At 46.1% G+C, this 144,179-nt stretch overlaps 1 protein-coding gene and 1 pseudogene across 3 annotated transcripts; both read left to right on the plus strand.

Moving 5' to 3' along the window:
- The first annotated feature begins 14,788 nt into the window (after positions 1 to 14,788).
- On the plus strand, positions 14,789 to 117,231 carry LOC147725667 (endonuclease domain-containing 1 protein-like). 3 transcript variants are annotated; one of them, XM_086964344.1, is made up of 3 exons: positions 14,789 to 14,912; positions 66,196 to 66,494; positions 116,268 to 117,231. In XM_086964344.1, exons 2-3 carry the CDS (start codon positions 66,213 to 66,215, stop codon positions 116,868 to 116,870), a joined length of 885 nt encoding a protein of 294 aa, XP_086820470.1. In that variant the 5' UTR covers positions 14,789 to 14,912; positions 66,196 to 66,212; the 3' UTR covers positions 116,871 to 117,231. The 3 variants fall into 3 exon arrangements, with proteins under 3 accessions (XP_086820470.1, XP_086820472.1, XP_086820471.1); XM_086964346.1 differs by having other exon boundaries at positions 14,883 to 14,906; XM_086964345.1 differs by lacking the exon at positions 14,789 to 14,912 and adding an exon at positions 65,077 to 65,190.
- LOC147725668 (ribonuclease P protein subunit p29 pseudogene) lies at positions 82,590 to 83,342 on the plus strand (annotated as a pseudogene).
- Positions 117,232 to 144,179: the final 26,948 nt, after the last annotated feature.

Genomic DNA, 144,179 nt, shown 5'->3' on the forward strand with positions numbered 1-144,179 from the left:
GAAATGAAGGAAAGGGGGCAAGGTAAACCCCTCCTGACCCCCTAGGATTTATGAGGGGGATATTAAAGTCCCCCGCGATTTTTCGCGGTAGAGGCGCTTCCCGGTACGCGAACCGGGCAGCTAACCGGCAGCGTAACGGGAGTCCACCATCTTGTGTTTTTGGAGCGTCCGGTTCGCGTACCGGGTAGCGTCCCGGTAAGCGTAACAAGGGGAAAACCAAGAGAAACAGTAAAAAAAAAATTAAGGGAATAGATTTCCAGCAAACTTGGCAAAATTGTAGGGACTGTTTGTTTGATGTGCCTTTGCAAGGCCTCAAGATATGTGCACGTGTGGATTTTGTCTAATTAAGGTTAAAAAAAATATATATATCTGTAAGCGTGCTCCGGCACGCTTACGTTACGGGTTTTGTTTGCGCTGCAGAACCGATACGTCACGGTTATGCGACGCGTCATGAGGCGTCTCGCGTGGCTACGTGATACGTCACGTAATAAAGAATATATTTTACAGCTATAGATATTAGCTTTTAAAAAACCAATGAAATTCACTGAAAAAAACCATAGGTTATAGACCATATATAGTTAGGAATTTGCATTTACAAAACCTTGAAAATTCACTGAAAAAACCATAGGTTAGAGACCATATATAGTTAGCTGGACATTTTATTGACAAAAAACCAATGAAATTCCATATATAGTTAGTTGCACTAACTATATATCGCGCACCCGCAATCCACTGCTGATGATGTCACATATTACATCATTCATGACATGGTCAGTGACATCACTGATGACATCACTGATGACATCTCAAATGACATCACTGATGACATCACTGATGACATCTCAAATGACATCAGTGATGACATCATGACACACCAATACCAGTTACTACATACGCACTCACTGATTCCTACGTCTACACACACATTCACTCATTCACCCATACAATCACTCATACATACAGTCACTCATTATTACACTATCATATGCACTCATACACCTATGCAGACACTCACACACTGCCACTCATCCATGGAGTTACTCACACACCTAGTCAGTCCTGTAAAGAATCAATCACACTTCCATTTCCTCATCTATACAGTTAAACACAGAACACCATACTTCAGTGACATCACTGATGACATCACTGATGACATCTCAAATGACATCACTGATGACATCTCAAATGACATCACTGATGACATCATGACACACCAATACCAGTTACTACATACGCACTCACTGATTCCTACGTCTACACACACATTCACTCATTCACCCATACAATCACTCATACATACAGTCACTCATTATTACAACACTATCATATGCACTCATACACCTAGTCAGTCCTGTGAAGAATCAATCACACTTCGATTTCCTCATCTATACAGTTAAACACAGAACACCATACTTTTCACACATATACTAACACATACTTACTCTCTTATACAATCACTGATACAAGTACACATTGATATGCACAGAGTCACACACCTCCCAGCCAGCCACACACACACTCAGTCTTCCATACATCCACTCATTCTTCAATATGTAAAACATATTTAAACTTTACAAAAACACACAGACACTAGATGATGTCATCAGTGATGTCATTTGAGATGTCATCAGTGATGTCATCAGTGATGTCATTTGAGATGTCATCAGTGATGTCATCAGTGATGTCACTGACCATGTCATGAATGATGTAATATGTGACATCATCAGCAGTGGATTGCGGGTGCGCGATATATAGTTAGTGCAACTAACTATATATGGAATTTCATTGGTTTTTTGTCAATAAAATGTCCAGCTAACTATATATGGTCTCTAACCTATGGTTTTTTCAGTGAATTTTCAAGGTTTTGTAAATGCAAATTCCTAACTATATATGGTCTATAACCTATGGTTTTTTTCAGTGAATATATATATATATGAGTATCAACATTGCCCTACTTATGTGTACAAATACATCTTTGCATTTATGCAGTAATTTTTTGCAATATACGTCTTTTATGTCTATGACGTTATTTTGATTGGCTCTAAGTAATTTAAAATGAGCACGCCCGCCTTGTAGCGATTGTCATGTGATCAAGGTGCTGTTGGCACCGAAACGCGTCATGGCGGAGTGGTGATGAGCGATTTACTGAAATAAACTTACCACATTCACAGATTTGGGTTTGCTTCGTCTACTTTGCCGCTGCTGCATGCTGCTGCCGACGTTCTATGCCGAAAATATATATATATATATATATATATATATATATACATATATACACACATATTCACTGAAAAAACCATAGGTTTCACACCAGTTATGGTTAACTGGAAATTTTACTGACATAAAACCATTGAAATTCCACGTTATAGTTAGTTGGACTCATTATAACTTGCGCGTGTAATGCACTGCTGATGACGTCACATATTACATCACTCATGACATGGCCAGTGACATCACTGATGACACCATCCAGTGAATGTGTGCCTTTCTGAAAAATAAATATGTTTTATATATGTATATGTAAAGGTCAATGGAAGAATAAATGTTTAAATAAGAGTCTTAATGGAAGTTTTTTTTTTAAAAATTGATTCGTTAACTGGCTTATTAAGTGTATTTTAGTGAATACATATATTAGCGAGTATTGTTTAAATATTTAAATGTTTGTATCAGTGTTTCACTTTGTGTATAATTGGCTGCATGGGTTGGTGAGTAGCTACATGTGTGTGTATATGGGTTATTAGATTTTTTTTTAGTATCAGTATGAGTGTCTGTATGGTTTGGTGGGGGTATTACTTAGCACATAGATGTATCAATGACTGACTCACTGTTTGTATGTGTTTGGAAGACGGCATATGTGCAGGACTGTATGGATGGATGAGTGTGTATATGTGTGTGTTAGTGAGTGAATGACTGTCTCACTAGTGTCTTTATCAGTAACTACATATGTTTTAATCTAGTATATGTGAGTATTGATGTATATAAGTGGGTATATGTGAGAGTGAGAGATTGTAAGATTTCCTGTTTAAATAAGTATGTGTTTCGATAAGTGATTGTTTAAGAGAGTAAGTATGTGTAAGTTTCCTTAGAAGTAAGGTGGTAGTGTGTGTATATCTGTATATGCAAAGAAATGGATGTTCAATAGTTTATTTGCATGTGTGAGTATGTGTGTGAGCAACTTTTGGAAGACCGTCGATGTGTTACAGGATGTATAGGTGTGTCACTACATATGATGAGTGAGTATATGTATGAGTGACTACATAGAACTGATGGTGAATTAGTGGATGTGTATTTAAATGGTAGAATTACTGAATTGGTTGTAGTAACTGGTAAGGGTATCTCCTTTTTTTTGAAAATTTTAGTTTCTATTTTTGAATAGGTTTTTCAAGGGTTACAGTGAAAGGAGGTCTGTCACTCTGTCGCAAGGATGGTGTCATCAGTGATGTCATGAGTGATGTCACTGACCATGTCATGAGTGATGTAATGTGTGACGTCATCAGCAGTGCATTACACGCGCAAGTTATAGTGAGTCCAACTAACTATAACGTGGAATTTCAATGGTTTTATGTCAGTAAAATTTCCAGCTAACTATAACTGGTGTGAAACCTATGATTTTTTCAGTGAATTTAATAGGTTTTTTAAATGCTAATTCCTAACTATAACGGATGTGAAACCTATGGTTTTTTCAGTGAATCTCATAGGTTTTTTAAATGCTAATTCCTAACTATATATAAGGTCCCAAACCTATATTTTTTTTTTGGATTTCAGAATTTTGTTAATAGCAAATGTCTATAGCTATAAAATGTAATATTTTTGAAAAAGAATGAATCCTATATTTTATTTGTATTTAAAAAAATTTTTTAATGTATATATATATATATATATATTTTTTTTACCCTGGAGCGCTCCCGGGCGCGACCCGGTGAGCGCCCCTGAAAGCGTAGTCTTTTGAAGCGCCCTAGGGGGCGCTCCGGAGAGCGTCCCGTTAGCGCTATTGCCGCGAATTAAAACATCATCGTGACGTATCGCGTAGCCGCGTCCACGTGATACGCACGGCGTAAGCGCACCCGGAAGCACTCGAGCGAATACGATCGCGCAGCGTAAACATGTGACACGCTTAAGCGACGGGGGCGTGCCGCGTAAGCGCGTCGGTCATGTGACCTGAAAATAACACTTTTTATTGGTGCAGAACAGTTTTGGTTTCATAATGATGAAATCCCTGGTCTTGTGACCTGAAAATAACACTTCTCATTGGTTCAGGCCTTTTTTTTTCTCCAAATGATAAAAGACCCCACCTGTTTTCCTTATTCTGACTTTGTCCTTTGACTTAGGAAGACCTGTTTGCAATCTTTCAGGTATATTTTGTACTTTGAAATGGCTTCAATAGCAGCAGCAGCTGGAGCATCTGCACCACCACCACCACCACCACCACCACAACCACCAAGAGGACCACCACAAGATTACATTGGTGATCAACAAGAGGAGGAGGAGGAGGGGAGGAGAAGATGGCTGCAAGAACACAATACCCCATTCCAGCCAAAACCACACATTGTATGGGAGTTTTTTTTGATCCCAGAGGGCAAGAAAAAAGTAAATGCGGCCAAGGTGACTTGCCTAATTTGTGGCGTGGAACTTTCCAGGGGAAACCCTATTAAGAAATACTCTTTCGGAAACAACACCATGATTCGCCACATGCAGAGCAGGCATCCAATCAACTATTCTGCTGCAGAGATGAGGGAACTGGCCAGTAACCTTCCCCAATCTTCAAGCTCCACCTCCCAAAGAAATCAACCCATTTCAATGGGACCAGAGGCAAGGGAGATGATCCCTTGCATTCAGCCACGGTTTGGGGATTTCCGTATAACATGTATACATTGTGGTAAGACCATCTCCTATTGTGAACTGAGCATAAAGCTCATCGTCCTTGCTGGGGACAACCACAAATGCCCCAAAAAACCCTAATTTTTTCCTATTTTTTTTTTCTGCTCCAGTTGAGCCATTTTCAATTCCCTGTTTTTTCGTTTATCCCCATAAAAATACCAAAAAAATATAAAATAGTTCATAAAAGCCAAAAAAGTACAAAATGTTCCAAAGACACAAAAAATAAAACAACAAAAAGAAGAAAAAAACATTTCTTTTTAGAACTACCTCAAATTTATAAAAAAATACTAAATTTTTTAATAACTCTCTCATTCTTCTTTCCCCATGGGCCGCTCCCCGGTCCGCTCCCCGGTGCGCATACCGGGCGCTCCCCCCGCGCAAATCAAAAAAATATATATATATATTTTGCACCGCGTGGCCCTTTTGTAGCCCCCACATCAAACCTAGGGAGTCAGGGGGGGTCTACCCTGCCCCCTTATGGTCATTTCCCCCTTTTTCTTTCCACCTCTTGTGTCTCTATCCTACCGAGACACAAGATGGTGGCCAGTCCGGACTGTTTCGAATGTTTACAGACACCCGAGAGCCAATCAGCTTTCCGTACGCAAGTCGCGTTGCTCCCTGGGGCGCGGCCATAGATATATATATTTTTTTGAACCTAAATTACTTAAAATCCACTGAAGCACATATCTTGAGACATAGCAAAGGCAATTCGGGCTACCAGTCCCTAAAATTTTGCCAAGTTTGGTGGAAATCCATTCAGCCGTTCGGGCTAAAAGTGAGTTCGACCGCCCTATGGAAATTAACATGGGGAAAACAAGTTTTGGGACCCCCCTTTTATCTCGGCCCCCGCTTGACAAAACCCGCTCAAGCTTTCAAGGAAGGACCGGAGCTCCGCGAGGCAAATTTGAGGAAAATTTCAGGCAGATTCGTCAACCAGCGCCAAAGTTATTGCAAATAGAATTTTGAGATTTTGCATTGAAAAAAATCCTAACTATAACTACCTACTGGGGACCGTCAGTAGGTAATATACATATATATAAACATACATACATATACATATATATATATATATATATTCACTGAACAAACCATAGGTTTCACACCAGTTATAGTTTGGAATTAGCACCATGTCATGAGTGATGTAATATGTGACGTCATCAGCAGTGCATTACACGCGCAAGTTATAGTGAGTCCAACTAACTAGAACGTGGAACTTCAATGGTTTTATGTCAGTAAAATTTGCAGCCAACTATAACTGGTGTGAAACCTATGGTTTTTTCAGTGAATTTAATAGGTTTTTATATGCTAATTTCTAACTATAACTGGTGTGAAACCTATGGTTTTTTCAGTGAATTTCATAGGTTTTTTAAATGCTTATTCCTAACTATATATAAGGCCCCAAACCTATGTTTTTTTCTTTGAAGTTCAAAATGTGGTTAATAGCAAATGTCTATAGCTATGAAATGTAATATTTTTCAAAATTAATTAATCCTAAATTTTATTTGTATTTGAAATTATAAATATTATTATTATTATTTTTTTTACCCTGGAGCGCTCCCGGGGCGCGCCCCTGAGAGCGTAGTCGTTTGAAGCGCCCCGGGGTGCGCTCCGGGAAGCGTCCCGTTAGCGCCAATGTCGCGAACGAAAACATGATCGTGATGTATCGCGTAGCCGCGTCCGCGTGATACGCACGGCGTAAGCGCACCCGGAAGCACTCGAGCGAATACGATCGCGCAACGTAAACTTCTGACGCCCTTACGCGACGCGACCCGGGGCGCGGGCACGCTCGTGGGCGCGTCGGTCATGTGACCTGAAAATAACACTTTTAATTGGTGCAGAACAGTTTTACTTTCATAATGATGAAATCCCAGGTCTTGTGACCTGAAAATAACACTTCTCATTGGTTCAGGCCTTTTTTTTTCCAAATGATGAAAGACCCCACCTTTTTTCCTTATTCTGACTTTGTCATTTGACTGAGGAAGACCTGATTGTACCTCTCTGTACCTTTTTCATCTATATAATGGCTTCAGTAGCAGCAGCTGGTGCATCTGCACCACCACTACCACCACCACAACCACCAAGAGGACCACCACAACAGTACATTGGTGGTCAAGAAGAGGAGGAGGAGGAAGAGGAGGATGGGAGAAGATGGCTGCCTGAACAAAATACCCCATACAAGCCCAAGTCACACATTGTATAGGAGTTTTTTTCACTCCCAGAGGGAAAGAAAAAAGTGAATGCGGCCAAGGTAACTTGCCTAATTTGTAAGGAACAACTCTCAAGGGGCAACCCAAGCAAAAAGTATTCCTTTGGTAACAATACCATGATTCGACATATGCAATGTAAGTACCCTAACAACTATTCTCGTGCAGAGCTCAGGGAACTGGCCAGTAACCCTCCCAGTCATCAAGGACCACCTCCCAAAGAAACGAACCCACTTCATCGGGACCAGAAACATCAGAGATGATGCCTTGTATTCAGCAACGATTTGCTGATTTTAAAATCACTTGTACTGCATGTGGCAAGCTTATCGCCTATGGTGAAAAGAGCGTAAAGCTCATCGTTTTTGCAGGTGACAATCACAAGTTCCCCAAAAAGAAGTCATTTTTTTCTTTTTTTCTTTTTTGCTCCAGTTGAGCCAGTTTCAATTCCCTTTTTTTGTTTCTCCCCCTAAAAAAATACAAAAAAAATATAAAACTGTTTTGAAAAGCCAAAAAAGTACAAAATGTTCAAAAAACATTAAAAAAAATATAAAACAACAAAAAGAAAGAAAACAGTTCTTTTCAGAACTACCTCCAATTTATAAAAAAAAGGCTTCATTTTTAAAAAACTCTGTCATTCTTTTTTCCTCATTGAACGCTCCCCGGTCCGCTCCCCGGTGCGCGTACCGGGCGCTCCCCCGCGCAAAACGAAAAAAAATATATATATATATATTTTGTGCCCCGCGGGGCCCTTTATAGCCCCGACATCAAACCTAGGAGGTCAGGGGGGTCTACCCAGCCCCCTTATGGTCCTTTCCCCCTTTGTTTTGGCCACCTCTTGTGTCTCGATCCTACCGAGACACAAGATGGCGGCCGCTCCGGACTGTTTCGAATGTTTACAGACACTTGAGAGCCAATCAGATTTCCGTCCGCACCTCGTGTGTCGCGCCCGGGGCGCTGCCATAGATACATATATTTTTGTTGAACCTAAATTACTCAAAATCCACTGGAGCACATATCTTGAGACATAGCAAAGGCACATCGACCGCCCTATGGAAATTAACATGGGGAAAACACGTTTTGGGACCCCCTTTTATCTCGGCCCCCACTTGACGAATCCCCCCGAAACTTTCAAGGAAGGACCGGAGCTCCGCGAGGCAAATTTGAGAAACTTTTCAGGCAGATTCGTCAACCGGCGTCAAAGTTATTCCAAATAGAATTTTGAGATTTTGCATTGAAAAAAATCCTAACTATAACTACCTACTGGCGACCGCCAGTAGGTAATATATATATATATATATATATATATATATATATATATATATATATATATATACACATATATATATATATATATATATATATATATATATATATATATATATATCAGCAGCAGCCTCACACCACACCGCCACCGCGATAGCAGAGACCACACAAATCCAACGTATTTTCTCCGGCAGAGATTTATTCAAAGAAGAGTCACCAAATCTGACGCGTTTCGGGCGTCCGCCCTTGCTCACAGATTGTCAGGTAATGAACCATACACCATTTAAATATGTTTTTTTCACAGTTTTTTTTCCCATTGCATTTTTTTCAAAATAACCACACCATGTGATAATAGAAAGCAAGGACACACTACAAGCTATGGACATACATAGTCTGTCTTCCAAACAATTTAAAATCCTGATCAGTATGTTAGAATTAGATAGAATAAAAATCTAAAATTAATACTAAATCCATATTATTTACATAAATCTGAGCAATGATATTTGATTGATATTGTGCTACTGAATAAATATTTTATAAAAGCATAAATGCAATAACCGACCAGAGTACTGTGCAGGTTGACATAAATATCATATGTGCAAAACAAGCATTGTATATGTTAGTGCAAATTTCGCAAATTAAGTGCAAGTATGAACTGTGCAAATAATGCAGATCGTTTGTGAACAAAGGAAATATGTGCAAAATCGCAAAAATGTAAGCCATAGTTCATATTTTAATAAAAGGGCTTATCACAGTAACAGCTGGTATCTCTGCATAAATGCATTGAAGGTCATAAATATAATAGCAGCAACATTTGGCTATCAAGATTTTTCAAAAAAACTCAGGATACGAATAAGTAAATAAACAAAGAACCACATCATGATGGGGAATTACAAACTAGGGAGACAGAAACAAATATGCGTGCGAGAATGCCTATGTCCTTTAAAAAGTGCAAAAAAGAGTGAGTCCTAATATACAGAAGAAAAAGAAACATGTATATAGGTAAACCGAAAAAGTATGAAAAAATAGGTGTAATATGAAGGCGAAATTCAAAAAAGTTTAACTGGCAAGAGAGGCAGAAAAGGCGGAGCCCTCCACTAAAGTTGAATCAAGAAAAAAAAGGGAAGAATGTAGTGGTTATAGAAACACATGTAAATCTTCTGTGGTATTCAACCCATTAGGGAACCTGCTGTCTAGTTCTAAGATCATTTCTGATTCCAGTCTCCTTAGCATTCTATCTCTATCGCCGCCTCTGCGTGGTTTAGGAACCGAGGCGATGACATAATATTCAAGGCACTGTAGAATATTATTATGAATCGCTTTGACAGTGCCTGGCCACCGGATAGGTTCCATACTAATATAATAAAGAGAGAGCACAAACCTTTGAGGCGGGTAATCTCAGGAACCACAGCACCAATCACAACACCCAATACAACATTGGAAAGGGCAGTTGCAGCAGAAGGACATAGGCTATGCAGACGCCCAACATATACATTTAAAAGGTAAAAAGAACGGTGCCAGCAAAGTAGTCCCTTGTGGGCGTGTCTGTGTTGTGCTTTGGGTGTGTGCTGGGGGCGTGACAAACGCTGGGGGCGTGTGGAACGTTCCGCCCTTCATGCCATGTCTCATATCGTGTGCTAATCCCACCCTGCTCCCTTTAAATACCCCTGCACCCATAATCATAACACATCCTTACTACTTAAAATACCCCAACACCCTTAAACACTAACGCATCTTAACCCTATAAATATACCCTGTACCCCAAAACCCAAATCTATCCCTAAACCCTAATACCCCAGTACCCCAAAACCCAAACCTAGCCCTGAACCTACCTCAAAACCCAAACCTACCCCTGAACCCTAAAATACCCCTATACCCCAAAACACAAACCTACCCCTGAACACCAAAAATACCTCTGTACCCTAAAACCCATACCTATCTCTAAACCCTATAATCCAAAACTATATCTGAACCCTAAAAATACCCAAACACCCCAAAACATATACCTCAGTACCACAAAACATATACCCCTATACCCATACTTACCTTATCCAAACATTAAAAAAACATGCTTTTACCATTCATGCATTTACAACGAATTTCGTTGTAAATGTATGTGTGGTAAAAGCATGTAAAATGTAATGCCATGCGTTATAATGGCATTGCGGAGTCATGGTACTTTCGTAATGAAAGTATGTGGAGTGATGGTATGCGGAAGGAAAGTTGTGGAATAATGGGTGTTTACCCTCACCTGGTAAGTACATTGGTGGCACGGTGGCCCACATCTCCAGCAACATACTCATAGTTATTCACCAGCCATTTGAAAAATGCACAGGTCTCTCTCATTGATGGCCAGCACCGACATACACTTTTAGACACACCTCCCGCCACAAGTTCTAGAATTGCGAACTTTAGAGCTGGGGAGCTACGTTCGAATCTCAGCATCAGCTCAACATCCTGTGATTCCAAGCAAATCGCTTTGTCTCCCCATGCCTACCACAAATGAATGTGTTCTTCTGTAATGTAAATTGTGCTCATGCCATGTTGTCGAGTACTACTGAACGCACACTCTTAAGTGCATCAGCAGTGCACTGTGAATCGGAGCGTTTCACAGGCCTGTCACAGATAAAAAATTCCTATCAAAACGAAATGTATGTATGTATATATATATATATATATATATATATATATATATATATATATATATATATATATATATATATATATATATATATATATATATATATATAAACATCTGTTTGTAAATATCTAATGGATTGGCTAGGCAGTACTTTGTACCCAAATGTGTTTAACTTTATTATTATTTGGTTTATTTTACCATTCAAAGAAGGCGCTTATGATTTTGGACTTTGGTCCTTTTTTATGTTTCTTATGTTGCCATTATTTACACTCGCCTCGCCGTCGCCAGTTGAAACTGACGAAGGCAAGTGACGAAACGCGTTTTTCTTTCTGTGCAATAAACCTACTTGGTTTTACTTACTGAGAGTGCTGGTCAATTCGTCCTATGAAAATGAACATGGGGAAAACACGTTTTGGGACCCCCCCTTTTTTCTCAGCCCCCAGTTCACGAATCCCCCCAAAACTTTCAGGGAAGGAGCGGAGCTGCCTTAATTTTGGAAAATGACACGAAAATTCCTCAACCGGCGCCAAAGTTATTCCCAATAGAATGTTGCGGATTTCCTATGGTAGCTAGGTCCTAACTAGAACTACCTACTGGCGACCGCAAATAGGTAATATATATATCTATACTACTATTATAAAGGAAGAACTTTGAGCATTTGAGGCGGGTAAACTCGGGAACCATTGCACCAATCCACACACCCGATACATTGTTGTAATCCTCAGGGTGTGCAGATGGACATAGGCTATATAAAGTTAAAAAAATACGTTATATTTTAAAAAAATGTACATAAAAAAAAAAGTTGTCCGAGAAGTAGCGCCGGCCGCGGCCTGCGTGCTCACGTCAGGAGCGCAGGGAGGAGCGGCGTCCAGGAGCGCGAGGAGGAGTGGCGGACATGGCGAGGGGGAGGAGCGGTGACGACCAGGAGCAGCGGAGTGGTGAACTGAGGAGCGCGGGGGAGGAGCTGCGGTTGAGGTAAGGCTCCGGGGACCCACTGACAATGTCGGAGCAGGCGGGGGTCGGGGCAGGCGGGCTATGGGGCAGGCGTTTGCCAGGGCTGCGGGCGGGGGTCCGGGCGGGAAAGCCAAGTACGGGTCCGGGCTGCGGGCAGGGGTCGGGGAAGCCAAGTGCATCATTTACTGCTGTGGGCGGGGGTCCGGGATGCGGGCGGGAAAGCCAAGTGCGGGTCCGGGATGCAGGCGGGGGAAGTCAAGTGCATCATTTACTTAATTATGTTCGAAAATGGTTCTTTAACTCGCACTGAAGAGTTAACAAAATGCACACTCCCTTTCAAAACGCATGCAATACCACCATCTTGACTCATTGTTTTTTGGGCCCGATGTACATAGGTTTGGCTGTCGAAGCAGGCGGGGGGCAGGGAAGCCTGATTGCTCCCGGACAAGGTCGGGACGGGCTGCTAGTATATATATATATCTGTGTATATATGTGAAACAATCCTAGCCCACCATATGAATGGTGAGACAAACAAGGTACGGACCACCAAACGGCGGAAATTGAAATTCAAAGAAGTGCTTTAATAGTATCACAGCACATAGTTTACATCCGGCTAGTGCCTGCCATGACGCGTTTCGACCGTCAGAGCGGGGTCTAGTTCACATGACACGCCGCCAAAATGATACCATTTAAATAGTGAAAACAAACAAAAGTCACAGTGCAGCCCGGCAATATGTACATATACTTAAATTTTCGTTGTAAAGGCGTGTGTGGTAAAGGCATATGCGTTGCAAAACTTTGTGTGGTGAAGGCGCATGTGTTGTAATGCATGTCATAATGGTAGTGCGTGGTTCTGACCGCATTGTAAAGGTTGTTTCCCCTTACACACACACACATATAGGACTTTGATAAAGAATCCTTTCTGTTTATTTTTTAAAAATTCAAGTTAAAAAAGTCTGAAAATAACCCCCGAGTGTTTGGATACAAAAGTCTAATCCATGAAACTGTTCAATGTGTGTTCTTCCAAAAGACGTGGTTTCCAGAACACTTCTCTGTAATTTGAATATAGTTTCTGGAAACTGCACACGAAGAGACACCAACATGACTCGTAAATCCTCTCTCCCCTCTGTTAAACAACCTGTGTGATAGAACCTAAGCAATTATTTAATGTTACTCTTCTCAATTCCCCTTCATCAGCGCATTTGGCAGCGCCTTGAACTGCAGGGGCCTCATTTATGAGGCCTTGCGTCAGTTTTGCGCTGCGGATGCGTCACTTTTTGTGACGCATCGGCGGCGTAAAACATGCGCCTTGTTGCGCCATATTTAAAAAGTGACGCATCTAGGTAGATGCGTCACTTTTTAAACCCCTGCGCCACATTATGCCTGCGTCAGGTATAATGTATGCAGAGGGGGCGTTCCCCCGCAAAAAGCCTCGTAATAGTGACGCAGTGAAATCTATGAGATTTCACTGCGTCACTTTTAGGACGCCGTTGCGTCAAAATCTTGCGCCTGCCTCACAGCAGGCGTAAGACTGACGCAAGCCCTTTCACATGGGGCTTTCCCCATGTGAAAGGACGCATTGCTGGAGTTGCGTCACTTTTGTGACACACTCCAGCAATGCGTCACTTTTGCGCTTACAGATGCGTCAGAAATACTGACGTATCTGTAAGTCCTTGTGACATGATGCGTCATACATTAAATATGACGCATCATTGGTGTCGCAAGGAGTGCGCAGTGAAAAGTGACGCTTCGCTGTTTTCACGCAGCGATGCGTCACTTTTCATAAATGAGGCCCCGGATGCGTCACTTTTTGTGACGCATCTGCGGCGTAAAGCATGCGCCTTGTTGCGCCATATTTAAAAAGTGACGCATCTAGGTAGATGCGTCACTTTTTAAAATCCTGCGCCACATTATACCTGCGTCAGGTATAATGTATGCAGAGGGGGCGTTCCCCCGCAAAAAGCCTCGTAATAGTGACACAGTGAAATCTATGAGATTTCACTGCGTCACTTTTAGGATGCGGTTGCGTCAAAATCTTGCGCCTGCCTCACAGCAGGCGTAAGACTGACGCAAGCCCTTTCACATGGGGCTTTCCCCATGTGAAAGGACGCATTGCTGGAGTTGCGTCACTTTTGTGACACACTCCAGCAATGCGTCACTTTTGCGCTTACAGATGCGTCAGAAATACTGACGTATCTGTAAGTCCTCGCGACATGATGCGTCATACATTAAATATGACGCATCATTGGTGTCGCAAGGAGTGCGCAGTGAAAAGTGACGCATCGCTGTTTTCACGCAGCGATGCGTCACTTTTCATAAATGAGGCCCCATCAGTTTAGTTTATGCGCTACGTAAAATCCACTCTTGTGCGTCACCTACATATAGCAGCCGTGAGGGGCCTGCCTGGCCTCTTGGCTCTTTACTGGCATCGCCCTGAGGCAGGGCGGTGGCAGGAATGCTTCTTAAGAATTGATCACTTCTAGCAAATGCTAAACTAATGTACTGAAGTGAAACGCTACCACGTTAGAAGAAAAAAGTTTTCGAAATGGGAAACTTCCTTGTTCTGTGATTGCAGGATATTTGCAGCACGCCTTAGTTCCCAAATATTTGCTGGCTCAGGTGGGGCGGGGGCAATATGTGCTCAGTTTGACTCGCCCTGCCTCGGCTCTGGCTCGCCCACCTCCATTGTTTACATAAAGTTCTGCCTAGCACTGCTTGCTCAGCTTACCTTGTGCTGGTAACCCTGCTGCCCCCACTGATGTGTAGGCTGCCAAAAATCTCAAATTCCTGCGGTCTCTCTGAAGGAAGTAAATTTCCTAAGAAGATGACGATACGCAAAACTCACTGACCTATCAGTGGCATCAGTTTGTGTAATGATGGGGTCCTGATATGGCCCCGATATGGCAATGTATAAATACAGCACACACCAGGCGCACTGGAAACATCTCTACTTGGAGACACAGAAGGTGTGGGTGAGTACTGCTCTCTGTGGTACAAGAAGTCTTTGTGAATGTGTGGGTGAGTACCACTCTCTGTGGTACAAGAAGTCTTTCTTAAGGTGTGAGTGAGTACCACTCTCTGTGGAACAAGAAGTCTTTCTTAAGATGTGGGTGGGTACCACTCTCTGTGGTACAAGAAGTCTTTGTTAAGATGTTGGTGAGTACCACTCTCTGTGGTACAAAAAGTCTTTGTTAAGATGTGGGTGAGTACCACTCTCTGTGGTACAAGAAGTCTTTCTTAAGATGTGGGTGGGTACCACTCTCTGTGGTACAAGAAGTCTTTGTTAAGATGTTGGTGAGTACCACTCTCTGTGGTTAAAGAAGTTTCTGTTAAGATGTTGTTGAGTACCACTCTCTATGGTTGAAGAAGTCTTTGTGACGGTGTAGGTGAGTGCCGCTCTCTGTGGTACAAGAAGTCTTTCTTAAGGTGTGAGTGAGTACCACTCTCTGTGGAACAAGAAGTCTTTCTTAAGATGTGGGTGAGTACCACTCTCTGTGGAACAAGAAGTCTTTGTTAAGATGTGGGTGAGTACCACTCTCTGTGGTACAAGAAGTCTTTGTTAAGATGTGGGTGAGTACCACTCTCTGTGGAACAAGAAGTCTTTGTTAAGATGTGGGTGAGTACCACTCTCTGTGGTACAAGAAGTCTTTGTTAAGATGTGGGTGGGTACCACTCTCTGTGGTACAAGAAGTCTTTGTTAAGATGTGGGTGGGTACCACTCTCTGTGGTACAAGAAGTCTTTGTTAAGATGTGGGTGGGTACCACTCTCTGTGGTACAAGAAGTCTTTGTTAAGATGTGGGTGAGTACCACTCTCTGTGGAACAAGAAGTCTTTGTTAAGATGTGGGTGAGTACCACTCTCTGTGGTACAAGAAGTCTTTGTTAAGATGTTGGTGAGTACCACTCTCTGTGGTTAAAGAAGTTTCTGTTAAGATGTTGTTGAGTACCACTCTCTATGGTTGAAGAAGTCTTTGAGACGGTGTAGGTGAGTGCCGCTCTCTGTGGTACAAGAAGTCTTTCTTAAGGTGTGAGTGAGTACCACTCTCTGTGGAACAAGAAGTCTTTCTTAAGATGTGGGTGAGTACCACTCTCTGTGGAACAAGAAGTCTTTGTTAAGATGTGGGTGAGTACCACTCTCTGTGGTACAAGAAGTCTTTGTTAAGATGTGGGTGAGTACCACTCTCAGTGGAACAAGAAGTCTTTGTTAAGATGTGGGTGAGTACCACTCTCTGTGGTACAAGAAGTCTTTGTTAAGATGTGGGTGGGTACCACTCTCTGTGGTACAAGAAGTCTTTGTTAAGATGTGGGTGGGTACCACTCTCTGTGGTACAAGAAGTCTTTGTTAAGATGTGGGTGGGTACCACTCTCTGTGGTACAAGAAGTCTTTGTTAAGATGTGGGTGAGTACCACTCTCTGTGGAACAAGAAGTCTTTGTTAAGATGTGGGTGAGTACCACTCTCTGTGGTACAAGAAGTCTTTGTTAAGATGTGGGTGGGTACCACTCTCTGTGGTACAAGAAGTCTTTGTTAAGATGTGGGTGGGTACCACTCTCTGTGGTACAAGAAGTCTTTGTTAAGATGTGGGTGAGTACCACTCTCCGTGGTACAAGAAGTCTTTGTTAAGATGTAGGTGGGTACCACTCTCTGTGGTACAAGAAGTCTTTGTTAAGATGTGGGTGAGTACCACTCTCTGTGGTACAAGAAGTCTTTGTTAAGATGTGGGTGAGTACCACTCTCTGTGGTACAAGAAGTCTTTGTTAAGATGTGGGTGAGTACCACTCTCTGTGGTACAAGAAGTCTTTGTTAAGATGTGGGTGAGTACCACTCTCTGTGGTACAAGAAGTCTTTGTTAAGATGTGGGTGAGTACCACTCTCTGTGGTACAAGAAGTCTTTGTTAAGATGTGGGTGAGTACCACTCTCTGTGGTACAAGAAGTCTTTGTTAAGATGTGGGTGAGTACCACTCTCTGTGGTACAAGAAGTCTTTGTTAAGATGTGGGTGGGTACCACTCTCCATGGTACAAGAAGTCTTTGTTAAGATGAGGGTGAGTACCACTCTCTGTGGTACAAGAAGTCTTTGTTAAGATGTTGGTGAGTACCACTCTCTATGGTTGAAGAAGTCTTTGTGACGGTGTAGGTGAGTGCCGCTCTCTGTGGTAAAAGAAGTCTTTGCTAAGGTGTGGATGAGTACCACTCTCTGTGGTACAAGAAGTCTTTGTTAAGATGTTGTTGAGTACCACTCTCTATGGTTGAAGAAGTCTTTGTGACTGTGTAGGTGAGTGCCGCTCTCTGTGGTAAAAGAAGTCTTTGCTAAGGTGTGGATGAGTACTGCTCTCTGTGGTACAAGAAGTCTTTGTGAATGTGTGGGTGAGTACCACTCTCTGTGGTACAAGAAGTCTTTGTGAATGTGTGGTTGAGTACCACCCTCTGTGGTACAAGAAGTCTTTGTTAAGGTGTGAGTGATTACCACTCTCTGTGGAACAAGAAGTCTTTGTTAAGATGTGGGTGAGTACCACTCTCTGTGGTACAAGAAGTCTTTGTTAAGATGTGGGTGAGTACCACTCTCTGTGGTACAAGAAGTCTTTGTTAAGATGTGGATGGGTACCACTCTCTGTGATACAAGAAGTCTTTGTTAAGGTGTGGGTGAGTACCGCTCTCTGTGGAACAAGAAGTCTTTGTTAAGATGTGGGTGAGTACCACTCTCTGTGGTACAAGAAGTCTTTGTTAAGATGTGGGTGGGTACCACTCTCTGTGGTACAAGAAGTCTTTGTTAAGATGTGGGTGAGTACCACTCTCTGTGGTACAAGAAGTCTTTGTTAAGATGTGGGTGAGTACCACTCTCTGTGGTACAAGAAGTCTTTGTTAAGATGTGGGTGAGTACCACTCTCTGTGGTACAAGAAGTCTTTGTTAAGATGTGGGTGGGTACCACTCTCTGTGGTACAAGAAGTCTTTGTTAAGATGTGGGTGAGTACCACTCTCTGTGGTACAAGAAGTCTTTGTTAAGATGTTGGTGGTACCACTCTCTGTGGTTAAAGAAGTTTCTGTTAAGATGTTGTTGAGTACCACTCTCTATGGTTGAAGAAGTCTTTGTGACGGTGTAGGTGAGTGCCGCTCTCTGTGGTAAAAGAAGTCTTTGCTAAGGTGTGGATGAGTACCACTCTCTGTGGTACAAGAAGTCTTTGTTAAGATGTTGGTGAGTACCACTCTCTGTGGTACAAGAAGTCTTTGTTAAGATGTGGGTGAGTACCACTCTCTGTGGTTAAAGAAGTTTCTGTTAAGATGTTGTTGAGTACCACTCTCTATGGTTGAAGAAGTCTATGTGACGGTGTAGGTGAGTGCCGCTCTCTGTGGTAAAATAAGTCTTTGCTAAGGTGTGGATGAGTACCACTCTCTGTGGTACAAGAAGTCTTTGTTAAGATGTTGGTGAGTACCACTCTCTGTGGTACAAAAAGTCTTTGTTAAGATGTGGGTGAGTACCACTCTCTGTGGTTAAAGATGTTTCTGTTAAGATGTTGTTGAGTACCACTCTCTATGGTTGAAGAAGTCTTTGTGACGGTGTAGGTGAGTGCCGCTCTCTGTGGTAAAAGAAGTCTATACTAAGGTGTGGGTGAGAACCACTCTCTGTGGTACAAGAAGTCTTTGTTAAGATGTTGGTGAGTACCACTCTCTGTGATACAAAAAGTCTTCATTAAGGTGTGAGTGAGCACCACTCTCTGTGGTTAAAGAAGTTTCTGTTAAGATGTTGTTGAGTACCACTGTCTATGGTTGAAGAAGTCTTTGTGACGGTGTAGGTGAGTACCGCTCTCTGTGGTAAAATAAGTCTTTCTTCTAGTTTTATTCATGGGATGTTGAAGCAGCGACATAGCTTGAAGTCCAAGCCAAGCCCTAAAGCCTGCAGTATATTTGATATTCATCTTTCTACATATTACTGCACCAGGTGTAACTTTCTTACTGGTGTGATCGCCCATCTGCCATCCGCATGTGCTGGAGGTTGTACGATTTAGGGGGAAAAACACACTCACCCTGTGAAGTGTAATTAAAATGTGTGCGTCATATGGTAAACTTTTCACATTTGCTTAGGTTGCCCGTTGTTTTGAAACTACTCAGGGCTCCGCCACCCAAGAGACCTCTATCTGATCTCCGCTGCATCCTGTCATTTGTACATTTTCCCCAAATTACGGCTCTGCTTCGATCGAGACTGTTCCTACTGGCTGGTGTTCTTGGCCCTCAACACTTCCAAGTTTCAGGATTTATCTAAGGGTCATTGATTAGTGCCCATTGGCTGCCAGGCATTAACTGCTGTTAATACACCTTTCCTTTATATGTCCCAGCCATTGGCAGCGGTCCATAATTGCAGGGCTGGCAATTAACACCTGTTAACAGTCTGGGTAGGAGACAACCCGGCATCATTAAGTATCTCTTGAATGGCCAAGTCTAGAGTGTTTCAACCTCGAGAGACTGCAAATGAGCACAGATGTGCCAGACCCCGGTTCCCCCTTCCTCGGGGGCTCTCTCTTCACATGAAATACCATATTGGATCAAGTTTGTTTGTCTTATTGTAACTTTGATAACATCGAATAACCTTCACTTTGTGATTGTTATTGCTAAATCTCTCTTCAAGTTTTTAAAAATGTTTTCTTTTAGGTGGGACTATAGTGTGGACATTCCAAAAGCTTGGTTAGTTTGATGGGTAAAGGAGTGTGCTGTAGTTACTTTCAGACACTTACACAACCGAATCCCTTTATAGGTCGATAAAATAGGACTCGGAATATTCATGGCAACTTTCAAAAGGTCTTCTTTTCTGTGTTTTTTCCTAATTTTATTAGGTACGGCAAATTTTAAGCGCTAATTAAAACATTCTCATGTGTAAAATCAGATTTTCTTTTAGTTGGATTTATTTTGTTTGGGATTTTTGAGTATTTTCAATATTCTTCATCCAGAACTTTTATTAAAAAAGTAAACATTTCCGCTTGGGTTGAAGGTCACAAATTTTGTCTGAATCTTTCATTAATGGCCCTGCCTGGCTGTGCAGCACATTACACGACATCCGTCGCCACTGACCTTTCTTTACATTTTCTAGTGCTTGGTCAGCAAAATATACAATCGATGGTCCAGTTGGAGCTGTGAGTGGCGGGAATAGGTTACTTTTAAAGGGTGTCCACACCACAGCCCCCACTAGGCGGCTCTGTGTCCTCAGATGCCCTCGACCCTCGGAGTGACCAGGGCAGGTTCAGCTTCTGGAAGGGTGGAGTTTGCATAAAACTCTTGCTCTCAATCTGTCTCGAAAAACGAAATAAATACTTCACACTGCGTCTGTGACGTCCATTCAATTTTCCTTGGAGCGTGCCACAAATGGGCGAGGTGTCTCCTGTGCAACACGTTCACGGTGAACAGGGCGTTCACAGTGCCCTGGAATGACACACACAGATCCTGGCTGGGTGTGACTTCTCATGACACAAAGTGTGACTGACAGGAGCACGCCAGGCATCCGAGGAGAGGTGACCTGGGATTGGGTAAAGTCCCACGCATGGGATCCAATCACTGCCTTCAAGCAGTGAGGCACAGAGGAGGCTTGCATCCTTGAGTGACAGAGGCCGCTGTTTCTGCCCCGAGCATCTCCTGTCGCGATATTAATGCCGGCTCCGTTTCCCTGCTAGTTGCACCTACAGACCAGCTCACAGACTCTCCAAGTGTTATCGTTCCTTTTACTCCACTGAGTTACCGCTGCTCCTGGTTGCATCTTTGGGGCTGAAATATAGCTCCCAGGGACTATGGCGGCTTCGGTCAAGGAGATGCTACTGAAGTGTAGCGCCCAGTGACTAAGTCTGCTCCTGTTTCTGTCATTCTGCTGAAGCGTAGCTCCTCGTGGCTGTGGCTGCTCCTGTTTCTGTCATTCTGTCAGCAGTATAGCTCCTCCTTGAGTCCTACCCTTTTTAATGTCTACGTTTCCACGCTAGCACCGATAATTCGAACCTTTGGCTTCAACCTCACAGCTTATGCGGACGACACGCAGATAGTGGTGTCTCTGATGCCGGGGGACATAGACAGCACTGCAGATAGGTTCAAAGGTTGCATGCGTGAAGTGGGTGCCTGGATGGCTCAAAACTGTCTTAAATTGAATTCTTCAAAGACAGAGGTGCTACTCTTTGGCTCCAAAGACAACTTCTGGTCCCCGAGATGGTGGCCGGAAGAAATGGGAACCCTGCCCGCCCCTGTGACTAAAGTGAAAAATCTCGGCATTCTGGTGGATGATCTATTATCTTTTAAACCTCAGATTAATGCCCTGGTATCATCCACCCATTTTGTTCTTAAAACAATTAGGAAAGTGCTACCATTTTTGGAGCAAGAACATAGAAAAACAGTAGTCACCGGTCTAGTTCTATCTCTGCTAGACTACTGTAACAGCCTTATGCTGAACGCCCAAGTCGGCATACTAAATAAACTACAGACATTACAGAATGCTGCTGCACGCCTGATAACAGATACACCCAAGTTTGCATTTGTGTCACAGGACCTGGCAAAACTTCACTGGTTGCCAGTGCGGAAACAAATTACCTTTAAGTCACTCTGTGTGGTCTTCAAAGCACTTCATGATCTGGGCCCTAGATGCATGAATGAACTATTTTTCTGGTACAAACCAGCAAGATCTCTCAGATCTGGTCAGCAGGCATTGGTATCAGTCCCTAGAGTCAAGAGAGCAAGATGGGGAGGCAGGAGCTTTTCCTTAGGAGCGGCAGTAGCTTGGAACAAGCTCCCCCTCCACATCAGACAATTGCCCGATCTTTTATCCTTTAGAAAGGCACTGAGGACCTGGCTCTTTACCCACTAAATCACCTACCCACACACACCAGTTTTAATCCGTTAGCGCCAGGACACCTCCGGGTAACAGAGCGCTCTAGAAATGTAAAAAATAAATAAATAGCTCTTCCTGGCTGTGATTGCTCCTGTTTCTGTCATTCTGCTGCAGTGTAGCTCCTTGTGGCTGTGGCTGCTCCTGTTTCTGTCATTCTGCTGAAGCGTAGCTCCTCGTGGCTGTGGCTGCTCCTGTTTCTGTCATTCTGCTGAAGCGTAGCTCCTCGTGGCTGTGGCTGCTCCTGTTTCTGTAATTCTGCTGCAGTGTAGCTCCTCATGGCAGCTCCTGTTTATGTCATTCTGCTGCAGAGTAGCTCCTCGTGCCGCTCCTGTTTCTGTGATTATGCTGCTGTGTAGGTCCTCGTGGCTATGGCTGCTTCTGTTTCTTCCATTCTGCTGCAGTGTAGCTCCTCGTGGCTATGTCTACTCCTGTTTCTGTCATTCTGCTGTAGTGTAGCTCCTCGTGGCTATGGCTGCTCCCTGTTTCTTCCATTCTGCTGCAGTGTAGCTCCTCGTGGCTATGGCTGCTCCTGTTTCTGTCATTCTGCTGTAGTGTAGCTCCTCGTGGCTGCTCCTGTGTCTGTCATTCTGCTGCAGTGTAGCTCCTCCTGGCTATGGCTGCTCCTGTTTCTTTCATTCTGCTGTAGTGTAGCTCCTCGTGGCTATGGCTGCTCCTTGTTTCTTCCATTCTGCTGCAGTGTAGCTCCTCGTGGCTGCTCCTGTTTCTTTCATTCTGCTGCAGAATAGCTCCTCGTGGCTATGGCTGCTCCTTGTTTCTTCCATTCTGCTGCAGAATAGCTCCTCCTGGCTATGGCTGCTCCTGTGTCTGTCATTCTGCTGCAGTGTAGCTCCTCCTGGCTATGGCTGCTCCTGTGTCTGTCATTCTGCTGCAGTGTAGCTCCTCCTGGCTATGGCTGCTCCTGTTTCTTTCATTCTGCTGTAGTGTAGCTCCTCGTGGCTATGGCTGCTCCTTGTTTCTTCCATTCTGCTGCAGAATAGCTCCTCGTGGCTATGGCTGCTCCTTGTTTCTCCCATTCTGCTGCAGTGTAGCTCCTCGTGGCTGCTCCTGGTTCTTCCATTCTGCTGCAGTGTAGCTCCTCGTGGCTACGGCTGCCTCCGTTTCTGTCATTCTGCTGCAGTGATAATTTCTTCACTATTAGCCAACTCCTCTATAGTGAGTACCATTTCATGTCCTCTTTCATGTGTCATCTATTTACTTAACCTGTACGATTCCACCTTTCATTCTGCAAACCTTCTGAAATAGACCTCTACGTCCGCAATTGCAGCATACAACATACCCTGCAGCACATCTTGTGCTAGATGCTATGTGTCCCGGTGCTTCACATCGATAACATTTTATTATTCTGGAATGTGATCCTGATACAATAGACTGATTTTGCTCTTTTACTTTGGTTTCCCTTGTTGTTTGACCTTCGCATTAGATTTCACTTCCTTGATATCTTCTATTGACACACCACTCTCAGATATCTTGGCTATCCTTTGCTAGTTCACTTACACCACTTTTATCCATTTTCTTTATCCACATTTAAGTGTGTTTGCTCCTTTTGGCAATTTATATGGCTTCTTCAAGTGTAGGATCTTTGATTAACAGTTTTCCTTTATTCTTTTATTGTTTTTGCATCGCACTATTTGACCCCTAATCAAGGAATTGCTCAAGTTTTCAAACTGTAACGTCAATGACAACCCTCACAATGCTGCTACAAAGGATACAATGACCTCATCTGATCTCTGAACTCTAGAAAAAAAAACTGCATGATGCTCTAATGCAGTGTTTACTATAGCCTTATAGCCCGCCGTAGAGGGCTATACCAGCTATTAAAGGCCCTCTCCAACGTTAAAGGCCCAGAGCCAAAGGCGAGGGCCTTTAACAAGGCAGAGGGACTTTAATAGCCGGTATAGCCCAGCTACGAAGCGTTATAAGGCTATTACAACATTCTGCCACAAGAGGGCAGAATGTTCTAACAAAAAACGAACAAAGCCTTATGGGAGGGATTGGAATCCCCTCAAGCTCCCTGAAGCCTTTGTTCACGGCCAGAGCTGTGAACAAAGAATCATTGGAATGTTGGAGCTCCAGGCTCATACCAGCCATTATCAGCCAGGAGCACTCCATTGTTTTCAATGGAACATTCCAATGTTCTAATTTTGCCATAAACCGTGCATCCAATATTTGCAAAGACATCTCACATGCATTTGTAGGCGGCCCAACCCCCAATTCCAAAGAGATTTCAGGCAAATCTTCATACAACCTGCACCTTTCAACATCAAGAGGATGGAGCAAAATTGCTGGTCTTCTCACAGGGCCATACTTGTCAGCACCAATAACCAAGATATTCGGCAAGCAGAAGCACATAAGCTCTGCAGTGTAGGTGGGATCTGATGCTTGAGAGTGAAGTTTAGATACACGCTCTTGTCTTCTAGGTAGACTCTGACGTCCATGAAGGGCCACCTTGATATCTACCAAGTCTAATGTATGGCTAGTAATAGATATTTTATTATATTTGCAGAGTGACATTACACCTTTTGGTCCTGATGAGTGCCCTTGAATCTCATTAAGTCACCTATGGGCAGAAACATGTTGACCATTTAGGATAGTCAAATATGAATTTATATTGAAAAAAGGAAATACAAGAGGCGTAAGGAACAGTTGGCCTAAAGAAACTCAGCAACTGGGAGACTGTTCCAGGGATTCTATGCAACAGAACTATGCCTGGGACCACAGAACTTCAGTATGTAGGGACTGAGTCACCATACCACATCAGTACCCATGGGTCTCAATCATGACCAACTCATAGTGCTTTACCTGTCCTACTAACCTTCCCAGAGTGACAGGCAAGTTAACACCCCAGAACACAAAACTTTAGTCCCCTCAGGAACCATGGAAACAGATGGTCAATCTTTCTTTTTCTCACTCATGCACGCCATAATTAAAAGAAAGACACAAGAACAGTTTACAATATTTATTGAAAACTTTTGTGGTCTATTATAAAACATCTGCGCTGCAGCTAGAAAACATATGCATCCCAACAGAGTGCGGTTTGTTACAAGTAAACTATAGACAATAAGAATCCCTGCCATGGTGCATTATCTGCCTCAGCCCCTCCACACTATGGAAACACAGTGTTCTATAAAAGATCTCTGGGTTTAGTGGTGAACCTCATACCTGCTAAGCTTAGGTAGTTGTTCTACATCTCAAATAGAAGATCTCTCTCTAGTCGAGACCTTTATTCTGCTAGAATGGCTTCTCTCCACTTTCAAAATGGCCCGTCTCGGTGTACATCTTACGAGGTATCTTCTTGAAAACAGCAGATTTGAATGTATGTTGTGTCTAAGTGCCAAGCTACGTTTGCTAACCGATCACAGGAAGACTGGGAACAGTGTTGTTCAACCTTGTAAAAGATGTTCAGACAGTCATAAAACAATAACAAAAACATGATACGTGCTTTTCCAAAACAATGCTGTGGCATAAAAATAAACAACACAACAACATTGAAATTTGGTGGTCTCGTAATATATACATATCAGAAGTATAATTTATATACTACTGTACCCACTGTCTATCTCTTGTCAGAACAGTGAGAGAAAAGTGAAAAACGTGGAAAACAAGGCACTATGATGCAGAAGACTATAAGCAAGAGAAGTGAAGAGAAGATGTGAATCATACCCACTGTAGGATAAACTGGTATTCCATCATTGCACTTAAATAAGTGCCCAGTGTCATCATCTGGGTATTACCAAACAACTATGTTCAGTTCTTCCTTCAGTATTAGGGAGAAACAAGGACCATAGTTGTATCCTCTTGTGGATACTCACAAGACAAAGACGTGCAAAACAAGAACCACCTTTCTTTCAAAGTTCTTGTAACAAAGCAGTGCATGTAGTGAAAACTGTGAGCTAAAAATAGGATAAACTCCTAAGGTATCTGATACAACTATTTTTCTAGTGCATGTCCAATTGAGTTTTCCTAATTAAAATCAAAAAAAGCAAGTGAAAGACAGTTATGTCTTAATCACTGTCCATGTGGTCGGTCAACATGTTTCAGCCCTTGGGACAGTGCTCCATGGCTTTCGTCAGGACCTCTAAGAATATAATGTCACTGCAACATTAGATGTAGGATACATACATACTTTATATCCTTTTTCGAACCCTTGGAACAAGTGTGAAGATTTGATGAAAATCACTACTTGCTCTGGTCTAGACCTCACCTCTCTCGGAACCCGCTCGAGTATATATCTGAGGCCCCGCTCGCTCCGTCGGTACCTCGGAGCAAAGACTCTCGCTGGGTAAAAATAAACATACAAAGCTTAACGTGTGCAAGGCAAAGCAGCCTAAATGTGCAAGCAAACTAAAATACAAGCAAACAAAGGAAACACACGACAAGAGCAGGCAACAGAGTCAGGGTCTGAAGACTGTCTCAAAGTGCATCGGTTTTGGCTGCAATTTTATATATTTCATAAAACGTCCTAAAGCACTTAGTAGATTCTTCTAGAAATGGAATTCTGGGCCTAGTCACAGGGCAGAGTATTTGACTACCTGATAAGGAGCGCAGGTGAGTCTCGATCTTATGTGGACACAATGTTGGGCCAGTGGATACATGTCCAGATGTCCGGATGTTCCGCCAACAGACCGTGATTTCCCCCTCCACATTACGATGGCAGGGGGGAATCGCGTCCGGACCGCGGCGGATGAAAAGACTGTCCGCTACAGAATCTCCACAGGCAATCATTCCGATTGCCTGGCAGAGCAGTCTGCATCCATGAAATGGTGGTGGTGCCTAGCAGGCACGGTCTGCCAAATTACAATGCTGTCTCCAGCCACCCTTTCCGTGGTGGGGACACCACCATTGAAAGGCGGGTGGAGATTGGTTTCGGAGGCCTGTTGCGGGCCCCCCTTGTGTTGGGGGGGAGGTGTGGGTGCACTGGGGGTATCACTGTGAAATTCCCTCAATTTGACCCATGAGAAGAGCAGTCCTCCTAGGTAGGGAAAACCCACATGGGGAGTCTTCGCAGGGAATACATATATGTAACTGCCCTGCCTTTTACCTACCACTCATTGCTTACCCTAGGGGTGCCTGCGTTGTGGTAAAAGGGGCACTCAGGATTGGCTCATGGTTTAAAAAGACAACCTGAGCACAAGTGCGGGTATGTATACCTAGGCCTGGCATTAGTAGGCCTGAGACATGTTTGAACGGCTATTCTGGTGGGTGGCACAATCAGCGCTACGGCCCACTAGTAGCCATTGCAGTTCCTGCCCTGGATATGTGGTATACCATTTTACAGGGCAATCACATGTACAACACCTAAACCAATCAGGTAAGCACCACTTCCCAGCATGTGCAGGTAGGGCGCACATGCTTTCACACTGCATTAAAGTGGGAACGGGGCTAGAGTCCTGAGGCCACTAAAAGAGAATCAGAAAAAATTAGGTCGAAAAAAACCCAGAAAGTTTTATGGAAGCCGCTTAAGAAAAGCCATGTCCAATAATTACACTTTAAAAATGGGACTTTTAGAAAGATGGCAATTCTTTGCTCCTAGCCCTTTTCGTCTGCAGCCTGTCTCCAATACATGTCTGGGGTGGGTGAGAAGCTGATATTTGCACATTCTCTCTAGACAGCCACACAGAACGGAAGCTTAGGTGTGACTTGTTGGTCCTTAATGGGCTATAAACTGGCTTGGTGGGGAGTTGGAGCTGAGCACTGCCTCACTTACACTTGAATAGGCGGTGTTCTGTCCACACACAAAGGGCTGCATACTTCCATGTAATGACTCTGGAGCCAGGTCTCTGTGCACTTAGAAGACATCTCTTCGAAGCCACCCCCACTTCAAAGGCACAACTGGGTATAAGTACTGGGTCTATGACCCAACCACATCAGGCACCACTGGACTTGTGAAGATCTCTGCCAGGAAGAAGGACTGCTGTGCTGCTACAAGGACTGCTACTCTGCTGGGCTGCTGCTCTGGAAGAACTGCTTTTCTGCTGGGCTGCCATGCTGCCCTCTACCCTCTGCCGGCCTGCTACCCTCTGCCCTGCTGAAGAAGAACAGAACCATCACACTTGAACCCAGAGTGTTTTTCAAGGGCATGCTGGCTTGCCTCCTGTTTTAAAGACCCTGGGATATCAAAGTCTTTCACTCTGCTCCTATGTCTAGTCCATTGGAAGTGGACTCAGGTGCTAGTTCCAGTGGAATCGATGAATCCTCTGCTGCAAGAGCTGAATCAACACATCGCAACTACTGCAGGAAGAGAACTGGCACATTACACTTGGAACAAGCGAATTGCCATAGGAACCAATTAAAAGCACTGTCCGCCGCAATGTTAAAAATGCGGGATGCACCTGCCACTGTGGCGGGTGCATCCTAATTGGTAGCACGGTTCCTCCGCCCTTGTGGTGGACGGTACCTGTCCCTGACAGGATGGCGGGCGGACATCCTAATGGACCCCTATGATTGGGGTTCCTGTCTGGACAGGGTGATTTTAAAAATCTTTTGTGGCCTCCTGACGTTCCCTGCCCCAAATCTATGGGAGGTCCTGCTAAGAACTTGGGGGTTTGGTTCGGAAATTATCTGAAATTTGAAGATCATATTAAAAGACTTACTGGGGCCTGCTTTGGAACTCTCAAAGCTTTACGCAGATTTTTTCCTCTTCTGCCAAGAGAGGCCAAAGAGACTGTGGCGCGTGCCCTCATTCTCTCCAGGCTGGATTATGCGAACGCCCTGTTCTGTGGCCTGCCTTCCTATTTGATCAAACGGCTCCAGGTGATTCAGAACGCGGTTGTAAGACTCTTGTTTAATCTGCCTAGGAGATCCAGTGCTCGCCCTCACCTTCGTAGCTTACATTGGCTTCCGGTGGCACAGCGTATTACTTTTAAAGCTTTGGTCCTTTCCTTTCGAGCGATCCATCAGCTTGGGCCATTTTACTTGAGAAAACGCTTTTCTCCTTTTGTCCCCAATCGCTGTCTTCGATCAGCTAATCAGTGCAGGATGGCTGTGCCCAGATTTAAGTTCCCCAGGCTGGGAGGCCAGTCTATCTCGGTGACAGTTGCTGGAGCATGGAACGCACTCCCTCTTCACCTGCGGGCAGCCCAGACCATCTCTTGCTTTAAGAAAGGTTTAAAAACTCATCCGTTTCCGATTACTGATTAAACTTTCCCATTAGCCCCCCTTTCTGCTCACCTTCATTCCACGCTTCGCGCCAGGATACTCGCGAGTAATAGAGCGCGTTATAAAACAATTGATAATATAACGTAACATAGCTCTGCCAACCAGAAACCCAATTTTTAATTCATGGTATTCCCATCCGTATCAAGTCTGTGCTGCGCAGCCACATGCCTTTGCGATCGTTCTACTGGGTGTCCAGTGGCCATCATCCAGACCAACTTCCTCTTTCTCATGGGGCCTGCGGCAGGAAGAAAGGGTTTTGCTTTTGTTGCACTCTGGTGTGATGTAATCTCTGAAAATCTGAGATTTCCACCTGCCAATGTGTTGGATGAAGTCCTCTCCAAGTCCATGTATGGCGGAGGTCTTAGCTGCCCCTATACAGAGGGAATGTGATCCAAATTGTCTGCCTGGAAGGCCTGCTCTCTGCAGACCTTTTAGCAGCACCACAGTGAACTGAAATTTGCTGAGATATGTCCTCTCTTGTTACGCAAACAGCTTAGTGCCCCGCCGTCTCTGTTGCATATGAGTTTTCGTTATGCAGACAGGGCAGGCGTCATTGGCTGCAATGCAGTTAGTGCGTGTGAGCTTCCCCCTACCCTCCTGGTCGGTCAATGACTTTCTCAACCTGACTACCATGTACCCCTGCTCCAAGATGAGACCCTCCAGACGCAGACATGCATCTCCTAGGTCATTTTTGGCCAGAACCACCAGTTTGCTGGCTCAGTAGGCCCCAAAGAAGGCTAATATGAATGCTACCTTCAATCAATTAATCAATCAGGGGTTTTGTAAAGCGCACAACCCACCCGTGAGGGTCTCAAGGCGCAAGGGGGGAGGGGGGAGGGGTGAAAGCTCCAGATCAGTTGAAGAGACAGGTCTTGAGGTCCTTCCTGAAAGTGTGCAGTGTTGGGAAGCATCTGATGTTCAAAGGGAGCTTGTTCCATGTCTTGGCTGTGAAGTGAGAGAAGGCTCTCCCGCCTGTTCTGTTCCTGCGGATACGGCGGACCTCCGCCAGGGTGAGGTCAGAGGAGCGTAGGTTTCTCTTGGGTATTGAGAGAAGTTGGCCTGGCATATGATGTCCACTATTCTAGTGGGCACCTTGCACCTGTCTAAACGACCCTTATTGATGGTAGGTTTAGACAGCCTTTATAGAAATCTATCCTAGTGGTAGCTGTGTAGAGCAGCCTTCAGGCTAAGTCTTGAAGGAATGTAAAGCAGCTTGTTTTACCAGTCTATTATCTCTTGAATGACCAACTGAAAGCAGAACCACACCAGGTATATATATAAATAATATGTTTTTATTCTAAACACACCCTTCTAGTCTCTTTATGAGGCTAGAGGCAAAAGTACAATACAAGAACTTAAATAGCACACAGTAAATTAGCACAGTATACGTTTTGCCCTAGGGGCCTCACAAACCAAATACTAAGAAAGTGGTATAAGTACCGCTGTAAACATAGAGACAAGGCCTAGGGCTTGTAGATCTTCTTGGGCAACCAGGAACCACCCAAGGTAGGGCAGCAGGAGACCTACGGGGGACGCGTGCAGTGTCTAAACACAACGCGAATCACCATTGACTTCTATGGAGAAAGTTAGAGTTACAATTTTAAAGAATAAGGACACTTAGGAGTGGACTACGGTAAAACCCTTTCAGTACTGGACACTTTGAGAGTCAAGACCCACGGGAGCACCAAAGTACTCGTGTTACCTCACCCAGGGAAGCCGGGTGCATAGGTGCCTTTTTGTGTCGGGTTTCGTCGTCATTTCCAATAGAGAGCTGCAAAGAAGTGCTGCAGGCAACCAGAAGAAGAGTGTCCAGATGGATCCAAGGGTGGGTCGGAGATCTGAAGAACCTGAAATCAGTGGGGACAGAGTCCGGGTCACTAGCCAGTGACCAGGAAGGCGACAAGAAGATGCCAGCTGATGTCGGGGGCTTTTAGGTGATGTAGGTGAAGCTTGACTCTTCAGCCACGATGTCCAGGAGGCGTCGACGACAACCAGGAGCTGGATTTGAGCTGTCCCACGTCGGATGTCGAGTACTGCAGCATCGGTATCCGGATTGGACCCAACAAGTCTTGATAACAGCAACCCACGCGAGATGACCAGATTGGCTTCGGTGCAGACCAGCAAGGTCTGAGGGACTCACCCTTTGTAGGGGAGTCAGGGTATGTCTGGAGCAACCAGGAAAGCCCAAGAAACAAAGTAGATTCCTAATTGGGGACACACCAGTCAACCGACCAGTGATCGCAAAGGGGCCTCGAGCAGAAGTGCAGGAAGCGGGCCCACGGAACACTCGTGGAGTGTAGGCCTCTAAGCTTCAGTGCAAAAGATGCTCAGGGCTTGGACTACAAGGAGCCGAATGCACAACTTCCGAAAAGCTCGGGAAGTCGATGCACTAGCAAATGTGCAGGATGTCCAGGAGTTCCAGTCCCACGTCTCTCGTGTTAGCTACAGGTCTCAACTTTGCTAGCGACTCGTGTCAGCCTCGGAGATGTCTGGAAGTCTGTGTCTTGTGTCGCAGATTCTTCGGGATCCGGCTGGAGCCTCGAAAATGCAGACCGGCAAGATGCTTCTTTGGTGCCTGTTTGAACAGGGGAGTCACTCATTGACCCCAAGGGAGATTTCTTCCATCTTCCAGTCAATATGGAATGTCGAAGGTCCTAGATTTATGTTTCAGAGTTTCGTCCAGGGAAATCTAAAGTCCTGGGGACTGGTATCCTATACTTATACAAAGTTAGGGGTTGGACTAACTCTAGGGTCTGGAAAGCATTCACTGAATGCAACCCACCATGCCCCAATACACTAAAGCCTGTCTGGGGAGGTGCTAGCACCTCCCTGGGCAGAAAAACCTATTGTCCAGGCATCTCCTTCCGGAGCTTCGTCCAGCAGCAGGAGGTCAGACTCGTGTCTGTGGCAGCAGCATCCATTTTGTGATGTTGGGGCTCTGTTTAACTTCTACCGGGTTTACCACTGTGTACATGTCTTCTCCCTCTAGAAGGGTAGAATGCTAGCCCCGCCGCCAGGACTGACAGGGGGGGTAGTATTCCAAAGTGTTTGACACCAAATGCGACATGTTTTGATGCAGCCATTACAAAGTTAGCATTTAGAGGAAGGTTATAATGCACTTAATAGTATATGATATGACTGTATCATAGAACAGCTATAAGGAAGGGACCCTGAAAGCTGCAGAGAGGCTCAGCTCATGCTTGGGCATCCTCTCACACAAAACTAAGCACTCTGCCTTCAGGACTGTCAAGGCATGCCATAGGAGTGACTTACAGGTCTATATGTGTGTGTATATATATATATATATACACTATATCTAAGTAAGGGGTACAAGTACCACCTTAACCAGGCTGCAGTAGCAGACCTGTGGTGCCATTTTAGAAGGCTTCCCAGGGGTGGCATAATACATGCTTCAGCCCCTGGTAGGCCTCTGGGGTACCTATGCACTTGGTACCTAAGGTACCATATACTAGGGACTCACAAGGGTAACCCAGTAACCAATCTGGAGTGTACCTAATGTACATGCAATATATTTAGAGAGGAAGCAGCTAGGCTGGGGTCCTGGTTAGCAGGGCCATAGCCAGACTAAAGGCTGAGTCAGGCTGAGGGATGAGCCCTGGGGGACGCCGCAGATGATGTTGGTGGCTTCGGATTGGAAGAGTGGGAGGCGGATGCTCTGGGTTCTGCCATAGAGGAAGGACGTGGTCTAGTCAAGGGCCTTCTCTTGGATTCCGGCTTCTAGGAGGCGTGTCTTTAGAGTGCGATGGCAGACCGTGTCGAAGGCGGCCGACAGGTCCAGGAGGATGAAGGCTGATGCTTCGCCGTTGTCTAGTTGGTGCCTGATATAGTCTGTGGCGGTGTTGAGGGCTGTCTCGGTGCTGTGGTTTCATCTGAATCCGGATTGGGATGGGTCCAGGATGTTGTTGTCTTCCAGGCGGCGGGCCAGTTACTTGTTGATGATTTTTCTATGAGCTTTGCTGAGAACGGGAGCAGGGAGATGGGCTGGAAGTTCTTGAGGTCCTTGGGGTCCGCCTTGGGCTTCTTGAGGAGGGCGTTGATTTTGGTGTGCTTCCAGATTTCCGGGAATGTTGCTATTTCGAAGGAGATGTTGATGACCTTCCGTAGTTGGGGTGCGATGGCTGCGTCTGCTTTGTTGAATACGTGGTTTGGTCACGGGTCTGACAGAGACCCTGAGTGGATGGAGTTCATGATCTTGCGTGTCTCATCGTCGTTGACGATGGACCAGGAGGTCAGGCGGATGGCGCTGGTGGTGTTCACAGAGGAGGTGGAGTCTGGCGTAGTCGGGGCAGTCGTGGTGTTGAAGCTGTTGTGGATGTCAGCGATCTTGCGATGGAAGAAGATGGCTAGTGAGTCACACAGTTCTTGCGAGGTAGGGATGTTGTTGGTGTTGGCACTGGGGTTGGGGAGTTCCTTTACGATGCTGAAGAGCTCTTTGCTGTCATGTGCGTTGTTATCCAGGCGGTCTTTGAAGGAGGATCTCTTGGCTAGTCTGATGATGTGGTGATGTCTGCAGGTGGTGTCCTTGTGGGCTGCGTGGTTGTCCGGTGTGCGTTCGTGGAGCCAAATTTTCTCCAGTTTCCGGCATGTACGTTTGGATGTCTGGAGTTCGTCGGTGAACCAGGTGGCTCACTTGCTGGCGTGGCTGTTGGAGGGTTTCTTGAGCGGGGGGAGGGTGTTGGCGCAGTCGTCGATCCACTGTCTGAGGTTGCGGGCTGCGGTGTCTGGGTTAGTGGGGTCGGTGGGTGGTTTCTGGGCGAGAGTGGTTATCAGCTGTTTAGACAATGAATTCTTTGGAGTAGTTGGGACTTTGCAGAATTGGTGCAGTGCACAGGGCCTGCTTCAGATTATCATATGCCTTTTGACAGCTGACTGTCCACTGAACTTTCTAGGCATTCTTTTAGAAGTTAAGTCATTCAGGGGTGTCACAATGGATCCATACCCCTTGACAAATCTCCTATAGTACCCAGTCAGGCCCAAGAAAGCTCTGACCTGAGTCTGGGGGGTTGGAGCAACCCAGTCCATTGCGGTCTGGATTTTGCTCTGCAATTGATGAACCTGGCCTCCTCCTACAAGATGGCCCAGGTGCACAACCTGACTCGGACCTATCTGGCACTTAGTAGCCTTGATAGTTAGGCCTACATTTTGCAGGGCCTCCAAAACATTTTTCAGGTGGATCAGGTGATCTTCCCAGGTGGAGCTAAAGACAGCAATATCATCTAGATAAGCTGCACTATACACTTCCAGGCCTGTTACGACTTTGTTCACCAACCTTTGATATGTGGCAGGTGCAATTTTCAGACCAAAGGGCACTACCACAAATTGATAATGTCCACTAGGGGTTGAAAATGCTATTTTTGGTATTATTGGCTTTGCATCATCAGATAGTCTGATCTGCCATTAGCCAGCTGTTAGATCAAATGAGCTCAGAAATTTGGCAGAAGCCAACATATCTATGACCTTATCTTCTCTGGGTATTGGGTGGGCATCAGTCCTAGTGACTGCATTGAGACCCCTGTAGTCTACACAAAACCTCATCTCTCTCCTACCACCCTGGGTTTGATGTTTGGGTACCAGGACTACTGGACTAGCCTAAGGGCTATCTTAGGGTTCAATCACTCCCAGATCCAACATTTTCTGGACTTCTGTCCCTGACATGATCAGGTTGCCTGTACATCTTATTTTTAACAGGCAGACTGTCCCCAGTATCCACATCATGAGTGCACCAGGTAGTCTAGCTTGGAGTCAGTGAAAACATATGTCTAAACTGATTTAGAACTTGTCTGCAATCAGTTTTCTGCTTATCAGTGAGCCTGCCTGCCGATGCTACTCCATCAACAGATCCATCATCAGGGTTCTGAGAGAGCAGGTCTGGGAGAGGGTCACTCTCTTCCTCCTGTCCTTCATCAGTAGCCACGAGCAAGCCCATGTCTACCCTGTTAACATATGGTTTCAATCTGTTGACATGAAGCACCCTATGGGGCTCCTGGGAGTTCCAAGATCTACCAAATAGGTAACCTCTCCCTTTTGTTCAACAATAGTATGGGGTCCACTCCACTGGTCTTGGAGAGCTGCTGGAGCCACAGGCTCCAAAACAAACACTTTCTATCCTGGCTGGTAAACAGCCAGTACAGCCTTTTGCTCATGCCAGGCTTTCTGTAATTCCTGGCTAGCCTCAAGGTTTTTAGTTGCCTCTTTCATGTACTCAGCCATCCTGGAGCGGAGACCAAGTACATAGTCCACAATATCCTGTTTAGGGGGTTTGAGAGGTAACTCCCATCCCTCCTTCGCCAAACAAAGTGGTCTTCTGACAGGGTGTCCAAACAGAAGTTCATATGGGCTGTAGCCAACCCCCTTCAGAGGAAACTCCCTGTATGCAAACAAAAGGCAGTGTAGAAGGATATCCCATCTTCACCTGACCTTTTCTGGGAGACCCTTAATCATACCCTTTAAGGTTTTGTTGAACCTTTCAACCAAACCATTGCACTGTGGATGATAGGGTGTGGTGAATTTACAGTTAACACCACATTCCTTCCACATTGCAGTCAAGTAGCTGGACATAAAGTTTGCATCTCTGTCAGATACTACCTCCTTAGGAAACCCCACTCTTCAGAACACTCCCAAGAGGGCTCTTGCCACAACAGGTGCAGGTGTGGTCCTAAGTGGAATTGCTTCTGGGTACCTAGTGGCATGATAGTGGCATGTGTAGGAAGGTGGATACCTGCCTATGGATATCCCAGATGTTTTGCCTTGTGTTTAGCTGGTTTTTGACTTAGTTGGCCTGGGATCCTGCTAATCAGGGTCCCAGGCTATCTCCTCTCTCTGTAAAATGGACTCCATGTACCTTAGGTACATCCCCAATTGGGATTGGGTCACCTTATGAGCCCCTGTACAGTGTACTATAGGTACCCAGGGCATAGGTGCATCCAAGGCCTACCAGGAGCTGCAGCATATCTTTTGCCACCCCTGGCTGGCCATCCAAACTGACAAAACTGGCTGATCACTCAGCTGGGGCAAGGTTGTGTAATCACCCCTTGCTTAGATATAGTATACCCATGTCTAAACCTATATCTGCTGTTATAAAACAGGGGTTGACCCAATTTAGTCCAAGGACCTGGGTATTCAGTAGTACAGACAACAATTGGTCCTCGACATAATTTTTACCATTGAAAAGGATCATAACATTTTGTCAATTTGATTCATTCCACAACAAGACTGAATCTGTAGTCTTAATTACACTAGTGATACTAGCCCACATCAACAAAAAATCACACATTAGGTGCCAATAAGCCAATAAAACCAAGAAAAAGTCCAATCAGGACAGTCAATTTAATATACAATATAACAACAATTGAAAATCAATAAATCTATGAGGATCAGAAAGTTAGTGTAGGTCATTCATATACAAAGAAACATGAGCCTGTCCTAGGTAATGCTTGTAAAAAATACTTCTTTTTTACTAGCCTAATTCTATGTACACTTCCTTAGTCCTTAATTTGCACCAATTCCGCATTCCATAACGCGAATGGCAGTGGAAGCGGTACGCTATTGAGTGGAACGCAGGAGAAAGAACAATCAACGCGTTTACCATTAAACAAGGGCATTTGATGCCTAACTCGTTCGAATGAAACCTTGCAAACACCCGTGAACATACACGCTGGTAAAATCTTGGATATTGTCACAACTGGAGTGCGGACCTATCGTCGCACGTCTTTTTCGTGTCAAGGCACAACGGAAGGGTGCCTAATTCATTTTAATTGACGTGCACTCTGAGAGACTCCCCTTATCACACCGTCCTGATGAAGACCCGTTATTGAGGACTCAAACAACCCGTTGTTTGGTTGGGTCGAAACGTCGACGACATTCCCCCTTGGAGCCTGTACCTATTGACCCGTGTCCCTTGTCCCCCCCCCCCCCCTTCCTGACAATCCTGTTGCAAATTGGTGCAAATTAAGGACTAAGGAAGTGTACATAGAATTAGGCTAGTAAAAAAGAAGTATTTTTACAAGCATTACCTAGGACAGGCTCATGTTTCTTTGTATATGAATGACCTACACTAACTTTCTGATCCTCTTGATCATTCACTTGAGCACTTACTTTATCTCTTTCTCTGTGCACGTTTTCTCTCTTTTTAAAAAAAGTGTATTTTGACTTATGATTTATGTAAATATATGTACATAGATTTATTGATTTTCAATTGTTGTTATATTGTATATTAAATTGACTGTCCTGATTGGACTTTTTCTTGGTTTTATTGGCTTATTGGCACCTAATGTGTGATTTTTTGTTGATGTGGGCTAGTATCACTAGTGTAATTAAGACTACAGATTCAGTCTTGTTGTGGAATGAATCAAATTGACAAAATGTTATGATCCTAAACCTATATCTGGACACATATACACCTATAAGTCACTCCTATGGCAAGCCTTAACAATCCTGGGGGCAGATTGCTTGGTTTTGTGTGAGATGGTGCTCTAGCATGAGCTGAGCCTGTCTGCAGCTTTCGGAACCATGTCCTTATAGCTGTTCCAGGATATTGCCATACCATATACTCTTAAGTGCATTATAATCCTCGCAGTTAGATGCTATCTTTGGTTTGGCCGTTAGGGTTTGTGCACAGCAAAGAGCATATCCCCTCTCATTGCAATAGTGGTCTCTGTAATAGCTCTCTTTAAACACACTATTGAAAGCCTTTCTTGGTATCTCAGCCCCTCCCTAAGACTTCTGTGTATGTTGCTCAATGTATTCACAAGTTTGGACATTGCTGTCTTGTTTGCACATTAAACCTTGCTTTTACCAAGGCTTATTTAGAGCATTCCTCCCTAGGCCATATGTTACTTCAACTCATTAGTATAATAACTGAAGCTCTGCACACCTGCTTGTGAGAACCACACCCAGTTCTTCAAACCACACCCAGCTCTTCGAACCACACCCAGCCCTGTCTATAAAAGGCAGCCCCTGAGCCTCACCCAGTGCTTGTGCTTGTCTACCCCCCACTTACCCGAGAACAGATCCTTCCGCGCTGGCACTCCTGCTCTCTCCAGACCTTCATTGACTTTAACGGGCGCGGCTGCTGGCTCCCTTCTTCCGGTTTCCGGCTCATTATTGCCTCAGCCCCTCTTCTGTCCACTGCAGTCGACCAGCAAAAGAGAAAGAGGACAAGGTTAGACTGATCAGTATCCCTTTTCAGCAACAAGTAAGTGCAAAACTTTTTATTACCTGAAAGAATTTTGACGGCGATTTCTGTATTCATGTAAGGACAATTTGGAACACGATATCTCCCATGAACTTTGTGGTTCAAACCCTTTGTTACAAGAATACTTTGTGGAACTTTGTGAAATAAACATTGTTTTACATGAAACTTTTAAGAATCGAACAGAGGAAATCATTGACAGCAAGGCAAACAGTAAATCAAGGACTTGCACAAATTACCTGCTGTATTTTGATGTAAAAGTACAGTCTGGAAATGTGTTGAAAGTGAGTTTGCTATTAAGAATTTTGCTAGCACCACCCCAGACAGGAGATAGTGGATTGGGGCAGGGAGGGCAGAATGAAACCAGACACTGCCTGGGGCACACAAGGTGTCCCATGCATAGCCCAGTTCAAACCGGTGCTGGGGCACTCCAGCTCCAGCTCTGGCGCGAAACTGGACAATGGGAAATGGGTGTAACCACCCCCTTCCTGGGTCCCACCCATAGGAGGCACCTAGCAGGTAATCCAGCCCCTTGATTTGGAATAAAGGTAGGAGCTGTGTCCATAGACTTTAGATAATCCTGACTGAAACTTTGAAACAGAACTCTCGACCCTTCGACATCCTACTCGACGTAGAAGACTGAAGAATCTCCCTTGTGGTCAAGGAGTGAACACCCTGTGCAAGCAGGCATCATCAAGCGCACAAAGGTTTGCTTTGCCGTTGCTCCCTCCGGAGCTCGAATGACAGAGACCAACAAGAACCGGACTTCCAGACATCCAACAGCCCGATCCACAGCCACAGCAAAGCTGAGGCCCGTGGAGGCGACGTGAGACGTGGGACCGGCCATCTTGGAAAGCCAGCGAAGTGCTTTCTGTGCAGCTCCCGAGGCACCCTTCAAGCTGTGCATTGGGGATTGAGAAACCCCAGCCTCATGCAGCTTTTGCATAGAAGATCACCTCTCCACACTCACCGAGTGCTGCGTGGGGCCCTTTTGCATTTTCCTGCTCGACGCATCTGTCCGGTCACTTGCCCGTTGGCTAGTGGCCTCTGTGATGACGAACCATCGAATTTTCAATGCTGGTCTGGTTGCTCCAGACTGGCCCTTGCTCTCCTGAAAAGGAGCAGCCCATCATACCTTGCTGGTCTGATCCAGAATCCAACTTCGATTCCTGCGTGGGTTGCATTTGCCAAGGCCTGTTGACTCCGAATCGAGAACTGATACCGCCAATAGCGAGGGCCTTCGTGGGACAGTTTGTGTGAACCTCCTGGTTGTTGTCGACACCTCCTGGTCCACGTGGCAGCGGAGACAAGCTTCATGACATCACCTGATTGCAACCAGACATCGCCTGGTTCCTTCCTGGTCACTGGCTAGTGACCCAGACTCTGTCCCCTCTGCTTTCAGGTACTGTACATCTTCGATCCACCCTTGGATCCAACCGGACTCTTCTCTCCTGGTCGCTGCAGCATCTTTTCCTCCAGGCTCCATAGAACTCCACCACGAAACCCGACGCACTTTGACACCTATGCACCCGCTTCCTGTGGGTGAGGTAACGCGAGTACTGCGGTGCTCCTGTAGAGGTTTACACCCCTAGTGTCCTAGTTTTAAGTGGTTAAGTTCTAGTCCAGTCGGAAGATTTTCAAATCTGCAAATTTCCATCTTTACGCACCCATAGACTTCTATAGGTGCACGCGTGTGCATTTAGACACTGCACCCGCATCCTGTGGGTCTCCTGTTCCCTACTTGCTGTTAGTCCAGTGTAACCCCAGCGATTCCCAATCATGGAAGCACTAACTAATACATTCATTTACAATAGGGAGCACTTGCACCGTGTCTCTGGACAGCAGTGGCACAGTGCCCAAAGCATCTAACACCAGCAAAAACACATGAGGCAACAGCAAAAAATGGAAGCAAGACGCACACCACTAGTGCCAGGTCTAACAATCCTCTTCTCTGACAGTGAGGAGCTTGTCCTTTCCTTTGTCTGCAAAGGAAAGCCACAAGATTGCTGCTCACTACTCCTGGGGGACCTTCTGAACATTGCAGGCATACTAAACACGAATTTCTACCTAGTTCTCTTGAGTCAGTTAGGATTATAAGATGTAATAATCAAAATGCCCATTCTGGCCTATGGGGAATAGTTGGTTTGCAATAGTGAAAAAATAAAATGGCTGTAATTCACTATTAGGACATTCTACACACATCAGGGCTTGTCCTACCTTATACTTACAATGCACCCTGCCCTTGGGCCTAACATAGGGGTGTCTCATATGAAGAAAAGGGAAGGTTTAGGGACAGGCAAGTGGGTGCACTTGCCCAATCAGCATGGCAGTACCAGACTGCACACAGGCTCTGCAATGGCAAGCCTTGGACACACTTTTACAGGCTGCTTCTGTGGGTGACACAACCAGGGCTGCAAGCCCACCAGCAGAATTTGGTTTACAAGCCTTGGGCACTCCTGGTGCACTCTACTAGGGTCTGACAGGTAAACCAAACCAGACAATCATGCAATCACAAATTAATACATCAATTTTATAATAGGGAGAGCATATGCACTTTAGCACTGATCAGCATATCTCCGCCCATTCTCTCTACAAGGCAAGCTTCCCATCACGTCCGCCACCTATTCTACAACCGGCCGGTGACGTGACTTCCTGTTCATAGGTTGAACATCCGGCCAAGGGGGAAACATGGCGGCAGCGTGTTGAGCTGCTGCGGTGCTCTGTACCTGGGTTCCCGTCCGTCTAAGCTGTTTGGATTTCCAGTAGTGCCGGGGATGTGAAATGAAGCAGGTCTGATGTTTTATTAATCCTGGAAAATGTTCAAAAGTATCTTTTGTGATATTTGGGGATCTTTCCTTTTCTGCCGTCTCCTCGTACCGCGTCGCGCCTTTTGTGTGTTGACAGGGAGTGTCACATATCCTCTGCATCGGCAGACCCAGTGGTTCCTCCCCCGCGTCTCTCACGTCCTCCGAGCCCGACGGTGCCGCTGCAGGCTGCTTCAGGCTTGCGGCGCTGGAGCCTTGCCGCCCTGGAGCTTCGACTGGGGCGAAAGACCCGCAGCCTTATCCTGGGTCCTCGCAGTGCAGCCGCCGGATCCCGCACTAACGTCCCCTACGAATTGGTGAAGGAGGCGGAGGAGGTTAAGACAAGGGTGAACAAGGACGATACATTAGCAGGAGATATTGGAGGATCCAGCAAAGAAGGTGAGGTTTGCTTTGTGCCTGTAGGTCATGGAAGCCTGGAGTCCACGTTGAGGGGTACAGTGCAGACAAAGAAAGGGTAAGCACGGGTCGAATCGCAAAGGTGCTAAAAAGAACAAAAATACAGAAATCACTACATGTAATAAGTCTGACCCGGACCCCGATTTAAATAAGGCGTTAGAGCAATCTTTTTTAGAGGCAAATTTTACAGCTGCTCCAACTAAAAAGAAAGTATCTTCCTATTTGACTGGGCAGGTTAAGGCCAAGCGAGCATATACATGCAAGGCAGATAGGTCCTCTAAAGGTTCCAAGACTATTAACAACACTGGGTCAAAGATAACTCCTTCACTCCGGTCCTTTTTTAAGGTAGTTCCTCAGGTACTACACCTTTCAGAACTGCACTCCCTTAAAGACCCCCTTGAAAATACTTTCACTCTTACGGCATCATTAGACCCCAAGGAGGCAACCCTTGTGGCTATACCTCGGAGTATGGCAGCGGATAGGATAGTGGTCCTGGAAGCCAGTGCAGTGACAGTAGAGGCTGACACTGACGATGGAGCAGTTGAAATGATGGAAACGATTGTAAGGGTGGATAAAATAGCAGACAACCCCCCGAAAATATGTGAGATGCCAGTCCCTGTTCCTGTAACTTTAGAGTCTTTTCATCTCCCCTCGCCTCTTATCTTAGCTCCAGCACCACCACCTTTATTGGTTCCATCGACCTCCCTACCAGGGCTCTCCGATGGGGGTACACTGCAAGGGTAAAACTTTCAAGATTGTTGTTCTGTTTTTTCCAGTACACTGGCTGAGGGCTGCGGTATGACGTCATTGGTCGCCTCCTTACAGGTTATGTTTACATCTTTGTCCGCGGACATTAAAAAAGGGTTTGAAACATCAGCAGCAAACCAGTCTGAAATCAGGAGCTTTTGTGAGTCTCTTGATGGTAAAATCGATGGTCTTACCTCAAGAACAGAAGTATTAGAAGATACCGTAACGGGACTATCTCTGTATTTAGACGAAGCAAAGGCAGCCATTACTGAGCTCAGGAAAGAAGATCTGATGTTGGCTGAGAGGATGGAATCACTAGAGAATAATGCCCGACGCAACAATCTTCGCATTTTAAATGTCCCGGAGGATAGCGAAGGCACGGATATTAAACAATATACCATCTTACTGTTGAAAGAATCTTTAAGATTAGATCAATCAGTAGAAGAGCTAGCCTTGGATATCCAGCGTATTCACAGAGATCCCTTCAGGAAAACACCCCAAAGAACTAAGCCAAGGAAAATGTTGGTGAATTTCCATACATAATCTCTTAAGGAGGCTATTCTTAATCTGGCCCTTAAGCAGAAATCTGTGAGTGGGAAGGGGTTTAATTTTCAGATCCGGTCAGATCTGTCCAGGACCACTCTCGATAAACAGTGGGAGTTTGGGAGGAGGCTTGAAGCTTTCAGAAGTTATGGAGCTGTGGCTCAACTAGTCTTTTCCGCTGCATTGAAAATTATGTATAAAAATAATATGCATAATATTTGATCGGTGCAAGCAGCAAATGAGCTACTGATGGCTATGGGGAAAGATAAGGGGGCGTCAGGAAAGGTACGACCATTGTAATGGGGATTATGAGAATAATGGAAAAGAGTGGAAAGCACTATACAAAGGAAAAGCTAATGTAAAAAAAAATAATAATAATCTTTTTTTCTTTTATGAGAATAGACACTTAAGTATTCACTGTTATACACGAATAGACTATTATACTGGGACATTTTTGTAAAATGGTGGCTCTTGATTTTTGTGTAGAACTTTCTTTCTGGCTATAAGTAGGACGGGAACTCACAGAGGGGCACTATCTTCTGGATTCTTCCAGATAGATAGAGCAAGGGTTTCCTATGGGGGGAGGTGGGGTAGAGTAGGGCACGGGGAGGGGTTGCAAGGGAAAAAAAACAAAAAATTTCCTCATTTTCGTTTTTGTTTTTGTTCTAGTCTGCTGTTGTTGCTGGATAGACATGTGGTTACTTTTTACCTTCTATTACAAGAATGCTGGAGGGCTTGCTTTTGCTTTTTTGCTACTGGCTGCTCCATGCGCTTTACAAATGCAACTATTATTATTATGAATGATTGGCGATCCGGTTTCCTTTTTTTGTAACGGTAGCGCGGGGACACACTGGTTCAGTGTAACAATGCACTATACAAATGCAACTACTATTTTCTTATTTATTATGATGACGGTGGGAGGATCTTTGTGCAATGAGTAAGTTAAAGATTCTCTCTTGGAATATAAATAGCCTGCGCACCAGTCCTAGGAAGAGTAAGATAATGCAATACCTTCGGGATTCGGATGCGCAGGTTATTGTACTCCAGGAGACACATCTTACTGAATGTGAGATGCTTTCTGTGGCAAAAAAGAATAGGTGGATTGACCTTTGTGTATCGACATCGCAGTCAGCACACTTTAGAGGTGTTGCAATAATCTTTAAAAAACCTATAAAGGCAAGATTAGCGTCTAAGTTGGTGGATCCAGGGGGTAGATGGGTTATTGTAACACTTATTATAGCGGGGTCTCCCATCACTACAGTAGGATATTATGGTCCTAACCAGGATGATCCTTCAGTCCTCAAATCCATCTTGTCGCACTTGCTCTCCTTTTCAGAGCCGATTATTTTGGCAGGAGACTTTAACATAGTTTTAGATCCTCTTTTGGATAAGTCCACGACCAATAGGTCCATACCTCTGTCTAAAACTAGGTCTTTTCTGCTTGACAATATGAAGCAGCTAGGCTACGTGGATATCTGGAGAGTAAAATCAGAGCAACAACGAGGTGTCTCATTTCGCAATTATAGGTACCATCATCAGTCAAGAATTGACTACATTCTGATTAGCCAAAAATGGTCAACTTATCTCCCACCTCCCATTCCATTTATCAGACCATGCGGCCATTTATCTAGAAATGGAGGGTTTTCCCAAAAGTCCCTCGAGAAGCTGGTCATTTGACAGTTCATTGCTTTCTTCATCAGAGGACATTAACTTTCTTAAAACTGAGGTCCAGCACTTTTTGGATAACAATACTGGGTCAGCTTCCCCGGGGTGTGTATGGGACGCACTTAAGGCCTTTTTATGGGGCCTGATAACGAATAAGGCCACATATAAGAAAAAGATCTACAGAGAAGCTGTGGCTTCTTTGGAGACTGAGATGGCCAGAGTGCAGGCTGAAATAACCCTGCACCCGGATGCTTCCCCTAACACTCTACGGGAATGGCAGAACAAGCTAGTTATTCTAAAAGGGGAGCTGGGTTCAATTCTGAATGCTCGGGTTCTTGAGAGGTGGGAAGCGAGTAAGTTAGTTCACTTTCAATATGGACCAGGTCAGAAATAATATAGATTCAATTATTTCTGGTGGTGTAACTTACTCTGCCGATGAAGATATTAGAAGAGCATTTCGGGAATTTTTTAGTAAGATATACCATGAGGATAAAAATATTGAGGCTGAGCAAGTGGAAGACTGGTTGAAGGAAAGGTCTCTCCCTGTATTGTCGTTAGAACAGAGTGTCTTTTTGGACCAAAACATCAAGCCGGAAGAGGTTAGACTTGCTATTTTGAGTAGCAAAAAGGGCAGGGCAACTGGCCCAGATGGCTTGCCATCTGAGATGTATATGGCCCTGGAGACAACAATTCTCCCCTTTCTTACCCTTCTGCTTAAACAGATCTTCAGGAAGGATTGTCTTCTCCTACTTCATGGAATAATGCTTCTATAACCCTAATATTGAAACCAGGAAACCAGCAACCTTTTGTGGTTCGTATAGACCAATTTCCATCTTAAACTCTGACTATAAGATCTTTGCATCAGTTCTGGCAAACAGACTGGGGACGGCAGCAACAGTAATTTTGCACTTAGACCAGAAGGATTTTGTGAGGGGACGCCAGTTGTACGAGTTGACCTATGATCTTATAAGTGCCATTGATATGGCAACTATGGAATCGCTCCCCCTGGCTGTCCTTACACTAGACTCCACCAAGGCCTTCGACAGGGTGAATAGGATGTACCTGTCGAGGGTCTTGGGTAAGTTTAACATCGGGAAAGATTCTGGCGAGCTGTGAGCCTCCTGTATCAGAATCCTTCTGCTTCTTTGTTGGTAAACGAAGAATTGTCAAATTCATTTAATATCACACGTGGCATGAGTCAGGGCTGCCCTCTCTTCCCCCTCTTATTTGATTTGTATATTGAGCCCTTTGCTCAACGGCTGATGGACGATCGTAACATCAAGCCTTTTACCTACTGAGGGTGGGAGAAGAAGGTAGCCCTATACGCGGATGATATCCTCATCTTTTTCTCAGAACTCCGCATGACTTTTCCATCAGTGATCGCTTTAGCTCACGATTTTGGCAAAGTGTCCGGCTATGAGATCAATGTCTCTAAAACAGATATTATGGTCTGGAATGATCCTGAGCTAGTGGCAGGCGCTCAGTTGAGTACTACTTTACGTTATCTAGGCCTTAATATTGTTAAGGACATAAATAAAATTGCACCATCAAATTTTTCTAATGTTGCCAAAGAATGTCGAAGACTAATGCGATCCTGGTCTTCACTTCCCTTATCAATTTTGGGCAGAGTAAATCTAATTAAAATGTCTATACTGCCAAAGATCTCTTTTCTGTTTAATACCATTCCCCTTTTTTTTTTAGCCCTCTCTGATATCTAAACTCCAGAGCGACATTAGTTCCTTCATCTGGAATGACCATACACCTAGGATTGCCTGGAAAAAAACTCAGGCGTCGCAGAGAGATGGGAGGCTTGGCGGCTCCTGACTTACAACTATATGTGTGGGCATTTCAATTTTCCCACACTAGGATGCTGCTAAAAATGTCCATGAACTCTGGGATTGGATGTTTGTTTGCAGCTTTACTCAGAGGAGAAGGAGTGTCCCAGCAGGGTTTCCTGTTTAAATTTGGTGACCCCAAATTTAAAAAAAAAGTGAAACTGAAGGTGTTGCGGGGCATGGCAAAAACATGGGCGAAACTTAGGAGCTCTATAAAGATTGATTATTTTGCGAGTAGGTCACCATTGTGGAATTCACTTGGGAGCCCGGGTTGGCTTCTTGACACTCTTGCAACACCACTGAGAGAGTCAGGTTTGGAGGTTTGGGGGGATTTATTTATGGAAGAATGTCTGCTCCAATGGGAGGCTTTATCATATAAAATGGGGGTGGGCCTTTCTAGGTTTAGGTACCTACAGATTGCAAGTTGGGCACACTCACAGATTTCCGCTAGGGGCAGATTTCAGCTAGGGGGAGACAGTAATATAGTGACCCTTTTTCTGGATAAACCACCAGCCAGAAAGGAGGTTTCACTTTGGTATAATCTACTATTAGAAGAGGTCGATGGTGAATTCCAACTGCCAGAGTCGCAGTGGGCTTCCTCTATCACTGGCCATAACATCGAGAGCCTGTGGTTTTCATCTATAAAGATCATGTGGGACATAGTGAAACCTGTCTGGCTTCATAGGAATCATCTTTTTACCCTACATAGGGCCTACTACTCGCCACAGAGGCTTTCAAAATATTTAAATAGCTCCCCAGTGGCATGTCCTAAATGTGTGCTGATAGCTGCCTCAGATATACATATGTTTTTCGAGTGCCCCCTTCTGCTCCCTTATTGGAATGAGATGAGCCTCTCACTTTCGACTGCTTTGAGCTCTGAAGTTTTGATTAGCTCCGCTCTCGTAATATTTGGAGTTTCACCAGAGATTCGGGGGCCAGCTAAAATTCTTCTTTTTTATTGTATAATGCTGGCAAGAAGAGAAATATGCAGAAGATGGAAGGATCCGTTACCACCTACCTTGCTGTATTGGCGCACTTCAGTGTTACAAACCCCTGAAGTTGATTTAATAAGATCGGGTAATCCTGATAAGAGAAGCTTTTGGCTCCTGTTGAACTGGGCGTAACCGGCCTCTTAGACTGTGTTTTTTTTTTCCCCCATTGTCCAATGATTAGGCTGCTTGGTAACTTCTTGGTCTGGTATACCCAACAGGGCGGTATCGGCAATGGGTATTTGACTGCAGCAGAACTATTCTCTCGGTTGTCCTAAGGTGGTGCTTTTGGAGTATTGAGGCAATACTGGGAGGTGATACCTTATATATAGGTTTGTGCCCCTACCAGTTCATCTGTGACAGTATGTCTCTCTCCATGCGCTTCTATTTCGTAACCAAGGGCGAAAAGGAGGACCAAAAAAAAAACATCCGGCCAGTGACGTGACTTCCTATTAATATGTTTGAAGCACAGTTCCCTCTCTGGTCCGCGTGTCATACCTCCGCATCATTACTATTATTATTATTCACTTGTATTTGGGCCGCGCGCTAATTTTATTGACCAACTGTCTTTCTAAATTGCATACCTACAGACCCTGTTTGGAAATGTGGTACATACATTATATACCATATTATTCCTCATTAAAGACGACAAAAAGGTCCATGAAACGTGAACGGTCCATGTACTTATTGGCGGGAGGCCTCTACGCTTATGATTGGTGAACGGAAACTTTAAAAGGACAGCGAAACGGGTCTTCCTTGCATTCCGGAATTATCGAGCCGGGAGCAAGGAGTGCGTCGCGGATTTCTAACACTTGAATCCGGTAAGAGATGGAAGGAATAAGGGTGGGGATACACTGTCTTGTATACTTGAGGAGAAGGGATTTTAAGCAATTTTTCTCACATTTGTTTCGTTGTAGCTAGTCATTGTTGGAGCAAAAGTATTTGGAGCTATTTTTGATTGAAAAATAAATATCATTGGTTTGTGGAATGGACACCTGAAAGGGTAAGAGAGATTTAGTTGGGCAATCAGGGGACCCATGTAGGAGATGACAGTAAACAGGGCTTATCCCTCTTGACCTTATCTTATAATATCTTTTATGAAATGTCTTTTTCAATTGGTGTATTATCTGGATAAAAGGATTGGGAAAAGAATTGAAGATTTAGTGAATAATCGTTGTGGTTGCACTCCAGAAGGTCACGATTAGTTAATTTAAATAGGTGAGTAAGACTGTGAACCCAGTTTATAATGAGGTTTCTATTCTTGGAGGGTGTTAACCTCGGTATTTTCTATTAGTATTAGACTTTTCGAATGTGTTCTAGAACATTAACTATATATAATGTTACTGGGGGATCAGCCTAATACCTGGGGATGGGATATGGTCTTCGCCCAACAGCAAGGTTATGTAGACTGATCGATAGTAAATTTTGAGGAAACTTTCATAATAGGGCAATAGAGTTAAAATTTTCACCTTTTTCCTTATAGAGATTTGGGTTTATTTATGATGATGGTTATTCACTGTTATGATCATCTTCGAAGATTGTGTGGATATTGAGGATTGCATTGAGATTTTCATCTATGGGGATAATTGAGGAAGGTGAGCCAAGGACACTTTTTTTGGGCTTTTTCTTAATTGCCGAAAGGTCACAATATTTTCTTAAACAGATGGTCATTTGTTGACGTAGGAGTAAGGGATACGGTTCAATTAATGATGTATAAAATTATGATTTTTTGTTTATTTTGAGCTGTCCTTTCAATTGGTTTAATTTCTAGACGCTGTAACATGAATATTTGATCTAATGATGTATGTGGCATCCTGATATTTTCTTTTAGATTGTTGTAACAACCGAATTTTCGGACCAGATAGGATCAGCTCACCAGAGCCCCACTAACCCAGCCGAAACGTAACCACCTCCCTCCTTAGGACCTATTTACAACAGGTATCTATGTTTCCTACCCAAGGATGGGGAATTAGCAATATACATGCTTGGATCTTTTACAATACACTATAGCCTCGCGGCCACACGGACCCAGACTAATCTACCCTAGGGCAGTTCTAATTACTTACCATTACACACTGACCACAACCAGTGCTCTCATTATATCCACACCAGTGTCCCCCCTGGTGCTCTCTTATTTCTTACAAGCCACAATCCTGTGGGTATAGACATCAGTGTCCCCCCTGATGCTCTCTCTCTATTTTCATCCAAGCCACAATCCTGTGGGTATAGACATCAGTGTCCCCCCTGATGCTCTCATTAACGCCGCCTTACAACGACGATCACTTTCCTATGAATACCATTAGCTCTTCATGTCAGGAGAATCTCTCACTATTCACTACAATATTATGGATCACACAAAAATGGCCGAATTACACGGTGTACAACTTATTCTCTATTTCAAGGGCTTCTCTCTCCCTCATTATTCAGTTACCATTTACCTGATCGGGAATAGCATCCGTTCATGCAACAGTACCTGACTAGAAGAAAGGCTAACTTTACTATATAAGAACGAAGTATGTCAACACACTGATTCACTAAGAACTGGGCTATCTTTATTGATCAATAACATCAAATATATATATAATAATACTATACTATAACATATAGCCTGAAAAGGAAAGTGAAAGGTTAGAATGTGTGCACGCTAATAAGAAAGGGTCGACGTCACCTTATTAATATGAAGTCTGGACTCGGCAGTCATCTGGGTTCCCTTCTCGTCTGTGCCTTGGCTCGTCTTAAGGCCACACCTCTGCAGTCACGGAAACACGTCTGCACCGCTATGCTCTGTCTCCTCTGCTTCCCTCCAAGTCACTGGAACCTTCCTCTCATCAGCTGCTTTCTCTCTAGCTGTTCTGCTTTACTCCTCTCTCCTCTCAATCACGGACTATCTTCACTTGTCAGCTTCGATCTGGTAACTCAGTTTCTACCACTCTGGTATTCGTTCCCTCAACTAACTGCTTCACTTTGTATGCTCTGATCTTGACGTCAAATCTCGCCAGCTGTTCCAATTAAAATAACTTCAATCTTTCTAAGAGTATTAGCTTCTCGGTCTTCCTCGGACTTCAAAATGGCGACTGTCTGCCTTGGAATAATTAATCGCATTGATGCTTACAACTAGCTGCCGCCTACCAACTGACTGACTCACTGCCTCATGCCTTTGCTAATATGGAAGCTTGTCCCTTCATGGAAAGTTACGGCCAGTAACCTGCCGCCCACCAAATTCTTGTACCTCCCCGTACCAAGGACACGTTCTCAGCCGGCCGGCCTGATGTTATGTCTTCGGAATGGAGAAAAATACAGTCTTTCGATAAGGGCCAGCCTGAGCCGGTTCTCTCCAAGCGAACAACACCTCGTAACTAAAACATTACATTTGACCTAGAAGCATCTCAAGCTGCCGGGGCAGAAAGAAAGATGGAGTCTCTCCCGTTTGAGGCCTACAAGGCCCGAAGTCAGCATAACTCCATGAAAAGTATACTAACACTCTTACAAAAGGACGGATTATCACTAATACTAATGAATCTATCCCTCAACATATATTTATAAGCCCTGATCTAAGGAAAAGGGTACGGGATTATGTCAACACGCCTTGTGAATAGGCTCTAGTTACGGTTCTAATCCTTCTATTAGAATGATAGTAGACTAAAGTCACCTCCACTCATCTTCCCTCAAAAAGGGCCGAAAAAGTCAGTCAGAACAATTGTTCAATAGGCAGAGTATATATATATATATTTCTTGTTTAAATATCATCAATAGGAATGCATGCTACTGGTATTAGTTGTAAAAATTTTGATTTTTTGATTTTTCTGAAATACACGATTATACAGAGATTTTTATGTTCTTTTCCTTGTTCACAGCCCTGATGATGTCCCAGATGGGGACGAAACACGTCGGCTGTTAACTTTGTACTTAAAACCAATATAGAGCTGACTGACAACAGCATATGATTTGAATAAAGAAAATGAATCACACAACGTCCGTCTGGAAGACTGTTTATGGAATTGATTCTAATAATGCTAATGTGATATTTGAATTACAATAATCTGTTTTGTATTTTCACGTTCCTTCTTGATTGTGATCCCTGGTTTGTGCGCTATTATGAGAGGACCAACTGATGTATGTCTGATGTATTCGCTCACAGATTTCCCTCTGGCTGTCCCCCGTGATGCGCCTCCCCCATGCCTTGGTTTGGTCTGCCTAGCTTGAACCATCTGTTTTAGGCTCTGGTGCAGAGGCGTCTTTAGGCTCCCTACCAGCCCCACATTGCTGGCATGCCCTTCCTTTTCCAGTGCAGAATGCTCCACAGCCTTCTTGACTGCACTGTCATCTTGGCTCTTAATATTGAGCATTGTGGGGTTGCCCTGCAACTGTCCTTGCACCCCTTCATTGTCCATGTCCCAGGCCAACATCCTGCCATTGGCCATGCATATAGGGGCATGCCTGCTGTAAGTTTGCCCACCATCTGTTGCCATGCACACCATGATGGCCCCATGTACTGAGGAGCGCAATGTGAGAACAACACACCCCTTTTAGGGCCCTGGGTGGACGTGCCTGCCACTTAACGCGGCTGCTCCCTGCGGTAAGGCTCACTATACTGCCCTTGCTGGCCCGGGTCCAATTGGTGTGGAAAATCCCAGGGGGACTGCCATGTAGAAATCATAAGCTCCACATGCGTATTCTAGTTTCTTATGCCCGTGATGCGTCTGCCCTCGATCCTGCCCCCTCCTGTGCTTGTGGTTCCGCCCCACTGGCCATACCTGCCCTTGATGCTCACCATATGTTGCTGAGGGGTCTGCTCAATTGCTGTGGTTGTGCCTGCTGTGTGAGCTCGAGGTGTGGGCCTTCTGCCCAGGCACTCATTGCCAGGCACTGCTGTGTAGGCTCTGGGTGCCCGTGACCCTAAGGTGTAATGCTGCCTGCAGGGTCACTTTACTAGGCACCGCTGCATTAGCACCAGGTACCCTGTGATGCCTATTAAAGTCCTGCTCCTCGTCCTCCCTATCACTTCCTTCACAGTTTGTAAGTGAACTGAACTCCTGCCTCTTTCTGTATGGTATCATCTTGTGGCGTGAGACAGTCATCGCTCTGCCTGTGATGCAGTGCGATTCCTGGTGTGGTGTGGGACGGTCATCGCTCTGCCAGCGGTGCAGTGTGTTTCCTTGTGTGGCGTGGCACGGTCATCGCTCTGCCAGTGGTGCAGTGTGTTTCCTTGTGTGGCATAGGATGGTCATCGATCTGCCAGTGAAGCAGTGCGATTCCTGGTGTGGTGTGGGACGGTCATCGCTCTGCCAGCGGTGCAGTGTGTTTCCTTGTGTGGCGTGGCACGGTCATCGCTCTGCCAGTGGTGCAGTGTGTTTCCTTGTGTGGCATAGGATGGTCATCGCTCTGCCAGTGGTGCAGTGCGTTTCCTTGTGTGGCGTGTCACGGTCATCGCTCTGCCAGTGGTGCAGTGTGTTTCCTTGTGTGGCGTGGCACGGTCATCGCTCTGCCAGTGATGCAGTGTGTTTCCTTGTGTGGCATAGGATGGTCATCGATCTGCCAGTGATGCAGTGTGTTTCTTTGTGTGGTGTAGGACAGTCATCCCTCTCTCAGTGGTACAGTGTGTTTCCTTGTGCGGCGTGCGACACTCATCACTTTGACAGTGGTGCAGTGTGTTTCCTTGTGTGGTGTGGGACGGTCATTGCTCTGCCAGTGATGCAGTAGGTTTCCTTTGTGGAGTTGGAAAGTCATCACTCTGCCAGTGATGCAGTGTGTTTCCTTTTGTGGCGTCAGACGGTCATCGCTCTCCCAGTGATGCAGTGTGTTTCTTTTTGTCGCGTGGGATGGTTATCGCTCTGCCAGTGATGCAGTGTGTTTCCTTGTGTGGCATGGGACGGTCATGGCTCTGCCAAGGATGCAGTGTGTTTGCTTGTGCGGCATGGGACGGGACATCGCTCGGCCAGTGGTGCAGTGTGTTTCGTTGTGTGGCGAGGGACGGTCATCGCTCTGCCAGTGATGCAGTGTACTTCCTTGTATGGCCTGGGACGGTCATCGCTCGGCCAGTGGTGCAGTGTGTTTCCTTGTTGTTAGAATTGGGGGTCTCTGGTTGGCGCAAGTATGAACTTGTGACAAGCAGGGACCCTCTCCTCCAAGTCAGGGCGAAGGATGACCCCTTAGAATTACCCTTGCTCGCCCTCTAGGTGCGTGGCGTGAGCAGCCAAGGCTATTCTTCAGGCGTATCTGAGTTAAGCACTTGTAATAACACACACAGTAAATATACCAATCCCCCCACAAATGAACACCAGGCTGTAGATATTTAAAAATACTTCTTTCTTTATGTAAAAATATATCTCTGCAGGTAAGTATTTATCACAAGACCATTAATAACGTTTTTCCAAGCCACAAGATTGTAAATAGGCAAGTGTTCTCTTTGTTTACAGTTCAAACGTTTCCTTTTCAACTTTTCATAGTCCCTGAGGGTCTCTCTGGCTCAGGGGACGCTTTGTAGCGCTCTGGCGCGCTCTCCCGTGTGAAACTGGCGAGCCCCTACAGCGACTCACGCATCTAGTGTGAGCACGGGGTACGCGACGTGCCGGGTCTGACAACGAGGCGCACGGAGCTGTCCCTAGGTCGCGCACCAGCTAGGAAGGTGCGTCGAGGCTCGGGGGCACTTCCGGGGCTAGGGCGCTCTGAGCCCACAGTGCGCTTCGGGTCTGCAAGGAGCTTTGATGCTTCAGTGCGCTTCCGGTTGACAGGGAGAGGCATACAGTTTATTTCATCAGATGGGCACGCAGCGTATTTCTTCAATGCACACGGTTCAGGACTTTAGGCAAAGGTACAGTTCTCTTTAAGACTACGAAGCACACAGGTGATTTTAGAATCACGCGTACAGCTCAAATCAAGACCACGAAGCGTATGGTCTTTCTCATACGCAGTGCACAGTACAAGTTGAAGAACGAAGCACTCAATTCAATGAGCAGATGAGTACGCAGTGTACAGGGCACTTGAAAGTTACGATGCGCACAGTACCTTTTTAGTTCTTTGTAGATCACGGGAAGGCGGGTGCGGGACGCACGGCGGCTCTGTGGTCAGGGCGAGGCTGACGTCCGAGGCGTCCGGTCTTACTGGGTCTGCTCTCTGGATCTGTGGTCACGATGGGGGCATCAGCAGGAGCGTGGGGGGCCCTTCAGCGAGCCTCCAGCGGCGAGGTGGCAGGGGCGGCCTGGCACAGCAGGGGAAGAGCCACTCAACAGAGCGGGGAACGGTCACGCAGCAGTAGACACGGCCAAGGAGGGGTTGTGGGGGCACCAGGGTCACAGCTCCGGCGGGGATGAAATCCTCACAGTAACCTGCAGACGAGCAGGGAGCAGGTTGAGCCAGATGATCCTGTGGCTCAGGTCAGGGGGCAAGCTCAGTCAAACCCTGGGGAAAAGTTTCTAGCACAAGTCTGCAAAGTCTTTTCAAAGTCTTTTCCTCTCCTTCCTCAGCAAGGCAATCAGCAGGCCAGTCCTTCCGGCGTCTTCTTCTCCTAGTTGGGCAGAGGTTCGTTGTGGGAAACAGGATTCTGATTTACAAGGAGCAGGGCTCCTACTTTTATACAGCATTTTCTTTGTTCTTGCAGGCCAGGGGGGGGCCTCTGCATAACTTCTTTCTGTCTCTGAGCACTTTGTTGGGTGTACTCTGGTCTCTTCTTTCAGTGTGAGGGGCAGGCACATTAGACGCTCCACAGGAGATGGAGCCAGCATTGTGTGGACATGGGCAGCCAGGAGTACCTTGTTGACAGTGCTTCTCCCTTCCTGGGCCAGGTGTCGGGGTGAGTCATCAGTCGCTCCCCAGGGGGCGGAGCCAGCATTGTGGTGGCAGAGCACAGCCTTATTCAGAGTCCAGGTGCACTCCCACCTCCCACCAAGGTGTAATCTTTGCATTCACCACCTGTCATCCCCCAGCCCTGTCACTCACATAGCCCAGACAGTCAGATGCACATCCTAGCAGAGGCGGGCTGAAATTGTTAGGCAAGCAAATGCTAACTTTCTAAAAGTAGAATTTGCAAACACAGGATATTAAAATAAACTTTACTAAAAGAAGTATTTTATTATTCTGAGTTCAGGCATACTAAACTTGACTTTCTACCATGTTCCCTGAGCCTGCTGGGATTATAGGGTGTAATAATACCAGCAGCCCATCTTGGCCTAAGAAACAGGTAGCCTTACAATAGTGAAAAACGAATTTGGCTGTAATTCACTATTAGGACATGCCACATACTGCAGAGCATGTCCCACCTTACACTTACAATGCACCCTGCCCTTGGGCCTACTATAGGGGTGACTAATATGAAGCAAAGTGAAGGTTCTGAGGCTGGCAAGTGTGTGCACTTGCCCAGCCAGCATGACAGTCCCAGGCTGCAGGCAGGTTCTGCAATGGCAGACCCTAGACACATTTTAAAGGGCTGCTTCTGTGGGTGAAGCAACCAGCGCTGCAGGCCCACTAGCAGTATTGGCATTTACAAGCCCTGGCACTCCTGGTGCACTTTACTGGGGACTGACAGTAAATCCAATAAGCCAATCATGGAAATCAATCACATATACCTTTCACATTGGGAGCACTTGCACTGCGGCACGGATTGGCCGTGGCGCAGTGCCCCGAGCAGTGGACACCAGCAAAAACATCTGAGGCACATCAGCAAAAAGTGGAAGGGAAACTCACGCCAAGGTGCCAGGTCTAACACGTGTCCCCTCCAGCTGAAATGTGGGGAGAACTACCCTTCCCTGGGAGTTCCTCATCACTAAGGCGGAAAAATCTGGACAGACCGTCAGCATTGGCGTGATCTGTGCCAGGGCGATGTTCCACCGTGAAGTCCATACCCTGTAGGGAGATGGACCACCTCAACAGTTTTGGGTTCTCACCCCTCATTTGCATCAACCATCTGAGGGGCCTGTGGTCTGTCTGAAACCGGAAGTGAGACCCAAACAAGTAGGGTCTTAGCTTCTTCAGTGCCCAGACCACAGCAAAAGCTTCTCGCTCTATTGCACTCCACCTACGTTCCCGGGGAAGTAACCTCCTACTGATGAAGGCTACAGGTTGGTCCCAGCCCTCCTCAGTCATCTGTGAGAGAACAGCCCCTACACCATGCTCTGAAGCGTCTGTTTGCACGATGAATTCCTTGGAGAAATCAGGAGCCAGGAGCACGGGCGCCGTGCACATGGCAGTCTTCAGGGTGTCAAAAGCCTTCTGACAGGTGTCAGTCCAGATCACTTTCCTGGGCTGCTTCTTAGAAGTCAGCTCTGTCAAGGGGGTCACAATTGTGCCATAGCCCTTGACAAACCTCCTGTAATACCCAGTGAGCCCCAGGAAGGCTCTCACTGCAGTCTGGGTCTTGGGGGGTTCCCAAGCCAGGATTGTCTCAATTTTGGGTTGCAAGGGTGGCACCTTGCCACTCCCCACTTGGTGTCCCAAGTACACCACTGAACCCTGCCCGATCTGGCACTTTCTTGCCTTGATCGTGAGGCCTGCCTTGCGCAGTGCCATCAACACTTCCCAGAGGTGTCGCAAGTGTTTTGTCCATGTGCTGCTGAATACTGCGATGTCATCCAGGTAGGCGGCGCTGAACTCATCCAGCCCAACCAACACCTGGTTGACCAATCTCTGAAAGGTGGCAGGGGCATTCTTCATTCCAAATGGCATAACCCGGAACTGGAAATGCCCATCTGGTGTAGAGAATGCTGACCTCTCTTTTGCCCCATCAGTCAAGGCGATCTGCCAGTACCCAGAAATTAAATCAAACGTGCTGAGGAACCTGGCAGCCCCTAGCCGATCAATGAGCTCATCAGCTCTGGGGATGGGGTGCGTGTGAGTCTTGGTGACTGAATTGAGTCCTCTGTAGTCCACACAGAACTGGAGTTCAGGTGTGGCTCCCGGCGCAGCAGCCTTTGGGACCAAGACCACGGGGCTGGACCAAGGACTGCTGGAGGACTCAACCACCCTAAGAGAAAGCATTTTGGAGACCTCCTCCTTGATGCAGGCTCTGACCCTGTCAGTTACTCTGTAGGCCTTATGCCTCACAAGTAAGCTGTCTCCTGTGTCCACATCATGGACGAACCAATCTCTGACACCAGGAACCAGGGAGAACAGATCTGGAAACTGCCCCAGCATTTGGCGGCAGTCTTCCTGTTGTTCAGGCGTCAGGGTGGGTGAGAGGTTAACTCCATCCACTGACCCATTTTTCTCTGAGGCTACCAAGAGGTCAGGAAGAGGCTCAGTCTCCTCCTCCATTCCATCATCAAGTAAAGTCAAGTCAGGATATTTGTATTGCGCACATATCACGTCCAAAGAGTCTCATGGCGCATGCAGACAGTTCTGACAAGGAGGAAAATAGCTGGAGTTAACAAAAGAGCCAGGTCTTAAGCTTCTTTCGGAAACTAGTGTGTTCAAAGGTTGTGCGCAGACTAACGGGCATTTTATTCCAGAAAGATGGTGCCAGGAAAGAGAAAGCACGACCTTCATTCCGAGCAGTTTGAATTCTTACTGGGGTGAGCAGTGGCTCAGTAGTAGATCTCAGCTGTCTCCCTGGCATGTACCATGTGAGTTTCTGGGTCCAGTATTTTGGGCCCCTTCCATACATCTGTTTATGAACCATACATAGTGTTTTAAACATAATGCGTTTTTTACAGGGAGCCAGTGTAAAGTTTTTAAACACGGCATAGAGGGGGATCTTCGGGTTAGGTCGAGAACAAGGCGAGCTGCAGTATTTTGCAAGACCTGCAGCTTCCTGAGATGGCATTCATTTATGGCAAGTAATAACGAATTGCCATAATCAAGCCTGTTTATGATGAGGCCCTGTACCAAAGGTTTACGGGCTTCCATCGGTATCCATTTAAAAACCCTGCACAAACCGCGCATGATGCCAAAACAGGTACCAACAACATGGTCCACTTGCGCTTTCATGGAAAGTTTATTGTCCATGTGTACGCCTAAATTACGGACAGATTCCTTGGGGGACAGGCAGTCACCCAATTGAGTAGGCCACCAGTCCTGAGTCCAAAGTTCGCTGGCTTTGCCAAACAACATGACCTCTGACTTGCTGCCGTTTATTTGCAAATGATTTTAATCCATCCAGTTTTTTACCTCCCTCAAACAGTTCTTAAAACGGCCTTTAGTCTCGTTAACGTCAGGGCTAAGGGTGGCCAAAATTTTAGTATCGTCGGCGTAGGATAGAACATCGAAGCCGAACGCTCTGATTACTTTGGCCAGTGGTGCCATATAAATATTAAAGAGCGTGGGGCTCAAAATAGAGCCCTGCGGCACCCCCCTTTTGACGGGCCGAGAACTAGCCTGGATTTGACCTATCTGTACCATGGTCGTTCGGTTGGTCAAATAGCTATTGAACCACTCCAATACCTGCCCTCTGACACCAATCTCCCATAGTCTCTGAATCATAATACGATGGGAGATGGTGTCAAAGGCCGCAGACAAATCCAAGAGGACCAAGATGGAAGATGACGTTTGTCCAGAGCAGTTCTTATATTGTCTGTGACCTCAACCAGTGCTGTCTCCGTACTGTAGGCAGCACGGAAACCAGACTGTGAGATGTCAAGTAGGTCATTATATTCTAGATATTTCACCAACTGTCCATTGACCGATGCTTCCAGTATTTTCCCAAAATACGGGAGCAGGGAGATAGGTTGGTAGTTTACATGAACGTTGACATCCGCTCCAGGTTTTTTCAATATCGGCCTTACTCTTGCCGCCTTCCAGATTTCTGGGACATCTGCCTCCAATAGTGATTTATTTAGGAGGCAGGTAAGGCAATCCACCAACGCTGGAGCGAGTAAGGTAAATAGTTTAGGAGGTAGTTGGTCATTCGGGGAGCCTGATTTATTCTTTTGACCTACTATAAAGGTCTTATCTTCATTGAACATTTCGAAGGTTGTCCATCTAGAGAGAGACTTATTAGTGGTAGAGTTGTGATCATGATTCTGTGTAATCTGAGAATCTGAGCTGAAGGGTTCACATATAGTTGTGATTTTATCCTCCAACGATTTGGAGAGAGCTTGCCAACAGCATGCCCACTTCGGACCTCTCCAAGTGGGGCTTAAGGCGGTTAACATGTAGGACCCTCAAAGGGTTCCTGGGAGACTGCAGGTCCACCAAGTAGGTGACAGGACTCTTGCGCTCCACAACCTCAAATGGACCGGTCCACTTATCCTGAAGTGCACACGGCTCCACTGGGGCCAAGACCCACACCTTTTGTCCAGGTTGAAGCTCTACCAGAGTGGCATTCTGGTCGTACCACCGCTTCATCTCTTCCTGGATGGCTTCCAGATTTGCCTCAGCAAGTTGCCTGAATCGCCTGGTCTGGTTTCTGAAGGCCAGCATGTAACTGTATACATTCTGGGGAGGTTTCCTGGGAGATTGCTCCCAGCCTTCCTTTACCAAACTCAGAGGTCCTCTCACTGGGTGACCATACAGCAGTTCAAAGGGGCTGAACCCTAGGGACTTCTGTGGCACCTCACAGTATGAAAAGAGAAGGCATGGCAAGAGGACGTCCCACTTATGCCTCATTGGACCTTCCAGGCCCATGATCATGCCTTTTAGGGTTCGGTTGAATCTCTCAACCAACCCATTGTCTTGTGGGTGGTAAACTTGTATGTTACACCACACTCTTGCCAAAGGGATTTCATATACTTGGATATGAAATTGGTGCCCCAGTCGCTCACCACCTCTAGAGGGAATCCTACTTGTGAGAAAATTCCCATCAGTGCCCGTCCCACCACGGGGGCCGTCACTGTCCTCAGAGGGATGGCTTCAGGGTACCGGGTGGCATGGTCCACCAAGACCAGGATGAACCTGTTGCCCATGGGTCCAGAGGCCCAACAATGTCAATACCCACTCGCTGGAATGGCGTACCGACCATGGGGAAGGGTTGTAGAGGAGCCTTGTGCTTCCCTCCGCTCTTACCACTTGCCTGGCAAGTCTGACAGGTCCTACAGTAAGCATCTGAGTTCTTGTGCATTTGGGGCCAGTAAAAGTGGGTGACAAGCCTGTCATAGGTCTTGTCCATCCCCAAATGTCCTGCTAATGGCACATCATGAGCCAGCCCCAGTAGGAAGGCTCTGAACTTCTGGGGTACCACCAGCACACGGGCTGACCCAGGTTCAGCAACCTTAGGCTCTGAATACAGGAGGTCATTCTCCCACTACACATAATGTGTTCTAGCCTGAACACCATTGGCCTGGTCTGCAGCCTGCTGCCGCATACCCACGAGAGAAGGGCATTCTTTCTGCTCCCTGCAGAATTCCTCCCTGGAGGGGCCTCCTTCTTGCTGCCAATGGGTCAGCTCAGGCAGGTCCCCCAGTTCAGCAATCTGTTCCCCTGTAGGCTCCAGCGCATCCCCCTCAAGGTCTGCTTCCTCCTGGACCGTGGGAACTTCAGGGGCCGGTTTCCCGCGCCCCCTGCGCCTCCTCTCTAAGGCCGGTTCCTGGGCCTCTCCTTCAGGTCCCAGAATCTCTTGAGCACCCCTACTGGCTGCCATTGACCGGGTGGTCACGCACACCCAGTCAGGCAGGCCCACCATCCTCAGGTGAGTCGTCTTCTCCACCTTTTCACAAGGGGAGTCTTCCAGGTCATTCCCTAGCAAACAGTCTACAGGCATGGCTTTTCTTACACAGACCTGGAGAGTACAAGAGACACCCACTCCCCCCCCACTCAAAGGGAACTTGAGCCATCGGGCACTGGGTCTCTGAGTTGTCAGCATTGATAACCCTACAGTAGGCATGGGGTACAACCTGCTCTTGAGACACCAGGTTCTGCCTCAATGCAGTCACACTGGCTCCTGTATCTCTAAGAGCCTCTGCTTTCTTACCATTGATGGTCACCACCTGCCCATATTTCTTAGTGTTAGAGGGCAGGTAGTTCTCAGGGACCATCTCACTGACTCCTAAAGAGACTAGGGTCATCTGGACAGGATCTCCACCCCGGGGACTACTACTTCTTCCCCCAAATTAACACTAGCTACTTGCCGGGGTGGTGCACCAGTGGGTGCTGGTTTACCAAACAGGCAACACTTGGGGTCAGTGGAAATGTGACCGGGTCACCACACCTGTAACAATTGAAGGGCCCCTTTGGAACAGGTCTACCTGTTGGGGCCCCGGTCTGCTTCGGGGGTGGGGGAGGCTGAGAACCTCTCTGCTGGTTCCCTTGGGGATTACTTTGGGGGCCTCACTGGAACCCTCTTGGTTTACCCCTGTCCCCCCCACTCTTCTGCTGGGGACCCTGCCCACCCCTGGCGGAGTCTCCCATTGGACCCTTGTGGACCCTGGTGCTGAGCCAGCGGTCCGCCTCCTCAGTAAGCTTCCTCGGGTTGGACAGCTTGCTATCAATCAGGTGCTGGCGTAGCTCAGGAAAACAATGTTGCGACAAGTGCTCCCATGCCATTAAATCAAGAAGCCCCTGAAAATCATTTACCTTACTACCCTTCACCCAACCATCCAGTGCTCTGCAGAAACTGGTCACATACGTACTCCCAGGATGCTTTTCACTCCCCCTGAACTTCTGTCTGTACATTTCAGGGGTTAGCCCATACCTGGTCATTAAGGCCTCTTTCATGTGGGGATAGGAACGGTGTTCTTCAGTGGGCAAATCTAGTAGGGTGTCCCGCCCTTCGCTAAGGAACCTCCCCCACAACCCTGCTCCCCAATCCTTGTCAGGGACCCGGTGGGAGGACATGGCTACTTCATAAGCCCTAAACCACTGTCCTATGTCATCCCCCTTAAATAACTCCTTAATTACATTTTTGGGTATGTACACCCTGGACTCTACCTGCACCGGCGTTGTGCTGCCACCAGAAGGAGTTGTTTCCAAACTTTTCGCTCTCAGCTCCAACTCCCTCAGCTTCATTTCATGCTCCAGTTGAATTTTCTTTTCTTCCACGGCCAGTCTCTGGCTTTCCATTGCCAGCCTTTGCTTTTCCATATCCATCTGGCCATTGATTTTTGCCATCTCCACTTCATGTGCCCTGGTTGCGGCCCTGTCCGCCAACTCCTCTGGAGACAGGCCTCTACCAAATCTATGGTTGCCGTCTGGTGGATTCACCTCCACCACATTCTCTGGTGCCCTTGACTCATACCAGGCCCTCAGCGCCGTTACGAGTTGGGTCTTGTTGTTCAATCCATGTTTGGCAATTCTGAACTTCCCGCAGAAATTTTTCAGTTGTTAATTTGTTAAGCTCCTCAGCGCTTCTTCTCCCCAATCTACGTCATCTACTCCAGAGAAGACAGAGGCTGCCCTTTCCACAGGGAGTGAACTAGGCATGGTTCCTTAAAAATGGAGATTGTTGGCAAAAAATTGTGGCTGCGTTATAGGTCTGCTCTCACTATGTGGTGATCAATAATTCACTGTATGTAAACCACAAATGCAAATTCGCAAATCCTCACCGCTGCGTCCAATGTTAGAATTGGGGGTCTCTGGTTGGTGCAAGTATGTACTTGTGACAAGCAGGGACCCTCTCCTCCAAGTCAGGGCGAAGGATGACCCCTTACAATTACCATTGCTCACCCTCTAGGTGCATCGCGTGAGCAGCCAAGGCTATTCTTCAGGCGTATCTGAGTTAAGCACTTGTAATAACACACACAGTAAATATACCAATCCCCCCACAAATGAACACCAGGCTGTATATATGTAAAAATACTTCTTCTTTATGTAAAAATATATCTCTGCAGGTAAGTATTTATCACAAGACCACTAATAACGTTTTTCTAAGCCACAAGATTGTAAATAGGCAAGTGTTCTCTTTGTTTACAGTTCAAACATTTCCTTTTCAACTTTTCGTAGTCCCTGAGGGCCTCTCTGGCTCAGGGGACGCTTCGTAGCGCTCTGGCGTGCTCTCCCGTGTGAAACTGGCGAGCCCCTACCGCGACTCACGCATCTAGCGTGAGCCCGGGGTATGCAACGTACCGAGTCTGACAACGAGGCGCACGGAGCTGTCCCTAGCTCGCGCACCAGCTAGGAAGGTGCGTCGAGGCTCGGGAGCACTTCCGGGGCTAGGGCGCTCTGAGCCGACAGTGCGCTTCGGGTCTGCAAGTCGCTTCGATGCTTCAGTGCGCTTCCGGTTGACAGGAAGAGGCGTACAGTTTATTTCATCAGATGGGCACGCAGCGTATTTCTTCAATGCACACGGTTCAGGACTTTAGGCAAAGGTACAGTTCTCTTTAAGACTACGAAGCACACAGGTGATTTTAGAATCACGCGTACAGCTCAAATCAAGGCCACGAAGCGTATGGTCTTTCTCATACGCAGTGCACAGTACAAGTTGAAGAACGAAGCACTCAATTCAATGAGCAGATGAGTACGCAGTGTACAGGGCACTTGAAAGTTATGATGCGCACAGTTCCTTTTTAGTTCTTTGTAGATCACGGGAAGGCGGGTGCGGGACGCACGGCGGCTCTGTGGTCAGGGCGAGGCTGACGTCCGACCTTCCTGGGTCTGCTCTCTGGATCTGTGGTAACGATGGGGGCATCAGCGGGAGCGTGTGGGGCCCATCAGAGAGCCTCCAGCGGCGAGGTGGCAGGGGTGGCCTGGCACAGCAGGGGAAGAGCGGCTCAACAGCGCGGGGCTCTCTCCCGGCGGGAACGGTAAGGCGGCAGTAGACACGGCCAAGGAGGGGCTGTGGGGGTACCAGGGTCACGGCTCCGGCGGGGAAGAAATCCTCACAGTAACCTGCAGACGAGCAGGGAGCAGGTTGAGCCAGATGATCCTGTGGCTCAGGTCAGGGGGCAAGCTCAGACAAGCCCTTGGAGAAAGTTTCTAGCACAAGTCTGCAAAGTCTTTTCAAAGTCTTTTCCTCTCCTTCCTCAGCAAGGCAATCAGCAGGCCAGTCCTTCCAGCGTTTTTTTTCTCCTTCTAGTTAGGCAGAGGTTCGTTGTGGGAAACAGGATTCTGATTTACAAGGAGCAGGGCTCCTACTTTTATACAGCATTTTCTTTGTTCTTGCAGGCCAGGGGGGCCTCTGCATAACTTCTTTCAGTCCCTGAGCACTTTGTTGGGTGTACTCTGGTCTCTTCTTTCAGTGTGAGGGGCAGCCACATCAGACGCTCCACAGGAGGTGGAGCCAGCATTGTGTGGACAGGGGCAGCCAGGAGTACCTTGTTCAGAGTGCTTCTCCCTTCCTGGGCCAGGTGTCGGGCTGAGTCATCAGTCGCTCCCCAGGGGGCGGAGCCAGCATTGTGGTGGCAGAGCACAGCCTTATTCAGAGTCCAGGGGCACTCCCACCTCCCACCAAGGTGTAATCTTTGCATTCACCACCTGTCATCCCCCATCTCTGTCACTCACATAGCCCAGACAACCAGATACACATCCTAGCAGAGGCGGGCTGAAGTGGTTAGGCAAGCAAATGCTAACTTTCTAAAAGTAGCATTTGCAAACACAGGATATTAAAATAAACTTTACTAAAAGAAGTATTTTATTATTCTGAGTTCAGGCATACTAAACTTGACTTTCTACCATGTTCCCTGAGCCTGCTGGGATTATAGGGTGTAATAATGCCAGCAGCCCATTTTGGCCTTTTGTTTCATTGTGTAGCGTGGGACGGTCATCACTCTGCCAGTGATTCATTGTGTTTCTTTGTTTGGTTTAGCTCCTGCCGCTGAAATCACTTCACTCTGTTGGTGATGCTGCTGGGCTGCTGTGAGGCCCGCTGCCTCTGATGTGGTGCAGTGTGTTTCTTTGTGTGGCCTGGCACCTGACACTGAGATTGTGTTGCTTTGTTGGTGATGCCGCTGTGAGGCACGGTGCCTGTTTACAGCTCAGGGGGCAGCAGGTTCCGCTATCTCCAGGCCACCCGCCTTCGTACTGAGCTTCCAGGTCAGCTGCAGCGTGGCATTCGTGGACCCTGGAGAATGCTGCGTACCATAGGGGCCCACTGCTTGCGTCTAGTAAGAGATTGACAACTTTCATTACGTCTCTCAGATGTTTCCAGTTTGGAAGGTGCCATTCGGTCTTGCTTGGGAGTCATCAATGCACCAATTACTTATGATTAACTGGAAGGTGAGAGTGAAATTATGCTTTTTAGGATGACATTACAGTCATGGGTAATGTGATATTAGAACGTTCAGGAAGTTTGTTTTAAAAACTTTAGAGAACAAAGGCCTTACAGGTGAATTCAATTAATGTAAGCACCGGAGGTTTACAAATCCTGGTGTGACAAAAAAAGGGGGTTAAAGGTTGGTGATTGTGTGAGAGTTGGGAACAAGAAGATGGCCTGTCTGGATGCATGTTAGGTTCACCCACAGCTATGACAGGGAATAGGCTCTTTGCAATCCTGCTTTGTGGGGTGCTGGTGAAGTATGGGATTCAAGTAGATTATGTAGAGTGTCCAAGTTTAGAGGCAAGAAAATAAATGATCCATTGGAAGGAACTGTGCACTGTGACTATGACTGGATTGAAGAATTTGAAGCAAAATATTTTAACATGTTGCTTAATGATGAAGAAAGTTCTAATGATAATGAAAATCTTACTTCATATGTAAGCAAAACTATAATATGAAAGGGAGTTTTTCAAGAGCAATTGTTAAACTAAACAATATGCAGATGTTACATCGAGTTAATGTATTCTTCTCTTATTTAAGACATCTTTTAGTTTTCCTATTAAAAAATGATAAAAGTGTCCCTCTTGTTAACGTGGAGGATATGTTGAGGGGTATTTATAGTTATAAACTTTGACCTTCAGTAGCCAATGTTTGTTGAACACTGGTGTTGATGTGTTCTTGGAATGTTTAATGTGTAGAGAAGCTGGGGAGTGACATGGAGTGTATTCGATGCAAGTTCCTTGTATTCTCTCTGGGGCACCCGCCTGCAGTGCCCTTTGTATAATACAGTGCCAGGTGTCTGTGCCACTCTGCTCTAATGTAGTTCCTGGTGTCCTCCAATGCTTTTGTTTTTATTACACCAACAATGCTCTTAGCAATAGCTCCTCCTACTCACACATCCATGAACAGCTCAATGCAATAATTTCTTCTCAAAATTAATCAGTTAATTTGTTTATGTTTTTTAGTGAGAGACGACTTCATCATGCATCTGCCTCTTGTGCTCCCTGTGATCTTGTGCAGCCTCACCCTGGGGAATGCAGAGGTTATAAAGCACACATTTAAAGATGGCTGCCCTCAGTTTTTCTATAAAGGGACAGAGCCCGATGGAATTGTACCTTCAAAAGCAGCTCGGATTTGCCAAGTCTATCAGAATAAGTATCAATTTGCCACCATGTATGACCCTGCTCTCCGCATTCCGCTCTACTCCGCTTACATCTACGAACGGGGAGTGGCTCATAGAGCTGACTGGATGATAGAGCCGCAGGTATGTGCCATCTCCGGGGGGGGGGGAGGGGGGGTCAGGGAGGGCATGGATGCTGAAGGGAGGGGCGGACAGATGAAAAAAGTGAGGGGAGGGGTGGAGAGGACTGACTGGATGATAGAGCCCCAGGTATGTGCCATCTCTGGACAGGGCATGGATGCTAAAGGGAGGGGCGGACAGCTGATAAAAGATGAGGGGAGGGGTGGAGAGGAGAGGAGTGACTGGATGATAGAGCCCCAGGTATGTACCATCTCTGGGGGGGTGGATACTACACGGAGGGTTGGACAGATGATAAAAGATGAGGGGAGTGGAGAGGACTGACTGGATGATAGAGACGCAGGTATTTGCTATCTCTGGGGAGGGGGGGATGATGCTAAAGAGAGGGGTGTGTCGTGGCAGCCTCAGCAAGGCCTACCAGTGCTAGGGGTTCGCCCTTCTCTGCACAATCCTCAGACCAACAGAATAGAAGTTGGCACGGAAACTGGAACATAATATAGAATATTTATTAACCTCATGAGGTGGAACTACATTCACACAGCACCCTTCAGTAATGTATGAAGTAGCACACAGAATGGAAGGAACATGGTCCTTTTATACCCATACAGGGGCTGAAAAGAAGGCGGTACAAGTACAAAAACAGGTTTTATGTACATATATGGTCATATAGAAGATGCACAGTCAACAAGTGGGAGGAGCTAACAGTTTGCTAATTGTAGTAAACACATCCTGACAGTTACATACTAGGGACAGCTGCATGGACAGCTGCAAGCTCAACTGAGCATGTGCGAAGAGTCAGAAGCTAAATATAGCCTGTCTCTAGGCAGAATATACGAGCAGTTAACAGAAAGGTAGGACAGAGCACATGATGAACACGTGGCAGCACATGGCATACAAAATGGCTGCCGGAATACAAGATGGCTTCAGCTGATGCTAACGCTGCTCGCTGTCAAATTACAACAGGTGGACAGATGATAAAAGATGAGGGGAGGAGTGGAGAGGAGTGACCGGATGATAGAGCCCCAGGTATGTACCATCTCTGGGGGAGGGGGGTAGATGCTAAAGGGAGGTGCAGACAGATGAAAAAAGACTTGGGGAGAGGAGGGGTTGAGAGGAGTGAATGGTTGATGGAGCTGCTGGTGTGGACCATCTTTGGGGAGGGGGGGATGGATACTAAAGGGAGGGGCGAAGAGGTAATGGAAGATGAGGGGAGGAGGGAGTAGGAGTGAATGGTTGATGGAGCAGCTGGTATGTCCATCTCTGGGGAGTGGAAGGAGAAGGGGAGGGTATGGAAGATATGGGAGGGGGAGTGTTAGAAATGGGATCTCTGGTTGGCTAAGGCTTGCGCCAAAGGTAGGGAGAGACCACCACTCTAGTCAGGGTAAGGAAGTTACACGCCAAAGATAACCCCTGCTCACCCCCTTGGTAGCTTGGCACGAGCAGTAAGGCTTATCCCGGAGGCAATGTGTAAAGCGTTTGCGCGACACACACACAGCAGTAACACACTAGGCACACCACAAAAAGGAACTCCACACAAGGTTATATATAAAAATAGCCTTTGTATTACCCTTAACACATTAGATCATAAATACATTGTGCCAACTGGCACTGGGCAGTATTTACAGGGGATTATTTACACCTGACAGGGCCACGTGGGCCACTGTCAGAATCAGCACTTAGCAGAAATAGCACTTAGTAGAAATAGCACTTAGAAATAGTAATTGTAGAACACAACCAGTAACCACAGGTAAAAAGTAGGTACACGCTACGCAATACTAATCACCATAGGCAGACTAGCATAAACTATAATAGGCAAAACAACCTCCTAATCATAAAAACACAGTTAGAGGTATCACGGGCATAAAGGCATTGCACATTATGCATAAATCACATTAGGCACAGTGCGCCCCAGGTGGGGCCACAACACAGGAAAATTGTCCCCAGGCCAACTGGCCATCCATGGGGCTTAAACGCCCTTTGTCCAACTGTAAGGGCTAGCTGCACAAAGCAGCGACAGCAAAGGCGTGCAAGAGCTTGGGGCCTAAACGTGGCAGCTGCCCACTAATTGCTGGGCAGCTGTAGGAATCCAAAGTATGGGCACGGGCACTTTGGTGCCCTCAGGACTCCACCCTGGAGCTCTCTAACCAATTCTGCACAACGTAGCAGCTGACTGCGCTCTCGCAGGGCAGCTGGACTTAGCACCACTCAACACTAGCACTCTGTGACTCAAGAAAGGCGTTAGGCACCAAATGAAGTAGGTACAGCAGGAGGGGAGGGGGCGGGCACTGGCAATGTGACCCAACGCCCCCTCTACCACAATGATCCCAGGAGCCCTCAAGTAAATCAGTGCGGGCACCACTGTGTATGTGAGCCCCACTCGGGGGACTGTTAGCAATAAATCTGCCCCCAAAGTCGGAGTCCCGCTCTGCGACTCAAAATGAGATATCCAACTTTGCCCATGTTGCAGTTGCCCACTATCAAGCGGGGCAACTGGGAGCACCTGAGCACCTAAGACGACTGGGGCCTCGTTGGAGCCACACGGGTCTCGGAAACTAATGCTGCCCCCACAAGACAAAGAGAACGGGCACAGCTGGGCTGGTGAGTCCCAAGTCAGGAGACTCTCAATAGGTAAGAGAAAAAGGGATCTCCCAACGTTGGAGCGGCCCGCAATGGCGGGCCCGCTCAGGAGGTAGGTAGGGTCACTATGCCCTACTCGGCAACAGTCCTGCACCCACGGAGTCCCCCAGCCCGTTCCAATTTACCGGGCAGCTAGACAGCAGGGAGTCTCCCTCACGGCTCACTCCTCCTTTATCCGCGGTGGGGGCAGGCACCTGCAATGTGCCTCGTGCCCCCTCCGCTTACTCTTTGGTTGTGGCACATCTCTCTGCTCACTCATCTTGGACACCGGAGCACGGGGTGGGCTCCTGTCGGCTTCCGGTCTCCTCCTCAGAGCAATGCGGGGCTCTCATCTAACACCAGAGCCCTGCCTGCACTTTCAGCCACTCTCTGCTCCTTGCTGGGCACCAGGAGCTCTCCCTCGCTCTCGGGGGCCTCGGGTGCCGGCACCACCTCTGTCCGAGCCGTCTTCAGTATACACGAGCGCAGGGTGGGCTCCCGTCCGCTTCCTGGTTTTCCCCTATACTTCCGGGTCACCGCGGGCAGAGTGGCAGGCCTCAGGGTTTAAAGGCGTGGCGGCTGCAGGCTGTAATACGGGGTAGACACCCGTTTAAATACAAAGTCCCTGGCGGGGTGGGCACCCACTAGGGATATACAATGTGGCGCACGGTCCCTGGCGGGGTGGGCACCCGCTAAGGATATCCTAAAAAATGGCAAATATGCGGGGTGGGCACCCGCGCCAAGATCGCTCCGCAAGTCCCCAGAAAATGCGGGGTAGGCACTCGCTCGAGCAGGGCTACAAGGCAGGGGGATCCCCACGCCGGGGACTCCCTCTGGAAAGTTATTGCAGCTCCGTGCTGCAATTGAATACAAAAGTGCTCCCCAGGAGGAAAACAAAGCGCTTCCAGGCGCTACAGCCCAAAGTCTCCAGGGCAAGTCTTAGAATGAAGGGGGGGAAAAGGCTGGGCCCAGGGGCCAGCTCACAAGGCCCTCCAGCAGGGAGGAAGAACCCAGTGGCGCTTCCACCTGGCGCCCAGCAGCAGCAGCAGGCCCCCCCTTAACTCAGGATCAGAGAACCCCTTTTCATGGGATCACAGCCCCTTCTTATACACCAATTTCCTTTGTCTAAAGCTGTAGGGCAGGGGGAGAACAGGTCACAACTGGTTTTGGAGCACTTTATTTTGCTCAGCCCCTCTCCCTATTCACAGGACAGGCTAGGGACATCAGACGCACCACAGGGGGCGTAGCCAGCATTGTGGAGGGAAGGCACAGCACTATTCAGGTCCCAAGTGCAACTCCTCCCTCCCATCTACATGCAGATCTCCATATTCACCACCAGGCAGACCCATCCTGGCTCCTGGAGCCAAGCACACCAGCCAGCCCCTGTCACTCACAAGCTAGACAGGCAATTCACATTCACTGCCCACAGACATGCCAACTTCTAGAAGTGGCACTTCTCCACTAGACATAATAAATCTGCTCACACCATTGCGCAGCACTTATTCTCACGAGTTTGCACATACCAAACTTGCCCCTGAACTCCTCTCACATCAGGAACTACCAAAGACACACAGATCCCCCATGCATTCCCATGGGAGGGCAGGCCAATCTCACCACACGCACTCAGACTGCGCACGCACTTTACACTGGGACACAGTGTTAAAGTGCTCAGAAGCTAAAAGCAACTAACACCAGGTCACATTTAAAAGCAAAACGTTTAAGGGTGAACCTGCCAAAAGGGCCAAGTCCAACAGGGAGGAGCTGTGAAGAAAGGGGAGGAGAGGACTGATTGGAAGATGGAGCCGTAGGCATGTGTCGCTGATTATCTATCTGGGCGGTTTGCAGGGCCAGACTCTGGTAGCTCCATTGATACAGGAGATTATGTTGACTTGTGTGAATCCTTATAGCCCTTAACCTGCAGGACTTAAGCACAAGCTTTCCACGGTGGTGTTTAACTTGAGTTGTATCTCCCCTGCCAAATATCGACTATCACAATATTGTGAAGGTAGGATTATGGAGATGTAGATGCACTGTTATCAATTATGCATCAATGTACCTTGACCATGTACATACCGTCAAGGAAAAATACATGTAGAGGCAATTATAGTAAACCTTTCCTTACTTCTACATACTTACCTTCACAGTATTCTAGCATTTAAATCTCAATACTCTGGTAGTAAACTTTCATTTGTAATTAATTTAAAAAGCCTAAACAATAATCACAATTAAAAATCACTGTGTTGACAACCACTAAAAAGTATTTGAACTCGGTTTTATACCCGGTTTTTTAATTACACATATTTTGTTTAAATCTTTTCGCTTTATTTTTAGGAAGTTACTACAAACTAGGATTAATCATTTCAGTAGAAAGTTCCAAATGATTGCTATAGGTTCTTAGTAAGAGAAACCCTAAGACACAGTAACCTCTACCTCGTCCCGCACAGTATGAATGAACCTGTCCATTTCATAACACTCCAGTTAAAACCGATAAATCGGATAAATATATTGATGCGGGCATTCACATCGCAAGGAAATTTTAAAAAATGGGGTTATTGATTAGAGCTTGGGGGTGGAAACCTTTCTCAAGCAATCCTGGTCTGGGTGACCCTGAAAGGTCAATAAATTCACCTATGCTTAACCCCCTGGTAGATTGCCTCTAAGGTAATTTGAGCCAAAGTGTAAAGTATTTATGCAGCACACAAACAGTAATAAAGTGAAAACACAACCCAATAAAAATCTCGTACTAATGTACAAAACAAAAGTACATTTTAATAAACAAAATGACATTAGAAGGATAAAAATCCAATAAGTAGAACCGAAGAGATGCATTGCCAAAGTTTCAGGTTAAAACAGCACCTAAAATCCACTCAGGGTGACCTGGTCGCGCGAGACAGAGGGAAAGCCACAGGTTCAGATCGACTGTGATGCAGCCCAGGCAAGATACAGGGGCAAGGTTATGTTCTCAAAGTCTGACACAGAGTTCTGTGGGCGCTGGAGGCAGCCGCAAGGAGAGCATGGTGGAGGATCCCCGCTGCAAAGCGAGGAGCTGCTCGGGTGCCGCAGACGGTCGTCACTAGAGGTTTTACTTGGCGGGCACCGTGGGTTTTCACTGCTGTAATTCATAATGAAGATCTTGCATTGCGGTCGTCACTTGTAGTCACTTTAGTGCAAAAACCTGGGTTGATCAGAGCTCTGCGTTGGCAGCCAGTGCACTGATGGGCCAGTTTGCGGTCGTGCAACATCCACAACTTCAAGCTTTCTACTTTTCTTTACAGGAGGAGAACAACTGATGCCAGCCAAGGGTGCATGCCCTGGAGTGGCACCTATTGGGGATCAGGAATCCTTTCCAACAGAGGTCAGCAAACCTTGTTATGTCCCTATAGCTCAGACAGGACGTCTGCCAGCTGACTATTGGAGTCACTCTGGACCTGCTCCCTTCATCCCGGGGTACCAGTCTTCCATCTCTGAGAGCAGAGCAGGCCTCAAGCAGCAGGGCAGTGCAAGGCAGGCGTCAAGCAGCAGGGCGGGCCTCTGGGGAACAAGGTAGGCAACAAGCAGAAAGGCAGTCCTTAGGAGGAAAGACAGTCCATCTTCTGTAATATCTTTAGTTTCAGGAGTGTACTGAAGAGTTGTTCAGACGATCCACTATTTATACCTGGTCCCAGCCTTTGTGTATGGGGCGAACATCCTGTCCTATCACCAGGTCTGATTCTGGAAAGTTCTTTCTTCCCAATGTAAATGCTCCACACTGTCTAGGGGGAACAATAGGAGGGTGTCAGAGGAATATCTCTCATTACAACGCGAGGCATTACATCGCATACGTTTACAACGCGGTCATTACAACGAATGGGTTGTTACAACTCAGTACCATTACAACACAAATCGTTACAACGCCTTGCTCTAGATGGCTCGCTGGACTAAGGAATAGTATAATTTACTATTCCAACTCCAGTGTGTGCAACAGAAGGGAAGGTGTTGGAATAGTAAATCACACTATTCCTTATTTTAGAGCGCCATCTAGTGCAATTTGTTGTAACAAATTGCATTGTAATGGTACTGTGTAGTAACAATGCTGTCGTCGTGACAACCACGTTGTAAAGGTCACGCACTGTGATGACCACATTGTAAAGGTAGTTTCCCAGGTCAGTGCCTTTTGAGGGTGCTTGAAGCAAGGTTTTTGAGGGGAAAGTGGGGTAGAGCAAAGCTAAGCCATCCTGACAGGACGGCCCATGCTTACAGCCAGTCCCCTTTGTCTTACCGTCTGGCAGGATTACAGAAACCCCAAGAGCAGAGCCATTCACTGCCAGAAGGCACAGATGGTTAGGACAAGAAAATGTAAACTTTCAAAAAGTAAAAACACAAAAGAACAACCTGAGTCCCTACTGTCTTAAACTCCTATTACTAATGGAGTGACGAACAGACTACTCTTTTATCCGTTCGAATGGAATTTTTCTTAAACCATTCCTTTTTGTTCAATAGTCTTTAAATTAATCGAAAAAAGTTTTTCAAGTGACTGAAAAAGAAACACATATTCCTCAAATTTACATATAAAACACAACATATATATAACAATTCACAATGGCCTACAATTATGGACACAATTGGACATATACACAATGGAATATTATTTACAACAACTTACAAAAACAACGAAATCATCGAATCAATGTGTTCATTAATTAAATACAAAACACATTTAAAGTTTGTATCATATACATGAAAATAACAATCATGTAAATATCCAATTCTGTGGACCAAACGTATTATTTCAACAAACATATTTCAAGAGTGTCAGGATAATGTATTAATCCTTATGAAATTCCCTCCAACACTCAACACATTCAGATTTATCTAAATGCCTCTCAAAATGCCAAAGCGTTTCAAGACCCAGGCTGCTGGTAAGGGGGCTCTCATCAGGGCTTCATACAAATGGTCAGGATATTCAGTTCAGTTCTTTAGCTTTATTCGATTTTAGTTTAAAATCATAAAAGCGTACAATTTTAAAAAAACAGTCATAATAAGTTACATACAAAAGCACAGAATGGCAAAAATATAAAACATTTGTCCAAGCTGCAGGAGTAAGTTCCTTGGTTTCATAGGAGAATTCATGGTTTTTCATACCTTTGGCCAGTGTACATTGTTACGGAGTGATTGAAGGCAGAAAAGCCACGGCCACACAATGCGCGGATTCTTCTACCCTTCGAGTCAGCTGTCTCTGCCTTTGGTTTTAGACGAGGGGTGTATGCTATGCTGGGATAGAAATCATGTAGATCCCATATGGATATAGGGCAATCACCTTCATGGGGGTACAAAGTTTTCAGGTAGGGAATGATTAGACTGCTTCTGAATTTTATTAGAACTAGGTCACCGTCATATCTTTTTGTAGGGGACCTAGCCAGCCCACCCTTCTAACGGACATGATTGTGCCATCAAGATCTAGAGGCAGGGGCCTGTTTTTAGTTATCCAAAATTTAGTAAATCTTGTTCCCACTCAGTTTTTCCATGTTTAAGTGCTGGGACTCCTGCAAGAACGCACACAAAGGGTGCAGCCTCCGGAGGTAGCTGTATATGTGTTCTCTTATAAGGTTCTACTCTTGTGGCAGTATATTGTAAAGGGCCAATTTTGGGGTTAACTTTAGGGGCAGTGGGGGGTGGTAGGATAGAGACTGGAGGATGTTTGATTGTTACTATTTGTACCAGATGGGTTGGGAGTAAGCATGGGCGAATTTTGCGAATCTCGCGTTCGCGAATTTTGCGGATTTGCGAACTCGCAATCCGCAAAATCCGCGAATTCTCGCGAATTTGCGGATTTTTTTTTTTTTGTGTTTGCGCGGGTTTCTGCCAGTTCGCGAGCGTTTTGTACAATGTCGCAAATTGCGAACTTACCTGTCGGGTCGCAAGTTTCGCGAACTTGTTGTTTCTACGTGTCCAGCCTGTTTGGGACACTCTTCTTCATCACTGCCACTCTCTGTCACCACTGCCACTCTCTGACTACTCATGCCACCCTCTGGCCCACCCATGCCACCCTCTGTTTAATCACAGCACCCTCTGGTTGTCCAGTCAGTGTACATTATTGTGGCAACGCAAGCACACCTTCCCTGCCTCAAGTGACCTGAATTAATTTGGGGCTGATTAATGTGTCACAGAATATTTTTTTAGCTGGCACCTGCTTCCTTAGTGCTTCCTGATTAGTGATCTTTTGCACTTGCTAAGTGCTTTCATTGTTGCAAAATTAGTTACAACACCTGCCCTGCCCCAACTGACAATAATGAATTAGGGGCTGATTAATGGATTTGAACTTCCAGCCTGGCTCCTGCTTGTCTCCCTTAGCTGTAATTCAGGACCTATGTGGCATATGTGTAACTATTCTGAGGTTCAGAGCAGGGTCACATAATAGTTGCAACTGGCAACTGAACTCTGGAGGGGCCCCTCAGGAAGCACTACAGGAAATGGCTACTAATAATGAGCCTGAACTTTTGAACCTGGTAAGTAGTTTCAGTTTTGCTAAGATCGTATTTCTGCAATTTTGCACTTATTCGCGGGGCGCGAAGTGTACTGGGAAGCCGCGAACTCACGCGAACAGTGCGAGCAAAATCCGCTGCTCGCGGATTTGCGGATTTTGCGGGAGATTCGCGAATCTCGCGGATTGCGAATTTACCGAAAATCCGCAAAATCCGCGAGCGAAACGGATTTTCCGCCCATGCTTAGTTGGGAGAGATTTATATTACAGATTTTTCAAAGGGAGTTAGGTTGGCCTTAATACTTTTCTCTATTCCCAGCAGCCTGTCCTCTAGGGTGGTAATTTTGTCAATCAATGGAGAAATGAGTGATCTAACCATTTGTTCAATCCGGGGCCAAAAATTCGAATTGAAGGAAGTTACCAGTTGGTCTATTGTTTCTTCCGAATTTAGAGGGGGGTTAGTTACAGTCAGAGGGGAGCTAGAGAAATTTTTTTGTAGTTTTGGTGTATTCCCTGTCGGATTGACATCCTACCCACTTCCTTTTGCAGGGTTGTGACTGGGGAAGTACAATGTTTTGCGAATTTGCGTTTTTGGGTAATGAGGGGTGTTCCAGTGGGCCAGCGATTGGAATTGACATACTGGTTCGTTTAGCGGGGCCAGGGGAGGGAGTTTTAATTTCATTTCTGGCTTCCACAGTGGCATACCTTGATTTGCAAAGGGAATTTAGCTCGTCCAACAGCGAAACGTGTTGCGCTATACCAGTCGTTGGGTAGGGAGATTGGTTGGTGGATATGCTTTCTATAATCTTGCAAGGTTCATTCGTGATGGCGGTGGACAGAGATGACCTACAGCAATCTTGTGACCCAGAACGTAAGCCTCTCTGGTTGATAGGTATATTGGTCGCCCCCTTGCGAGTCATCATGGAATGTGCTAGTGTTGGGGTATAGCGAGGCCACAAGACAATCTGGGGATATTTTTAGAAATTTCGACTGGAGTCCAGTGGGGTCAACTTTTGCCAGAATGTCAGGAGGGGTCGAAAAGTCGTTACATTAGCGCTGTGATGGGCTCAAGGGGGGTGGCCCCGTCCCGTCCCCCTCGTGCCTCTAAGGGCCACAGAGGGCCCGCCCTTTGCCCGGGCTTAACCCGGCATCCCGCGAGGGAGGTCCGTCGGAAGTTTAATGCGCCTCCTGGCGCTGCTGTTTGGTCACATGGTTCTCTGGGCTGCTGGGGATTGTAGTTCACTGCCCTGCACTCCATGCGGCGGCCAGCGCTTCCCCAGGTGGTAGTGGGAGCAGGAGCGGGCAGCGGGAGTCAGGCAGGCGGCCACCCCAGCAAGTGAAAATGGGTCAGCAGTCCTCCCGGCACCCCAGCGGCAACAACAGGCAAGACCCAGGATATTCAAATGCTCAGGATATTCTAAAAAACAAAATAAATGAAAGATGCAACAACAGCATCAACCCAACCGGCCTTTCTCTTTCATGCGTAACGCTAACTTTTTATCTACCGGATTTCTGAAGTTAGAGCAGCCGCTCTAACTCGCTGATTTCAAGAGTTTCACGATTGACCAGCAAAATCGTTTTATGTTTGCTTGGGAACGCCACTTCACTCTGTGCCCGTGTGGAGTTCTGAAAAAAAAAAAATGTAAAACACCCAAGGAATAATTATATTTACTCTGTTCGCAACATTCACCCAACGCGATGAATACTGGTAAAAACGTACCTTGCGCTTTCGCTGCAGGGTATGGAAACAACGTTATTCGTTGAAGACTCGTAAATCTAAAAACGGGAAAGAATATTGATTTCGTTTAAAGGTGTATTGCACAGAACGCTGCCCTGAACAATTTGAAAAATAATTGCCAAGCGCACTTACTTTGACCGAGTATTTCCGCTTCCAGACTCTAAATGGTATAGGCGTGTCTTGTGCTCGAATGCGAGCGCGCTCACCTTCGCGGAAAATACTTCTACAAAAACGTAAACCCATTAAGAGTGCGATCATGCACTATTAGTGTAAAAAAGCTTGGGGGGGAGGAAGGGGAAGGCACAGCGCAAACTTACTTATGCCAGCTCCGCGAAGTTGATTCATCTTGAACTCATGCAGAATGCAGATTGACTCTCAACATGGGATGTCGAATCAGAGCACTTCCTGTTAGTGTAGCTAATGTTCATGGGAAACAGGTTTTCACCCAATCAGAACGTTCTGTGATTCCTCATCTTGCAAGGGACAGGGGATTGCATTTTGGGACATGTAGTGTCCACACTAAGCTCTAGACAATTCAGTCATGCCATTCAACCCAGAGGAAGGGCTGTTACATTTTAAAATAAGATAAGCTTCCTTTTTCAACCAAGCGGCATCAATGTCGAAATGACCTTTGGATGTGTCTAAACTGGACAAAACAGGCCATTTAAAATCCTTTTCACAATGAGATTTATCAATAAAGTGTTGCACCATTGGTGCAGTAATCACCCTCATTTTGACCCTTGAGCGCAGCTGTGAAATCTTTTGGTTTATCTGTTGATTTGTTTTACCGATAGACAACAATGCACATGGACAAAGAATCGCATATACAATATTTTTTGATTTACAATTTGTAAACTCAGAGTGGCACCATTCGATGCCATTGTGGCAGAATTCAACACCTTCAACTGCAGAGTTACAAGCCGCACACGCGCCAGATTTGTGATGGCTCTCAACTGGTTTTAATTGCCATTGAGATCCCAAGCTCTGAAAAATGTCTGCTCCTACTAGTTGTTCCCCAAAGCTCTTACTTTTTCTCATGGCAAACAGTGGTTTTGGGAAACCACATTCCAATTTTTCAAGTAAATGCCAATTTTTTAATATGATTTGCTTAAATCTATTTGTGTCTGGACCAAATGTGGTCGCACAAATCATACGTTCCAACTATGGTTTCTCCTTCTTTTGTAATAGATCTTCCCAGGGCGTGTACTACGCTCTCTTTATTGAATGCTTAAGAGGTTTCTTTGGATATCCACAAAGGATCATCTGTTCCTTAAAAATAGCCGCATGATGCTCATAATCCATTTTTGATGAGCAGTTGTGTGATGAAGGATGGTATTTTTCTCAGTGGCTCATATTACAAACCAAAGTGCCGTAAATGTAAATGTAAATTGATACTTGTATAGCGCACTACTCACCCGCAAGAGTCTCAAGGCGCTTGTACGAATACCGCTGTGGAACCCATCCTGGCTTTCCCTGTGAGGCGTCCACTCCTGGGCACCCCCAAGGTGGAGGCCAGGCATCCTTAGCGTTGTGGGACCGTTGTGGAGATTAAGCAAGCTATTGCCCAGAGTTGCAGAGTGGGACCCATGATTGGAATAGGCACAGAGGCGAGAATTATCAGGTCCGTGGAATTTTGAGCCCAAGACCCGCCGAGGCGGGGAATTGAACCCTGGTCCCGGGCTAGACCTCTGCATCAGGGTCTGCCGCTCTAATCATTGAGCCACACTTCTCCTGTATATCTAATCGTGAGGCACGATTAGATATACTGGGCGCTATATCAACACTACAATAGAATGCTCGAGTATGAAAGGCGTGTAGCTGGTTGACCTGAACAGACAAGCTGAGGAATAGCCCAATCTCATTCTAGACGGTAATTGCACGAGGCACTTTCTGCAATTAAAGGACCGTTGGCGCTCACGATCCTGGCAAACAATACGTAATGCAAGCACCTACGCCGCACTTGGCCGTCCCCCTTGGCAACCAATACATCATTTTTGTTTGCACAGGCCTGCCTTCTAAACAGGTCGCTCCCACTTACTTCGGTGTAAGCCTAGAACTGAACTGAAGCCCTCAATGATAGTTAAACAGTGGCAGTGACAGCTCAGATCTGTAAAAGTCCATGTATTCCATAGGCTTGGCAGCAATGGGCATCTGACCCTAGGGCCTCGATTCCAAGAACAAAGAATGGTTTACATAGAGTGGAGACACTAGGTCTCGCTTTTGGGACCTTATATGTATTTAGTTATGCAGCACAATATCCTTGGTGTAATAACATCAACTGTTGCACCAGCCAATAGCCAATAGGCCCCAAAGGCGAGACCTATTGGCTACACCAGTGCTTATTTTAAAGTGGGGACATTGACTGTTTCCTGCCCATAAATCAATATTTGCCTTAGCACCATGGGTGCTCATGACGAGCTCAGCTCGTCATGAGGCACAGTGGCGCTGTGCTCATGACGAGCAGAGCTCGTCATGACTGCCGCGGCGCTCCCACGAGGGGATAATTCCCCTGCTGTGCTGAGCGTTCTAAGAAAACGTGTGTGGTCATGACGAGCTCAGCTCGTCCTGAGCACAGTGCCACCGTGCAGCATGGCGAGCTGAGCTCGTCACGAGCACTGCGGCGCCGCGCGCGGCCCCCCTCCCTCCCGCGTCTCGGGGGAATTAGCCCCACGGCGAAGGGGTTAAAAAGGTCCACTGGGATGCCATCTGAGTTCAGAGCTGCAATTCCTGGGCTGTTTTTAATAGCAATGGCCACTTCTTTAGGCTCTACAGAGGAGCTCAATAAAGCGACTGCAGACTTGTCCATCACCATCTTCTGGATCTTTTGATGAAGAGTATTATTGGAATAGCCTGCATCAAAAATATTCACAACATACAATGTCCAGACATCAGCAAGGGGTAGAGATTCCAGCGTAGGAGCCTTAAAATCAGTAAAGAAAGCACGTGTCATAGCTTCCCAAAACCAGGTTTGGTCATTTAATCTTAAGTGTCAAAAGCCTCTTTTTGAATTACTTGTTTTCTAAGTGCAAGAACTTCTTTTTAACTAAATCTTTGTCTCTTGGGTGAGCCTTCAACGCCTTTTTAAGATTACAATGCACAGCTGCACATGTAGTGTCAAACCATCTACATGTTTGATTGGTCTTCATAAGTTTATTAACCGACAAGGACTCAGACACCCTTTGACAAAGAATGTCTTTGTCTGTAGATAAACAAAAGGCCGGCCCCTTGGTCTGAACCAAATCTTGTAAGGAGGATTCAGGGTTTATATGATTCCACTTCAATCTTACACCTGTATTGACTAAGTATACTGTCTCCTCAGGCTAATTTAGTATGTAATATAGACCTCTGACATCCTGGGGCAAGACCTCTGACCTCCTGGTCAGGATAATTGCTCTTCCCTTGCGCAGCTCCGTCCTTAAGGCACTACCTCCAGCGCTTTCTGGCCCCCCCAGGTAGGTGTTTGAGGCCCTCCTCCACCCGCAGGCTCCTGCCTGCACCTCATCCCTGGTGGTCCAGTGGAAGCGCCTGCTCTCCTGCTGGTACGCTCTGTTAGCCTTTTTCTGTCTTTTTTACTGTTGCTGTTTTGCGGTCTCCTTTCTGCCTAATTTTTCGGTCTCTGCCTTTTTCACCTTGTTTGCCTTTCTTCTCTTTTTGTCTCTGTTTCCTTTTCCCTCCTTCCCGTCGCTGCTGCCCCCAAGGCCTCTCCCCTGTGTGTTTCCACTGATGCCGCCCAGATGCTCTCCCTCCCCAGATCCCGTCCACGACCCGACCCCGACCAGCTCCAGGGATCCTGGTCCCCCGACCCACCCCCGCTACGACTCAAGCACTCTCCACGCACTCAACCCTGGATGCAACAACACCTGCCAGCTCTCGATGCAGAGCAACTCCCAAGGACAGTTCTCCAGCTGACACTGCCGCCGCACCTTCACCCTCCTCCGGACCCAAATTGCCACCGCCAACCCACCGGACGCCAGCGCATCCAAACCCCTGAGCTGCATCCTCCTTGACGTACCCTCCCTGCACAGACACGCAGTAGAAGTCAAGGACCTCCTCAACACCCTCTCGCCCGACGTCACCTTCCTCACAGAGGCCAGGACTAACGCCAGCTCCGCTCCCGACATAGCAACTGCCATCCCAGAAGGGTACAAGATTCTGAGGAAAGACATCCCTACCTCCCTGGAGGAGGCCTCGCCATTGTCCACAAAAGCTCCCTTTGACTGACAACCTCCATCTCGAACGATGCCTCACCCCCCATGGAACACATCCCTTTCCAGATCCAGTCTAACCCCAGACGACACTCTGCTGAACACTCACCTACAGACCACCCGGACCCCGATCCCTGTTCACTAACACCATCACAGATTACATTGCACCCCATGCCCTTGCCTCCACGGACTACGTACTGCTCGAAGACCTGAATTTCCACGTTGACAACCTCAGTGCCCCCCTCCAGAACTTGGACAGACGACACAACATGAAAGCCACCTGGTTCACCACGGACCTCTGGGAATACAAGCGGTTGTGCTAACAACTGGAGAAAGTACGGGAAAAACAGCAAAACCCCAGAAGCATGCACCGCCTACAGGGCCGCCACCATGGCACACCGCCAATTCTTCAGATCTACGAAGAGAAACTTCATTCAAGACAGAAACCTCTCCCACAACTCCAAGGAACTCTTCACCATCACACAAGATTTCACCAGACCCCACAGCGAAACCAACGATGTTCCTCCCTCCCAGGACCTCTGCAACAAACTCAGCTCCGTCTTCCACCACAAGAAAAGGACACTCTACAACAATTTTGACGACCAAGACCAAGGCACCGACCCAACACCTTGCACCAGCTATGCCACTTAGCCGACCCTCCTCACATGGAACCTGTCACCACAGAAGACATCGCAAAGACCAAGTAGGGCATCCACTCCAGAGCGCCCACTGACTACTAACCACTGCACGTCTTCCACAGGGCTGCCTCCACCATCGCACCAGAACTATGACGGACAATCGACTGCACCCTCGAAACAGGCACGTTCCCTGATGACTGGAAATGACCTGACGGACCTCAAGAACTACAGGCCCATCTCTCTCCTCGACTTCGCCACGTCGCCACCAAAGACATCGAGAAAATCATCAACACCCAGCTAACGCACTTCATAGAAACCAACAACATCCTCGACATATTTCAATCCGTATTCTGCAGCAACCACAGCATCGAGACCTCCCTCCTAGCCGCCATGGATGACATCTGCACTCTGCATTTTTAAACCTGTCTAACAAACTATAGCACCATGCAGCAAGACCTCAAAAGTTCATCTTCTGCTCTAACTTACAACTCCTTACTCTCACCTTTGGCCAAAAGTGTTGATATTAAGCCACAAGGACCTAAGGAGGCGGAGGCGTTTGTCAATGCATTCCTGAAGCGTAGCATGCCATCTTTATCAGATGAAGTCATCCAAACAAATTTAAAACGCAAAGCCCTGATTTTGGAGTACAACCACAAGAAAACCAAAAGGAAGAAAAATGCAAAAGCCAAAAGTTTATCTGTAAAGCAGAGACGCACCATGAGACTTTTTGAAATTAAACCGAGCAACAGTGATATGAACTATTTCTACCATTACATGAACTGTGGAAGCAGTACATCCGGGACCTGTGTAATGGGATCAGACGAGACACAAAACCCCATATGATTCAGACTAAATTGTTGAAGGCTGATCTTCATGGAGCTGTTGTGGCAGTGGCAAAGTCCAAGTGCCCATCGTACGTGGGGGTTACAGGAATCATCCTGCCAGAAATGAAGCACATCTTCAAAATAATCACAAAATGTGACAAATTGAAAGTGATACCTAAGGTTAACAGTGTGTTCAGCGTGGAGATTGATGGCTTTGTCACCTACATCTACGGTAGTAAATTCCAGCTGAGATCGAGTGAGCGTTCAATCAAGAAGTTCAAACCAAAAGGAAGTATAGACCTGTGATCCAGACCTGAAAATGGACAATCTTAATGCTTTGAATAGAAGGCAGAAACTGAACACTATACATGATCTGGCGATCAGTGGCAACATATGTATTTCTCAGATTCACTGGTATTAATCTGTGTGTCTGCTGGTGTTCCTGCAGGCTGCTAAGACTCTAAATTGTGATAAAATTGTTTCTTTGCCTTCCTGTTACCTTTTTTGTGCTATATCTCATGGTTTGCTGCTGAACTAGGATTTCCAGTTTTTCTTTCATTTTTTAAAACTACTATTTGAGATATTTTAAAATACATTTCAATTTAAATGGATACACCTTAAATCCAAAGTCGTGGAAGTTCAACCTGCAGCCCAGTCCATAAAGCTCTAATGAGTACTGGAAATCTGGATCGCTTCTGAGTAAGTGCTATGCGTACTGTTGCATCTTAAAAGGTAACATAATGAAAAATTTCTTGAGACAGGCTTGCTTTTGCTTCATATAATGAAATCTTATGCAGGCACATTTCCACATCAAGATCTCCTGCCTGGAATTGTAGCCCCTCCATGCACAACCTTCCTATTTTTTAAGTTTGTAGTGTAAGCTCTTGTCCAGTTTTCTTATTAGTCTGCATTAAAAGTGTGGCATGGAGGCGGGAGGCTAAGGGGGGGATCACACATGCTAGAGACATACCACATAACCTATCTAGAAAGAATACATTAACATGTAATCTCATTTAGAAACCTAGTTTGGGATATATAACTTGCATAACTGAGAAGTCTCTGACCAGTTGATATGGAAGGGATTTAGCTACTACTGTGCTCACAAGACAACAGTAAGGACAAGGTAACCCATGCTCCTTGTCAGAATTGTTGCTGATGGGCTAGTTGCTCTTTTTTGAGTTGTAGCTGAAAATCCAAGACAGTTTATCAAGTTCTTTTGTTTGTGCCTGGGTTACTCTGCTAACCAAGCACCATTTTCCTGGAGCCTTAAAGCCTTAATGGTGAATAGTGGAGAAACAAAGTCAAGAGCTACCAGTGGGTGCAGATTTGTTTTTGTTTTGTTTTTTGAGAGTGGGGGGAGTAGAACTCAGTGATGCATATAAAGTTAGGAATATAATTGAAGTGCTGACTTGAACTCGAACACCACAAATGCTCAAAGGACTTTGGGGAAAGAAAAAGATTGTATTATCCTTCGATAATATTAACATTCTTTAGAGCCCCAGTGGGGTAGCACATGTGCTCTTTTTTTAGAGCTCTAAACCGCAAGTAGAGATGACGCAGTTCCTACGTTTTTGTTTCAAAGTATGTTAATAATGTAATGCATTAAAAAAGAAAGTAAAAATGTTAAAAAAAGAACGCCATTTGCAGACACCATCCCCTCATCAGATCCGCCAAAGGGCCTCCTTCAAGGACCGCCTAGACAACAACGCGCACAACAGCAAAGAGCTCTTCAACATCGTGAAGGAACTCTCCAACCCCAGCTCCAACACCAACGACATCCCACCATCGCAAGACCTGTGCGACTACCTTGCTACTTTCTTCCATCGCAAGAGCGCAGACATCCACGACAGCTTCATCAACCTGACCGCCCCGAAAGCCACCCAATCCTCTGGCCCCACGGGCACCACCCACATCGATCCCCTGCTCACCTGGACCAACATAAACGACGACAACACCATCAAAATCATGAACACCATTCACTTAGACTCCCCGTCAGACCCAAGCCCACGCCACATCTTCATCAAAGCCAGCGCCACCATCACACCCATCTCCGCAAGGCCATCAACATCTCCTTTGAGACCACGACCTTCCCGGAGAGCTGGAAACACGCCGAGATCAACGCCTTACCCAAAAAACCCAAGGCAGATCAGAGGGACCTCAAGAACTTCCGGCCCATCTCCCTGCTCCCTTTCCCGGCGAAGGTCATTGAGAAGACCGTCATCAGACAACTGACCCGCTACCTTGAGGAGAACAGCATCCTGGACCCGTCCCAGTCCCGGTTCCGCAGCAACCACAGTACCGAAACTGCCCTCATCACTGCCACCGATGACATCAGTGCCCTGCTGGACAACGGCAAAACCGCAGCCCTCATCCTCCTGGACCTATCAGCTGCCTTCGATACTGTCTGCCACCACACCCTACACACACGCCTCCACAACGCAGGGATCCGAGACAAGGCTCTGGAATGGACCACCTCCTTCCTCTCCTTCCTCTCCGGCAGAACTCAGAGCATCCGCCTCCCCCTTTCCGTTCCGAATCCACCAAGATCATCTGCTGCGTACCTCAAGGATCATCCCTCAGCCTGACATTGTTCAACGTCTACAGGGCATCGCTCGCCCAAGTCGCCCGACTGCACGACCTCAACATCATCTCTTATGCCGACGACACCCAGCTAATCCTCTCCCTCACCCAGGACTCACCCAGGACCCCCTCACCACCAAAACCAAAACTCAGCCATCGCCATCTGAAGCTGCACTCGGACAAGATGGAGGTCCTCATCCTCTGCTCCACCCCCTCGGCCTGGGACGACTCCTGGTGGCCAACCGCACTGGGAGCAGCACAAACACCCACTGACCACGCACGCAACCTGGAGTTCATCCTCGACTCAACACTCTCCTTGATCAAGCAAGTCAACGCCGGCTCGTCCTCCTGCTGCAACACCCTCCACATGCTCTGCAAGATCTACAGGTGGATCCCCACCAAGAGCAGCTCTTCCTCGTATTCTTCAGGCGCCCACATCACTACTCTCACTGCTCTCTTTTGACTTTTACCATGTGAGCCTCTCACGCCACATACATTCTATGCAACCGCTGCCCGATCCCTCGATGGAAGGTGGGCTGCCACGGACCCCACTACTACTCCTAACCAGTGTCACCAGACCGTTTTGCATCCCACCGCCCCCCCAACCGTCTACCAGTCGCAACCACTGGCTTGTGTCCCCCCCCCCAGGCTGCTCCAACCCGAGGAGGCCCCAACACCACTGAGTCTTACCGCCGTCTCGGCAGTCCCTACACCCGTCTGGGTCTGGCCCTTATTCTCCACCCACACCCACTTGCCTTTTGCCTGCCACAAACTCTTCTTCAAAGCTGCTGCCTCCTCCTCCTCGGATGTAGGGGTGGTGGGCCCCCTCCCAGAGGTCATCATCCCTGTTCCCCTGTCGGCAATTATTTCCACCCACCTCTGCTACTCTTCATGGGTCAGCCTGCCCTGATCCCTTATCTTCTCTTCCAAAGGCATGCCCTCCCACCTAGGAAGCACTGAAGGATGACTCCAGTCCATATTCCCCCTCACCAGGGATCCCCCTTGCTCAGTCACACCCCCCTGAACACCCTGCCCCCCCAGCAAATCCTGACCCTCATTCTTTGATTTCCCAGGAACACCCCCTGTCATCAAATACACCGCCCAGGCCTCGTATAGAGATCCAATGGCCCATCGTCCAGCCCCTGCACCCCCTCCCTGCCTAGAGGAACCCAGGGGCTGTGCACCCAGGGCCAGGCCCTCTCCCCCTGCTCCCTCCCCTCCTTCATTCGGGACCGGGTCCTCACCAGAGGCACCCCGCTTGACTTTCCCAGCAGGACCCTTCCCCCTCCTCCTCCACAGACAAGTCCCAGGCCTTCATTCTGTCCCTCGCGCTGAAGCGCAATCGCATCTCCCCCCAACCCCGCATTGCCTGACACGCGCGTGGGCAGGACCTGACGTCTGCCCACGCGCTTCCCTGCATCTTTGGGCTTCTTGGCCAGCCCCCTACCTGAAGATGGCTGATTTTCTCAGTGGTGGCTCCTCCTGACATGCCACCAGCGCCACAGCTACTCCCACAGACGCCGACCTTGACGCTCGGGTCAGACCCGTCCAGGCCTGCCGCAGTACGCCTGGCTGCATTAGGTCCTCCCGCCTGGCCTGGCTAATCACCAGGAGTGCGCTATGAACCACCGCCGCGTCTGGGATCGACATCGCTCGGTCCTAGACGTTCCTTATACAAACTTGCCGATAAGCCTGTAAATATCCCCCACCAATCGTCCGATCTGCAATATCCCTCACTATAACCCTAACTTTGCACTCAACAATTTCCTTACCTCCCCAGTGGTATTGAGGGCTGGAAGGGGATACAGTATCCTCTCCTGGCCCTTATATCCTCGCCTAAACACACCCCTTGACCCTGACCTAGTGTGTCCTTCCTGGCCTGCACGAAAACCCTGGGGAAAGACTGGTCTGCGACTTGACTTCCCCAGGGGGCCGCATTCAACACACTCCCCCAAACGGTCTCCATTCTTTAAAACGTGCAGTCATCACCAGACTCCGCCCCAACGCGACCCCTCAGCACCTCCCACTCCTACATTGACATCATAGGCAGCCCTGCCCCAGCCATTTACCTGCCTAGTGCTCTGGTACTCCATCCTGGGCCACAGGAATCATGCCCTAAAGCAGACTAATGCAGAGATCCTGAAGCAGGCCCCGCCCACTGCTTCTGACATCACTGCACTAGCTCTGGCTTCGTGGCGTCACGTGTGTAATAGAACCCACTCCATCTAGCCTGAACCCTCCTTAAAATATATAAGGCAATCTCGACTGGTTACCTGCAAACTCTGCAGTTCTTAATGTTGAGCTGCTTGGTGTGTCCTCCAGCCATCTCCACCATGATGTCATCTGCCTACGTAATGATGTTGAAACCGTGACATTCGATTATATCTGCCAGGGGGCGCATGTATATTTTATATAACGTTGGTCAAGATATGTCCCCAGAATGGCTTTTATCAGTGAGAAACTGGTAGCTGTCTCCCCAACCCCCTCGTACTAACATTAAAGGAACGCAGACCATTGGAAGTTTGAGACCTCCTTTAAAGACTGCGAAACCGGCGCAGGGCCACTAACGGCTGGGACAGATCTTCTGATCCAACATTTTGATCTCTGTGCTTCTGTTTCTTCCTCTTTAGGCTAATAGATTCTTTCCCTCAGTGTTGTAATAGTATTAAAGCTCTCTTGCCTAGGCTAAACTGGTTGTTAAAGGCCCTCATCACACCAACGGGGCTTTTCAACAACTGATATAACCCTATGGAATGGCCTATATCTAGAAAAATAGATGAGAAACGAGAGGGACACTTGAGTTGTCTTTGATGTCACTCAGACACCCAAAAGCCTTGAACAATAAGTGTAGCCTTGGGCAGAAGGGATCTGTTACTATTAGAATATTCCTACCACTGAGGAAACACTGGGCCCAATTCACAAAAAGTAATCTGAGACAAAATCCTAACTTTACGACTTTCATTATTAACAAAAGGTATTTAGGAATAGTAAAGTTAGGATGCTACTACTCATAAATGTCTTTTGAGACAGGAAGAAATATGTGTGAGCAAGAGATTTAAAAATTATGAGTTGCAGGCTGTTTGTTGTGGTGGCAACCAAAGACGCTTCCGGAGCAGTCCCCAAGCCGGGTCTTGTTAGTTTGCTTTTTGCCAGTGGCAGAAACTTTACTAGCTTGGAGTTGAGCTGCGGGTCCACTGACTTAAAGCAGGCTAGCACAGCCTGTCTCTACACAGCGGATCCCACATGAGTTAAACTGAGTTTTGAGCAATCGGGACCTCTCCTCCTTCAGATTGATACAGGTGCAAAGCAGATGTGGCATATTCTCTGTTCCATTGCCGCACAAGCGGCCACCCGTTGATGTTTGCCTTCTAAGCCATGGTGGCAGAGGCAGAACAGTGGAAGTATGACCAAGTGATATTTCATTAACTTTTCTTTATGTTCCTGGGATAGGCCAGACTGAAGTAAGTCTGTGGGCCAAGTAATTTGCAACCATTAATGGTCATCCAGGGGTGTCTTCGGTCTATGAATGCAGCCTTGTCTTCTGCTGCTGATTAATACACAACCAACTTAGGGGTCTATCTTGTAGAAATCCAGATAGTGATTCTATAATCTTGACACCATGTCAAATGTACATGAGAGCAAGCCAAATAAAACTAACAAACCATATCACCAAAATGTGAGGCACCAGTAAACGTAAGTCACCCCCATTTTAGGATTCCCATCAAAAGTCTTGTATGTATCAATATTCTCATTTGGTAATCCTTATCAGGTATTGTGTCTCTTGATCATTGAGACCACTGGCATACCCTGATACTGAGTTCGGGGTAGCGACCCACAATCACTAGGTACTACCACATGATGTTGATCAGATGGGAAAGTGCAGTGCAAAAATAATATAAGTTGTGGTTAAAAAAGGATAGGGAACTTAACAAAAACCAGTTTTAATAGACGTTAGCCCCTTCCCTATTAAAAACAAGAACAGTGTAACATAGTCATCGCAGTCCACACAAATAGCTGCGAAGAGACCAACATGTTTCAGCCAAACCGGGAGATTCCCCAGGCTTTCGTCAGGGTCTCTGTTCTTTATATATGCTACTGCTTGTAAGTGAATAAAGTGTGAAAAAATTATACAAAAAAACACACTAGTGAATAACCAGTAAAGGATATATTATTCCTTCATCTGGGTCAAACTCCTCTCATCGGCACCTGTTGCCTTAGTACTATCTGTTGGGAACAAACGTACAAGTGAATCACAATCAGCTATCACGGTCTGTTAGAAGAGATACATCATTATCTCACAACATACACAAATACATTACTCACCCAGGTTGTCCGGGGAGTGGACCTCACCTCTTCCTGGACCTGGGTCAGGATGTGTGAGACCCCGCTCTACAAAAATAGAAACCGACTTCTAAATTACCAAAGACAGAGGGATCAAGCATTGATCTACTCTGATCATGTATAAAACATGAAGTCATAATGTCTTCTATTCATGGAGTAAACTAACATCTACCCGCAGGTTCCTTTTAGACCTCCTGGCCCTTCCATATCTAGCTATGAACTAAGTCTCTGCTAACATTATAGTGGCGTTAGCCAAAAGTTAAAAGGTAGTGAGCAGGCTGACAAACAGCCTAATATCCAGAAATTGGAAAAAATGGAAAAAAGGAAAAAATGAGTCTGTGTTCCTACCTGTCCGTCGTTGTCTCAGACTGTGACTGAGTCAGGGGGAGGCACAGAGTACACTTAGTTGCTTCCATTTCACTAGTCTGGTCAAAAAAGCCAACCAATCGGAGCCATTGAAGGAGGGGTTATCTCGAAGGGTTGGGAACACTTTTTTAGTCACTAGCATTGTGTCTCCTCGTTTACGCTGAAAAAGGGATGAATTCGTGACAAAGGGAGTTGAATATGTGCCACAGTCTGCATTCAGATTGTTTATACTGCCGAATGAGGCACAGGCGCGAGATCTCGCGGGATTGCCTGAACGGGGACTACAAAATGATGTCATGGCAGATGCTTTTGTAGTTCCTAGTGCCGCTTTCGATCTGGCTGGCGAAGTCTTTCACTCGCGAGCAAGGGCAGCCCAGGAAACATGTATGGGACAATATTATTAGCGCAAGACTCAATGATGTGCCTCAATCTAGTGTCAGAACCCTCGAGATGGTCAAATAGAGCTCTGACTCGAGGTCTCGCGAGAACGGACGAAGGCGAACTACCGAATGATGTCACATCGGTGGCTCGTGTAGTTTTTAGTCCAGCTTCCGCTTATAACGGCGGCGGTGTACGCTTACCAACACAAGGCACCACGCAGCCCAGGGAATAAATATAGATACCACATGAGAGACTAGAATACGGACTAGTAAGAAAAAATTACCAATTGGCATGGTATTAATATGTATCATTATTTATGAAGAAGTATAGAAGCACTTTTCGGTGCAAAATCTGTATTCCAACATATTCACTATAAGTAGGGATCCCTTATACTTAGGATCTGTCAGATGAGTGCTTTACCTACATGATTTATAGTGTTTATGAAGACACACTTGGTAATATGCACTATACTTCTTCATAAATAATGATACATATTAATACCATGCCAATTGGTAATTCTGCCATGACATCATTTTGTAGTCCCCGTTCAGGCAATCCCGCGAGATCTCGCGCCTGTGCCTCATTCGGCAGTATAAACAATCTGAATGCAGACTGTGGCACATATTCAACTCCCTTTGTCACGAATTCATCCCTTTTTCAGCGTAAACGAGGAGACACAATGCTAGTGACTAAAAAAGTGTTCCCAACCCTTCGAGATAACCCCTCCTTCAATGGCTCCGATTGGTTGGCTTTTTTGACCAGACTAGTGAAATGGAAGCAACTAAGTGTACTCTGTGCCTCCCCCTGACTCAGTCACAGTCTGAGACAACGACGGACAGGTAGGAACACAGACTCATTTTTTCCTTTTTTCCATTTTTTCCAATTTCTGGATATTAGGCTGTTTGTCAGCCTGCTCACTACCTTTTAACTTTTGGCTAACGCCACTATAATGTTAGCAGAGACTTAGTTCATAGCTAGATATGGAAGGGCCAGGAGGTCTAAAAGGAACCTGCGGGTAGATGTTAGTTTACTCCATGAATAGAAGACATTATGACTTCATGTTTTATACATGATCAGAGTAGATCAATGCTTGATCCCTCTGTCTTTGGTAATTTAGAAGTTGGTTTCTATTTTTGTAGAGCGGGGTCTCACACATCCTGAGCCAGGTCCAGGAAGAGGTGAGGTCCACTCCCCGGACAACCTGGGTGAGTAATGTATTTGTGTATGTTGTGAGATAATGATGTATCTCTTCTAACAGACCGTGATAGCTGATTGTGATTCACTTGTACGTTTGTTCCCAACAGATAGTACTAAGGCAACAGGTGCCGATGAGAGGAGTTTGACACAGATGAAGGAATAATATATCCTTTACTGGTTATTCACTAGTGTGTTTTTTTGTATAATTTTTTCACACTTTATTCACTTACAAGCAGTAGCATATATAAAGAACAGAGACCCTGACGAAAGCCTGGGGAATCTCCCGGTTTGGCTGAAACATGTTGGTCTCTTCGCAGCTATTTGTGTGGACTGCGATGACTATGTTACACTGTTCTTGTTTTTAATAGGGAAGGGGCTAACGTCTATTAAAACTGGTTTTTGTTAAGTTCCCTATCCTTTTTTAACCACAACTTATATTATTTTTGCACTGCACTTTCCCATCTGATCAACATCATGTGGTAGTACCTAGTGATTGTGGGTCGCTACCCCGAACTCAGTATCAGGGTATGCCAGTGGTCTCAATGATCAAGAGACACAATACCTGATAAGGATTACCAAATGAGAATATTGATACATACAAGACTTTTGATGGGAATCCTAAAATGGGGGTGACTTACGTTTACTGGTGCCTCACATTTTGGTGATATGGTTTGTTAGTTTTATTTGGCTTGCTCTCATGTACATTTGACATGGTGTCAAGATTATAGAATCACTATCTGGATTTCTACAAGATAGACCCCTAAGTTGGTTGTGTATTAGTTTAGTTTCAGTGGGGGATAATACTTAGGCTTGGTCTCTAAACATCCCTCTAGCCCTGCAATAGTGTTTGGTTTTTTCATTTCTGCTGCTGATTGCCTTCCGCACCACTTTTTTGAAGGCTGCATGGCTAGTTGGATTGTCCCAGAGTTGGGAGAGCACAGTTGTTGAAACGAATTCCTGTAAGAAGTTTGTAGCCGGCGATGTACTACTGTGCTGTAGCTCTTGCCAGAGTAGATGATTTAGGGTGTTTGGGGCGACGTTCCTGGTTTTGAGCCAGCAGACTATGTAAACCCCTTACCTTGCCAGGTTTTGTTTGGTAAGGCCAGACTCCAAACAGATCTGTGCTGCAGAGGCGTAAATCGGTGTGTTGAACATAATTCTGCAGGCCTTGACTAATGTGCTGTCCAGGATTCTAGAGTCCCTTCCACTCAAGGCTTCACTTCTCTATGTGATGCTTGGTTGTATTTTGGATTGCGCAACATGGAGGAGTGGAGTGAGCATCGGGCCTGTCAGTTTCAATTTTAATTTCCTTAACATTGCTGCCAAGGTCAGCCCTTTCCTTCTAATTATTTCAAGCTGGTTAACAAATTGATCACCATTGTTGATGATTATATCTTGATATTTGCCCAGATACCAGATAAGGGATTATTTCCTTCCCCGTTTTATGGTGATTGTTTTAGTTTTTTCCAGATTTATTTCAAGGAAGGTGTCTGCTGCATATGCCTGCAGTGTACTGAGGACACGTTGCATGCCCACTTGTGTGTGGCTGACCAGACAACATTGTCAGCATATAAAGTGCTGGGTAAAGCCTTGCCGCCCAGCCTTGGTGCATGTGAATTGCAGGAGTCAAGTGTCTGAGTCATATCCGCCATGTAATGTTTAAACAGTGTGGGGGCGAGCACACACGCTTGTTTGAGCCCTTTGCTGGTTGGGATTGGCCTTAATAGGTGTGTACTCTCACCTGCACCCAGGTGTCTGAGTGGAGAAGTATTAACATGTCCAAGAGTGGCTGCAGGAGCTTCCAGTGGGCCAGTTTCCTCCAGTGTCTTGCTCGGTCTATGTTGCCAAATGCTGCCCTGAAGGGGATGAAGCAAAGATGGAGTGCCTGCTTCGATGACCTTGCCATGTCTATGAGCAATGACATCGTTAAGAATATAGTTGTTGTGCCGGTCACCTTAGAAACGCTGGTTTGATTAAATGGTATATTTGGGTGCCTGGGGTTCTCCTTCCTGGGATCTGATGATGCTCCATTTTAGGTGTTAAGTGAGTTTCTCTGTTGGTGCAATAGTGGTTGTAGGGTCGGATTCCCCGGTTTGTGCCTCAGCAATCACAGAATACTGTTTATGGACGCACAACACAAAGATTCCGTCGAAATTTTACGTTTACCTTTGCCTTTTTATGTGATTTCTGCTTTAAATTTGTTGTGAAGCGCTCTGATACCCTCAGGTCTGGCCAGCGCCATATAAAACTCCTAATAAATAAATAAATAATTGAAGAAAACTCCATCCTCGACCACTTCCAATCCGGATTTTGCAGCAACGGCAGCACTGAGACCGCCCAACTCACCACCAAAGACAATATCTGCACCCTCCTCGACCAAGTACACACACAGCCCTCTTGACCTCTCTGCAGCGTTCAACGCCATCTCCTACTGCACACTCACCGTCAGACGCCAGACTTACTGCATACGAAGGCTCTGTGGCCACCCTGTATGGGACCTTCACCGGCCCAAAACAAAACATTAAGAGCCTGGGCATATGGCTTGACCGGGATCTTACGTTTAACACGCAAGCCAGGAAGACAGCAGGGGCCTGCTATGGCATCCTCCGGACCACCTGCAAAATCCTCCCCCTTCTCCCCAGGACACCAGGAAGCTCCTAATTCAGAGCCTCTTACTATCCTATCCTACATACGTAGGATTAAAAAGGCTCGGACAGGAGGCCACCTCTTTTCTTATAATGCCCCCAAGCTGTGGAATTCTTTGCCCCTGACTTTGCGCGCCGAACCCAACCTTCTTGCTTTCCGTACGCTTCTGAAAATTTGGCTTTTTCCATAACCTTTCACCTTCACTCTGTCAGCTCATTCTCTAGCGCTGGGTCGCTCACGGGCAGCCACGCGCTTTATAAATCCTCCTTTCATTTCATTTCATTTCACTCCACAAAGCCAGCATACAAGGAACCGTCCTCGACTTGAACCGCTTGTTCCTCACCGGCAGAACCCAAAGAATCAGACTGCCACCCTTCCTCTCCGAACCCACGGAAATCAACTGCAGAGTACCACAAATATCGTCGCTCAGCCACCCGCTCTTCAACATCTACATGACCCCCCTCGCCACCATCGTCAGACAGCACGGACTTAAAATAGTATCCTACGCCGACGACACCCAGCTATCACCACCAGACTCAACTTTCAGGAAGGAATGAAAGACGTTGCATCCTGGATGAGCAGCAGCTGTCTGAAGCTCAACTCTGAGAAGACAGAGGTTCTCGTCCTCAGGCACTCCCCCTTCACATGGGACAACACCTGGTGGCCCACCGCCCTCAGCAGCCCTCCCACCCCCACGGACCATGCCCAAAACCTCGGCATCATATTCAACTCCTTCCTCTCCATCTCCTAACAGGTCATCGTATTTGCCTCCAGCTGTTTCAACTCCCTCTGCATCCTTACGAAAGACCTTCAAATGGATCCCCCCCGAATCAAGGAAAAGTGTCACCGATGTACACTTAACCAGCAAACTAGACAACGGAAACGCCTTCTATGCCGGGATCAACAAATCTCTGCTTCGCAAGCTCCAGACCATACAGAAAAACGCAGCCAGACTCATCCTCGGAATCCCTCGACACAAACACATCACCCAACACCTGCGAAACCTACACTGGCTTCCCGTCAAGATGAGGGTTATTTTCAAGATACTCACTCACGTCTACAAATGCCTCCACAACACCGGATCCCAATACCTCAACAAGAGAATCTCTTTCCATGTACCCAAGAGAAACATCCCATCCACCGACCTCGCCCTCGCCGAAACCTCTCACATCCAAAGAGCCAGAACAGGTGGAAGAACCTTCTCCTACATCGCAGCCAAGACCTGGAATGAGCTCCCTACTGCCATCAGGCGCACCCCCTCCCTGAACATCTTTAGGAATACGCTCAAGACCTGGCTTTTTAACTGAACAGAATTGCAGAGCCGCCCCTCACGCCCCCTCAGCGCCTTGAGACCCTCACGGTGAGTAGCGCACTTACAATTCCCCTGATTGATTGATAGATTGAGTGGATTTGGGTTTTGGAATGGAATTACGTGGTTTGCTGTGGAATTATGTGGTGTGGAATGGAGATGTGTGAAGTTGAAATATGTGGCATGGAACTGTGTGGTGTTGAGTGAAATAATGTTAAGAGGAATTACGTGGCGTGGTGTTGAGTGTATTTATTTGGATTGTTGCTATGTGGCATTGAGTGGTTTTATGTGGGGGTGTATTTATTTTGTATTGAGTAGAGTGAAATTCTGTGGAGTTGAAAAACATTTAAAAAGGCCATACATTCCATAAAATGGACCATCGGTGTCCAAAATGTGTGTGCTTATTACTGGAATTCCTACCAGTTGCTGTTTTTGTTTATACAACAAGAGCATTTTTTAAATTCCAATACACACTTTCATACTGTGTTGCAGAATAGCGAGAGCAGTTGTAGAATGGTGTGTTGCACAAAGACGACTCCTGCCCGCTTCCTTCTTTTGTGACATTGCTCTATAAAGGAGGGGGAATGCTGAGCTGTAATGGTGGAGACTGGTGTAACGCGTTGTTGTGAAAGAATGGGGTTTCTTTCTGGTCGAGGGGACGCTCAGTGCCACATGGCGCTGCAGAACCCTCACGGCCAGTGTCGTGATTGTGAGCTTGGCTTTACAGGGATTGCTAGACAACAATTAAAGCCTGCTTTCATTGACCGCATGTTCCCGCGTACAGCTCGTAAGAAACATCGCACAACAGGGAAGAGGTGCTGCTCGGATGGAGGGAAGGATGTAATGTCTTTGCGGGGAATGAGATTTTAATCTCTTTTATGATTAATCTGATAACTTATCTCATTCAACAGTTTTGGATCGTTGATATCTGTCATTGAGTAAAAGACAACCCTCATATAGGTAAAATAAACCCCATATACGGACACCACTCTAAAGAATCACTTACAACTGTTAAAGTTTAAAAGGTTTAATATGAAATTAAGAAAAGTTGCAAATACAATCCTCTCAGGATCAAATTCATCAAATATGTCGGAACCAAAAGGAACATGTATTCCCTAAAGAACCTCAGTCTATAAACAAATACAATTAAAGTCATTTCCAAAATCAGTAAATTAAAAGGATCGATATGAAGTGGTTCTTCTGCGTCATCTGCAGTAAGAGAAAAAATAATCAAGTTAAATCTGTCCCTACTCTATACTAAGTGACATCCCTACTTCGCAAGTTCCTTACCTAAAAAGGTGTCAGCAGTTTGACTTCCAAAGAAGTTCAAACTCTCTTAGCCTCTAAAGGAATCCTAAGTTTCAGAAGCAGTACCCTCTCTGCCTACCCATCCGCTCTCTAAGGGTCCTCGGCCTACTGCTCCCTTGCGCTCTGATCTCACTCAGCGCATCTGTTCAAGTCATATGCGCTCTTGCTTGCCCTGAGCTCTTCGCTGTTCTCGCTCATTGTCTTCGCTCCCTTATCCCCGGGGTGCTGTCCCTAAAATACACAATCACAGTGTGGGTGAAACGCCCCTTGACGCCCACCACGGACTTTCCCCGATGATGTCAGTTTCTGGCTTCTTCCATTGCTTCATCTCTTTGCGTCGTCCGTTAGGTTGACCCTTCTCCTTAGATGTCATCTTCGTCTTCTTGTTGGCGACTTCAACTGACATTTTCAGATCAAAAGTCAAATGACCTTAAACAAGACTTTAACGTTACAGCGGTGATTTTGACCCTTCTAGATCCTGTGAATGGTCTTTCCATAACAAGACTCGAATTCCAAGCGTCTCTCCTCACGTTTAGGTAATAAGCTCCGTCCGGCATTGTCACCTTAAATCTAACAAGTGCTAGACTCCTTGGCTCTCACGTCCACATCAAGCTATTCACGGCTCCTGTGAGCCCACTAAATTACATACATTGGACTACGCTCCTACGAACTCTTGGTCAGTCAGGTTATAATCACAAATGACCCAAACTTCTTCTAGCATTCCTACAAACTTCTTCTACACAGTATAACTTTTAACACACATTTATATATTCGTTTTTAGTAAATCCTTTCCTTCTAAATGAATACAATTTACATAGAATATATAGAATACATAGAGTACGAGGTTATAAGCTTGTTCGTTACGTCGTCATATGTTTTCTCTGTACATTTCTCCACGTTATATTTCTCCACGTTATATTCCTCCACGTTACTCCATTTAAAGTTACATACGTACATGAATTCTACTTTTACACGTTCTACTTTTCGTGAGCATTTCTACACATTTCTACATTAACCCATTATGTATACGGGCCTTCTAAATCTCATGCATGTTTAACAGTAAATACATTTACATTTCCTATACCATGTTGTCGCTCCTGTTGACCTTTATGCTATAGGCGTCCACTTCACGTTACGATATACATTTCATTCCTACGTTTATAATATATGCGTCTAAATATGGCTAGGATATACGTTTTATTCAAATTGCGCTCTCTCAGTTCCCCCCTTTGATGACTTTTAGGAGTCATCACTAAATGCAATTTGAATAGCACCCTTTACACAGAACTAGTTACAACATTCCCTCTTTTTATCGTTTCGAGTGCTCTCAAACTTTTATATTGTTGATCTTGTAAAACAGCTAATCTCCTTTCCTGATCTCTCATCGATCTTTGTAACCGGTTCGACATATACCATTTATATAGTTTCACTAATCCCAATAATGTAATTATGCAAATTAATACTATTAATACAGGTTTTAATATATACCATACTATACTTTTGCCAAGGTTAGCAAACCAACTTCCAACCTTTCCTACTCCATGTCCTACTTTTTCCCAAACATTTATTTTCGACAAATCTTCGATTTCTTGGTGAATCTGTGTAATGTTGCTTATGACCTTCTCAAGTGGTTTTGAATTATCAGGAATATAAGTACAACATTCCTGAACCTTCAAAGCCTTACAAACTCCGCCTTCTTTTGCTAATATTACATCTAGAGCAAGTCTGTTCTGAAGAACCATTGCTCTAATCGATTGCATCTCGCCCTCTACTAACATTAATGACCTTGCAGTACTTGCAGACAATCTATCTACAACTGTAGCTAGTCTCCTAATCTTAACATCGTTAAGAATTAAACCTAACAATGGAAACATCGCTCCAAATACATCTCCTACTACCTCTGCATCTCCTACTTCCCTCTTCGTTCTCGTCGAAGCTTTTCCTTCTATGATCGCTAAATCCTTTGCATGATATATTTTGGGGAAGACAATTGCCAAGTAACACGAACCATACCAATTGTCAGGTAGTTTTACATAGGCGTTTCTTCCACATACAAAATACACATTCGGAATAGCTTGCATCCCTTTCATAAAATCTTTCGTATAATACTCTAACTTAAAAGCATGCTCGCAATTAACTTCACCTACAAATTCACTCTCGTAATATGTCTTGCTTCGAGCTAAACATAACTTTCCCTTCTGCGTTCTATCCAATGCTATTGGACCATTGCTACCTTTCTTTTTATGTGCCTTCTCTTCTTCTGTCCAATCTGTTTTCCATTGTCCTGACATTTTTAGAATCTTCTGCCTTCTGTATCGGTCATCTACTTGTCCTATGAACTTTTTCTCTACCTCTGACACTTTGCAAGTCAGATTGTTTCTACGTGCGTATGATGTGTCTAATGTATCCCAGGGAAGAAAGAATTTGGCTAATCTATCCTCCTTTTTGTAATAGTCCCACTTATTCATTTGCTTATAATTCGGAACTTCAGGCAGTACCGAATCATAATTTGAAAAGTAGTACTCAAATCCTTCTCTACCATAAAATATACTAAGCAGTAAACTACATGTTATCCCATAAGTCAATGGGAGATGGTGATACCTAATGCCTTCATCTACAGAAGCCGGCAATTGCATACAAACGTAGCAATCTTTGGCCTCCATGGCATCGATATATTCATACAACAGTTTAGCATATGCGTTTGACCTAAAATTTCCCTGTGACTCGTCTACATGTAATCTACGGGCTTCATCTGCTAGTAACGCCTTTTCACGTATAACATTGCTCTCCTCCTTTTTTCCCACAAGAGCAGGTTTCAAAGTCGTTACAGGCTTCACATCTGCTATTTCTTCATCGCTTTCATGTCCTATTATGTATGATATTGTCACTACTGTAATTATGAGAAATATTACTATTGCTATAAGTGTACCTACTATGCATCTGGCTTTCCTGTTTGGGTTGCCGTTCTCCATGTTATCAAGAACAGTGTAGCTCGTTCTCTAGCGAAAATTTTCTTTTCCAGTCTTTGGTTGCTTTGTTTGCTTTCTCAGTCTTTAAAGTGCTCTTTATCAACAGAAGTCTTTTTTTTTTTTTTTTTTTTTTTCACAACAATGTCTTTTCTCTTTTTAGCAGCAGACAACCCTAGCCCTTCTCCGTCCTCTAAATGTAATCCCTAACTTTATTCTTCTTTCCACTCGGCGCTAGGTTATCTTCTTCTTTATAACTTATATACAAAAGTTTTTATGCATCAACAATTATTCTCGTACCTGCAGCTTTTGCAACAAGTTCCAATAACTCAAGGCGAATGACCTTGTCTTCCTCTTCTGGTATTTGATGACCAAATGTTGGAAATTGTAATCTGTTTAACACTAAATCTTTGATCTGACTCAAGTATGGGGGTATGGGAAGTGTGAAAGTCAGTAACCCCTCAGTCTCGAGTCCAGGCGTCAACATCCATATCTCCACTGCCACAAATGGATCGAGATCGATTACTTTCACGCTCTTCACTCTCCCAGATTTCTGTCCCCAAGACATCTGCTAAATAAGTCCATTCCGGGGTGGCGTACCTTCTGCAGGGCACACGTACCCTTCTCGATCTTCTTGGACTCTCAGTTCCTGAGTCTGTCGTTTCCTCTTCTTGATCCGATTCTTCAGCAATCGGGACAAGAGTTCGTTCTTGCTTTTCTTCCGAGCTTGGCCTTTTCCTTCTCTCCGGCCAACTGGCTTCGTCACTCCTTGTCCTTCTGCTCCTTGTTCTTGGACTTGTCTCTTGGTCACCCTCAGTTTGTTCGATATCTGTGTCGGACTCCCAATTACTTTCTTCTCCTGAGGCGACTTCGGTCCCACTGTTGTCCTGACCTTCGTCGACCTGTTCCGACACAGGCTCAGCCTCTTCGGTCACCTCTACAGCTTGGCATTCCCCCTCTGTGGCTTCTCTGCTTTCCGCTGGATTCTCATCCGAGAGAGGAGCTGTTTCTTCTAGAGGTGTTGGCACTCTTCGGGTGTGTGAGGCATGTATCCAGTTTGGCAAGCCTCCACACTTTACTGCAGTGTTTGTAACAAGTATGACTTGAAACGGTCCTCTCCAGCGCACATCTAAGCAGTTCTTCCTGACGTGTTTTTTCACCAGAACCCAGTCCCCCGGACTCAGGTCATGGCACAAATCCTGTGCTGATGGAACCTCTGCAGCCTGGACCTGGAGGGACACAGAATTAATGGCATCAGATAGTCCCTTGCAGTAGTCCAAGATCAAATCGTCTGTGATGTTCACTAGCGCTGCAGTTGGAACCGATGGCAATCTCATAGCTCTCCCCATTAGCACTTCATGTGGAGAGAGACCTGTTTTTCTATCAGGTGTGCTACGTATGCTCATAAGAACCACTGGAAGTGCGTCTGGCCAACTCAGGGATGTCGATGAACAAACTTTGGCAAGTCTGGACTTGATCGTACTGTTGATTTGCTCTACAATCCCTGAAGCTTCTGGTCGGTAGCTGCAGTGTAACTTCTGATCGATATTCAAAGCTGAACATAGCATCTTCACTACTTCGCTGTTAAAATGAGTTCCTCTGTCCGATTCCAAAGAGGATGGCACCCCAAACCTCGGTATTAACTCTCTAAGTAACAATTTTGCTACTGTAAGTGTATCGCACCTACGTGTAGGGTAAGCTTAAAACCAATCTAGAAAATATGCAGACAATCACTAAAACGTATCTAAGTCGGTTGCATGGAGGCATTTCTATAAAATCAAGCTGCATCCTATTGAAAGGCCCCCCAGACCTTCCTATGTGACTCAATGTAACTGGTGTTCTCTTTCCCACGTTTAGTTGCTGACAGATCGCACATCGCTGACACACTGCTTCTGCCGCTACTCTGAACTTGGGATTAAACCACGTTTGTCTGAATACTCTCACCATAGCATCTCTTCCTATGTGTGCTGATCCATGCAATTTCCTTGCCATTGGACTAACAAGTTCATTTGGTAAAACTGCTCTCCCATCGGCAGAGATCCAAAAGTTCATCTCACTTCTAATGCAACCCGCTGTTTCCCAGCTCTTTTTCTCATCATCTGGTGCATTTTCCTGAACACATCTCAATTCATCCCACGTATCTACAGTATCTAACAACATTGTCAGTTCAGTTCTTTCTAGGACCCCCCCCACTTTTACATCAGTGTGAGAATATCCCTGTTCTGCGCAGTAACGCGCTACTTCATCCGCATAGCGGTTGCCTTGGGATACAAAGTCTACATTTTTTGTATGTGCAGCACATTTAACCACTGCAATAGCTGTCGGGCCTTGCAATGCCTCTAACAAAAGTCTCACGAATTCTCCATTCCTAATGGGAGAACCCGAGGAGGTCATGTAACCTCTTTGAGACCATAACTGCCCATAGTCGTGAACTACCCCGAAACCATACTGGCTATCGGTGTATATGGTGACTCGAATTTTGTTACCTGCTAAACAGGCACGCGTCAAAGCAATAATTTCAGCTACCTGAGCGGAATGTACTCCTTCCAGGCAGGCGGCTTCCACAACTCTGGTAATTGTACAAACTGCATATGCTGCTCTCAGCTGACCGATATCGTCTCTTACGCATGAACCATCAACAAAGAAAATTTCATCGGGGTCAGTCAATGGCTCATCTACGATATCTGGTCTCGGTTTGGTGCATAGTTCAGTCACATCAAGGCAGTCATGATCTGTACAAATTTCATCATCACTCTCATTTGGAAGTGGCATCAAAGTAGCAGGATTCAAGACGGAGCATCTTTTTAGGGTCACATTCTCGGCAGCCAGTATGACTTGCTCGTAGCGTGTGAGCCTGCTATTCGTCAGATGCTGAGTCTTCGTCCTGGTCATTAACAATTCCACAGAATGCGGCACGTACACCACTAACTGATGTCCCATTACCACGCTTTCAGAACGTTCAATGCTGACACCCGTTGCGGCTACGGATTTGAGACATCCGGGCAACGCTGCGGCTACTGGATCTAATGTAGCCGAAAAATACGCCACTGGCCTGCGCGCATCTCCATGGATCTGGGCTAAAACCGCTAAAGCGCATCCCTCTCTCTCGCAGCAGTAAGGCAAAAATGGTTTTGTATAATCTGGCATTCCCAAAGCCGGGGCGCGACATAAGTCCTCCCTCAGCTGCAAAAACGCCATCAAACAATCTTTGTCCCATGGTACCGGATCACTTACTCCTTTGTGCGTCAGTTGTAATAACGCTTTTGCCTTCAGTGAAAAGTTGGCTATCCACTGTCGACAATAACCGACCATGCCTAGGAACATCCTGACTTCTCTTTGTGTTGTAGGCGCGTTCATCTTCATAATCGCCTCTATTCTGTCTGGTGACACCTTCCGCTTTCCTTTTTCAATCCTATGGCCCAAGTATTGCACTTCAGTCTTACAATATTGCAATTTACTCGGAGACACCTTGTGCCCGTTCTCGGCCAAGTGATTTAACAAGGTTATGGTGTCTTCTCTGCAAGCTTCCTCAGTTTCTGACGCAACTAGGAGGTCGTCTATGTACTGGACCAGAACTGAATTCTTGGGCAGTACTAGACTTTCAAGATTTTTCTTCAATAGCTGGTTAAAAATCGATGGGCTTTCTGTATACCCCTGAGGGATACGACACCATGTTAAAACGCGATCTTCCAGCTTAAAAGCGAAAAGATACTGGCTCTCTTCATCTAAAGGAATCGAAAAGAAAGCCTGGCACAAATCGATCACGGTAAACCATTCAGCTTGGAATGGTATCTGAAATAAGATCACTGATGGATTCGGTACCACTGGACAACATGAGACAACAATATTATTAATCTTTCGAAGATCCTGCACTATTCGGTATTTTCCACTAGGCTTCTGCAAACCCATGATCGGGGAGTTACATGGACTACCCACGATCTCCTTCAGTATTCCCTGTTTAATCATGGATTCGATCACAGGCTTTATTCCTGCAATCGTCTCCGGTGTCAACTTATACTGTGGTGTTCTTGGATACTCAGCATGGGGTCTTACCAGGATCTTTACTGGTTCTACTCCCTTGATCAATCCTATTTCTTCTCCAGTAAAGTCCCATACCTCCTCTGAGACTTTCTCCCTCAAATCCTGTGGAAGCTCCTCCACTGTTAAGGTAGGATATAGTTCCACACATTCCTGTGAGTTCACAACTTTAAAATCAGCATCCTCATCATTGGTCTGCACTTCTACTCCTTCAGGGGTGCAATGTATTGTGCAATTCAGTTTACACAACAGATCTCTCCCTAGCAAACACACAGGACTAGAATCACAGATCACAAACTGGTGTTCGTCACTGTAATTCCCTATCTTTACTGACACTGGTTCGGTCAGAGGATTCGCCATCCTCTTGTTTGCGACTCCTACCACCTGAATCATTTCTCCCGATATTGGCAGACCTGGGACTACCGCGGATCTCAACGTGGATCGAGTGGCCCCCGTATCCACCAAAAAGGTTGTAGGACATCCAGCTACTTCAGCCTCTACGTATGGTCCTCTCTGATCTACTTCCAGGGCTGCTCCTAGAGTACAGTCTTCCTCCCTATTCACTCGTTGCCCTGTAAGAGGATCAACGTAGTAGCATTCTTCTCCTCCTACGAGCAATGGCATTTGTCTATAGGTTTTTCCTCCATTTGTAATGCGAGGTGGTTGAGGAAACGGGGCTCGAGGAGTCTGAGTCCCCCCTTTGACAAACTTTCCCTTCGGGACTGTTGCTCCCTTAACCACGTTATTCTGCACCTCTTCCTCCTCCTGTTCTAATTCCCCTGTCTCAGCATTGTAAGGACATTCACGTCTCCAATGTCCCACCTCGTTACACTGATGGCATCTAGTTGTCTTTTTCAGTGTCGCGATATCCATTCTCGGTCTCGGTCTTTCCTCCTCATCTCTGCTCTGAATATTCTGTTTCTTTGCTTGCGTTCCTGTTCCCTGTTGCCGCTGTCCACCCTTTCCAGCTGATTGCATCTGCACCAACATCAGCTTTTCCTTGAGCCTCTTTGCTTTTGAATCTATTTCATCGCTACAGTACCTGGCATACCTTAGAATTTCATCTAAAGGTTTGTTCTGCCAACAGATCAAATGCTGTTGAATCATTAGGCTTATGTCGGGTCTCAATCCGAGAACAAACTTCGACATAAACTGTCCTATGTCCTTAGGATCCATTACATCTAACCCACTGTACTGCTTGAATGCTTTCAGCAATCGCTCATAAAACTCATGGACTGTCTCTTTCGGCTCCTGAGTTGTTCGATCTATCTTGACCCAGTCTATGTCTTGCACCGGCACTTTCTCTTTTAGCCATGTTATTACTCTCTCGTATTTTTCCATGACTCTAACTGATGGACCATTCGTCCGGGTATCTCTCGGAGGCTCACAAGTAGGCCATTCAATACTAAGTTTGCATGCCGTCCACAAATCTCCGGGTACTACGATATCGAACAATGTGTTCAAATCGATCCAAAGTACCTTAGAGATCTTCACGAACCTCTCTACCTGCTTGTACCACTCTACGGGATTTTCTCTAAGCTTTGGGAAGGAATTTGTGAATGCCGCCAAATCCCCCCTACTCCAGGGTACGTGAACGTAGTTTCCATTCGCGATTTCTCGCAAAGGGAAAGCTTCCATTCGCATTAGGTCTGTATCCTGGGACTTCACTAGTACACTTCTTCTGACTGATCCCTTCTTGGACCATCTTTCCTCCCATCTATCCAGATCTCTCCATATCCTAATACACATTACTAATTCCCTTATGTGTACTCTCAGTCCGATCGTTCTACGCTCATCTAGATCTCGGTCTGTGCAATTTAACCTATGGTTCGGCTGTAGAGCTTTGGTTCGTGATATGTCTATCATATACCTTTCTGCCAATTCAGATAACTTCTCATGAGCTGCTCTCGCTTTCCGAGTAACATCTTTAGATAAAAACAGTATCTCATCTGGCGCATACAGCTCTAGCCTCTCGATTGCCACTGTGCCGTCAATTATTTCATCTAAGTCTGACTTCAGACTCATTACATCAATCCGTCTTGCCTTTATTTCAGCTCTCAGTACTTCAGTCCTAGGTTGTTCTCTCATATCCCTCTCACCTCCACTATGCGTCCTACGCCTAAGCACAGGTGAGTTATGAGGAGTCTTCCTTCCATCTCTTTGTTCCCACCTCTCTAGATCCCAAGCCTTTCCATCTTCCCGTGGGGTATGGTGGAATAATGCTCCATCCCCCAACCCTACATTCCGCCTTTTTGGCTCGGTTTCTCCAGATACGAGATAGGATCCACCGTTCTGTTCTAGACCACTGCAACTTGCTTGCCGTCTGGTGTCGCTTAATAAAATGAAAGGCCCTCGCCGGTCTTCCATGTTCCCGTGATCTCGTTCCTGATTACCAGAAGTATGGCGAGACATTTCGCGACTCCCTAGATTCTCATGACTTCGTCCACTATCACCGGATGCATGTCGAGACGCTTCACGACTCTCCATGTTTCCGTGATTCCAGTGTCGCACATCCTCATCTGAGGCATGGTGTGTGCACCTAAAAGTATTCCGGTACTCCTGCGTCCTTCGTTCTCCTTCACTGAAGGTGACGCGAGGCACTTCGCCACACCCTGCACTCCTGTCATCGCACATTTGCCTATTGCCGCTAATGGTAGGGCACATATCTCTTCTGCTTTCTTGACTCCCTCTCTCCCACTCCGGGCTGCTCTCGCCAGCTCCACAATGAGAGAGAACCCTGTTATCTTGGTCTCTCCACTCAGCTCCTGTTTCTAAACTTTTTTCCCGAGCCTCTTCGGCAGTATCCCAATCTTTCAGGTATTCTCTTAATTCCTTATAAGACTTCGGTTTAGGTCCCCTTAAATCCATTTGCCCTCTTTGACCTCCCTGTTCTATCCTGGGACCTGTTGCGGAATCTAATGGGGTACTCCGACTCATCGGTGCTAGTATCTGCCTTTGAGGATTCATTACGGCATTCCTATTCTCCATCTCTGCCCTTTCCCTGTCCCATCGTGCCTGTTCTTCCTGCTGGACCCCTTCTGGGTTGTAGATTGACACAATAGGGCCTATGGTAACAGGTACTTGTAAAGCGTCTGGCATTTGGTACGACCTTGCACATTGCGTCTCTGGCACCTTCTGGACCACGAATCTTCCCACTACTCTTTGTTCAGAACTAGTTTGGGGTGTTTCCTCACTCTTGTTAGAGTCCCACTCCGTTACTGGGATCGGTTTATACTCCCCCCATCTAGCTCCGTCCTCTTGCTGTAATATGGGACTTACGACTTCGCTGTTGTACGGAGGTGGTCTATCTATTAATAGCCTCTCTATCAGATCCTCCTCTGTCTCACTATCCTCGTCTTCTTCTTCTAGAGGTTTCTTTTCTCCCGTAGCTTCTATCATGGTGAACAGTTTGTCTGCTTCTATCTTTTGCACCCTCCACTTTTTAGCTTCATCGTCCCATTTAGCATCCTGTACTGCCTTTACTGATCGTCTCACTCTTTCTTGGCGCCTCTTCACGCTCTTTTCGTGCGCTGCTCTAAACCATGCACTAAGGGCTTCGAATTGTGTTGGCCTCGGTAGAGGTCTCGTTGAGAGCATTACCGCTTTCAGTTGGTTCAACACGTCTAGCTTAAACGTTCTGAATCTCGGAAACGTCAGTTCCTTTTCCCCTTCAGTTAGCCTATTCCACTCGGTGATCCATAGTATCGAGTGTAAGCCTACATTTACTGCCATATGATAAGCTGGTGTGCCTTCTGGTGGAGCTTCTTCTCCGGCATATAAGTTTCTTCTATTTCTCCTAAAGATTTTTCTTAAACCCTTAAAACACTTCATTTTCGATAATGTACGATGTTCCTTATTAATTCTCTTCCTTGTTTTCGTCCTGATGACAACCACCAATCCCTGTGCGACTCTCGCTAATCAGCCTATCCCAGTGCGGCTCTACGTCAACCGACCAATCTCAGCGCGGCTCTACGCTGACGTCACTCGTCCCTTCTTCAGCAGTTTCCCTCCTTTCTCAACTCGTCTCGCGATCTTGCATGCGTTTCATTCATACGCTGAAAAATGACTACTTCCGTCCAAGCGATCACTTTTCTCTGACTGTACGGCCACAGTCTAACTGTAATTGCTACCTCAACTGGCAAAGCGTCTTTCCTCTTACGGTCGGACGCTTGCCTTAACTGATAGGTTACTTACACACAGTAAACGTACGACCAGCGTCCGTTACTCATACACTCACTCATACGCTCCCCCTATCATCGGTCTGTCGGGCAATCAATGGTACCTCATGACTCCCTTTCAATGGTAGACAAATTACTCTGGGTGTTCGATACACCCGAACCACTTAAGTCCTTCTCTGGAACTTAAGATTTCATCCGGTTGCGCGCGCTCACAACCTTCCCTCAATCACACTACAGGCATTCAACTCCGCTTGACATTACAACACAGGTACAACATAAAACACCGCAATCTTACAACGCATGACCCTTATACTCACTCTCGACCGACTCTGCTGCTTTTCTCTCGACGCACCGTCAGTACCGTCTTTGGCTGGGATTCTTCTTCTGGTCGTCGATGACTAGGGACCTTGGGGTAAACTAAACCTGGCCTAGGTCGTCTTCCTCAAGAAGATAACCATCCTCTGCTACCAACTGCGGGGAATGAGATTTTAATCTCTTTTATGATTAATCTGATAACTTATCTCATTCAACAGTTTTGGATCGTTGATATCTGTCATTGAGTAAAAGACAACCCTCATATAGGTAAAACAAACCCCATATACGGACACCACTCTAAAGAATCACTTACAACTGTTAAAGTTTAAAAGGTTTAATATGAAATTAAGAAAAGTTGCAAATACAATCCTCTCAGGATCAAATTCATCAAATATGTCGGAACCAAAAGGAACATGTATTCCCTAAAGAACCTCAGTCTATAAACAAATACAATTAAAGTCATTTCCAAAATCAGTAAATTAAAAGGATCGATATGAAGTGGTTCTTCTGCGTCATCTGCAGTGAGAGAAAAAATAATCAAGTTAAATCTGTCCCTACTCTATACTAAGTGACATCCCTACTTCGCAAGTTCCTTACCTAAAAAGGTGTCAGCAGTTTGACTTCCAAAGAAGTTCAAACTCTCTTAGCCTCTAAAGGAATCCTAAGTTTCAGAAGCAGTACCCTCTCTGCCTACCCATCCGCTCTCTAAGGGTCCTCGGCCTACTGCTCCCTTGCGCTCTGATCTCACTCAGCGCATCTGTTCAAGTCATCTGCGCTCTTGCTTGCCCTGAGCTCTTCGCTGTTCTCGCTCATTGTCTTCGCTCCCTTATCCCCGGGGTGCTGTCCCTAAAATACACAATCACAGTGTGGGTGAAACGCCCCTTGACGCCCACCACGGACTTTCCCCGATGATGTCAGTTTCTGGCTTCTTCCATTGCTTCATCTCTTTGCGTCGTCCGTTAGGTTGACCCTTCTCCTTAGATGTCATCTTCGTCTTCTTGTTGGCGACTTCAACTGACTTTTTCAGATCAAAAGTCAAATGACCATAAACAAGACTTTAACGTTACAGCGGTGATTTTGACCCTTCTAGATCCTGTGAATGGTCTTTCCATAACAAGACTCGAATTCCAAGCGTCTCTCCTCACGTTTAGGTAATAAGCTCCGTCCGGCATTGTCACCTTAAATCTAACAAGTGCTAGACTCCTTGGCTCTCACGTCCACATCAAGCTATTCACGGCTCCTGTGAGCCCACTAAATTACATACATTGGACTACGCTCCTACGAACTCTTGGTCAGTCAGGTTATAATCACAAATGACCCAAACTTCTTCTAGCATTCCTACAAACTTCTTCTACACAGTATAACTTTTAACACACATTTATATATTCGTTTTTAGTAAATCCTTTCCTTCTAAATGAATACAATTTACATAGAATATATAGAATACATAGAGTACGAGGTTATAAGCTTGTTCGTTACGTCGTCATATGTTTTCTCTGTACATTTCTCCACGTTATATTTCTCCACGTTATATTCCTCCACGTTACTCCATTTAAAGTTACATACGTACATGAATTCTACTTTTACACGTTCTACTTTTCGTGAGCATTTCTACACATTTCTACATTAACCCATTATGTATACGGGCCTTCTAAATCTCATGCATGTTTAACAGTAAATACATTTACATTTCCCATACCATGTTGTCGCTCCTGTTGACCTTTATGCTATAGGCGTCCACTTCACGTTACGATATACATTTCATTCCTACGTTTATAATATATGCGTCTAAATATGGCTAGGATATACGTTTTATTCAAATTGCGCTCTCTCATCTTTCATGGGCAGCAGTTCATGTGGTAGATTATTAAAACAAAACTGCAACTGTTTACCACAGGTGGCTGACAATCAGACAATTAGGGGAAAAAACGGCTAATTGCAGGTTTAAACAAGACGACGGGCAGCAGGAGGGAAGTAGCAGACAACAACCCATGACGGTGGGAGAGATAAGGGCCAAGCAGTCAGGGAGGCACCGGAGGGAACAAGCGACTGCAGGAGAAAGAGCCTGAAACAGCAACTTTGAAGTAACGAAGATGGGGTTCCTATGTCTGCTACTCAGGGCTCATTTATTTTAGTGCTTTGAAGCCATCTAACCACTTTACAAGGACCCAAACAAAGCCCAAAACGTCAGAGAGTGTCAGGTTTTACAAAGACAGGTGCAAGCATTGATTGGCAACAGCAGCCCATCTAGGGAAGGTGGTGGCTTGGATTAACCAGTTACATAAATAAATAAGGCTTGTATCAAGTGCCGTCAGCCCATGTGATAGGCAGGCCAGCCAGCTGCTTCGAAGCCTGCTGATGGTAAATATATCCAGAGGGAAAAGAATTCCTCAAAATCTTGCATATTAATGCTCCGTGTCGCAGTTAATGATGCTTGCCGAAACCCAACTCCTGAGTTCAGATCCACTGGCTAATTACTCCAGATCACGCTTGCTCTGCCGTACCCAATGGAGAAATAGATGTCCGTGCCTTCTATTGGCCTATATAATTCCGGTGACTGCTGAGATTGGGGCTCTAAACTGCGGGAGCTCTTTAGCTACCATGGTTAGAGACGGGCAAGCCAACACCCGCTCAAAGTTCTGAAAGGGTTTGCATTGTAGATAATGCAACATATTAGGGTTTATCAAATACTCGAAGAATGTATCTCTTTAACATGTGGAAACTTTGATATTAATATGGCACATTATGGCACACCACTGAGAGGTACTTGTTCAAAGTGATGGTTTTTAAAGGTTTTTAAAAAAAAGTGCGAAGAGCACTTGAAGTCGGAGGGTCAGGCGCAGAGAGGATGTGCCGACTATGGAGCTGGGAAACTGGGTTCGAGTTTCGGCATCGGCACAACATCCTGTGATGTTGGGCAAATCCCTTCATCTCCCTGTTCCCACAAAAACGAAAGTGTCCTTGTGTGAAATGACTGGTGCTCACGTAAAGCATCCTATAATTCATTTGAGTGGTATTCGTGCTATATAAAACTTCATTAAAAAAAGAAAGATGAGGATGGAGTGTATAAACCGAAAACACAAGCACTGTATGGAGTGCTCCAAAACAAAGAACTAGGCTCTGCTTGAACCCCCAACTCACCCGTGAAAACTGAAAGGAAACACAAACCACGCAGGTTTGCTCAACTGTTGCAACTGAGAATGATGCAAGTAAAAAAATAAACAGCAGCGCTTGTGAAAAATGCTCGTAAGGAAATAAAAAAGTAGTCCAAAAACAATGCCCTAAAATGGCCGCTGCATATGTTTAGGAGTAGTTGGTCGCTGCTCTCAGGGAGGGATAACCTCTGGAAGAGCCATGAGGTATGCATGCAATGGACAAATGAGGATAACAAATAATTGAGTGAAATGGAGTCAGCAAATCAGAAGCCTATGGGTGGGCTGAAGCCCACAGAGGAGATACAACATGTCTCTTTTTGAGATAGTGTGTGCACGCTGGCTGGAGCTGAGAGCTATAAAATAGCTTCCTGTTCATTGGCATGTCAGGAATGTTGGGCAGGTGTAGCCTGAAACACTTTTTTCTCTTTTGTATCTCCTTCAAATCAATGCATTTTGAATAAAACTCCAAAGACTATGATGGCGCCTTGAATAGTTTTTGAAGGGGAATATTGTGTGATATTGGTTGATAATCACAGACTGAGATTAAGGCAGTTTCAATACTTCTAAGAGAAAATTATTCAGTTTGTGTTTTCTGGTATTTGTAATCTGCAGCCTAGAATGTCTTTCCTGAACACAGAAGGAATACCACCTGTGAATGCACCTGTGTTTTCCAAGTAGCCCCGAGGTTGCTGGAGCAATGCTTAGTAAATTATGCAGATATTGTGAAGACAGAGCAGACCTCAAGCAGGAGCCAGACTTGAAGCTCAGCACAGGTGACAAATGGGCTCAATTCATGGGAAAACTCTAGAGATTGTAGTCTTCATATTAGAGGTAAAATGATCATGTTGTACTGACTGGAGGTCACAGAGGAGCACCTCAACTCCACCCTCATCCACAACCCTACCCCCGCCTCGACCGATGCCAACTCGGCAGCCAAAGAACTACACAGCTGGATCACCAACTGCGCAGACAAGCTCACACCCCTCCGCACCGGAGACAGACAACGCCCCCTGAAGGCCACCCGGTTCACCTTCGACCTCCAAGAACCCAGGTGATCCTGCAGACGACTTGAAAAACGGTGGAGAAACAGGAAAACCCGGAAGACCTGAACACCTACAAGAACGCCATGACAAAATACCACCAATGCACAAGATCCACAAAGAAGACCTTCACCCGGAACAAAATCCTCACCAACTCCAGCAACTCTAAGGAACTCTTCAACATCACCCAGCAATTCACCAAACCTCCCCAGCGAAGCCTCGGATGTCACTCCCTCCCAGGACCTCTGCACGAAGCGTGGCTCCTACTTCCACCTGAAAATCAAGGCCCTCTGCGACAACTTCAGTGAGCAGACTCCAGAAGCCATCCTTCCCTCCAGGGACAACAGCCCACCATCACCGCCTGGACCCCAGTCACCACCAAAGATACCACCACGATCATGAAGAACACTCACTCAATAGCCCCCACTGACCCCTGCCCCTGCACATCTTCCACAGAGCCACAGCCGCCATAGCACCCGAGCTGCGACACACCCTCAACGCCTCCTTCGAATCCAGCATTTTCCCCGAGGACTGGAAACGCACAGAAGTCAAACCCTTCCTCAAGAAACCCTCTGCAGATCCGACGGACCTGAAGAACTTCCGACCCATCTCCCTCCTTCCCTTCACAGCCAAACTCATCGAGAAGATCTTCAACGCCCAGCTGACAAACTCTATGGAAAAGAACTCCGTCCCTGACCCCTCCCAATGTGGATTCCACAGCAACCACAGCACCGAGACCGCCCTACTCGCCTCCACACCCGACATCCGCATGCTCCTAGACCATGGCCACATCAAAGCCCTCATCCTACTTGACCTCTGCGCAGCCTTCAACACCGTCTCACACCGCACTCTCGCAGCCAGACTCCACGATGCTGGAATACAGAGAACTGCCCTCGACTGGCTCCACTCCTTCCTCGCTGGCAGAACCCAAAGGATCAAGCTCCCGCCTTTCCTCTCCGAACCCACATTGATCAACTGCGGAGTGCCACAAGGATCATCGCTCAGTCCCACGCTCTTCAACATCTACATACCCCCATTGCCGCCATCGTCAAACAGCATAGACTCAGCATTGTATCCTATGCCGACAACACCCAGCTCATCCTCCCTCATTAAGGACCCCGAAACCACCAGACTTAGCTTCCAAGAAGGAATGAAAGATGTCGAAGCTTGGATGAGCACCAGCTGTCTGAACCTCAACTCAGAGGAGACAGAGGTCCTCGTCCTTGGCGCACCCCATCAGTTTGGGTCAATTCCTGGTGGCCTTCTGCACCCCTCCCACCCCCCACGGACCACAGCCGGAACCTCGGCATCATACTCGACTACTCCCTCACCATGACCTGACAGATCAACGTCGTCACCTCCACCTGTATGTATGTATGTATGTATGTATGTATGTTCTTATATAGCGCTCGACTTACCCTTGGGCATCTCGGCGCTTGCATTGGGAACCCGTCCTGGCTTTTTCCCTGTGAGATAACCCATACTGGGCATCCCCAAGGTGAAAGCCAGGCATCCCGCCGCGGGGGGCCGTAGTGGAGATTAAGCAAGCTATTGCCCAGAGTTGCAGAGTGTGAACCCGTGATTCGAGTAGGCACCAAAGTGAGAATTATCGAGTCTGTGGACACTTGCGCTCAGACCCTGCCGCGTCGGGAATTGAACCCTGGTCCTGGGTCTGACCTCTGCTTCAGAGTATGCCTCCTCTAACCAGTGAGCCACACTTCTCCACCTACTTTAACACTCGCCGCATCCTCCGCAAGACCTTCAAGTGAATCCCCCCGAAGTGAGAAAGACTGTCACCCACGCACTCATAACAAGAAGACTGGACTACGGAAATTCCCTCTACGTGGTGATAAACAAATCCCTGCTACTCAAACTCCAGACCATCCAGAACGCCATGACCAGGCTAGTCCTTGGCATCCCACGACACAAGCACATCATCCAACACCGGAGAGACTTCCACTGGCTCCTTGTCGAGAAGAGAGTAACCTTCAAGATACTCACCCACTCCTACAAATCCCTCCACAACACCGGACCCAAATACCTCAATGAAAGAGTCTCCTTCCACGTACCCAAAAGGAACCTCCGCTCTGCCGACCTCGCCCTAGCAGAAACCCCGCACAACCAGAGCGGTGGGAGAGCCTTCTCCTACATCGTGGACAAAGCTAGAACGAGCTTCCAGTCACCATCAGACGCTCCCCGACTCACCTTCAGGAAGAGTATCAAGACCTGGCTCTTTGGCTGACCCAGAGCTGCACACCCTCCCCCCCTCCACAGCACCTTGAGACCCTCACGGGTGAGTAGCTTGCTTTAAACCCCCTGATTGATTGACTGGAAAGGATATGGTATAAGGCTTCTGTCACTAAAATACCATGTCCTAAACTTGTTTAAAAAATAATGTGCTATCGGAATTCATAGGACAAAATCTACACCCATTGGGGTATTATATTTTTGTAAACAACATTTCTCTTAAACAATATTGCAGCTAACAATATTCTGACATGGATGTATGACGTTACAACGCATACTTTTACCACGCATACCTTTACAACGCGGTGTTTACAACGAATACCGTTACAACGCATAGCGCTTAGAGGTGCTGGATAGAGGTAAGTATAATTTTCTATTCCAACTCCAGTCCCCGTGGACACTAGGGAAGGTGTTGGATAGAAAATGTAACTTATTCCCTATCCTAGAGCGCCCCCCAGCGCAATGCGTTGTAATGGTATGCGTGGTAATGCCTGCGTTGTAATGGTAGTGCGTTGTAAACATTTCGTTGTAAACGTTGCATACCTTCTGACATAAAACCTACAGAGAGTATGTTGCTCAATTGTCTCTTTATTGAAGGGTTCTAGTTGTTTTTGTTAAACCATCTCTAGGTGACCAGCTGATAAAAGCAGTGTCCACAACTCTCTATGTTGCCTGGCATGTTGGGCCACCCGCTTTCAGAGGGGCATTACCTCCTTACACAGTACGCTCTGACACGGTTGCCTTTTGCCCCTTCTCAAGGGCATGGAGTAGTAGGTGCAGAGCGTGCAAAGACGTCACGTCTCTCACCAGCATCAGCACACACCACTGGCTCTCTGTGGTCACTAGAAGGACATTTCATGCAACAGCCCTTCTATATAAAACCATCTTATTGCTCCAAGATACGGTTTGTTTCATATTTGAAACACTGAGAATAAACACAACTGTCCCTTTATAAAGCAAGGTTGCCCAGGTTCAATCAGGGAACTGAGTTGGAAGCGTCTCCAAGTATGAAATGTTATCATTGAAGGAAACAGCATTTCAGGTTTAGGCACCAACTGGTCCCCTGCTTCACTGCTTAGCTGCCAAATGCTTTATGTGAAAGAAAAGCACACAACTGCCTGTACATATGAGGTCTTTTTCACAAAAAATAATAAGTGTGTAGCTGGTACAATGTAAAATAAGAGTGATCTGAGAAGACTTCTGACCACTTGCCCCATTCTATATTTTACAGCTTGTGGACCCCAAGAACAGCAAGGCAATGGAAGACGAGGTCCTCACGACAATTGATAAAACGAAGCTTGCGGCTAGCCAGGCTGTTAATGCTGATTACGAAGACTCAGGTTATGACCGAGGACACCTCAACCCAGCTTCACACCATGTAGATGGACACGCCTCCGAGTCCACCTGCACCTTGACCAACATTGTGCCACAGAACGGTAAACTCAACCAGGGACTATGGGCACAGTATGAAGACGCCACAATGAGGCAACACACTAACGGATGCCAAACGACTTACGCCATTGTAGGAGTCATCCCTGGGAAGAAACCGATATCGAAAGGGAGGGTTAATGTCCCAAGCAAGATCTGGGCTGCCGCCTGCTGTATCACCACAGCGAAGGGGGTGAAATCCTGGGCCGTCATAGCTAACAATGTTGAGACAGGCACAGTAGACCCAATCACTATAAAAGAATTACAGGGAGAAATAGGCAAATACACAAAGCGAGGCGTCCACCTGTTCCATGAGGATTGCCCCATAAACACTTTGTCCAATTACTTTGAGCCTGAAGATGAAAATAGTCTGTGGCCAATGAATGCTACCGATAAAGTCCTGTAATTAAAAGGCAAATATTTAGATTAGCAGCTAAATGTGCAATGCTTAACTTAAAATGTAGAGCAGAAATGACACACATTTAAAAAGTGCAACCTGCATTAAGCAGTCGTAGATATTAGTTCCGGCCATAGAAATGCTTAAATGCATGTTTCTTCAACTAAAGTGAACTGAATGTTGCTGAAATCTGCATCCTGCGATCTAGAAAGCTTGACCTTAAAGTTAGATGCTTAGAAATATTCGTTATTTGACTATTTCTTCTAATGATGACGTTTTATGAGATTTCTGTAAATTTACTACAGATGTATTGATTAATTTGAATAAAAATAAACTTACTAATCTCTTATCTATATATATAAAAACGAAAGTATGTCTGTTTGTCCTTTGTGCATTACTACACCATTCATCCAATCGGCATGAAACTTTGGGAAGTTGTTGAGTACACTCCCGCGAAGGTTTCTGGCAAAAAATAAAAAATAAAACATTGATAAATATCGTCCCCCCGTCCCCCCAGGGCCCTCATAATCTTTCCAATAATTAATGTTTACAGTTTCCAGTGCGACTCGCTTTTGCAATGACCATCAACAAAGCACAAGGACAATAGCTGCAAGTGTGTGAACTACATTTGGAGAACCCGTGCTTCTCACATGGACAACTGTATGTGGCCAGCTCACGTGCCGGAAAACCTTCCGATTTATTCGTCTACCCACCAGACAGAAAAACAAAAAATATTGTGTATCCACAAGCACTAGAATAAATAAACAGAACAAAAACAACACTTTGAAATGTCTTCCATATTAAAATGAATAAGTTTCAATAAAAATGACACAATGTAAATTGAATGTTATCATAACAAGTTTCCTTACATTTCCTTTCTTCTGAGATCGCAGCAACGCGCAACGGGTAAGCTAGTTGAGAATAAAGCTTTTCAAACTTATCCCACCTCTCACCATTGACTGAATTTAGAATTGTGATTGTGATTTCACCTGTGATGCCAAAATAGCTCTTTGAATCAATGGCAAATATCTGTCATTGTAGCGAAATTACTGATAAAAAATAAAAAAAACAGCAGAGGAACGGATCTTGACCCTGTAAGCGATGGTAACTGAAAGTGTAAAAAGCTGGCTTTTTATGTAGTGAAGCCAATGAAAGGGCAAGCCATGCACACATTCCAGACGACCCTTATTGGTTTACAGGGCTTACCTTAATAATCTCAAGTTCTCTATTTCTGGTAGTGTGGACGAGCAGCTCAGGCTTAGCAGAGAGGAGTGTTAAGCATTTGTTGTGCAAACACTCAATAAGTGGCTCACACACTCAATAGGAAATCAAAGACAAATTTGTAAAATAAAAGTAGATTTTTATAAGAATTTAGTCACAAGAATTTTAGACTAACTAAGTACAAGCAGAGATATCTATTTTTGTTGAAAATGGCACAATAACTCGAATAACGTTTTTGAGGCATGAGCCTTGAACACTACAATGTTATCCTTTGGGAGAAAAACACACATAGCAAGCAGGCACTTGGTCTGTGGCCAACGTACAACCAGCGGGTTCCCTTTACCTGCCCTAGTGTGTCCGGGTGCAGAGGTCCTGGTCAGGATGGTAACCTCAAACATTACACCAATGTCAAGAGGGACTTGGGAAGAATCCGGGTGAACCCAAAATGGGGTTTTAGGTCATAGAGGCCCCAGGCCAAGGAAAACACAAGCAATCGCCACGGACCAGGGCTCTAGAGCTCGGATGCTGAGGATCTTGGCTGCCTGGCCACTGGAGTTCAAAGCTTTCATGGTTGTCCGAATATCTTCAGAGGGGAGAAATCAAGACAGTAGGACCAGTCTAGTCGGCGGTCTCTTCTGTCCTGATGTCCCTGGTCATGCAAGAAGGCTTACATGGCGGTGGAGTCAGGCTGGACAAGAAGCAAGCCTTGGCTGGTGCAAGTACCCCGGTACTCAGGGTATTGGTGCAGGGAAGCTCCTGGAGGGTCTAGCTTCTCGAACCTCAGCTGAGAGATGTGGATGTTCTCCTAGAGCCACAAATTCCTCTTCCTGAAGTGATGCTTCCCCAGTGGGCCCGATGGCCAGGAACACCATGAACGGGGCAGATACGGTCGGTGTCTGCGGAAGCAGAGGGATGGCTCCTCCACTCCAAGGGAGATGATCGCTGGTTGCCCAAGTGCTTGATAGTCTTATGAGAGTTGCAGAGGATGCACCCTTGCAGGATGAGTCAGGGTTCTGTAATTCTTAAGGAGGCAGGGTTTGGTGCCAGTTTCTGTGAAGGTTCTTGCTTCTCGCGGTGTCGGCTCTTCTTTGTCCTCTTCAGTTCTCTGGAAGTCAAATCTAGGGATGTGGTGTTGAAGGACCCCTAAATACTCAATTTAAGGGTGTTTAGGGAAACAACAGTTAGTAGCTAATAGGCTACCTACCACTAAGGCAACAACGTCCCCTACATGCCCACTTCCTGTGGGGAGTGGGCATTACCCTGACCCAGAAGTCACTATTTCACCAAAAATCAAGATGGTGAAACCCTTCTCTGGATGTTCACTTAAGGTAGTCTACCTTAGGGGCGTGGCTAGCCTGTGGGTGAGGGGGAACATTGTGGCTAGCTGAGAGTGCTGGCCGGTAGATCTCTCGCTTTGGTGTCATAACCACACAATTCTAATGTTTCATGCAGGAACAATTTAATTCCTACCTTTGGGTGTTGGGGCGAATGTCCGCAGGATTCAGAGGTTCTTTTTGGGAATGACTTTTTGTGGCGGGTCGTGGTGCTTGGGTGACAGCAGTTGGCTCTTGCCGGAGCAGGATGGCTGCAGCGAGCACAATGGTGCAAGGCTCTGGGCAGAGTGGCGCTGAGGCTCCGCAGGGATAGGGCAGATTTGCTTCTGGGTAATACCAGGCAGTCTCAGCACTGGCTGGCTATCATCTCTCTCTGAGGACCCTGCTAGAGAAGAAAGAGTGTAATGAGGAAAGGCGCCATATGAGCTAAGCACGATGAGCAGGGTCAGGCGGTAGAGTGAAACACTGAGAGTCTCCTGTACCCCCAGCTACATGAGGGAAAACAAGAGGAAAATGGTCAGTGTAACCTGGGGTAGAAGGGTCTGTAGATCTGTAGAAGCTGATTTGGGAAGAGGAAAAATAGGTATTCACTAAGAAATAAAAAATATATATTTGTAGGCAAGGACTGGAGGCAGGAGCCAGCTGTTAGCTCTATCTCCCCCCTCCTATACATAATATCAGTGGGAGAGGAGAAGCTAACCACACTAACAAAAACTCAAGAAACCTTGATCTACAAACAAAAGAACTTAATCCTGTCTCGACTTCTTTATATCGGCCGGTGAAAAGCATAAGCAAAAAGAACATTTGGAGAGTGTGGCTAAACCTGCAGCCCACATTAAGTTCACTCCTTCTTTATGATTGTTTTTGAGGTTCAGTCCAAAAAAGCAGATGACAACCCCCGCCAACCGCGAACATTGCTCGACAAACTTGTGAGGGCCACAAAAGGGAAATATCAGCCCATTGGAGACTGATAAGCAGAGCGCAGGAGGAGAAGGGGAAACATGGTGAGCTTTGAAGCCGGTAATACATTTCAGATATAAGGAGGGAAACGGGAATAAGTTAACCAGGCTGGAGAGACACCCAGAGAAATAGAGTCCTATGTGGGACAGTCTCAAAGCCCTGAAGGCGAGCCAGGAGTTTAGGGATCCTAGCAGCCTTAATGGAAAAGATCAAAGGCAAATGTGCAAACTCAGAAAAAAAAGCAAGCAGGGGGCGTGGACAGGTGGTCCAACATGGTGGACGCGCCATAAAGGAGCTCCCGTAGCCCTGTAGAAATTTGTTGACTATCCTGCTGCATGAGCCCCATAATTGCACCTCTGCCCAATGCGGATATTATCCGTACTCCTCTGATCCCCAAAAACTATCTTGGAGTCGCCCCCGAGCTGGCGAAGCAGCCCAGAGCGGAGGCGCGGTTGAGGCCTGAAGATCCCCTGCCTCGGCTGAGAGGAGACGTTGGAACATATGACGTACTGCAGCGACGAAGTCTCAGGATGCTGGGAGGACCGCGGTGCTGGCAAATGGTGCCTTTCAGGTAAGGCAACCGGTGGCCAAAACGCAGGGAGTGCCACAGTCATGCTGAGAGCGGCTGACATCTAAATTTCAGCAGCGATACCGGGCCGCATGCAATTGCCCTCAGTCTGTACAGATGAACGAGGAGTGAGATGAGACCAGATTCAGAGAACATATTCAGGGCCCCTCCGCTGACAGGTAGAGCCCGTCTCTCCAACCAGGCAGCTGGCAGCCAGGACGGCAACGCAGTTATCACAGTAGGAGACGCCGCTCTCCACCTATACATCAGCAGCCATACCTAGCTTCGAGGTGAGACATACATCAGCGCAGGTGGCCAGAGTAAAATCTAGGCCGCAGTGCCCTCGGATGGGTGTTTGCGTGAGCCAAGGCTCCCGGCATGCATAACGAGCGGCAAGGTTTGGGCAGCGGGCTGTGACAAGATAAGGGGCCTGGGGACATTGGCAGTCACCCCCCCCTTACATTGCAGTTAGCTGAGACAGCGTTGATACAGGAGAGCGGTCCTGGGCCTCTCCCAGCGCCCTCGGGACTATAAACCCCCCAAGTATGCATCTGGGTATACAGAGGTGGCCGGGTCGCTAACATCGGCTCCACCACCGTGCCTGCGGACTTCCTACGTTGACTGTTCCCGAGGTGGCCAGATATTTGAAATTCACCACTAAAACTCACATATACATTTAATCAAGGCCTCTCACTCAATCGATGTAGATGGCTCCTGGGTGACCCGAGGGGGTTCGGAACAGTGCTCCGATGGCTCCACACGATCGAGCTGCCATTTTGATTTGGCCCAACTGTATTGATCTCAAATCAGACTTATTAATAGGGATTGCTCCTTTGCCAATATCTACAACATGACCAAGGATAAGCTCCCCAGCACAACGGTAAAGCACCATGGTCTAATATGCAGACACCTAATCCAGGCAACTCAACGTCAAGCATGCCTGACAATGCTGCTATACTAGCAGATATAACACAGTCCAGAGACACACAAGAGCCCAAAATCAGAGCGGTTGGCTCAGATGTCATGTTACTCAGGCAGTAGCTTCGCAATGCAGTACAATGAATAACTGAAGCAGAAACCAGAATATCGACGGTAGAGAATACAGTGACTATCCTTCAAAAGAAAGTGTCCACCCTGGAGTAAATTATGAAGGGTCTGGCAACACGAGCTGAGGATGCAGAGGGGTGCACTCGCTGATTTCTGGGGTTTACGGAAGGTTGGGAAATGGTCGATGTGGAGTGTTTCCTTGGTAAATGGCTGACAGACTGGCTCCCGTCTGGAGCATTGTCCTCCTGCTTCATAATGCATGTGCACAGGGCCCTACTGCAGAGCCCGCCACCCGGTGCCCCCCCCCCAGGCCTATAATTGCCAGATTCTTAAACTATAAAGAGAGGAATGTTATCCTGCAGCAAGCCAGGCTTAAGGAGACCCTCCATTATACCTCACATCCTATAATGATTTTTCCGGACTATGCGAGGCTAGTCCAACAGCGTCGACAATCCTTTACAAAGCTCGACTGCAGAATTTACAAATCCAGTACTCCCTGCTGTTCCCGGCCAGGCTGCGTGTGTCCTACAAATTGTGGACACACTTCTTTGAATAACCTGAAGAGGTGTTCACCTGGACGGATGAAGTCATCAAGCTTAAGCCACACACTCCACCTAGAATAGACTCAGACTCATCGTCAGGCTGCCCCAGCCACAAGAGCTCCCAGGCCAACGAAAAAACAGCATTGCAGGTCACGCTCCAAGAGACGCTCCAAGACTCGCAGCAAATTCCATATCCATTCAACAGAGGACAATGTATGAAAGACAGCATCCTAGTTATCACTCGCTACAAAAAAAATACTGTTTATACCACAGACAGCATTGTAACTTGCAAAAATAACAGTTGATGGACAGAATGCAGAACAATGTCATACATTCACCCCAGTACAGAGATCTGGGCCTAAATCCATCGTTTTTTTGCTCACCATGCCATTTCAGTTTGAACCCAGCCATATGCAAATCAGTCAACGCTGTGCCTCATGGGAACAGTCCAGCCCGAACTGCCAAGCCAGGTCCTCTCTGACTGGAAACAAGCATCCTAGGACCGGTTTCGGGTTTTCAGCCCTCATCAACCAGGATAGCTTGATTCCAGTGGCATGGAGAGCATAGGACTCACGTCTGAGCATACCCGTCCCACTCAGGATGACAAATGCAAAACAAACAGTTGATGGACAGAATACAGAACAATGTCATACATTCACCCCAGTACAGAGATCTGGGCCTAAATCCATTGTTTTTTAGGTCACTCACCACCCCAGTTGGACCCAGCCATATGCAAATCAGTCTTGCCCTGTGCGTCATGGGAACAGTCCAGCCCCAACTGCTAGGCCAGGTCCTCCCTGGACTGGAAACAAGCATTGTTGTAAACGAATCTAGGGCCCTAGTGTAAATTTTCCCGATTCATGTCCTTATATAGGCAAATAACTCATTACCATATTTGGCCTAAGCCTTGCAGCGCAAGTTCGGCATGGATACTTCCACTAAGTTCCAAGAATCAACAACGATTTCTTGGGAAAACCCGCCTTCAGCAGCTAGGGACTTCCCCCTGCTTGAATATTGAGTTATCCAAGAACTCCTGGAGTTTTCAAAGAATTGAGTCTTCGAGTGACGTTATTACGTTCAATCATGCGTCAAACTCGCACCTTCAAGGTGTAAATATGCCTATATTTGCCCAGACAAACACACGGTGGTATGGAGCAGATCGACTATCTACTTGCCCAACTCCCTGCAGCAGCATGTGCCGAAGGAAGCCGACCCTCCAGCTGACGCACTTAGAGAGACGCTGTCTTTTCTCTTGCCGAGAAATCCAGCTCCAGTGTTTCCGGCTTATCCTTGCGGGTATCTGGGAAATCGAGTCCTGAGGGAGAGATACAAGACCTCCTTCATTCTAAAACCAAGGTACGGAGCTGATTAGACCTCTTAGAGAAATCTTGGAATAGATTCCTGGCAGAGAACTACTAAACGTAAGCTACTCCTCACTTTCTTCTTCCCTCGTACTAGACTTAGGTTAGGTACACCCGGGTAGGCGTATTTTAGAAGCACCAGTTGAGTACTTTTAGTCATTATTTATTACTGTATGTATTTTATACGTTTTAGACAGTTTATTGGTTAGCAACCATATCATGCTTTTACAGTACTACTTTATAATACTGTTCGTATTATATGCGTTGTACTTTATAAACAGTATTACGATTGTAGCAGTTCATTTCCTATTCTTGAGAAAGAAGACTGTTCAATAAATACGTTTTATTGAAAACGCCCGTCTCTCTATTTCTCTGCACCTCTGGTGAAAGGAAGCATGCACGATTGACTGAGTAAAATAGTTATCTATTTTTTCCCCGACTCTACAGATTTGATTTCTTATTTTTGGGAAGCAAAGTTGTCATGTTTATACAGTTGTCAGAAACGAATCCCTTCTTGTTTATTCGAGAAAGTTTCTAGTGACCTCTGAGCTAGCTGGCACTCACAATTAAGTTTAATATATTCGGTAGAGACCTAGTAGACCTCAGTTCTACGTCTAAACTACAGTATATAATATTCCAATGCGCAGAGCCTATTGGGAATATAGGAACTACACTACATGGCGCCCAACGTTTGATAAGGCAATAATTTAACACTAGATACTAGAGTAACTCAGTTGTGCTTTTCACACAGACCCCTTTTTCCCATAAAATACTCCATTAGACGTCTAGAGTGGGTAAAAGGTTAATATCCTCCAAAACTGAGTAGGACGAAAATCCTATGTATTAGTTTTTGGTTTGTTTAACGTTGAAGGATACAGTGTTCCAAAATATTGTGCACCTAATCTTTGTTTCCTTGAAACTTTTTCTGGAAAACTTTCATTTAACAATGTCGATTAAAGGCGACAACAACGTAACCGGTGGAGCTGCAGTAGATGCGAACCAACCGGGTTCAGACGTTACAGGGTTTAATGAAGAAGACGATGATGCTATAATCATCCCGGCAAATATAAGGAAAACCATAACTATAAAACTTATAGAAAATGGGGTATCATCGAGAGGTGGTAAAGTTATATTTGTGATAGAGGCACATGAATATCGGCAGACAGAGGTATTCTATTCATGGATTACTTTTCCACAAGCAAATCCAGTAACACAGGAGTTCCACTACTACAAATCAGAGGAACCTCCAGTGGAATACGTTCCTTTCGAGGATGTTGAAATTCCACTCACTTACCAGGAGCATCAACTCTGGTTTAATGGTGCCCTACAACATCAAAATCACATTACCAGGCTCGGTCCACTAGGTAGACCAGGAGCTACATGGCCGGTACCAGTCAGCTATACACCACATCCTGACATTGAAAATATGACAGGTTGAGAACTGTTAGCTCAGCTAAAACAATTAATTAAAATACACAGACAATTGGTTCAATATGTCATGAGGACTTTAACAGTCCAACCTAAAATTCCACAGCACACCCGTATGAGGGGAACACAAATAAAATAACACCGCAGACCATACAGTCAGTCATTGGTAAATTGCCTGCCAAAAGGGAACAAATTCCGTTTTGGCTAGCATAAAAAATTACTCAAATTGAGGCAGTATTCCCTGATAGTACACCTCATGAGAAACACAGAATTCTGACAATCTGTTTACCAATGGGGATAGCACCACATGTGGAGGACTGTGACACTTGGGGTACTGTCTTTGCTTCAATCTACACAAAAACACATGGTGTACTGTCCATGGCGGTAATACCAGACGTTCTAAGACAATTTCAGAATGAATACGGTCCAGAACCGGCCTTAAATCTAGGTATGAAATTACTGAAAGATTTCAAACAGGTCTCAGCTATATTATTAGCTAACATTAAAGGTGAAGCAGCATCTGTGGCAATCTGCCAAAAGTTAAAAGAAACAGATATAGCAGAACAACCATATGAGCTTGCTAGAATTATTGAAAAATCTGAAAATGAAGAACGAGGTAGAGATAGTTTGGGTGGGAAACCCTTAAAACCCAAACTAACTGAAAATCCTGAAAACGTTTTTATTAAAAATAATCTCACTACTCCTAAAAAGAAGTGGGAAAACACTAAAGGGAGCCCTCTGAAAAAAAGGTATAACTTTAGGAATAGGGATAATTTGAAAAAACCTGACAGATATCAAGATAATGATTCACGTCCCTCTCGATCTTTTCAGACTTCCTCGCATAAATCAGAAAGAAGAGGACGGTCAGAACACAAGGAAGAACGTGTCAAGTCCAAAGACAAAGAACACGTTCAACAAAGTAAAAAAGCTCAATTTTCCAAAAAGAAGGTAGCAAGCCTAAAAATCAGACATGCCGAGGATCTTGAGGACACAACTCAAGAACGGGGAGTGGGCTCAGACAATGCTAGCAGCGCAGCAGAAGTCACCACAGTTCGCAAAATCTTGAATGATCATCTGGAAACAGTGGACTTGAATGAATCCATTAAAGTTGAAACTGCCAACATGAGGGTTAGTGTACCCCACAAGTTATATGAAGCAACACTCCGGATGAAGGGGGACATAACTAGAAAATAAGAGCACTCTTTTGGGAGAGGCTCTCTAAGGACTGTGACATTCTTCTAGCTGAACGAGACTAGCCACCTGAATTTGTCAGGGAGTGCCCACATGGCGAAGAGATAATTATGCCAGCCTTCTCAAATCACATTCCAATTCATAATAAATATACATATGCCAGAAAATGGGCTGTGGCCCAAGCTCCAGCATTATATCAAAATCATGTAGAATGGGATGAGGACTCTCCTCACCATAAAATACAGTTAATAAATCAACTTACTGCACAAAGGCAGTACCCAGTTAAGCAAGATGCTAAAAAACAAGTCAGGGAGATTTTAAATCAACTTGAATACCAAGGGGTGATTGAAACATGCACCTCGTCAATGAACAATCCTTTGTTTCCGGTCTCCAAACTAGACAATTCATATCGTCTAGTTTTGGAATACAGACACTTAAACTCTTGTTGCAAAACATTTGCAGTACAAACTGCACACAGTGCAGCACTGATGAATAACATTGTGCGCAAAAAATATAAAACCACATTAGATATTTCAAATGGGTTTTTCTGTCAAAATATTGCACCTGAAAGCAGGAATTTGACCGCTTTCTCAATTATGGGGACACAGCAACAATTTTGCCGTATCTCCCAGGGATTCAAGAATAGCCCAGGGTTATTTTCAGCAAGAGTAACAGACTTACTACAAACATACGATTATGAGGCATTATCTTATGTTGATGACATCTATCTTACAGATGACGACTTGGATGTACACTTGAAAAGAGTGAACACCATAATACTTGGGTTTACACCTGAAGGGTATAAATTCAGTTTTAAAAAATCACGAATTGCCCACCTCAACGTCCTATTTCTAGGCTACGAGTTATCAAGTGAAGGCAAACGCCTGGTAGCTAATTTTCTAGAGAAATGTGCGCTGCTCCAACCTCCAAAAACGCTGAAAAACTTAGTCAATTCTTGGTTTCCTGAATTTTGGAAGAATTTATGTTCTAAATTATGCAGAAAGGGTTAAACCTCTCTACCAATTAATCAAACCTGATTTCAAACCGACTAATTAGACTCAAACACACACAGAAATTCTGCGTTCAGTCCAAACAGACATGTTAGCAAAAACACAATTACAGACACGCGAAAACGTGCGCAACCTTGTAATCCGAATCATCCCAGGGAGATGCGGATTCACGTACCTGACCTTTAATGAAGGAGAAACTGTACCAATAGCATACAAATCACACTTGTACACACAAGCTGAAATGAAATTCACTTCTACTGATAAAATTAGATGTCACTGACAGCGGTTCAAACTGCAGTAGCAAAATGATCGTTACTCCTGTACCTGCCTTAGAGGCAGTGACAAAAGCAAGCATTCCAAATGCTAAAGCTTTACATCCAAGATGGATACAATGGGTTAACTCTCTTGCTGCAACAGACGTTGAATACGTATTTGACCCCAACTTAAAAACACAAGAATTTCTCCAATATGAACACGAATGTTCTCTGCCGACTGAAATTCCCCACACTTATAGTGTGCGAATCGTTTTTCTGCGTTGAATCTTACAACGAACATTTGCAGAACTGGGTTAAAAACGGGTTCAAAAATTCAAAAGGTGGCACAATTAAGCATAAAACGCTTTGGGAACATGTACTTGTTTTGCAGAAAGAACTACAAAACACTCACGTGATTCATACACTGAGTCATCAGCGTGAATGCATTCACGTTGCAGGGAATTCCTTGGCTGATGAAGCCGCAGAGGCAGCTATGCAAACGGCTTCCGTAGCTACAATCGCTCGCTCTAAAAGAGTAATAGATGGTGAAACGCTATTAGCAGTAAAAGCCTCAATGGATGGCAATCATGCAGCGTTACCTCTAAACTATCAACTCACGAATACATACATAATTGATGCAAACTCCATTCCTTTTGCTCGAATCCCTGGAGTGGGGGACAGAGTAATTACAAACAGGAAGCGGAGGGCTTACTTGGTTCAAGAAGCACATAAGGGAGAAGGTCCGAGACATCAAGGGATCTTGTAATCTATACTGGAATTATAAGAGTACTGGAGTACTGGTGGCCAGGAATGAGCGTGCAAATTTACAAATTTGCAATTAATTGCAAAAACTGCAACAGATATTGTAGTAATGAACGGCCCCAGATACCTGACTACAGCGTAGCCAGCCCGGTACAGACACCCCTGTTAGACAGCATTAGACTATCCACCCGCAGGCGTCCCTACAGACAAATGTGGTCCCACAACTACTACGACAAGATTTATTTGGATGTGGCCCCAGCGCTCAGCTGATGTCAGAACTGCTATAAAGGATCTGAGCGTCTTTATCGGCACCTACGCAATTGGCACGCTACATTCTGACCAGGGTCCTGCGTTTAGCTCTCGAGCTTACAAAGAGGCCATGGCTTGCTTGGGCGTTGCATTGCGGTATTCTAGTCCCTTTCATCCTGAGGGTAATGCGGTAGAGAAAAAAAAAAACGTGAAATAAAGCAATCCATAACAGCTAAGGTATTAGGTTCGAGTGATGGGTGGGTCAAACATCTAATAAGTGTCCAACGTAGTCTTAACAATCTGCCAAGAAATTCTCTGGGTGGAATAACTCCATATGAAATACTATTTGGTACTAGAATGTTAATCGAAGACCTCGATCCTCAGACTTCAGTGGTAGAACAAAAACTCTTTCATGTCAAAGAACGCTTGGCTGTTTTACAGGACTTAAATGAAACAAGAAGAAGTCTGAGTAACACAACACAACAGCCACTGAAGAAAAACCACCTGTCCCAGCAAGGCCTGTCTGGATTCCAAAGATTGGGAATATAGTCAGGGAAAAGATTGCGGTGAAGAAGGAATTTGGGCCTTCTTACAGAAAAGCAGTACCTGTCTTGGCAATCCAAGGAACAAGATCAGTAGTACTACCGCCCCTTGCTAGTAAAAGGGAGAACAGAGTTGTATCCAACGACCTGGTCAAACCACAACATGTGGCCAATAATAAGTAGTAGGCCCAGTGGACGCCCAAGATGTAGCAGAAGACCAAATCTTGCTACTATCAAAGAGGTTCAAACTGAAAGACTTATCACCTTTGATAAACCTGCAGTAAGAAAAGAAGGACTATGTAACAAAGCCATGAAACTAGTGCCTCTTGAGACCTAAAAAACAGTTCGTCAAGAAACACCTGTCTACAATGATGTAGCATCTGACTATACAAATATGACAAAGGAAGAATCAACTCCAGTGATTTCGAAGAATCCCGATGCAATTCAAACAATTGACAGAACTGCCTCTGGTTATTTCATCAACTTTGATAAATTTTCTGAGGATCCCAGTGAACCTGAAGAAACGCCAGCAAATGAAACTTTCAAAGAAAAAATAACAGAACTATTTCATCAACTTGAAAAAACATATCTGGTTTCACCATGGATTGAATTTTGGATTGTGTTAGGTGTACTTTTCCTCCTGCTCCGGCTCATTTTGGTTTTAAGCTTGGGAAAAATGATAGATGGAAAGTACAGTACAATGGACACAGCAAGTCAGAAAATCAACTTGGTCCTAAAACCACACAAATCATCTCATCGTGAAAAAAGAGACCTGTCATGGCATGGGATAGAACTGATTATGACATCTAAGGCCCGGTGGAAATGCTTAAGATTCCACACCAGTTCAAGGTTTCTTTAAGTGACTTTGTATCACCCAGCACATTTTCAGATGATTGGGACTTTGAGACTATTAAAATTATGATGTCAGATTTAGAAATGTCAGCAAAATTTACAGAACAAGACTATTTAGAAGGGTCGGGAATATAAGAGTGGTCCGTAACCAATATTTTAAACAATACATTCATTACAAAAACTGAAGAAGTCGGTATTGTGTGAGAACTACAATACTGATAATTTATATCAAAAACAGGTGTTTAAAGCATCTGTACTCCATTCATAATTTAAAGAGTACATGTATTCAGCATGACCACAATAGAATTAGCGCCAAGACAATTAATTCATTGCTTATGCGTAGTTTATTTTCACAATTTAAGAGCATGTATGAGGTTGCAAGGAAAGAGAAAAGGTAGGAGAGTGGTGGTGAATAGGAAGGTATAAGTCAAAGAAGGATACAAAAATACCAATTGGATATTTCTAAAGACTGGGACAACAATCCAGTCAAACAAGGCCTGTCCAAAACACGTTTTATAAATTTACATGTAATCTGTTAACTCATATCATGCATACAATGCATTTTCATGGATTAATCTGGGGAGGGTGGCACAGGTCTACAAGGTAGAAAGGTGTCGACGTTTCGACTCGACTTGTGCTGTGAGGGTAGTTTGCGACCTCAGCGGAGAGTCTTCTTCAGGACAAGGGAGGGGGGCAACCTAAAAAGGGGAGATGTATATTAGGCGTGGGCGCTAATCTTGTGGTCATGGTGCAATGGTCAGTGAATAGTTTACTGACCTATTCCTGTTGCCAGAGTGGCTACCCAGGAAAAATCAAAACTGAAGCAGCTGGGGGTTCCAAGTCGCCTCAAGTGCTGCTCAGGGGGTTAAGTGCGATTCCAACATCATCTTAACGTCACCATGGAAAAATCCTATAATACACGAAAAAGCCTGGTAGTGTGGGATACTCAAGCAGGTTAAAATCATGTGGTGGTCTCTAAAGGTGACTCTAGGGTCAAGTACCACCCGTGTGTGCTAAGTGGAAATGCAAAAACAACAGTTCTGCATTCTGTCCATCAACTGTTGGTTTTGCATTTGTCACCCTGAGTGGGAAGGGTATGCTAAGACATGAGTCCCGTGCTCTCCACACCACTGGAGTCAAGCTATCCTGGCTGAAGACGTCTGATAGCCAGAAACCGGTCCTAGGATGCTTGATTCTGGTCCAGGGAAGACATGGCTTGGCAGTTCAGGCTGGACTGTTCCCATGAGGCACAGGGTCAAGTCTGATTTGCATATGGCCATGTCTGAACTGGGGTGGTGTGGAGTGCAAAAAAACGATGGATTTAGGCCCAGATCTCTGTACTGGGGTGAATGTAGGACATTGTTCTGCATTCTGTCCATCAACTGTTGGTTTTGCATTTGTCACCTCGAGAGGGAAGGGTATGCTCAGACGTGAGTCCCGTGCTCTCCACACCACTGGAGTCAAGCTATCCTGGCTGAAGACGGCTGATAGCCAGAAACGGGTCCTAGGATGCTTGATTCTGGTCTAGGGAAGACCTGGCTTGGCAGTTCGGGCTGGACTGTTCCCATGAGGGAAATGATGGATTTAGGCCCAGATCTCTGTACTGGGGTGAATGTATGACATTGTTCTGCATTCTGTCCATCAAATGTTGGTTTTGCATGAGACTTATTGATATCAGTACCACTCATCCTTTACATTACTCCTATAATTAACAGTAACTGTAAGCAGGGCGTTAAGTGGGATGAAACACCTGGGGGATCTCTCAAAGGGGCGTGGCCAATGTAATTGAGGGTTTGGCTTAAAAATACGTAATCTTAAAATCGGTGTTTAGCATAGTGTGCCTCCGACTGGTATTTTGCTGCTCGGTCATTGCATCCAGATATGAACTCCAATAGGTAACATTACACCTACAACAAGCCAGGACTATTGGCTTTGCCAATGGTTGTTAGTTCAGCTGAAGAGCCAGGTCTTGGGCGTCTTCCTGAAGATGTTCAGGGAGGGGGCAGAAACGTGCACCGGAGCGCTGGGGAGTGGATCGCCCGGGCGTCCTACCATTGACAGAATAGAGTAAGCCTTTCTAAATGCATTCGGTTTCACCTATGTGATCAATAGTATTTTTTTGTTGTTTTAAGTTGGTGAGCAGTTGTGCAATGTAAGTTAAGGAAACTCCGTAAAAGTGGTATGACTTCTTTTTGAGAAAGCATTTTGCTTGCGTACATACAAATACACTTCTTTTACCTCCTGTGACGGAAACATCAACGTACATTATGTCACGTCAGAAATAATGACACAATAGGTGCAGAACAGAACCATTGCCCAATTGAGACGCATTCAGTAAATCAGACTTCTGGGACCCAGAGGAGGTTCCTTGTCAACATTGAGTAAGTATTTGACATTTGAAGAAAGGTGATAACTTCAGCAATAAATGAGCTCAAAGTACCACAGTAAGATTAAGGAGTGTAACAAGGAAGTCATCTTGGCAAAGGAACAATAAATGCCTCTGCTCAACCTTGTTTAGGAGAGGAGAGAGGGTTATCACTGCCAGCCATCCCTTCTGTAAACACTGGACGTTTGTCGGCACATTTGAGTGATGATAAAGCCCTGGCAGCCAGTGGCATGCAGCCAGACACTGTAAATGGTGCTGATATCGCTGCTGCCTTTATTTTATGGGCTGGGCACGTGCAAACATTAGAGCGCTGTCTCCATAGAATTTTGTGAAAAGGAAGGGGTTTGGCCCAAAGGAGAGAGGGCAGGTAGGGCCTATTAACAAGAAAACTGGATATTTACCTGAACCTCCAATTGTTCGATTATGTTACTAACACAGAACAATAAACGAAAATTAATACGTTTATCTTGAGCATCAATTTTGCCTGTTTTACTTTTAATTATTCTTCATGTTCAAATATAGTCACAAAAAAGGACACATAATCTACAATAAACAGACAATCTCATTATTACAAAAACATACAACAGTACATTAGGACTCCACATAAATGTGTGAAAAAGTACATTTACATAAATGAAAAATACAAAATATTGTGACAATAAATCAGTCAAGAAACAGTTGCAATGTGTAGCTTCAAATCACATTTGCACATTTAAACAACACATGATGTTCCCAAATTAGCAGGGTGAATAATTGCAATACTCTAAGTGTCCAAAGATCTAACTGTCACTTTTATGGTAGCCACTTTTATGGTAGCCGACGCGTTTCGAGTCTCGGTTTTTTGAATTGCCGGACTCTCATCAGGGCTGGATGAATCCTTTCTTAAAAACCAACTGTTTGTGACAAAAAACAAAAATACGGTAATGAATTGTAGTGTGCTTCCCACTATATCTACAATCTTTTTATCATTGACCAAAGGGCTGCCCACATACCTGGCTGGTGCCGAACGTGGTTTGTAGGCTCGTATTGTATATTCATGCAGTGAAAGCCACTCTGCAACAAAATATCGGAGTCTAAGTGATCTTGTAGACAAAGCTTGTGCCGCATTGTATTTATGTCTCGTGGTAACGGGAATTACCTTTATCTTGCTCTTGTGTGGCGTGGTAATGTGATGCGCCTGTGTTCGCTACTTCTCGGGTCAAGGTACAGAATCAGAAAACGGCGCATCAGTGGCACAAAAGTGACACAAGTGCTCATAAATAAGCCCCTATGTATTTGGAAATAATGGGGCAAATTTACAAGCCCCTTGCGCCACTTTTGCAACACTTTTCACATGGGAAAAGTGACAAAAAAGTGTCGCAAGGGCCTTTTAAATCTGCCCCAATATGTCTGCCCATGCAGAGCTGAGTGTAGCCAAGTCCTAACAAATGACTGAAATACATCAGATCATTTTAATAAAACCAGACACATATTTGAGCCAAAAATCGTTTGTCTGTTTTCACCCACACACACCACACACAGCTCCTTCGTATTACGCAAGTCAGGCAGAATAAGAAGAACAATCAATGTGACAACATATGCAAGAACAAAACAAGAAGAAAACAAGTGGAACTTTGGGCCAGTAAATAAGCGATCCCCTTGACGCAGAAACACCGTGAGCGACACTGCAATGCTCCAGGCCGCGGGTTCACTCCTTTCCAGAATGTTCGGAGGGAGACGCCCCCGGGGATATGATCATTAGCACGCCATGCTGATTGGTAAGCAGATTTATTATTCTCCGCTGTTAGGTGTTTTTCTCCAGGCATGAGGCATTTCCGCACACACCAGTGGCATGGAGGAATTGCACACTCATGAGCGCACAAAGACATTGCAAACCTTTTGCAATAAAGATGATATTTATAGCTCAGGTGCACAGTGCCATAGTGGAAGCGAAGACGGGTTTGTCACCCAGATCCAGCCATACATTAGGCCAACATGCGGTGGAGCAAACCTTCATGACTTTTAAGCAGAGCGTGCAATTACAAGAAAGCCCCCCATGCCTCAGGGTTCCTTAGTAATTCACACTAATGGGGCATCTGTGTAGAGAGGCAGTCGGGGGTAATGATGAGGCGGACACTGGTATGTGTGTATTTATTGTCGTTCCTGAGAACGCCGGGAGCAAGAATACAGCTCGGATGTCGCTTGGCTATCTCATGACCTCACTTCCCGCCGGCGCCACCAGCTTCCACCGTCACGAGATGACGGAGACACTAGAACGCTACACTACATATCTCCTCCCTTTAACAACAATAACACAGTTGCAAACTACTGGGTAATAACTCCAAAAGGATCAGTCCGAAGGTGGTTAGGCTTTCATGTCGAACTCCCGATACTTTTTTGGCAGTACCAGGGTCCTGCCTGTGCGGGTCTGTCTCAACGTGGTGCCTGCCCTCGTGTCTCTACTGCCACTGGCTGGGGCAGCGTTGGTTATCTCCTGTGGTTGGTCCCTGGTGACCAAGTCACTCTCACTTTGGTCTGCTTGATTGCCTGCTGCTCAGAGTCCTCTGAATTCTCCTGTGTCCCGGCAGTGTTCGCCTCTTCTGTATTGGTGCCCTCCGTGCCACTGCTGGGTGTACCAGTGTCTCTGTTATTTTTCTCTTCTTCCAGGTTCCCGTAGTTACTCTCTTCGTTCTTGTCCCACTTCATTACCTTGTTGCATCTGGGCATTCTGTCTAGGGACTAAGCATGGGCGAATTTTGAGAATTCGCGATCCGCGAATGTGAGGATTTGCGAATTTGCGATCCGCAAAATTCGTGAATTTGTGCGAATTTGCGGATTTTTGTTTTTTTGCGTGTTCGCGGGGTTTTTTGCGTGGTTGCGGGGTTTTTTGCGTGTTCGCGGGGCTTTTTGCGTCTTCGCGAGCCGCTTGCATAGCGAAGTTACCCATGCAGTCATTTATGGGAGAGGGAGAGAGAGATAGATAGATAGATTGATAGATAGATAGATAGAAAGAGAGAGAAAGAGAGGGAAAGAGAGAGGGAGAGAGAGAACGAGAGAAAGAAAGAGAGGCCGGATCTCTGAAGGGCCAGATTCCTGAGTTGCCCCTACAGAACATACAGCTTTTTATTTTTAGCAAAATGCATATGAAAATTGTGCTGTGAAGGTCTCTTTTAGTTTAACCCCTCCTGACCACTCAAAATGGGTGTATTTGCCATGCTCTCCCTTCTTCCTGTTTTTTATATCTGTAAGTGCTTCCTGATGAGGTTTAATTCCTTGGACAGGTGCCTCGTTGCCTACTTGTAACTATTCTCCGACCCTGCTTCAAGGGTCAGAGCAGGGTCAGAGAATAGTTGCAAGTAGGCAACGAGGCGCCAGGAAGCAATTAGCAGCAGGTGTCCAAGTTGAAGTTAATTTGTTTGTAACCCTTTTGTAAAAGGTTACAAAGAAATTAGGTTCAACTTTTGCACCTGCTGCTGTAACCCTTGCTTGGCTGAAAATTCGTCCCCGCTAATTCGCGGATTTTACCGCGATTTCGCGAGATTCGCGGATCGCGAAATCGCGGAAAATCCGCAAATTCGCCCGCGAAACGGATTTTACGCCCACCCTTACTAGGGAGCATGGGCCAGATGTATCAAAGGGTTTTGCCCATTCTGGAACCAGCCATGCCGAGACGCTGAAACTGAACGACTGCCAGTACAGCACTGTAACTACCTCAAACAAATACAGCCAGGGACGGGTAAACATTGGATTACCAGAACCGCTTTTTGGACAAGAGACACAAAGTCCGTGATAACGTGAGAAGATAAGGGAAGAGAGATACTACAAAGATTTTTAAGAAACATGTCGGAATGAAGAAATGATTGGCGAAATACTAGTGTAATTACAGAGGGAACTCCTAAACACAACACACCGAAAAGATTTGCAGCGCCCTGAAGAAACTCCTTGGTAGGGAGTGAAACGCGTTGGCTGAACTCGCTACATATTTTACTGATGATGTGTTTTTTAGTTGGACAAAGATAAATAAAGAACATTTTTCTACCTACTTCTTCTTGGACCTTCATTTTGGTGCGCCCCCATGAGCATTTAAAAAAACGGGTTTTGCCCATTCTGTGTCTACGGGGAAATGTGTTGATACACATGGCTGAATGTGGAGGTTAGAAAACTAGCCTCAAGACTTGGCGCCAAATTTAACACGAAAACAAAGTTTTCTTATTAGTTTTACTTCAGTTTATTTGATTGATTTATGTTCATTTAGAAACGAATTTTCTGGTGAGATAATCCATATTGATTTTTAACAGACATAATATCCATCTTATGTCATGCATACATGCAATGTATAATCCATTTTTCAATACACCCAATGCATTTCGGGTCAAACCAACAAACGTGACCCTTCGTCAGGGGTCTGTAAAGGAAAATCAGACAGGACCAGATTAGTCACTCGCTACAGTATAAAACAATACAATACTCTCAACTTATCAACATCACATTGCTATGTTTGATATCGGTTTGAAGCGTGATCTGTGGACCGAGTTACAATCTACTCGATAACTCATCGTAATAAAGACTGAATGAGCATATAAACAAAGAAGTGAATCGCCTAAGATTGCTAAACTTGATCTCCGTGGCATATTTCATCATTACACTAAGTTACAAAACTTACGCGAGTTGGGACGCGGAGCACGTCTCCGAAGGGTTCTGGATGAAATTGACCGCGAAGGATCAACAGTCCTAATAGGCTGAATACAAGTCTTGAGGCTAGTTTTCTAACCTCCACATTCATTTGTTTACCAGGCACGTTCATTGACTACGTGCGACGACTGAGGCTCCAACCTCTAGTGACATTAAAACGGATAAAACTTCACAGAAACAGAGTGCTTAGGATAACAGTTCTGTTGATACACATGGCCCCATATCTTTCCATCACTCAATAAGGCGGACCTGGCGTACGTTTCTTTGACCTGCAGAGGTGTGCTATACTTGCTGTCTCCTTTCTTCCTCAATTGCGCAAGCTTCACTCTGACCCACTCCTCCTTTTCCAGCACCATTGTGCCTCTTGTTGTAGTCTGTGTAGATCTTTGCGCTTTTTCCAGATTGCTGCGCACCACTGCTGGAGACCACTTGCTTTGTACTGTACGTTGTTTCCACACCATATTGTCCCTGGTGAATGGATCCCGCCCCCTCAATATTTTGAATGGGCTGTACCCTGTCTTAGTGGGAGTGATACGGTAGGCCCATACAGTGCACTTTAGTTCCATCTCCCAATTCTTCCCAACATTGATGGCCGCTTGAATTGATCCCATAATGACCATGTTGAACCATTTGGCTAGGCCGTTCCCTGCTGGGTGGTATATTGGGGTGTGTTTGATCTGTATTCCATTCCGGTCCATAAATGCGTTTCATTTCTCAGACGTGAATTGGGGTCCACGGTCACAAGTTATGACTCTTGAGAGTCCTTCTCTCAGGAATGTGGAGGTGAGGAAGGCCAGTGCAGCGTCAGTGTCCACTGACTCACATATCTCTATTTCCAGCCACTTGGAGTACCGATCGATGAGCACAATGGCATACTTGGGCACACTGTTTGCATCCAATATGGGGCCCAATATGTCCACTGACAATTCTTCCCAGGGAATAGCTAGGTTGATGAACTTCCCTAAGGGGGGGGGGGGTCGCATCTTGGTCTGTGTCTTGTCTGCATTGCTGCATTGTTTACATTCTCTGACATGTCTCTCCACTTGGCTGTCCATTGCTGGCCACCAGTATGCTTGTTTGACTCTTTGTTTTGTTTTCACTATCCCCAAGTGTCCTTCGTGCAGAATCGTGAGTAGCCGGCTTACCAGTCGTCCTGAGGGCACCACTTTGTCTCCTCTTAATATGAACATCGCGTTGTCTCCAACTGACAGTTCTCGTACTTCACAGAATTTCCGCTGTTCTGTAGTTAAATGTTTCTTTTCTGGCCACCCCGTTACTATGAACTGCTTGAGAGCTTGAATGCCGTCTTCCATTCTTGTGCACTTATGACCGCCTCTTGGTCGTCCATGAATGCTATGGTGTAATCGTCTTCTTCCATTGGTCTTGGTGCGTTCTCCATTGCGCTGCCCTAATGAGAAAGTCCGATACTTTGTTTTTGGAGCCAGGGATGTATTGGACATCATACACATAATCCAAGAGGCGCTGGGTAATTTTCACTATGCGAGGAGTGGCCGTCGCGTGTCCACTTGACGTGAGTACCTTCACTAACGGCTTGTGTTCCGTTCGGAGTAGGAATCTGGAGCCCCACAGGAATTGGTGGAATGTTTCCATTGCCCATGTAGCTGCTAGCATCTCCTTCTCCACCACGCTGAAATTCTCTTCATTGGAAGCCAAGGACCTGGACGCAAAGCTCACGGTCGTCATTTCCCCTTCTGCGGACTGCTGCATCAGGACGGCTCCCAACCCTCTGTCACTCGCGTCCGTGGTGATTATAGATAATGCTTGTTGGTCGAAGCCATGTAGGGGCCCCGCCTTACATATATCTTCTTTGATTTGCTTGAATTTTTCCTGCGTTGACTCCAACCAAGTGAAGGCAGTTCTCTCTTTCAGTAGCTGACGTAAGTTATGTGTTTTGGTGCCAAAATGCGGGACAAACTTGCTGTAGAACTCCACCATGCCGAGGAAAGATCTGATGTCATCTTTGTTCCTGGGGTTAGGTGCGTCCTTTATGGCCTTTGCGTTTGCCTGTTTTGGTGAGATGCCTTTGTCGCTTTTTTCATGCCCTAGGTACATGACCGATGACACCCCGAATCTGCATTTGTCCCACTCTGCTGTGAGGCCGTTCTGTCTTAGTATGCGGAGTACAGTGGAGAGCTTTGCATCATGGTCAGCCTTGGTTCGACCCACGACCAGGATATCATCCTAGAAGTATTGCACTCCATCAGTGTCTTTGAAAAGTTTATGCATCAGCTTTTGAAAGACCGCAGTAGCGGAAGCCAGGCGGAAGGGCATCCGCCGGAGCTGATAGCATCCAAACGACGTAATGAACGAGGTCAGTTTCTTGCACGTAGGGTGCAGTGCGATTTGATGATAGGCAGAGGTCAGGTCTATTGTGGAAAACCACTTGATGCCCTTCATCCGGGCTAACATCTCGTTGATCCTAGGTAATGGAAATTTATCCACTAAGATATTTTTGTTAAGCTCCCTCAAGTCCATGCAGAGGCGTACCTTGCCATTGGGTTTCCTGGCTACGACCCGAGGCTCCAGCCATTCTGCGCTCTCGATCGGCTCGGCGATTCCATTGTCTTCTAAGCATTGTAACTCTTGCTGTACGGGCTTCCCTGCTTTGAAACAGAATGTTGCGTACTTTGTGGCTCACTGGTTTTTGCCCCTTTCATGAGGCATATCTTGTGAGTGAACTTTGTCAACTTGCCGATAGTGCTGCCAAACACTTGTGGGAATTCTGCCTTTCATTTGTCTGCTTTGTATGCCTGCACGGGGGCCGTCATCAGGACTTGCGTATTCCTCCCGGATTGAGTTGAATACCGAGTTCTCCCTGGTCCACCCATCCTAGGACTGAGGGTCCTTTATCTGCCACGTAGAGTTTCCCTTCGGCCGTGCGGCCCTTTAATTCAAATTGCAGGGGACGGTACCCGACAATGGGAATGGGTTCCCCTGTGAAGGTAACTGGGTGGATGTCCGGAGCTAGGAGATGTGTTCCTATGGTTCGCGGGAAGTCTCTGTCCCAGATGCTGCGTTGAATTATTGTGTATGGGGAGCCTGAGTCAGCCACCATTACCACTTGGATCCCCCCTTTTGTGAGTTCGCACAGAGGTTTTTCGCACGGGAACAGTCAATTCCTAAGATCTGGTCATCTATGCACAGTACACTTTTGTTGTCTTCTTCGCCACTCCCTTCCTCCGTCTCAGAGTCTTGTGCCACATATTTGACCCAGGTTTTCTTGGGTTTGCGTCTGCAGACCTTCTCAAAGTGTCCCATGATGCCGCAGTACAGGCATTTGGCTCTGAGAGCAGGGCATCGTTTGTCGGTAGCTGCATGAGCTTGACTGCTGCACCTGTAGCAGGAGTTCTGGGGGCTTTCGGTTCGCCTGTGGCTTGGGTGTATACTTCTCTGGTTGCCTCGAGCTTCCCGTAAATGATTGCTTGCACTCCTGAGGAGTGGCTTCTGTTACTTTGCCTACCGTGGCTTTGCTGGTGCTTTCCTTCTTGGCAGCTTCGGCACACCGTTTTGAGAGTTCCGCTTTTTTGACCATAGCCACTATCTCCATGAGGGGAGCTTCTCCGCAGTCCCATAACTTCTCCTGTATGGAAGTGTTCACCGTGTGCATGATGATCTGATCCCTGATGAATTCATCATGGAGGACTCCGAATTTACAGGTGATCGCTAGTCTCTTCAGCGCCGCCACGTAGTCATCCACCGATTCTCCTGCGTTCTGTTTCCGTTGGAAGAGGTTGATCACAAGACATACCACTGGCCTGTAATGGCTGTCCAAGTCCTCTACGGCATGTTGGAACACGTCGCAGTCATCCTGCGCCCTGGTTTTCTTTACCAAGTTCATGTACACTCTGATACCCTCCGGACCCAAGTTGTGCAATAGGATCTTCTTTTTCCGTTTGCTCAGAAAAACTTTGCCCCCCTTGTCCTCTAGGGCCGACATATAGTTCAGGAAGTACTCTTTCCAATCTTCCCATTTCATGGCCAGTTCCCCTGGTTTCGGTAGGAAGGGGACAGGGTTCGTGAGTGAGACGGTTTGGACGGACATGGCAGCTCGCCATCTGGGTGGGGCGTCGTCCGTCCTGTGCGGAGGGCTCCCTGGCGTGCTTTGGTCCTGTGGATCTGCGGCATCTTTTTGTGCCCTGAGGTCTTCCGCCATGTTTCCTTGATCCTGGTGCGCCAGGGTCAGGTACTCACTAGTAGCTCGGCGTGTCTTTCGCTGCTGGTCAGATGATGCCTGGCTGCTTCCGGGCTCCCTAGCTCCTTATGGGCCTGCAGGGCTTCCTGGCCTGAGCGTAGAGGTGCAGGCGGTACCCCCTGACTGCTCTGCTCCCCCGGAGTAGGCTGGTCAGCGCTTACCGTCTGCCTAGCAATGCAGTTCCCTCTACTGCTGGGCTGTCTTCGCCCGCGCCCTTATGTTGTGGGGTGGACTGGTGCTCAAAACCAGTGGTAGGATGGTCCTGGGCTCTCTCCACCCCCTTTAACTGGAGGCTATGTGTGCCCCCTCGCGATGGTGCAGTGCTCCTCCCATTCCTTCCTACAGGGACAGAGGGGTCAGAAGTGTCTCTCATTGGGCCCTGCTGTCTGTCCTCCATGCAAACACACTGCTACAGGTGGGGCAGGGGCTCGCCGAGCCCTGCACTCAGGCTCCGCATCACCTGTAGCGCGGACGTAGGCTTGCGCTCTTCTGCTCCTGCCGGCAGTGCTTCAGTGGTGGGGGAGGTGCCTGCGCACAACCAGCAGTGCTGCAGCTCCCTGTGGGCATCGGAGCGTGGCTGACCTGCTGCGCTGTGTTCTACTTGTGCCACCTCAGATTTCTCCCCTGCCGCGATGCTCTGTCTCCGTGTGCTGGGCTCTGGCGGCTCCCCTGCCGCACTCTCACTTGACACACCGCAACGCCGCGGTTGCTCAGCTGCCGCGTCGTGATTACCACAGTCGTGTCCCCTCCCCAGCCTCGTCGCCAGATTGTAGAGACGCTGTCGGGGTAATGATGAGGCGGACACAGGTATGTGTTTAAGTATTTATTGTCGTTCCTGAGAGCGCCGGGAGCAAGCCTCAGCTCGGATGTCGCTGGGCTATCTCGTGACCTCACTTCCCGCCGGCGCCACTAGCGTCCACCATCACGAGATGACGGCGACACTAGAACGCTACACTACAATCTGGTCACTCCATCGGAGCCAGCTTTCCAGGCCACATGCTGATGAACATGCGATTTGTTATTTTTCATTATGCACAAAAGAGACACTTCATATGATGAACTGGGAAACAATCTTCCAAGAGAATGCGGAAGAGGGGACATGCTTGTGCTCTCACATTTTCCCCTTAACCTTCAACATTGTCGAAATATTGAGGTGACATTCATTAGGAAGTCATCTGCCAGGAGTCATCCCTTATATCAGGCAGCAACAGCTATAGATGCTGAAGTATTTGAATGCCATACTAACAAGATTTGCTGCAGTAAAGTCACAAATAGGGGAGATAACTACTGTTTTGTGGGGCGCAGTTTAGGGGTGAAAGTGAGGCTTGGAGATGGGGGGACCCAGGGGGAGCTGAGCGTGAACCAGTCTCCCCCTGGGTTGGTTGGCACATTGGAACGGTCACCCAGGTGCGATGAGGGCTGATTGGGGATGTCTGTGGGCGTGAGGGGAAAGTTAATTAGAGAGGTCTGGTGGGGCGGGAAAATCATTGTGCCTGAGGGCGGCAGAAGGAGAGGAATTTAGTGTGTCCCACCCACCCTTCCCGTTACTCTGTTGCTGTTTTTTCAGGTGTTTAATTTTATCAGCCTTAGTTACTACCAGCAGATTAGCAATTTTCTGCCACTATAAGACAGGTTTAGGTTAGCCATGTAGAATTCGTAGGCAGATTTTTCTGGGGGGGTGGGCAGTCTTGAGTGGGCTTGTCCATCCCCCAAGGGGGGAGGTGGGGTATACAGATGATGGGGAAAGGAAAAGAAAATGATGGGCATCTTTCAACATGAGTCAGTTCTTCTGGGGTTGCTTGGGTCAACATTTTAGGGGTTATGTTTTTTAAGATATGTCAAGCTGAGTTTGGGGATTGCTTTATTATCAATCTGTAAGATGTGTTTTTGAGAAATATAATATGCACCTGTCTTAATAAAGTGGCCTTTTTTGCTATTAAAGAAGTTGTGGGTCGTAAGTTATTGTGTGACAAAGCGTTCCACGTCTCGTGGAATAAATGAAAGTAACAGACACAAAAGAATGAGGCGCACACTGGGGACACTTTAAATGTGTGCAGCCAGGAGGACAATCATTTTGTAAACAAGCACTGCGCAAGAGCTGTGCATTAAAAAAAAGTGCCCCAACAGCGGAAAGAAACAGTACTTCAGCACCAGGAAACTGATAAGAAAAGCACAAGAGGAACAACACAGAAATAAGCATTGGTAAATGCAGGAGACTATGCTACAGCCAATAGTAATGGGGGAAAAGTAAGTGGCAAGATCAGGAACTACCGACAGGCAAGGGGGCAGGATGAAAGCCCCTTTTAAGATTATATTGAATACAATAGATTTCACAAGCAGAGCGCAAGCGCTGTACAGGCGAAACCTAAAAATGATACCCATTCTTTTGTTTATCCTTTTAATTTCTTGTATTCTATGTTACTTGGCATCTATAGTCCAGTCTTTGTACCTTTGAAAATCTATCAGTGAGATCATAATCAGTCATTAATACCTTGGAAGGAATTGCCTCTTTTCAGGTGAAGATTGGCAAAGAGTGTTTCTTTAAGAGGACTCATCCTTATGACAGTTTACTACGGTTTTTAGCCACCGATGCTCTTCAGGTATTAGTTCATTCAGTTGGCATGCTTGAAATGGTCTGTCAAGCACTGAAACAAGTTTAAATCAAATGTGTTCTAGTACTGCACGGAAATCCATATTTCATTAACCAGGAACAATATTGCTGCAATA

The sequence above is a fragment of the Lissotriton vulgaris genome, chromosome 3_2, assembly GCF_964263255.1.
Source record: "Lissotriton vulgaris chromosome 3_2, aLisVul1.2, whole genome shotgun sequence".
In the NCBI taxonomy this organism is placed as follows: domain Eukaryota; kingdom Metazoa; phylum Chordata; class Amphibia; order Caudata; family Salamandridae; genus Lissotriton; species Lissotriton vulgaris.

Excerpts from the sequence above, each read along its gene's own strand:
- LOC147725667 (XM_086964344.1), top strand. The coding sequence starts at position 66,213 with ATGCATCTGCCTCTTGTGCTCCCTGTGATCTTGTGCAGCCTCACCCTG. Across the intron at positions 66,495-116,267 it reads ACTGGATGATAGAGCCGCAG|CTTGTGGACCCCAAGAACAG; the intron begins GTATGTGCCATC and ends TATATTTTACAG.